At 36.6% G+C, this 144,179-nt stretch overlaps 2 protein-coding genes and 2 pseudogenes across 16 annotated transcripts; 2 read left to right on the top strand and 2 right to left on the bottom strand.

The window, feature by feature from the left end:
- Nucleotides 1–16,418: 16,418 nt before the first annotated feature.
- On the bottom strand, nucleotides 16,419–16,704 carry LOC113930248 (annotated as a pseudogene).
- A 19,308-nt stretch (nucleotides 16,705–36,012) lies between these two features.
- Nucleotides 36,013–112,795, top strand: GPR174 (G protein-coupled receptor 174). 9 transcript variants are annotated; one of them, XM_027609401.1, is made up of 5 exons: nucleotides 36,013–36,177; nucleotides 36,421–36,525; nucleotides 67,237–67,329; nucleotides 94,864–94,928; nucleotides 108,014–112,795. In XM_027609401.1, exon 5 carries the CDS (start codon nucleotides 108,574–108,576, stop codon nucleotides 109,564–109,566), a length of 993 nt encoding a protein of 330 aa, XP_027465202.1. In that variant the 5' UTR covers nucleotides 36,013–36,177; nucleotides 36,421–36,525; nucleotides 67,237–67,329; nucleotides 94,864–94,928; nucleotides 108,014–108,573; the 3' UTR covers nucleotides 109,567–112,795. The 9 variants fall into 9 exon arrangements, with proteins under 9 accessions (XP_027465202.1, XP_027465200.1, XP_027465201.1 ...); XM_027609399.1 differs by having other exon boundaries at nucleotides 36,392–36,525; XM_027609400.1 differs by having other exon boundaries at nucleotides 36,013–36,525; nucleotides 108,040–112,795.
- On the bottom strand, nucleotides 55,683–63,772 carry LOC113931444 (periphilin-1-like). Of its 7 annotated transcripts, none has more exons than XR_003522727.1 (4): nucleotides 63,454–63,740; nucleotides 58,267–58,572; nucleotides 57,217–57,329; nucleotides 55,683–56,234 (listed from the first exon to the last, which is right to left on the bottom strand). XR_003522727.1 is itself a non-coding variant. In XM_027609408.1 (4 exons), the coding sequence occupies exons 3-4, from the start codon at nucleotides 57,975–57,977 to the stop codon at nucleotides 56,161–56,163; spliced, it is 774 nt and encodes a 257-aa protein (XP_027465209.1). In that variant the 5' UTR covers nucleotides 57,978–58,572; nucleotides 63,454–63,568; nucleotides 63,661–63,772; the 3' UTR covers nucleotides 55,683–56,160. The 7 variants fall into 7 exon arrangements, 4 of the variants coding, with proteins under 4 accessions (XP_027465209.1, XP_027465210.1, XP_027465211.1 ...); XM_027609408.1 differs by having other exon boundaries at nucleotides 57,278–58,572; nucleotides 63,454–63,568; nucleotides 63,661–63,772; XM_027609409.1 differs by having other exon boundaries at nucleotides 57,278–57,329.
- Nucleotides 112,796–119,769: 6,974 nt separating the features above from the next.
- Nucleotides 119,770–120,557, top strand: LOC113930427 (annotated as a pseudogene).
- Nucleotides 120,558–144,179: the final 23,622 nt, after the last annotated feature.

The raw sequence follows: 144,179 nt of genomic DNA, 5'->3' as shown, positions 1-144,179 counted from the left end.
CCAAAGTATTCCTAAAATTGTGAGTGTTCATGGCTAAAGTGGAAGAAAACCACAGTGCCTACATGGAGGAAAATTTAGCATTATGTAAATGAAGCTTAAATATCAGGGCCTTTCATTGCAAGGGCCACTTTCAAGTACCTATGCCTTAAATGTATTTATACTTTTATATATTTTTCTTAAAAAGTGCTCTCCAATTATATTCAAAATATACATTTTATAGGGATGAGCAACTTTTTAATGAGCAACTTTATTCTTATTCAGACCATTTGTGTTCAGTTCTTTTTTTGCAGATGTTCATGCACATAAAAATGAGTTTGACTACATTAAAGAAAGTGATAATTAATTTTAATCAAAACACTTAGATTCATTTTGTTTACATAATTCTATGTTCACTAAATATTCACAGAAATTAGAAAACAATAAATCTTTCTGATTCTCTTGAGTTTAAATTCTTGTTTCTATAGATGATATAGTTTTTTTATGTGTGTTCACCACACTTCATACCATCTTTTTTATTTCTGTGATACTTGGTTACCATGAGTTATAATTTAGTTCATTTTCCTTTACATTGACTAATGCCTTATTTCTTAATTAATTTAAATTTTAAAATGTTATCATAAATAGAAATCAGTATAATTTATCACAAATATAAAATAATATTAAAAATAAATTCAGTAAAATAAAAACATTAAGTTTTTTTCCAGACACTGAAACTTGCTTAAGGTTCTGAGACTGAGATCTGTTCATTCTATGATAAAAAGGAAATTATCACATGTTAAAGAAACACAAATGGCTAAAGGTAGAGACTTTATCTTCAATATAATCAGAAATATTAAAAGAAAATTGAGGAGGAAATGCTTTCCTAAGCCTGTGATTCAATATACTTAATACAGAGCTTATATCACATGTGATTATTTCACTTTTTAGTAAACACTCTCATAATTTATTCTGTAACTTGTGTCTAGCTCTAGAGTAGCATCTCCACATCTTATGGGACAGTGTCCACTCAAAGGATCAGTAGAGAATTCCTTTTGTTCCCTGGGACCAAAGCGCAGTACAACTAGGGTGAGGACTCTTCTCTTTTACTGTTATCAAGAAATCATGGACAGGATTACACAAACCTCATCTTGCCTAGGATTGCAGTATTAGATTCAGTATGTTGTCTGATGTAAAGCACTGAGGGCTTAAGGTAGGAAATACTATTATAAATAACAAATAAAAGGTAATGGAAATAAGCACAATGGATAGCACCAGTTTCCAAGAAGACTTATTCTTGTTAAAGTCTGACTGGTCCATTTTTCTGTTGGGGATTTTATCTGTAAAAAATAATAATAATAGTTATCTCCACACAGACATAATCAATAATTGTCCAAAGATTTGTTACAGTTCATTCATCTTCAATATTTAAAAAGCATCAAGACCAAAATGCTTCAAAATTAATGCATCATTATAAATATCCTTCTTGATGCATTACAATAATAAAAATGGCAATAACTTTAATTTATCATCTACCTAATATATATGAGAGACTTTTCATACATACATCATTCTATTTACTTCATGTAACAACCTTATCCAAAAGGTTGAAAAATCATTGAATAGGTAATGCTGTTTTAACTCTGTGATTCAATGTTATAACTATAAGGCGGTTGGTATTATTTTCATCCCACTCTTACTGATAGGAACAGTGAAGCTTCATATCTATGCTCTTCCAATTGTAAAATATTTGTTTCCTGGGGTTTGGAATCAGACACACTTGGATCCAAATTTCAGCCCCACCACTTTCTGCAGGAATATCCTGGGAAATTAAGTTTTGTAAATTTAAGTCTCCTTATTTAAAAAATACTCTTTAACAAAGGCTATGGTGGGTTTAATTAAAATTGTGTACCTATAAGAACAAACTGATGGTTGCCAGAGAGAAGAGGAACAGGTGGATGGGTAAAATGGGTGAAGGTAAGTAGGAGATATAGGCTTCCATTTATGGAATGAATGAGCCAAAGGAATAAAAGGCACAGCATAAGGAATATAGTCAATATTATTGTAATAGCATTGTATGGGGACAGAAGGTAGCTACACTTGTGGTGAGCATAGCATAATGTATAGAAAAGCTGAATCACTACATTGTATTCCTGAAACTAATGTAACATGTGTCAACTATACTCAAATTAAAAAAAAAAAAAGAAACCTAATGCAGATGACACGAAAACTTAAAAGCCACTTTATGTTAATTGAATTGAAAATGTTTTGCTTTAAATACAGAATATGATGAAAGGGATTATCATTTGTTCTGACAGTCAAATATTATTTCTACCTTAGATAGCTTTGCAATAATTTTTCTCAAAAAATTCAAAACTTTGAAAAAGGTTATGAAACTCTCATTAAAAAAACTTTTCCTACACATCCTTGCCCACCTGAAACTAATATAACATGGTACGTTAACTAACTGAAATTAAAATTAAAACTTTAAAAACTTAAAACAATGACAACAACAAAAAACTTTTCCTATGCTTATTATATACAATAAAATTTCTTTATTAAAAATGAAAAGGAATTGTGTACCTGTAAAATAGTAAATGGGCAGTAAATGTTAGTGGTTTTCCTCTTTACCTCTGCTATTCCTAGGTGACTCTTCAGTGCAGTAAAACCAGCTCAAATTCCATTCACATGATTTTGAGGAGTGCCTTGGACTAAGTTAGACTATCTGGGTGCTTATAACACTTAAAGTTAGAGCCCTGAAACTGAAAACTTATAGTGCCTGTGAAATGCATGTGGCTGTGAGTCATGCCTTACCAACTAGCCTATAAGCTCCTAGAGAGCAGGAATCTTATCTTTTGCCTCTTTGAATTCTACCTGAAGCTTAAGGCAAGATTGAAAATATGGCATAATGGTTAAAGGACTACAAAGGGTGCTGCTACTATCTTTATTTGATTGTATGATTTTAAGCAAATCAGTTAACATTTCTGAGTCTGTTTCCTGGTTTTTAATATGGAGATGATGGCATAACACATACCTCATAGATTGAACAACAGAATGCATATAAAATATCAAGGACAGTGATTAATACATAAGTGTCCAAAAATGGAGCTAATTAGTAATATTAGTATTAATTTCATTTATCAAAAAAGACATGATTGATTAATCTAATCTAAACACTCTAAGATACTAATAATAGTCCTATGAATGTTTTGAGGCAGAGATTCCTTATTTCTCTGTATTCTGGCATAATTATTAGTGTGATCATTAATAATCATTGTTAAGATTACAGCCTATCCTTGAACAGTGGCAAGCATAGAAATATTTTACTTTGCATTATTTCAAAACTCTTGGCTTCAGGATGACCTGCATTCTGCATTTCTTATATTAAATTAGTGGCACTTTATGGAAGAAGTTCTGAATCGATTATTTTATTTGTTTCAGTTTACAGACTCATTACTTTGCTGAGAAATGAACTTTGGTTGCTATTCATAAACCACTGGCAAAAACAGGATATAACATCACTTCCTTGGTTTTAAAACAAAAATCCCCTACAAGGGTAACTATTAAAATCAAAGTGAATATGTGAGATCAGACATTTAAAACCCATTAGTATTTATCTGTTAATGAAAAAAAAAAGTATAGATTTGGGAACTTACTGGAGAGTAAATTTACCAGAGAGGCATGGCATCATGAAGAGATTTTCCAGATCTCTCAAGTCTATCCTGTCAAGCCAACCTGCCTTATTCAAAGTGAGACTTTAACCCCACTTCTGACAGAGACAGAACAGGGATGCCCCCCCCCCAAAAAACCCCTGCTATATATATTAAAGTTTAAGACATGTAGGTTGGCATGCAGTCCACTGGAATAAACATATACCATGCTGTTTGGGCCCTATAACTTCCCAAAATTAGTTTCCTCCTTGCTTTTTACTCATTTCTAAGACCACATTAATTTGTTTAGCCATTTAATCAATAGGCTTTAAGTGAGTTTATTATGGACTGTGTTCCCCAGTTTACTTATCATTTAATTAAGAAGGGGAATATACCTAGAAAAAAGGTAGTGAATAATAATTTCATTGTAAATGAGGTTAATAAAATCCCAAGGCCTAAGAGACTGATAATTATTGAATATTTGCAAGGACCTTTGAAGGATGAAGGACAGTTTTGATTCAGATGGGTAGAAAGGCATATATTTTTCCATTTCACAGACTATTTTAGCATTTCTATTAGGATTAGTTGATCAGTGTGGTGAGCATAAACTAGCTGGTTCTTTCTACCCATGTCTCTTCACTTAACTTGTACCCATTCCATGAATCTAAAGAAATAAGCCTAATTGACAAAGGAAAAGCTGTTATTTTCTAAGCCACAAAGTTCATAGACTAAACTTATGTTGAAATATAACTCCAAACACATCCAAAACTAAACAAAGAAATCTTGACCTCTTTCTCCAAAGCAATCAATTTAACTTATGTTTTAATTTTTGATATAGTACCCCTTGAATATGTTCTCCATAGCACTCATGACCACCTGCATTTATATCAGTCTCTTCCTCAAACACAACCTGGCACTCCACTAAATAATCTTCAGTGTTGCCAGACGGCTTAAACAAAAAACAATAACCTCTTTACCTTTAAAATTAGCAATAGATTAAGCACTCAGGGACATGATTTCAATCTGAGCAGCTTCAAGTTTCAAACTCTGTTTCCCAGAGATGTAAGCTTGCCATTAGAGAACTCTGAGTAATCAACCAACTGAGCTCTCTAAAAGAGAATATGAGAGTTCAAGCCAGAATCTAAAACCAAATAAGTGCCTTAAATATCAATTTAAAACTTTGAAATTTCAGTTTCAAGTGTATTATCTCAAAGGGAAATTTTATGTCTGAATAATAAAGAGAAACCATGTAAATTCCACGATAATGGACTTTTCTATGAATTCCTGAAAATTAAGTTTAAGAAATCCAAGAAAAAATATCCTAATGATTATCATTACCCTGATAAGAATTCCATTTCCCTCAATGAGCCATCATGAAACTGGAAGGAAATTTTAGGAAAAAAAATGTTAGGGCCATTTTTTTGAACTCTCCCTCCCTTCTAAAAAATTTTAAAAATGAAAAAAATTTAAAAAAAAACAACAGAAAATAAGCATTTACATTAACTATACTTTTGCCTGAATGAAAAAAGCCTGACATTTGAAGCATGTTAACTTATCGTTCACTACAAGCTTTATTTCAGAAGGCTACACCTGTATTTTTGTTTTGGTCAATGCTAGAGAAAACCATACAAATATATGGTTTCTTTTCCCCCCACTTTCTAGCTTTTTATCCTTTCTTCCCTCTTCCCATTAAGCTACTCTTTCCTTCCTATTCTGACTTAACTTGCACTCTTTCCCCTAAAATGATAAGAACAGCTTACCCTTCGAATGGACTGTCATTTCAATACACTCAACAAATCTCTACTTAACATCTATTACATGTAACATTTCTTATTTTATTTAGACTGGGATGAAGGCTTTAAACAAAGCCACAGATGTGTGTTTGTGTGTGCATGCACACAGGCACACATGTGGGCATACACACACATATTTTACTTGGGGATATTTCAAATACTTAAAGTAGAAGAGATATTTGTTGTGGCATCTTTTTTGTGAATCTGGTCACATACCTTGGTGGTTCTAAAAGAGATATACATTAGGAAATTGAAAATCCAAATCCAAAATTTGTGTTTCTAAAAATCAAAGTTTTCCTTTCATGATTCACTGTGAGGATATGTTGAGATCCCAAAATAAACCCTTTGTTGGTACTGATGAATTAGCTGGCTTCTTCAGATGAAAGAAACACTTTCTCCATCATCCTAATTAGTAACAATTTTAGATGGCCAGAGTTATGCTATATACATAGTAGCGGTCAAGAGAATCCCTTTAACATATTTTTATGCAACAATAGCAACAACTTATTTATTTACCATTGAAAACCTTGTTGCAAGCATTTACTATATCTATGGTACAGTACTGAATACTTTTCATTCACATCATTAACTAAGATAAGTACCTACAACTATGGAGTGAGTGAAGCAAGCATTATTATTTTCACTTAACAGATGAGAAAAAAGTCCAGAGAATCTCATATACTTTTTGAATACTAGAAATTAAATAAGTAATGTTTCTGAGACTATTACTCATAGCTCAATAGCTTGGCTTTTCATATGCTATGTTAAGTAAGACTTCTATTAGAAATAACTGATACAAACATAGGGATCCGAAGGGTTATGTGCACCCTGATGTTTATAGCAGCAATGTCCACAATAGCCAAACTATAGAAAGAACCAAGATGTCCATCAACAGATGAATGGATAAAGATGTGGTGTGTATATATATACATACATACATATATATATATATATATATATATATATATATAATGGAATATTATGCAGCCACCAAAAGGAATGAGATCTTGCCATTTGCAATGACATGGATGGAACTGGAGGGTATTATGTTGAGTGAAATAAGTCAATCAGAGAAAGATATGTATCATATGACCTCACTGATATGAGGAATTCTTAATCTCAGGAAACAAACTAAGGGTTGCTGAAGTGGTGGGGGTGGGAGGGATGGGGTGGCTGGGTGATAGACATTGGGGAGGGTATGTGTTATGGTAAGCACTGTGAATTGTGTGAGACTGTTGAACCGCAGACCTGTACCTCTGAAACAAATAATATGTTATATGTTAAAAAAAAAAAAAGGAAGAAGATAGCAGGAAGGGAAAAAAATGAAGGAGGGGAATTGGAGGGGGAGACGAACCATGAGAGAGTATGGACTCTGAGAAACAAACTGAGGGTTCTAGAGGGGAGGGGGGTGAGGGGATGGGTTAGCCTGGTGATGGGTATTAAAGAGGGCACGTACTAAGTGGAGCACTGGGTGTTATACGCAAACAATGGATCATGGAACACTACATCAAAAACTAATGATGTAATGTATCGTGATTAACATAACATAATAAAATACAATAAAAAGAAATAATTGTATATATCCTCTATAGTTGCTGTAGTTGCTCAATTTGCAAGACCTCAAACCACATGTACTTTGCTTTATGGGGATGCTTGCTATACAGTTGAAGGAAGGAAGTGCTGATCTACAGGTATATGTGAGGCTTTCATCTTTCAAAGAGTGTAAATCCTCAAGTGGAAAGGAAGGGCTTATGAGGACTTGCAAGAATGGAGAAAGACAGCAGCTCACAGCTGTGAGAGAAATGCAGTTTTATGCATCAAGCTTGGAATTCACGGCTCTGAGGCCAAATTTGCAGAGATTGTGGCCCAAACTGGGTGATATGAATGGATCATGGGAAATGTATGCTTCGGGCTCTATGTATTGCTGGAAAAATCCACCCTCCCCCCCCGCAGGAAACTCTTCCAACCCAAAGGACACAACTGGGGAAAAGAAATCAAAGATTTAGTAGATTTCAGAAATTTGTGGGGTTGTAAGTGGCCTAAGAAATCATCTAACCTAACACCTCCTTTTTATAGAGGAAGAAATAGGCCTGGGTGAATAGAGGTAGGGGTAAGTAGGTTACACACTGAGTTAGTGAGAGGGCTGGGGTGAAAGCCCAGCTTTCCTTGTCTGCAGTTTTTTTTCCATTTCTTTGTACTTCAGAGACAGTTATAGTCTTGTAACAAGAAAACAGCAGTCTGAACAGAGGCACTTTGTGGTTAAAGGGAGACTCTATTAGAAAAGACTATTAATTTCAGCTTTATAGATTACCTAAAATTATGCATCCTTACTGTCCAGTTACCTGGAGAGCCTGAAAAGTGAATGATATAGGTGTTCTGTGTGCAGAGGGGATTTAGTCATGGACAGAGTACAAATACCTAGGAGGAAAACACGAGAGCTTTTCATAACAAGGGAAACAGCTATGCACAGCTGTGAGATAATAGAAAAGTTACAAATCATGCTTGGAATTTCACAGCTTCAGGGCCAAATTTGGAAAAGCTATATCCCATTTGGGAATAGTGAGTAGAGCATGAGAAACATGTACTTCTGCATGCCTGAAGCTCCAAGGAAAAGAAGGCTAAGAGCTTGGGAGGAGAGTAACTTCCAAAAAGCTAATAAATATCTGCTTCTGCAGTGTTTCATATTTCATAAGTCTGATAATTAAAAATGTGTATTTTTTCTTGTAAAGGCAGGAAGCATAATGTTGAAAATATAGGTCAGCAAGCCAGAGTGATTCAAACTGCATCAAAGGAAACTGGGTGCAGGTAACTCTCAATATTCTTTTAGCACTTCTGTGAATCTTTTCTTCCATCTCTCCACTCACACTCTCTAGCCTCATTTTGTCCTTTTACTAGTCAAAATTCCCTTCCTCAGCCCTCTATCCAGGCCTGCCCTTCTCAAAAATCACCAGAATCTCTAGTTACCTCTCAGATCATAGCCACCAGCTTCCAAATTGGAATTTTCATTCCCTTGGAGCAGCTGATCATACCAGTTTATAACATGCTTTGGATCACTGACCAAGTCAACTATATTCCCACAGTTTTCTAAGATCATTTGCCTCTTAAAAGAGAAGCTTCTAAAAGAATGTCTAAGTAAGAAGTTGGCAAACATTTTCTGTAAAGGGCCAGATAGTGCATACTTTAGGCTTTGCAAGCCGAATGATCTCTGTTGCAACTACTCAACACTGTCTTTGAGTTTAAAAGCAGACATAGACATATATACATTAATGAGTGAGCTCATACTTGAATGACCATAGCTCTATTACAATAAAACTTCATTTATGAAGACAGGTTGGTAGTGGGAGGAGCTCAGTAGACTCTCTGTAGACCAACAAACACTTAAGTGGTAAAAATTATAAAAAACAATGATTTAAACTCTCTGAAAATTGATCTAAGTAGCACATAGTAAATGGTGAAATACTTATCCAAGAAAATCTGCTAAATATAGTAAATCTCAGCAATAAGAGTCATAGTCTGTGGCATTTGATTTATGAAACTCTCCCATTCTCTGCCATCCCCAGTTCTGTGTTAAGGAAGTTTTACTCTGGGCACTTGTATAGTTGAACTTTATAAGGGTAGGATATATGTGTATCTTATGCCCCCCCCCAGAGCTATGTTGTTCAAGCACTATTCTCAGAAGACATGGATGAGAGGGCTGAAAGTCCATCCTGCCACCCAAATCCTACTCATAGGGCTAAGACTTTGCCCCAACAGTGACAGAGAATACTGCAGCCTGATTGGTCTCACCCCAATTTGCTCACAAGGCAGTGATTCCACTCTGAGAAAAGCAAGCTGAATAACAATCAGGGACTACTATGCTTCTTGCCACAACAGAACCCATTGGTAGAACAACTATAGTTTTCTCTCCACCAGAACCCACTAGTCGAGTAAGGTTGCCACTCCAAGAGAAGCAGTGTGCTGTCTCCACCTTTAGCTCCTGTCCAGTGGCATAGATCCTCCCAAGAAAGGAAACAAACTACAATGACAACTCTGCCTGAGGGGATAGACTTACTTTTTGGCATACAGACTGGAGAACTCCATGTCTAAGGGCCTTATCAAAACAAGGGAGATTTTGGTGGGGAGAGCAACTAATAGGCAGCCTGTAGCTCTGATATAAGCAAAACAGCAGAGTAGCCAGAAGTTTAGTAGAGATAACTAGAGGAAGACAGTTAAGAAAATCTCTCCTGGGATCATACCCAACTGTGGAAGTTGGGAAGCTTGTGTGCACTATTATTCATGAATAGTCATAGCAGGCTATGGGGCAGGCTTAAAAACATTCTCCAAGCCACATACAAATCACTCAGCAAAAAGTAGAAGCCTTATTGGTTTGAGGGGCTTAAGTACAACCTCTGATCAAGCACAGGAAAAACAATAAACTATTCTGACCCCAGGGTGACTCCTAAAAATCTAGGCAGAAAAATAAGATCACATTTAACTCTAGTGGTCTCGAAGACTGTACACACCCAAGGTTGTGTAACCAAAGAAGGAAATTCTCTCATGGGCAGCCATAGAGGGATCTTCTGAGCCATTTATTCCAGGATGAGACTGAAGCAAAATCCAAATTTGCTGAACTATAGAAACACACACATCCAATGATCTAATTGGTTTAGTGACCTTAAGCACAAGCTTTGACCAATAGGTGCCTTATAATAAACAAGGGGTGAACACGAGAAGCCAAACTAAAAGATTTTTTTTTTAAAAGGGAAAATCTGAGAGTGGACATCAGAGGCTGTACAATGACAAAAGAAATAAACTTCACAGAAGTAGTCCACCCAAGTCATTAGTCAAACAAATGACCAAATAAACATCAAAAACAACAAGTCACATCAAGGGAGGAAACTCAGTATCAAATTACTACAATATATCTCTTGTGCAGTTATCAACAAAACTTTAAGATATGTAGAGAAATAGGAAAATATGACCTATGCACAGGGAAAAGAAATAAGCAATAGAAAAGACCTTTGAGAGGGTCCAGATGTTAGACTTAGCAAAGATTCCAAAGCAGTTATTATAAATATGTACAAAAAGCTGAAGGAAACTATGTTTAATGACTTAAATAAAGGCATGAAAATGGTATATTATCAAGTAAATAGTATCAAAGATATAAAGATGATAAAAAATGGAAATACTGAAAATAAAAATACAATAAGCAAATGAAAAATCCAATGGAAAGGTTCAAGAGTACATGTAGTTTTCAGAATAATCAGCAAACTTGAAGATGGATCAATATGTATTATGCAATCTGAAAGACATAAATAGGAGTGAAGTTAAATGAACAGTCTTAAAGTGGGACAAGATGAGGCAGACTAACACATGCATAATGGAAATAGCAGAAGAAAAGAAATTGAATAAAATGACAAAAATATTTAAAGAATTTTATCAATGTGGTGAGAAACACTAATATTTACATTCAAGAAATTTTAAAAACTTTCAAAATTGTACTGACACAAAGACGTCTACAAACAGACACATAGTCAAAATGTTAAGAGCCAAAGATAAAGAGAAAATCATGAAAGCAGCCAGGAAAGCTCTTTGTCCCTGAGCTTTTTTTTTTTTTTTTTTTAAGTTGTTGTTGTCTGCCTTTGCAGATCCTCCAGGGCTTTTTCAAACAATTTTAGAATCTTTGTTGTAGACTGTTTTCTTCCTTTGCTTAAATTTCTTCTGCAACAATTCTGTTTTAGTCTGCTCAGAATGTATGAAACTGCACCCCAGCAGACTCTAAGCAAAGGTGGGTGATGGTTTGGCAAAGCTAAAGAAAAGATCTGGAGACAGTGATTGAGGTGTACGTTTATCAGAGAACTTATGTAAAGGAGTTTAAGAGCAGCCAATGGGACAAAGCATCTGCTGCTGGGATCTACATCCCTACATGCAGCAAGCTTTTATAGAGTAACCTAGCAACTATGTGCATCCCTTCTCCTCCTTGCACAACCAGCATTCCAAGGAGATCAAGGCTTGCCATCTGGACATTCTTCATTATAAAGGAGATGCTCTGGGTTGGTCACACCTGGAACCCCTGACCTTGAAGATTGAACAACACATTCTTCTACACATTCAGATTGATAGGAATATAGAACGGGGCGGGATCTCTACATTCTCAAGATTAACAGAGACAGAGTGTGCTTGCACAAACTAGCTATGTGGCTCATACCATACAGGTTGCCATAACAGAATACCATAGACTGAGTAACTTAACAGAAATTGATTTTCTCATAGTTCTGTAAGTTGGAAAGTCCCAGACCCAGGTTCAGTTTCTGGTGAGAGCTTCCTTCCTGGCTTACAGATAGGTCCCTTCTTACATGGGAGAGTAAGTATGTGTGTGTGTGTGTGTGTGTGTGTGTGTGTGTGTGTGTGTGTGTGTGTGTGTGAGTGGAGAGAGAGAAAGAGAGGAAGTGAGTTCTGGTATCTCTTCCTCTTTTTATAAGGTTACCAGCTTATTGGATTAAGGCCCAATTCTTATAAACTCATTTAACCTATAACTCACTCACAAGCTTCTTCTCTAAATATGGTCATGCTGTAAATTAAGTCTTCGACATATGATTAATTTTGGGGAGGCACAATTCAGTCCATAGCAGTCACCATCATGAATAGTCCAGCTTCTGCTTTCAGACCTCCATGGGGACAAGGAACTCATTTGCTTGACTATGCTGTCTTTTCTATCATTTGACATCAATAATTGCTTTAATGTTTTTTTCTTACATTCAGCAAACATATGTCTCTTGAGATTTTGTATTTATTTCTTCCAATTCTCCTTTTAGTATTGCATTGATTGATCTGCTCACGTAAAGAGCTTGGCTCTGTAGCTGGTGCATAGTAATCATTGAATAAGGTATTATTATATTATGTAACAGCCACTGAGTTATTTAAAGGTAGATATCATGTTCTTCATTCCAAACTCCCACTAAATGTCCTCAGTTATTTCAAATAGTTTATCTTGTAAATATATTTTTATCATCTTAGATATTCTCTTGTCATCATATTCTCTCCTCAAGTGTGACTGCCTGAATTTCATAAACTATCTTAGGAGTGGCCTGACCAGCTTAGAGTAGAATATAACTATCAATACTATCATCCTAGTTAATTTCCATTAATTCACCCTAACATGACATTTATTTTTGTTGTTGCTGGTTATTGTTGCTTATTGTTCACTGAGCATGAGTTAATGGTCAGCTGAAATTCCTCTTTTCTACTTGCGTTGCTGCTTAGCTACAATACTACTGTTCTCTGGCTGATGACATTTTTTTGGATAAAAGAGTAAGGTAAGACATTTTTCCTATTCAAAATCCATCTTATTAAAGCCAATCCTAGTTAAGATCCTATTGGATCTACAATTGTGAACATTTTAAAACCATGGTCACAGTTTCAAGTTTTCCAGTAAGCATGTAATGCAGCACAGAGAAACCTTGAGCCAAAAATGAGACATATATATGGTGTGGTTGAGGCATGATGCTGTCAGGTTATATCTGTCTATAGCTAATTGTTTCAGAAACCACCAGAGTAAAATGTAGGTCTGAAATATTGAGAGGTGTCTGATACAATCATCTACTTACCAAGCTACGTAACCTTGAGCTATCCTCTCAAGTATTTAAGTACTTTCTGTTTCATTTTCCTCACATGTAAGAAGAATATAATAATACCTGCTCTACTTATCTTTCAGGACTATTGGAAGTACAGATTATCACCACTTATGGAAAGCCTACCTAAGAATAAAGCCAAACTAGAGGAAATAAGAGACAATATATGATAAGAAGCATGTTTCTCTGCTTTCATTGTCTGTAACCTAGATCCAGAAATGTTTGAAATCCTGGAAATTTCAGGTACATCAGCTAAAACATTTTTTTTTCTAGGTCCAATTTGAATAGGGTTTTAGTCACTTGCATATGACACAGTCCTTACTTAAACATCCAGGGTAGGGCAGAGGGTATCTTGGTTAATATGATGATAATCCCTAAGGATTAAAATGCTTACACTTCTTTCCCTTACCCAGGACATATAGAGAACAGAGTGAAAGGAATAGTAATGAGACATATAGGAAGGCTTCAAAAAGGAACAGATGGCTTAGAACTTACCTATTGGGTATTTGATTAATTACTTGAGATGGAGCATGGCCTTTTGGGATGGGGAATCAGGGACTCAGGTATTCTCTAAATAGTGGCAAAAGGAGCTGTTTGGTGATACTACATCACTTGCATTTTGCTGGGCTAACAGAGAATTGAGTTGATGCTATTCCTGTTAACAGTTCAGTTGATGCTTATGATGAGTTGGAGATGTGACCTTTGTTTAACAAGTGGTGACAAGCAAAACTAAAAAGACAATCGCTCATAAATAAATAGTTTTAAGTACCTTTGGTTTAATATAAGCTAGAAAGTAGGTCAATATTAAACATTTCATTTGTTGCTAAGTATAATTTTCAATGCAAAATGACTGGGAAAATAGGCTTAAAAGAAGTTGGCACATTCTAGATTGGAAATATAGGCAGTGTGGCTCATGAAATTTGCACATCCTAATTAAGAATAAATATAAATATCCTATTTGGGTATGGATATTTTGCTCTGATAGATGATTTCAAATTAACTTACTTCTTCCTCAACCAAAGAAGCTTCAGCAAACCCTTGAAATTAGAAGGGCTTGATGGAACCAATTTAGTCCAATTCTTTAGGCCAAGGAAAAATTGCTTTTTACTGATCATTTTTTATTTTCTACTGTATATGAATAATCTATGGAAACTATACCTATAAAAAAGACTTCTCCTCCATATGACCTAGAAAAGAAAAGCATTTTCATAAGTTATTAGTCTCTGCTCCTTTAGTCAGATCTGGGATGCAGGGCAGGAAAATCAACACACTGTGGCCTCCTCCAACTGGCCGCATTTCCTTGGTCCCCCAAGACTACTGTTTCCTTCCAGAGTTCAGCACAGACACAGAGAATGTTTCCTATGAACTTCTCATATTTTATTCTAGCCAAAAATTCTCTTCACCACCTCCACTTTTAAACCATTTTTCTTTCTTCCTTTCCCCTCAACTATCAGGCTGTTTGCATTCTCTCTATACCTAGCACTCAATTATCTATCTCCATTCCATTTACTCTGCTGTTAATTTGTTTTTACCTCATTGTGCTCTTGAACCAGGATCAGGCATTCCTGAGCTGGAAGGGTCCCACCCCTCAGTCCCTTCAAACTCCTGATATAGTCAATTCTCTATGGCAACATGCAAAAACACAGACAATTCCTAAAACAGGCATTTCATTTTAAGAATTGTAGACATGGATTTGGGGTATTTTACCTTTAACTAAAATTCCGAAGAATTTTGTGTCATACCAATGCACCATGAAGTTAACTGGTTTAGTAGTGTCCCAAGGTTTCAGCATGCCAGTTTTGATTTTAAATTATTCTTAGAGTGACCCACTAACCTTAGCCCCCTTTGCATACTGCAATGTAAAATAGTTGACTAATCTTTACCTCCCATGGAAGATATTCTATGTTTGTTTATCCAATACCCATTCCAACCTCATTCTAGTTTGGATTCTTGTACAATTAAGTTAGAAAATTAAAATCTACATTTCATGTATGCATACATACACAAACACATATATTTTTAAATTATTTTTTGGCAGCTGATGTACAGGCATGTGACCCAAGTTTGGTTAAGCAGATGAAAATTTATAACACTTGGAAGTGTCTTCTTCTACTTGGAAGTAGAAGAAAGCAATATGAGGTTAGGGTCATATGAGTGGGCTTGCATCTTATGGAAATCATTATGGCAAAAGCATCCAATTCTTTTAGACAATCTGGGCAAAATGTCACATACACTCTCTAATGTCATAGTACTAAGTGTTGGATAGTGAATATTCTCCTAGAATATTCTCATCATGTGACTTTGCTCCTGGTTGAATTACCCCTAGCTGTGTGGCATCTGAGCCTGTTTTTTTGTCTCTCCTGGAGATCTAGTGATTTATCTAATAATCTTTAACAAATTGCTTCTTATATAAATCAAGTAGATCCAATTTTACAGTGTCAGTAACTAAAAACTTAACCTATATAACTTTAACTTCTTACCCCAATTACAGTGGCTAGATTCATTTGAAAATGCGTTAGTTGAATGAGTTGAGGTTCAGAAGACTTCCTTTCACTCATTTAAAAATACCTTTCTGTATTGAGTCTACAAGTGTCTGTGGTCTTGAGTATATCTCATCAGGTCTTTCCCACAGGTATTAAATAGGGCAAAAAGCATAAATACATCTTATTTAGAAAGACAAGGTGGTAGAGGGAAAGGTTGCTTGGGGCACAGTGTAAAAACCACTGAACCAAAGTTGAGAGACTGGTTCTTGTCTTAGTTTTTACTTCCTAACTATGAAACATGTGAGTCCCTTATCCTCTTTGGGCCTTAGTTTACTTCAATGAATAAATGAGGTCAGTGGTTTTTAACTTTTTTGCATGTCATGGACTCTTAAGACGCTTATAAAATCTATACAGTATTTTCCATAAAATACACACACACACACTCAAAAAATTTCATACAATTTCAGAGATTCTCTAAGCTGAGGTACCTGTGTTTTAAAATTTTATCAAATATCATGCCAGTAACCCTGGAATTCAACATTTTTTCCCTTTATACCACTTCTCTTCTATCATTACTCAGATCCAAAAATACCAGCGTAAGCCTGTAACCAACACAATGAGCACCCTCTCTTCCATTTACAGTGACTCTCAGAAAAGAAACATCAAGGAAAATAGAAAGAGGATAAGAGAGATTATTTCTCATTAGACTCAAAATAATTTACACAGAGCTCATCTATATTTTATTCAAAGAAAAGTAGAAATATTTTAATTTACATATCATATTACAATGAATCAATATGGAGTCAAAGTCCACCATTAAACATTCATAAAGATTCCACACATCATCCTCAGAATAATGAATTTCTATACAAAGATTTATAGATGACCAAGGTATGTAGTTTTTCCTCAGTGTGCTACAAAGTTTAGAAGTTCTTCTGGAATATTCCCCAAATCAAGTGCAGGATCTGTTTCTTCATCAATTTCTCCAATCACTGCGACAATGTGACTTGTTACAATGTATATCCGTAGTATCACTTGTTTTACTCCTTTGAAGAGCTAAACACTAGTTCATGGCTTTCATCCAAACTCAAGTTAATTGGTTAAAAGCTTGCAGTGTTCCCACAATCATTCTCTCCTCAGAAGTTGTAATTGCAGCAGTTTGGTTGATGTAGTTATCAAAGACAGATGTCATGATGCTGGGCTCAGTTGTTCTGAGCAACACAGTGACACAAGTGACAAGTGAAGCTAAAAAGGCCTGCTTGAGCTCATCTACATTATACTATACTAGTATACTGTAATTATAATTATGCTATGTTGGACAATTATATAATTGTCTTTGGGCTTCAGTTTCCTCACCTGTAAAATGAGGAAGTTGGACAGACCAGTAGTTTGTAAACATTTGGGGGATTATTATCTGAAAACCCTCATTTTCTGGCCCTTCCTGTCAGGTTGCACTTCTGATAGCACAGTCTATGGTGGCAACCCTCATTAGTCAGTGGTTCTTAAAATTTTTGGTCCCAGCCCCTTCAAAGATCTGATTAAAATACGGACTTTTTCCCCAAAAAAGTGTTCATATGAATGCACACAGAATTTTTTTTTTTATAAATGCTTTCAGAAATTCCGGGACCTTCTGAAGTCCATGCATGGCTCACCAGTAAAAACTCCTGTACAGGAAGATGTTTAAAAATTCCTTTTAAAATTTTTTTGATTGATTGATTTTTATTTTTTTAAAGATTTTATTTATTTATTTGAGAGAGAAAGAATGAGAGATAGAGAGCATGAGAGGGAAGAGGGTCAGAGGGAGAAGCAGACTCCCTGCCGAGCAGGGAGCCCGATGCGGGACTCAATCCCAGGACTCCAGGATCATGACCTGAGCCAAAGGCAGTCGCTTAACCAACTGAGCCACCCAGGGACCCTAAAATTTTTTTTGATTTAAATTCAATTTAGTTAACATATACTATATTGTTAGTTTCAAGGGTAGAATATAGTGATTCATCAGTTGCATATAACACCCAGTGCTCATTACATCAAGTGCCCTCCTTAAAAATCCTCTTACTTCCAATACCCTGTGAGCCTCTTATGTGGTCAGTATGTTTGGCTGAAGGCAAAAATTGGTGGTGGATATTTCCCCACACCCTTCCAGCATTCCTTTCCTGTTAATTGTCCCCAAATTGCCAGGATCCCCACTGAAAGTGATACCTAATAGATTTACAGTAAATAAGGAATTTGAGGCTATACATGTTACCCTTCTCAATAGTTTGTTTTTGCAAAAAAATGACAATGAAGGGGAAGAACCAAAAAGGACACATCTGGAATACTTACTTTTCAGACCTGGTGGCAGGTATATGAGTGGGCTTTTGGGGATTATAACACTTGAATTGAATACTGTGTCGTGTAGGACAAGTGACCTTCTAGTTTATCCATGGATAAAGGTGTTTCTTTCTATGAAGGATAAATCACATGTGTACATCTGAATACAGGCTTTATAAAGTGACAATTATGGGCTCCTGCTAAATCCCCTATCACAAGGGTCTGATACAAAAGATACTCTCACTTATTGTTAATTATAAAGACTTAAAATCAGTAACAATATAACCACTCCTGCCTTGAATTCTGGTCTAAGCATGCAGAACCAAACAGCACCCCTTTGCTTATTTCCCTTAAGTGCTATTTTTGATTGAGATATTCAGTGCTCATTTGCACTTACACTGTGACTTTTAGTAGAATATTCTCTGAACATTTTCAAAATAACAAATTAGGCTCCCTCCAGGCTCCAAACTGGTTGTCTGATTGCTATGGCTAAGACCTCCAATACTATGTTGAATAAAAGTGGAGAGAGTGGACATCCTTCTCTCATTCCTGACCTTAGTACTTCCCCACTGAGTATGATGTTTCTGTAAGTTTTTCATATATGGCCTTAGTTATGTTGAGGTATGTTTCCTCTAAATATATTTTGTTGAGGGCTTTTATCATGAATGGATGTTGTAATTTGCCAAATGCTCTTTCTGTGTCTATCGAAATGATGATATGGATTTTATCCTTTCTCTTATTGATGTGATGAATCACTTTGATTGATTTGCAAATATTGAACCACCTTTGCACAGCAGGAATAAATCCCAAGTAGTAAATGCTTTTTTAATGTATTGTTGAATTTGGTCTACTAGTATTTTGCTGAGAGGATTTTTCGACTCTATTCATTAAAGATATTGGCCTATGGTTCCTTTTTTTAATATTGTCTTTATCTGATTTTGGTATCAGGGTAATGCTTGCCTCATAGAATGAATTTGGATTTTTCCTTCCTTTTCTATTTTTTTTGGAATAGTTTGAGAAGAATAAGTATTAACTCTTCCTTAAATGTGTGGTAGAATTCTCCTGTGAAGCCATATGGTCCTGCCTCCATACATAATAACAAATGAGCATGGTCTTGAGTAAACTGACTCTTTGGCCACTGGGCTATTTGGGATAGAAACAACTTTCCATCAATTCCTCCTCTCTTTCTTCCTGGATTCAGGAAATTTTTGTAAAGTGAATTCTGTTTTCCCACCTCCTTTCATGATCAAGTCAGAGACTGTCCCCCAAGGAAAAACAAAACATACAGGTATAAGATATCACTGAAAACTTTGGCAAAGAAGGAAGGAGTTAAGCAGGTGATCTGCCTGGGACTGCTTGTAATTTTGGTAATGAAAGGTAATTTGCCATCTATTTAGGACTATGTGGGAGTTTCACAAATATGGAATCTACCTTACACCATAATCCCAAAGATGTGAGAATTTTTATCTTGGCCACGTGCATCTCCTGAATCAACATTTATAAGTTATTTGTTTATTGTCCTCATATTTATAATGATTAGTATAATTTGGTTGCAATATTATACTTTACCAAAAAGTACCACTATAGCCTGAAAATCAGCAATGATATTGTGTCTTGAAATCTTTAAACTGTTTTTTTAAAGATTTTATTTATTTATTTGTCAGTGAGTGAGAGAGAGAGAGGCAGGTGGAGGGAGAAGCAGGTTCCCTGCTGAGTAAGGAGCCGGATGTGGGATTCCATCCCAAGACCCTAAAACTATGACCTGAGCCAAAGACAGATACTTAACCAACTGAACAACCCAGGCATCCCTGTGTCTTGAAATCTTGATTTCAAACCTGAAAATCAATTTTTAGCATTTCTTGACAACCAAAGCTGTATAACTCAGAGAAAGTTACTTAACATCTTTTAGCCTGCTTTTTTTAAAAGGATTTTTTATTTATTCATTTGACAGAGAGAGACACAGTGAGAGAGGGAACACAAGCTGGGGGAGTGGAAGAGGGAGAAGCAGCCTTCCCAAGGAGCAGGGAGCCCAATGCGGGGCATGATCCCAGGGTCCTGGGATCATGACCTGAGCTGAAGGCAGACGCTTAATGACTGAGCCACCCAGGCACCCCTTTAGCCTACTTTTTAACTATAAAATGGGGACACAAAATCTCTAAAATATAGGGTTGTTTGAATGAGTAAATATAACAAACGTGGTAGCACAGTGCTGAGTGGATTGCCAACTCTCAGGCTATCAAACACTCTCCAAAAAAAGTATCTTACTTAAAGAAGGAATAAATATGATTAGTATTTTAACTGGTAACTTGACAAAGAAAATAATTTAGGTAACCTATTTTTAAATGTATTTTAATTTGTTAATTACAGCACCTAATGTTTTATTGATGATGACGTGTTAATTTTGTGCAATTACATAACAAAGCATAAAGCACTGTGCAGATATAAAGTGCTGACTGTGCACGATTGGGGGGCGGAAAGCAGGAGAGAGAGAGAGAGCATCTCAAGCAGACTCCGTGCTGAGCATGGAGCCCTATGCATGGCTCTGTCCCATGACCCTGAGATCATGACCCGAGACAAAAGAAATAAAAGGCATTAAAATTGGCAAGGAAGAGGAGCAAGATGGTGGAGGAGTAGGAGACCTGGGTTTCGTCTGGTCTCAGGAATTCAGCTGGATAGGGATCAAATCATTCTGAACACCTACGAACTCAACAGGAGATCGAAGAGAAGAATAGCAACAACTCTCTGAACAGAAAAGCGACCACTTACTGGAAGGTAGGACATGCGGAGAAGTGAATCCGAGGTGGTGATATTCGGGAGGAGAGATGACGGGGGAGGGGACCTCCGTCGGCCACTTCTGGCAAGTACTAGAGCCGCGGAGCACAAAATCAGAACTTTTAGAGGTCAGCTCCACTGAGGGACGTCACTCCAGTGGCTAAGCGGGGGGTGGAACCCTCACGGGACAGTGTGGTCTCAGGACCCTCGGAGTCACAAAAAGACCGGGGGTGCCTGAGTGCAGCACAGTTCCTGGGTATCAGAGCGGGGAAGCTGGCTGCAGAGACGGAGCCGAGGCGCGGGCTCTCAGCTCGGGGTTGCCATAGACTGTGATCTGCGGCCCAGTCGGGCCACTGCTCCTCCAGCAGGGACCCAACAAGCAGCAGAGCTAGGGAGACTCCCCTTTCTTCCCCGGGAAGAGCGGCACGGGAGTGCACCGCAGGGATCTGCTGGGTTTGGAGACTCCACACGGGGTCAGGTGCCAGAGATAGAAACACTCAGTCACAGGCCGGGTGAGCACGGAGTGTGGCCAGAGACTGGGAACACGGGAGTGACTGCTTTTCTTTGGGGGCGCACTGAGGAGCGGGGCCCCAAGTTCTCAGCTCCTCCGGGCGGAGATTGGGAGGCCACCATTTTCACTCTGGTCCTCCAAAGCTGTACCGAGAGCTTGGAGGGAACAAAATCACCGGAGAGCAAACCTGAGCAGATTGCTTAGCCCAGACCGACAAGGGTGGGGCAATTCTGCCTCCAGCAAAGACATTTGGGAACCACGGCAACAGGCCCCTCCCCCAGAAGATCATCACGAACAGCCAGCAAGCCAAGACCAAGTTTACCGATCGAGGAGAACGGGAGAACTCCAGCGCTAGGGGAATACTGCACACAGAATTCATGGCTTTTTTACCATGATTCATTAGTTTCTCAAAGTTGATTTTTTTAACCGTTTTTTTCTTTTTTTGAATTTTTCTTTTTCCCTTTTTCAACCAACATCTTATCAATCCCTTTTAAAAAAATATTTTTCATTTTTTAGAGTCATATTTTATCCCTTCATAGTAGTTACCCTTATTTTTGGCATATATATATAAGTTGTTCTCTCTTTAAAATTTTGAGATACAGTTTCTTCTAACAGATCAAAATATACCCTAAATCACTAGTGTATGGCTTTGTTCTAGTCTCCTGCCTGATCCCATTCTCTCCCTTTTCTTTTTTCGTTTTCTTCGTTTTTTAATTTTCTTCTTTCTTTTTTTAAACAACTTCTTATCAATTCCTTTTATAAAATCTTTTATAATTTTCAACTTTACACTCATCTTCCATCCCTTCATTGTATCAACACTTATTATGTACATATATAAGTCTTTCTTCCTTTAAAATATTAGGAGGCACATTCTTCTAACAGACCAAAATACGCCCAAAATCTAGTGTGTGACACTGATCTATACACTAGTCTGATCATATTTGATCATATTCTTTTTTGTTTTGTTTTGTTCTGTTTTTATCTTTATCTTTTTCTTTTTTCTTTTTTTTCTCTTTCTTTTTTCTTTCTTTCCTTTTCTTTTCCCCTGGTTTCAGGTCTTTTCTGATTTATATAGAGTATATTTGCTGGAGACGTTGTTAACCTGTTAGCATTTTGTTCTCTCATTCATCTATTCTCCTCTGGATAAAATGACAAGACGAAAAAAATCACCTCAGCAAAAAGAACAAGAAGTAGTACCTTCTGCCAGGGACCTACTCAATATGGACATTAGTACAATGTCAGACCTAGAGTTCAGAATCATGACTTTAAAGATACTAGCTGGGCTTGAAAAAAGCGTGGAAGTTATTAGAGACACCCTTTCTGGAGAAATAAAAGTACTAAAATCTAACCAAGTCGAAATCAAAAAGGCTATTAATGAGGTGCAATCAAAAATGGGGGCACTAACTGCTAGGATAAATAAGGCAGATGAGAGAATCAGTGATATAGAAGACCAAATAATGGAAAATAAAGAGGCTGAGAAGAAGAGAGATAAACAACTACAGGATCACGAGGGCAGAATTCGAGAGAAAAGCGATACGATAAGATGAAACAACATTAGAATAATTGGGATCCCAGAAGAAGAAGAGAGAGAGGGGCAGAAGGTATATTGGAGCAAATTATAGTAGAGAACTTCCCTAATGTGGGGAAGGAAACAGGCATCAAAATCCAGGAGGCACAGAGAACCCCTCTCAAAATGAATAAAAATAGGTCAACACCCCGATATCTAATAGTAAAACTTATGAGTCTCAGAGACAAAGAGAAAATCCTGAAAGCAGCTCGGGAGAAGAGATATGTAACCTATAATGGTAGAAACATTAGATTGGCAACAGACCTATCCACAGAGAACTGGCAGGCCAGAAAAGACTGGCATGATATCTTCAGAGCACTAAACGAGAAAAATATGCAGCCAAGAAGACTATATCCAGCTAGGCTGTCATTGAAAATAGGAGAGATAAAAAGCTTCCAGGACAAACAAAAACTAAAGGAATTTGCAAACACGAAACCAGCCCTCCAAGAAATATTGAAAGGGGTCCTCTAAGCAAAGAGAGAGCCTAAAAGCAGCATAGATCAGAAAGGAACACAGACAATATACAGTAACAGTCACCTTACAGGCAAAACAATGGCACTAAATTCATATCTTTCAATAGTTACCCTGATTGTAAATGGGCTAAATGCCCCAATCAAAAGACACAGGCTATCAGATTGGATTAAAAAACAAGACCTATCAATATGCTGTCTGCAAGAGACTCATTTTAGACCCAAAGACACCCCCAGATTGAAAGTGAGAGGGTGGAAAACCATTTACCATGCTAATGGACACCAAAAGAAAGCTGGGGTGGCAATCCTTATACCAGACAAATTAGATTTTTTTTATTAATTTTTTTATTGTTATGTTAATCACCATATATTACATCATTAGTTTTTGGTGCAGTGTTCCATGATTCATTGTTTGTTCATAACACCCAGTGCTCCATGCAGAACGTGCCCTCCTCAATACCCATCACCAGGCTAACCCATCCCCCTACCCCCTCCCCTCTAGAACCCTCAGTTTGTTTTTCAGAGGCCATCATCTCTCATGGTTCATCTCCCCCTCTGACATACTCCCCTTTTCTTCCTCTCCTGTTATCTTCTTCTTTTTCTTTTTTCTTAAAATATGTTGCGTTATTTGTTTCAGAAGTACAGATCTGTGATTCAACAAATTAGATTTTAAAACAAAGACTGTAATAAGAGATGAAGAAGGACACTATATCCTACTTAAAGGGTCTATCCAACAAGAAGATCTAACAATTGTAAATATCTATGCCCCTAACATGGGAGCAGCCAATTATATAAGGCAATTAATAACAAAAGCAAAGAAACACATTGACAACAATACAATCATAGTGGGGACTTTAACACCCCCCCTGACTGAAATGGACAGATCATCTAAGCAAAAAATCAACAAGGAAATAAAGACTTTAAGTGAAACACTGGACCAAATGGACTTCAGAGATATATTCAGAACATTCCATCCCAAAGCAACAGAATACACATTCTTCTCTAGTGCCCATGGAACATTCTCCAGAATAGATCACATCCTAGGTCACAAATCAGGTCTCAACTGGTATGAAAAGATTGGGATCATTCCCTGCATATTTTCAGACCACAATGCTTTGAAACTAGAACTCAATCACAAGAGGAAAGTCAGAAAGAACTCAAATACATGGAGGCTAAAGAGCATCCTACTAAAGAATGAATGGGTGAACCAGGAAATTAAAGAAGAATTAAAAAAATTCATGGAAACCAATGAAAATGAAAACACAACTGTTCAAAACCTTTGGGATACAGCAAAGGCGTCCTAAGAGGAAAGTATATAGCAATACAAGCCTTTCTCAAGAAACAAGAAAGGTCTCAAATACACAACCTAACCCTACACCTATAGGAGCTGGAGAAAAAACAGCAAAGAAAGCCTAAACCCAGCAGGAGAAGAGAAATAATAAAGCTCAGAGCAGAAATCAATGAAATAGAAACCAAAAGAACAGTAGAACAGATCAACGAAACCAGGAGCTGGTTCTTTCAAAGAATTAACAAGATTGATAAACCCCTGGGCAGACTTATCAAAAAGAAAAGAGAAATGACCCAAATCAACAAAATCATGAATGAAAGAGGAGAGATCACAACCAACACCAAAGAAATACAAACAATTATAAGAACATATTATGAGCAACTCTATGCCAGCAAATTAGTTAACCTGGAAGAAATGGGTGCATTCCTAGAGATGTATCAACTACCAAAATTGAACCAGGAAGAAATAGAAAACCTGAACAGACCTATAATCACTAAGGAAATTGAAGCAGTCATCAAAAATCTCCCAACAAACAAAAGCCCAGGGTCAGATGGCTTCCCAAGGGAATTCTATCAGACATTTCAAGAAGAATTAATACCTATTCTCCTGAAACTGTTCCAAAAAATAGAAATGGAAGGAAAACTTCCACACTCATTTTATGAGGCCACCATTACCTTGATCCCAAAACCAGACAAAGACCCCATCAAAAAGGAGAATTACAGACCAATATCCTTGATGAACATGGATGCAAAAATTCTCACCAAAATACTAGCCAATAGGATCCAACAGTACATTAAAAGGATTATTCACCATGATCAAATGGGATTTATCCCTGGGCTGCAAGGCTGGTTCAACATCCGCAAATCAATCAACGTGATACAACACATTAACAAAAGAAAGAACAAGAATCATATGGTCCTCTCAATAGACGCAGAAAAAACATTTGACAAAGTACAGCATCCTTTCTTGATCAAAACTCTTCAGAGTATAGGGATAGAAGGTACATACCTCAATATCATAAAAGCCATCTATGAAAAACCTACAGCAAATATCATTCTCAATGGAGAAAAGCCGAGAGCTTTTCCCCTAAGGTCAGGAACGTGGCAGGGATGTCCACTATCACCACTGCTAGTCAACATAGTATTAGAAGTCCTAGCCACAGCAATCAGACAACAAAAAGAAATCAAAGGCATCCAAATTGGCAAAGAGGAAGTCAAACTCTCACTCTTTGCAGATGATATGATACTGTATGTGGAAAACCCAAAAGACTCCACCCCAAAACTGCTAGAACTTATACAGTAATTCAGCAAAGTAGCAGGATATGAAATCAATGCACAGAAATCAGTGGCATTCCTATACACCAACAGCAAGACAGAAGAGAGACAAATCAAGGAGTCGATCCCATTTGCAATTGCACCCAAAACCATAAGATACCTAGGAATAAATTTAACCAAAGAGCTAAAGGATCTGTACTCAGAAAACTATAAAATACTCTTGAAAGAAATTGAAGAAGACACAAAGAAATGGAAAAACGTTCCATGCTCATGGATTGGAAGAACAAACATTGTGAAGATGTCAATGCTACCTAGAGCAATCTACACATTCAAGGCAATCCCCATCAAAATACCATCCACTTTTTTTCAAAGAAATGGAACAAATAATCTTAAAATTTGTATGGAACCAGAAGAGACCCCGAATAGCCAGAGGAATCTTGAAAAAGAAAAGCAAAGCTGGCGGCATCACAATTCCGGACTTCCAGCTCTATTACAAAGCTGTCATCATCAAGACAGTATGGTACTGGCACAAAAACAGACACATAGGTCAATGGAACAGAATAGAGAGCCCAGAAATAGACCCTCAACTCTATGGTCAACTCATCTTTGACAAAGCAGGAAAGAATGTCCAATGGAATAAAGACAGTCTCTTCAACAAATGGTGTTGGGAAAATTGGACAGCCACATGCAGAAGAATGAAACTGGACCATTTCCTTATACCACACACAAAAATAGACTCCAAATGGTTGAAAGACCTAAACGTGAGACAGGAGTCCATCAAAATCCTAAAGGAGAACACAGGTAACAACCTCTTCGACCTCAGCCGCAGCAACTTCTTCCTAGAAACATCGCCAAAGGCAAGGGAAGCAAGGGCAAAAATGAACTATTGGGATGTCATCAAGATAGAAAGCTTTTGCACGGCAAAAGAAACAGTCCACAAAACCAAAAGACAACCGACAGAATGGGAGAAAATATTTGCAAATGACATATCAGATAAAGGGCTAGTATCTAAAATCTATAAAGAACTTATCAAACTCAACACCCAAAGAGCAAATAATCCAATCAAGAAATGGGCAGAAGACATGAACAGACATTTTTCCAAAGAAGACAACCAAATGGCCAACAGACACATAAAAAAGTGTTCAACATCGCTCGGCATCAGGGAAATCCAAATCAAAACCTCAATGAGATACCACCTCACACCCGTCAGAATGGCTAAAATTAACAAGTCAGGAAACGACAGATGTTGGCGGGGATGCGGAGAAAGGGGAACCCTCCTACACTGTTGGTGGGAATGCAAGCTGGTGCAACCACTCTGGAAAACAGTATGGAGGTTCCTCAAACAGTTGAAAATAGAGCTACCATACAATCCAAAAATTGCACTACTGGGTATTTACCCCAAAGATACAAATGTAGCGATCCGAAGGGGTATGTGCACCCCAATGTTTATAGCAGCGATGTCCACAATAGCCAAACTGTGGAAAGAGCCAAGATGTCCATCGACAGATGAATGGATAAAGAAGATGTGGTGTATATATACACAATGGTATATTATGCAGCCATCAAAAGGAATGTGATCTTGCCATTTGCCACAACGTGAATGGAAATGGAGGGTGTTATGCTGAGTGAAATAAGTCAATCAGAGAAAGACATGTATCATATGACCTCACTGATATGAGGAATTCTTAATCTCAGGAAACAAACTGAGGGTGCTCCATGGTGGGGGTTGGGATGGATGGGGTGGCTGGGTGATAGACATTGGGTAGGGTATGTGCTATGGTGCGCGCTGTGAATTGTGCAAGACTGTTGAATCACAGATCTGTACTTCTGAAACAAATAATGCAATATATGTTAAAAATGAAAGAAGAAGAAGATAGCAGGAGGGAAGAATGGAGAAGAGTAAGTTGGAGGGGGAGATGAACCATGAGAGACGATGGACTCTGAAACACAAACTGAGGGTTCTAGAGGGGAGGGGGTGGGGGGATGGGTTAGCCTCGTGATGGGTATTAAAGAGGGCAGATTCTGCATGGAGCGCTGGGTGTTATGCACAAACAATGAATCATGGAACACTACATCAAAAACTAATGATGTAATGTATGGTTATTAACATAATAATAAAAAAATGAAAAAAAATTGGCAAAGAAGAAGTAAAACTTATACTGTTTGCATATGACGTACTATACTATCTCGTATATATAGCAAACCTGAAAGACTCCACCAAAAACATACTAGAACTGATAAATGAATTCTGTAATGTTGCAGGAAAGAAAAGCAACGTGCAAAAATCAACCAACTGAGCCACCCAGGTGCCCTACAATTTTATTATTAATTATTATTATTGCTATTATTATTTTGTCTCACAAGATCATCATTATTTGTATAAGTAGGAGATTATGGAGAATAATTTACAAAGCCATGACTCCCTGAAAAAGGGGAAACAGACTCATTTTCATTAATCTTTTAAAAAAATTCCAGTAGACTTAATATACAGTGTTATTTTACTTTCAGGTGTACAATAGAGTAATTCAACACTTCCATGTATTGGCCTGTGCTCATCACAAGTGCACTCCTTAATCCTCATCACTTATTTAACCTATTTCCTCACCAAGCTACCCTCTGATAACCATCAGTTTGTTCTTAAAGGTTAAGAGTCTGTGTCTTGGTTTGTTCCCTTTCTTTTTGTTCTTTGTTTTATTTCTTAAATTCCACATATGAGTGAAATCATATGGTATTTGTCTTTCTCTGACTGACTTATTTCATTTAGCATTATACCTTCTAGCTCAATCCATGTTCTTGCAAATGGCAAGATTTAATTATTTTTATGACTGAATAATGTTCTATTGTATATATATATATATATATATATATATATATATATATATATATATATATATATATATATATATATATATATCACATCCTCTCTATCCACTCAACTACTGATGGACATTTGGGCTGTTTTCATAATTTGGCTATAGTAAATAATGCTGCAATAAACATAGTGGTCCATGCATCCCTTTGAATTAGTATTTTTGTATTTTGGGGGGTAAATATTCTGTAGCACCATCATTTGATTGTAAGGTAGTTCTATTTTAACTTTTTGCGGAACTGATACTCTTTTCCACAGTGGGAACACCAGTTTGTGTTCCCACCAAGAGGGCAAGAGGGTTTTTTTCTTCACATCCTCACCAACACAGGTCATTTCTTGTGTTTTTGATTTTAACCACTCTGGTGTGAGGTGATATCTCATTGCGATTTTGATTTTCATTTCCCTGATGATGAGCGATGTTGAGCATCTTTTCATGTGTCTGTTGGCCATTTGTAGGTCTTCTTTGAAGAAATATATATTCATTTCTTCTGTCCATTTTTAATTAGATTACTTGGCTTTTGGGTGTTAATTTGTATAAGTCCCTTATTTATTTGCATACTTTTTATACCTTTATTGAATATGTCTCTTGCAAATATCTTCTCCCATTTAGTAGGTTGCCTTTTGTTTTATTGATGATTTATTTTGCTGTACAAAAGCTTTTTATTTTAATATAGTACTGATAGTTTTGCTTCTACTTACTTTGCCTCAGGAGACATATCTAGAAAAAATGTTCCTTCACTGATACCAGAGAGATTACTGCCAGGGCTAACTTCTAGGATTTTTATGGTGTTATGTCTCACATTAAGTTTTTATTTTTCTGTATGATGTAAGAAGGTGGTCCAGTTTCATTCTTTTTCATGCAGGTTAACAGTTTTCCCAACACCATTTATTGAAGGGACTCTCATTTTCCAATTGGATATTTTTTACTGCTTTGTTTGAGATTAACTGACCATATAGTTGTGAGTTTCTGTCTGAGTATTCTATTCTGTTCCATTGATCTATGTGTCTATGTTTTGTGCCAGTATGATACTGTTTTCATTACTACAGCTGTGTAATGTAACTTGAAGTCTGAAATTGTGATACCTCCAGCTTTGCTTTTCTTTCTCAAAATTGTTCTGTCAATTCACGGCCTTTTGTGGTTCCATATAAATTGTAGGATTTTTGTTCTACTTCTGTGAAAAATGCCATTGGCATTTGATAGGGATTGAATTAGATTTGTAGATTGCTTTGGGTAGTAAAGACATTTTATTTTATTTTTTTAAAAGATTTTATTTATTTATTTGACAGAGAGAGACACAGCAAGAGAGGGAACATAAGCAGGGGGAGTGGGAGAGGGGGAAGCAGGCTCCCTGCTCGGCAGGGAGCCCAATGCAGGGCTCCATCCGAGGACTCTGGGATCATGACCTGAGCTGAAGGCAGATGCTTAATGACTGAGCCACCCAGGCGTCCCAAGTAAAGACATTTTAACAATATTTGTTCTTCCAATCCATGTTCATGGAATATATTTCCATTTCTTTGTGTCATCCTGAATTTCTTTCATCAGTGTTTTATACTGTTCAGAGTGCAGACCTTTCAATTCTTTGGTTAGGTTTATTCCTAGGTTAGGTTGTTTATTTGAGATTTTTCTTGCTCTTTGAGGTAGGCCTCTATTGCTCTAAATTTCCCTCTTAGATCTCTTTCACAGTATACCAAAGGTTTTGGACCATTGTGTTTTCATTTTCATTTGTTTCCATGTAATTTTTGATTTTTTCTTTGATTTCTTGGTTAACACATTCATTGTTTAATGGCATGTTATTTATTTAACCTCATTTTTTTTTTTTTTGGTCTTCCCAGATTTTTTTCTTGTATTTGAATTCCAGTTTCATAGTGCTGTGGTCAGAAAAGATGCATGGTATGAATACAATCATTTTGAATTTGTTGAGACCTATTTTGTGACCTAATATGTGATCTATTCTGGTGAATCCTCTGTGTGCACCTGAAAAGAATGTGTATTCTATTTTAGGAAGACATATTCTAAATATGCCTGTTAAATCCACCTGGTCCTATATGTCATTCAAAGCCATTGTTTCCTTGTTGATTTCTGATTGGATAATCTGTCCATTGATATAAGTGTGGCATTAAAGTCCCCTATTATTGACACTTGGAACATTCTCCAGAATAGTTTTTCTCCATCTCATCAGTTTCAATCTGTAGGTTTCTTTAGGTCTAAAATGAGTCTCCTGGGCAGCATTTAGGTTGATTGTTTTCTTTATCCATTCTGTCACCTTATGTCTTTTGATTGAAGCATTTAGTCCATTTAAATTCAAAGTAGTTATTGATAGATATGCATTAATTGCCATTTTATTATTTGCTTTGTGGTTGTTTCCAAAGATTTTTTTCTCATCCTTTCTTGTCTTTCATGTGTTTTTTTGGGGGGGGGTTCTTTAGTGATATATTTGGATTTCTTTCTGTATTTTTCTTTGCATATGTATTACTGGCTTTTGATATATGATTACCATTAGGCTTTTATATAACCTCTTCTGTATATAGCATTTTTTATTAAGTTAATGGTCATTTAAGTTTGAATCCATTCTTTTCTCCTTTCCTCCTCAAGTGTTAGGTATACAGTATCATATTTTACATCTTTTATTTTGTGACTTATTGAGTTTTTTTTTTTACAGAATATTTATTTCACTGCTTTTGTATTTCCTACCTTCTTACTATCACTTTTGGTCTCTCCTTTCCACTCAGTCTCCTTTAATATTTCTTGCAGGGCTGATTTAGTGGTCACAAACTCCTTTAGTTTTTGTTTGTCTGGGCAACTTTTAATTTCTCCTTCTATTCCAAATGATAGCCTTTATGGATAGAATATTCTTGGCTGCAGATTTTTCTCATCCAGCACTCTGAATTTATCATGCCACTTTTTTCTTGCTTGCAAAGTTTCTGCTGAAAAATCTGCTGATGGCCTTATGGGTTCTCCTTTGTATGTAACTGTCTTTTTTTTTTTTTTTTTTTTTTTTGTCTTGCTTCTTTTAAAATATTTTCTTTATCACTACATTTTCCCTATTTAGTTACAATATGTCTCGGTGTGGATTTGCTTTTGTTGACTTTGTTGGGGGTTCTCTTTGCCTCATGGGTCTGGATATCTGTTTTGTCCCCAGTTTAGGAGTGTTTTCAGCTATTATTTCTTCAAATATATTTTCTGCCCCCTTTTCTCTATCTTCTTCTTGGATTCCTATAATATGAATGTTATTATGTTTGATATAATTTTGCATAATTCTTTTTTCTCTCTTTTGTTTGGCTTGATTACTTTCCATTACTGTCTTCTTTTTTTTTCAATATTTTATTTATTTATTTATTTGATGGTGAGAGAGATAGTGAGAGCAGGAACACAAGCAGTGGGAGTGGGAGAAGGGGAAGCAAGCTTCCCACGGAGCAGGGAGCCCGATGTGGGGCTTGATCCCAGGACCCTAGGATCATGACCTGAGCTGAAGGCAGATACTTAATGGCTGAACCACCCAGGTGCCCCCCATTACTGTCTTCTTGGTCCTTAATTCATTCCTCTTTTTCTTTCAGCCTGCTGTCCATACTATCTAGTGTGTTTCTCATTTTGTTTATTGAACACTTTATCTCTGCTATATTATTCTTTATCGTTGTGGTAAGGATTTCACTGAGGCCTTCCACTCTTTTCTGTAGTCCAGTGAGTACCTTTACAATCATTGCTTTCAATTCTCTATCAGGCATGTACTTATATCTGTTTTGGTAGATCTCTGACTGTGGCCTTGTCCTTTTATTTCACTTGGGATAAATTCCTCTGTTTTCTCATTTTGCCTAAGTCTCAGTGCCTGTTTCTCTGTGCTAGGAAAATCAGCTACATCTGTTCTTGAGGCAATGAATTTATATAGAAGAGGTCCTGAATTGCCCTTCAGTGTAGTGTCCTTCATTCTCTAGGGCCTGGTGTTTCGGAGTGTGAACTCTGCTGGTTTATCCTGGTTGCTTTATCTTTTAGGCCAGTAGTCTGCAGAAGCTTTCTTTGCCTGTTGTGTACACTGTTTGGTCCCTGACCTGAATGTGGCAAGTTTTAAGAAGTTGTGCTCTAGTCTGCTTGTAAAACTGTACCTGTTGCCACCACCTCCAGAATCATGTCCCTGCAAAATTCCCAAGACTTCTGAAGGAGGGTTTCCACCGCCCTCTACTGACATAAGCATGACAGGGAAGGGAAGTGTTGTTCCACTGGAGTGAAGGGGTTCAGGTCTTGGTGTAAGCAAGTTAAATAGTGAGCTTATGCTGAAGGGATGGGAGAGGAATGATGCCTCCCAGTCTCTTTGCTACTGGAGGGGTCTCTCTGTGAATACTGCCTCTTAGGTACATGCTCTGAAATGAGCAAATAACCTCCCCACTCTGTGCCCCAGGTGCTCTCCAGATTGCTGTTTTCATGCTGTATGTTCACAGCCTCTTTGCCCTGCTTTTTCTCCAAGAGCAGCCCCAGTGTTCTCTATGTTGTCTTGGAGCCAAGCCCACTGACCTTTAAAACTCCAGGCTTTAAGCCCAGGTGGTTGTCAGAAGTCACAAAATTCATCCCCTCTTCCTTTCCAAGCCAATTACTATGGGGATTCCTTTTCCCCATGCACTCCCCCTTGGGTTAGTCTGTCTCTCATCCTTCTCCACCACCATGGCTCCATCCCCACTGCAGGGACTACAATCCATTTCTCTACCAAACCACATCTCTGCACTTCCTACCTTCTTCGATGTGGCCTCTTTTCTACCTTTAGTTGTGGAATTTGTTCTGGCAATTTTCAGGTCAATTTCTGAGGCATTTAGGATGATTTTATCCTTATCTTGTTGTACTTGTGGGAGGAGGTGAGCCTAGGGTCCTCCTACTCTGCCACCATCTTCCCTTTTTTTTTACTTTAATATATTTTATATTTCAAAATTACACTATAGGGAAAAGATATATAAATTGTCTTGACTTGTATCTCTAATTTGAGGGGGCTTAAACTTTTTTCTTTTTAAAGTAGATCTAAGTGATTCAAAATATCCACCCCTTTTATGTATAAAGGCAGAGGCATAGAATTCAGCTTTTGCGTTTATTTGATATTTGACCTTTCCTATGTAACTAAGTAAGACAAAACCTTGCCACAGATGATATAATTGTGAACAAATTATCCATATCATTAATGCCATGAGACACTAGCAAGATGGAAATGACTTTGGTGAGGACATTGTCTTAAAAATTTCTTGAATCCTTGGTTTAAGTCCAGGCTTAATTCACCATGAGACATGAATAGCTCCTTCTCTCTTACCTTCTTCACCTTTAAAATTAGAGTTTAGACTAAACCATCACTTATATTCCATTCAGCTTTGATGTAGTATTCTTATTTGATCCATTTGGAGTGGAATTTAACAATGTTCCTATAGGGGAATTACTTTAATTCTGATTGGGCTAAAGTTTCTTGATCTAAATAAAAAAGATGAATACAGACTAGGTCAGGAAATTTTACTACCAGGTATTTTATGTCAAAATACATGAAGATTGGCTCCTACGAGTTCTATTTTGGACAGCCAGTTGAAACCTCAAGACTGATATGTCCATGCCCAAATCTTACTTGGTGGAAGCAGGTAGGAAGAACATGAGGGTAATAGAAGGTGAGCCTATACAAAGCAGTACAATTGATGGGTTTTTAGAAATCTGAAAAATATCTTTCTGTTCTGTATTTATTGAAGTCCTGCCATTCTTAATAGGCTCAGCCCAAACTCTCATTCTCCTGGAAGACTTTCCTGACTCACATCCTGAAATTCCATTCCTTATCCCAGGCCCCTGGGATCCCTGACTTCTGTAAAATCTTACAGCAGCAGATATGGCATTTTTAGGCCCTTATGACATGTATGTTGCCTTATATTTGAGGCAACAACACAATGTCTTATCTGCTTAACTACGTTCTAAAAAGTTTCTGGGAGGTGGTATCCTTTGGTTTACCACCATCTCTCTCTTACTCTTTTTCCTTCATTCTCTCTATATTTGACCTACTGGTCTGCATTTGGCAGTTATTCAGTTGGTGTTTGATGAATGGAGCTAAGTCTGAGTGAAGAGAGAGAGCAGCACAATAAACTCTAAACACAGCAAAAAGCAAGTAGGAAAATTTTCTTTAAATAAACAAAACATTAATGCCATATTCTGCCAGATTGTGAAGTACAGAATAAAAAGATACACCAGGGAAATGAATTGTGATCTGTTGTCAATATATCTGACCTAATACAAACTTAGATTAATTTACCCCTTTCCCTTATATTTTCTACACTTGCTCAGAACTTCTCTCACCATAGCTAGCTTAGTGCAAAATCATTAACGATTGCTTTTGTAATTCAGTTTTTGTGTCCTGGAATCTTTTCATTTTTCTTTTATATCCTGCTGCTATCATCTACTCTCATCTTTCCAATTCTAATAAATTCATTCACAACAAAGTTTTCAACTAAGTATATTTCTAAGAGTGTCAGGATTTGAAAATCAAGACTCAGGAAGAAGGGAATGCTTGCCTCCAAAGGACTTGTGTTTCAGGCATTAGTGAAGAAAGTATTTGAGGTAAAGAGTCCTACAGATGCTTCCTATAATATACTGTGAAGGTATGTCCTGGCATGAGGCTGGATCTGCACTAATATACTCCTTTCTCACACGGTCTATGTGAAAAGTTCCCTTGCTCTGATCTAAAATACTGCTTATATCTTGGAGATTGCTTTCAGTCACCCGTTGTTCACCTCTCAGGGGTGCTGCTGCCGTTGGTGGTATATTAGGTGTCCCATACAGTGTGGTGCTGGGGTCTGGAGCTCTTAGGCTCCTTGGTACACCATCTTCAACAGGCTGTGGCTAAGGATCTGGGCTACAGGAAATCAGGCTCTTTTCACCCAATTATCCCTAACCACTGAGAGGAAATGGGGGTTTACTTGCACTTCCTGGCTGAGGACTCTGGGGGGAATGGGGAGTGGGTGAACAGGAAGTGGGAGGTGAGTTAGATATCTTAAAGTTTTTCTTAAAGAGTAGAATATTTATTTTAATCTCAGGGGTTTAAAGGTTTGCACATCTAAGAATACCTTAGGCAGAGGTCATTCCCACTTTGAACTCTCCTGTTGGGAGCTACCTAAGGGCAACTTTAGGTAAGGAGTGTCTACTTTTATACCTGAACGCTACAACTGAGGGCCTGAGGGAAAGGATCACAGTGAATATTGAAGTTGTCCACTATCTATGAAAGGGGCCAGAGGGCACATAACTTCTGCAGAAGGCTCCATAAACAAATAGGCCATGTATTGTCACAAACTCAAAGCTTAGTGCAACCACAAGATTGGAAGACAAAGCACAGTGGCCCTATAAATAGAAACAAGAGGGTTTTTTTTTTGCTAAGTGTGAAGCTTAGCAGGCTTTATGTATAGCCCATAGCATAGTTCTGCATCATTAATCAGAGAGAAAGAGAGAGAGAGAGAGAGAGAGAGAGAGAGAGAGAGAGAGATTGAGCACCAGTAAGCTTGTTAGCTCAAGCTACCAGCTGGAAAACGGAAATGTTCAGTGTGCACAGAGGCTTGCATATTTAACTCTGACATCTCACTACCATGTTTTCCAATTTGGTAGTGGTTAGGTAATGCTGAGAATTTTCTTTTTTTTTTTTTCCTTTTGCTATCTTCATTTTTCCTTTGGCTTTTTTAAAAATTTGGTTTCTTATTATTCTTCCCCCCCTCCCTCTGTACCTCCCTCCCCTCTTCCTTTCTTTTCTTTTCTTTCTTCTCTTTCTCTTTCTCTTTCTTTCTTTCTCTTCTTTCTTTTTTTCTTTATTTCCTTTTATCTTTTGATAGTGAGAAAGGATTGGATTGGTTTTTCTCAGAACAGGGAGCTGGAATTGATGCATATATCAGTAGTATCCTTGTTGGAGTGGCTATCGCTTGAATTCTTTGGAGATCTCTGGAGAAGACAGAAAGAAACTGAAATGGTAGGCTCCTTTTTTAAATGAATTATTAGATTTTATCTGGGCCTTTTACTATTAATATCTAGAATTTGTGTCTTCACATCAGGTTCTGGGTAACCTGTTAGATCTAAGGGTGGTATGGATATCATGAACCTGGACTATCCTTGTATGTCATTTCCTTAGTATTTGCACAAATAAAAATAATTATACAGTTGGCTGCTTGATGTGGGAGGAGCAGGTAAGTTAGAGAGGGAGAAATGTACGTTTGACATGGAGAGATTTTTCCTAATGTTTCACTCAGTTGCTACTGAATAAAATAGCCCCATGAACATTTGTAATTTAACCAACTCTGTATTAAGTATAGTTACTCGCAAAGTGCGCAGGATGTTGTTTATCTACTCTTTGTTGTAATTCTTTGGAGGTGATATTTTTATCTGTTAAATGATTCAAATGGTTAGATTTTTGTTATTTTCAAAATGAGCTATGATTAAAAAATAAGAACCATAATGTCTCAGGACCTTTACTAATATGAATGCATGTTCTTATCAGCTTGTATAAGTTACATACTTTTACTGCAAATGTGAACTGTAATTAATGTTAGGTGTAGAGATTCTGTTTTCAAAGAGAGCACTCCAGAACAACAATGACAACAAAACACATTTATAATGAGAGAAAAGAGATAAGAAGACAAGATATATAGTTGCTCTCTTTTTCACAGATAGGCTGTATCTATCAGAATAATCAGTACATTAAAAAAACAATGGGCTGATTGATTTTAGATTAATTTTACATTTTTATATACTCATAATCAACTTATTTTGACAAAATGCAAGTAAAATTGTTTCCTGGTTTGTGTGTTGTTTCTCTTTCGTGCTCAAGTAAAAATATTTAGGAAGGTACCTCCTAACTTTAAACCAAATGATGGGTTATCAGTAGCATGTAACTGTTAAGAACTGCATTCAGAGATTATAAAAAAGGAAGGATGGATTTCCAACATGACCCAGGATGAAATCTCAAATGACTTTCCTGCTCCTTTCTCTGCTGTCAACTATAGTGTGCATGGACTTCATTTTATTTTTTTTATTAATTTTTTTCATGGACTTCATTTTATACTGCTCTAATCTTTTCAGGGAAGAAAAGAGGTATAATTTTATTCAGCTAGATCTACATTTGTTAGAGAGTTTTGAATCATTCAGCAAGGACTATTACTTTCCTTCAGTTGCTGTAAATATCAGGTATTGTGGCAAATGCATTAATCTTATAGATAGAATTCAAGCTTTTCAGCTGGAGGAAAGATTCCACCAGCCACACTAGCAAATATCTGGATCATGTAAAAACCATCCTTCAAGAAGTTTGTGTCTGAGGAGGGTATTTTTTTATTATAGAAAATATTATTTGCATTTCTAAACACATGTACTTCTCTACCTTGCTATGTTTTCAGCAATATTTCTGTGAGACAGGAATCATCTAATGTATCTATTCTGTTTGGGCTGGTACAATATAGTACTGAATATTGTAAAAGTGAATAAATACAAAGTGGGACATTGACTCCTCCAAAAAATTCAGTGAATTTTCACCTAGAGACCCTTAGGAATGAATGAACTCAATTTTCCACCTTTGCACTGGGTAACTGAAAGGAATAGGAGAAAGAAGCATGCTTTCTGAATTCTTCTCATAGACACTTTTGGCATTAATCAGATACTCAGAGTCAGGGAATTTAACTCTTTCTTCTGAACCCTACCTAATCCTGAAAGAAGGGACCACAGATAGTGCTGTTTCCCTTGCCCATTAAAGTAACCTCCCAAAAGCCATTTTCTTGTGCCATAGGTCTAGAGAATCCGTCTGTAGACCCTGAGTCAAAGAAAATTGTCAGAAACAGATTCAAATCCTGTCACTGATGGGAACGATGGAAAACATCTAAGACTCTTTTATGCTTTGAAAAAATGGCATACATTGACAGTTTTGCATTTTACAATTGGAAAAACAGGCTCAGAGAATTGAAATGACTGTACCAAGTACCTCTATGAGTCTATGACAGAGAAAAGCTACAACCTACATCTCTGACACCTCATCCAGTGCTCATTTCACTTTTTCTTACTGTTTAACAAGGCTCGAGGATTAAGAGATGCATGTATTATTCATTGGGAAATGTTAAAAGATGTCATTTTGAAATCACTCAAGAATGAAGGGGTACCCTTCAGGCTTTCCCAAGGACCCTATAATGTAGCAAAATTTGCTTTTCTGGGCTTTACCACTGCTTCCTTGCAATAGTAGGAGATAATTATTCTACTATGCCCACAGAACTAAAATGAAAATGAATAGGCACAATGTGCTATAATACAACATTAACACAGACCTGGCCATGTACTGGATGCTTATGTGTTATATCATGTGCCAGGGCAATATTTTGGCCAAGCTATAAGACAAGAGAAAGTACTCAGGAAGTTCTGAGGTCTAGGAGATACCACGTTTGAGTAGAGTCAAGATTACAGGGTAAGCATAAAGGCAAAACAGACTTAGAATAAAGTGTGAAGAAGTTAATATAATAATTTGTGGTATGTGAATCCAGAAGAGGATGCAGTCATCAGTGGCTCGACTATTACTGCTTATCATACAACAACATGATATATGGGTTTTGGAAAATTAAAGTGGGTATAGTCATTGAAAGATAATCCAGAGAGGAGAGTGTGCTTCAGAGGGATAACTTTTACTTGCAGCAATGACTACATTAGCATAAGCTATGAATCAAGATACAGAGTTCCTGAGAAATACTCAGAAGTACAGGTTTTTAACCAAAACCAAGTCTGTATAGGTTCTGGGATGGATATGGGCCAAGAAATTCACTAAATCTAATTAGCTAGTGAGGAAACAAAGGTTTAAACCGTTGGCCATGATCATTTGGTAAATCACGAAAAGAATGGCTCCACTCAGAGCATGAGACTAGCCTGCCCATTCAGGCTCAACTGTATCTTGGACAGCATGATTACTATCTCATTAGGCCCCTAAAATATATGCAAATGTTAGCCATTAACTCAAAAAACCCTTCAATTTCTTTCTTACTTCTTGACAATACATTTGTTTCTTCCAACAACTTTTGCTCAATGTCACAGTATTTATGGAAGGGAAAGGCAAGGTTTCCTCCACATTCTCAACAACAGAAGAAAGCATTTAATTTTGTTATAATTATAAATACTTCGCTAAAATTATTTTCAGCTTTACTTGGCAGGTCACATTCAGGTATTTCTATAAAGCTAACAACATATTACCAGATATATTTTTTAAGTTTTTTATTTAAATTCCAGTTAGTTAACATATAGTATATTAGTTTCAGGTGTACAATTTAGTGATTCAACACTTCTGTACAACACTTCATGCTCATCACAAGTGCACTCCTTAATCCCCATGTCCTATTTCATATATATATATATACACACACACACATCTTTATCAATTCATCAGTAGACAGACACTTGGGCTGTTTCCATAATTTTGCTATTGTAGATAATGCTACTATAAACATTGGGGTGCATGTATCCTTCAAATCAGTATCCTTTTGTATCCTTTGGGTAAATACCTAGCAGTGCAATTCCTGGATTGTAGGGCAGTTCTATTTTTACCTTTTTGAGGAACCTCCATACTGTTTTCCACAGTGGCGGCCTCACATTGCATTCCTACCAAGAGGGTTCCGCTTTATCCACATCCTCCCCAAAACCTGTTGTTTCTTGTGTTGTTTTTACCATTCTGAATCGTGTGAGGTGATATCTCATTGTAGTTTTGATTTTCATTTCCCTGATAATCAGTGATCTGTTTTCATGTGACTGTTGGCCATCTGTATGTCTTCTTTGGAAAAATGTCTATTCATGTTTTCTGCCCATTTTTAATTGGATTATTCAATTTTGGGGTGTTTAGTTTTATAAATTCTTTATAGATTTTGGATATTAACCCTTTATCAGATATGCTATTTAAAACATCTTCTTTCATTCTATAGGTTGTCTTTTAGTTTTGACAATTGTATCCTTCTCTGTGCAGAAGCTTTTTATTTTGATGAAGTCCCAATAGTTTATTCTTTGCTTTTGTTTCCCTTGCCTCAGGAGACATGTCTAGGAAAAACATGCTATGACTAATATCAAAGAGGTTACTGCCTGTGTCCTTCTTTAGGATTTCTGTGATTTCATGACTCATATTCAGGTTTTTAATCCTTTCTGAATTTATTTTGATTTTTTAAAGATTTTGTTTATTTATTTGACAGAGAGAGTGAGAGAGCACAAGCAGGGAAAACAGTAGAGGGAGAGGGAGAAACGGGCTCCCTGCTGAGCCAGGAGCCCGACATGGGGCTCAATCCCAGGACTCTGGGATCATGACCTGAGCCAAAGGCAGACGCTTAACCATCTGAGCCACCGAGGTGCCCCTGAATTTATTTTTGTGTACAGTGTAAGAAAATGGTCCAGTTTCATTCCTTTTTGTGTTGCTGTCCAGGTTTCCAACACCATTTGTTGAAAGGACGTTTTCCCATTGGGTATTCTTTCCTGCCTTCTTGAAGATTAATTAATTGACCATATAGTTGTGGGTTCATTTCTGGGTTTTCTACTCTGTTCTTTTGATCTATGTATCTATTTTTGTGCTGGTACCATACTCTTTTGATCACTACAGCTTTGTAATATAACTTGAAGTCTAGAATTGTGAAGCTTAATTTAAAACAGAAAATGTTTCTGTAGTTTGTAGTCATTGTCTTACTTTATTCACCTTCATAATCAGGATGCTTATATTTATACATATTGATGTGACATCAATCAGAAATGTCAAGAAAACACTTCCTTCTGCAGTTTTAGAATTAAATGGGTGTTTAAAAAACACATCTGATGAATAATAAATCAGTTTGTTTTTTACATATCATTTGTTTTCTGGCACACCATTTGGTCTGACATATTCAAAATAGAGGAGCTGCTCAAAATATTTAGTTTTAAAGAACCAACTCACAGGTCACCTTATGTCACCTAAAAATGATTAGGTACTCTAAGCAGTAAATCATTATCATTAATGTTATCCAAAAATAAAGTGTAATAATTATTTTATCATATAAAAATATGTCATTAACTTATAAGAAATCTTTGGTAAAAGAGGTGAAAAACCTGTACTTTTAAAACTATAAAACACTGATGAAAGAAATTGAAGATGACACAAAGAAATGGAAAAATATTCCATGCCCATGGATTGGAAGAACAAATGTTAAAATGTCTATATTACTCAAAGCAATCTATATATTTAATGCAGTCCTTATCAAAATACCAAGAGCAATTTTCACAGAGCTAGAACAAACAATCCTAAAGTTTGTATGGAACACAAAAGACCTTGAATAGCCAAGACTATTACTGTTGTTGTTTAATCTTTTTTTCCCACTGTATTCTAAGGTATTAGCAAATTTCTCTCTCTTTTTTAAGAATGTTGGGGTTAAATTTATGTGTTACTGATTTTTAATATTTCATAAAACTCAATATGATAAAGGAAAGTTTGGTCACTTGACCTAGCATTAGTCCCTGTGGAAGAACTACTGAAAATAGAAATATCTGTTTTTGTTTTCAAAAGCAGGCACATCCACATCAAGCCATCTGGTACAGTAATGCCTTTTCCTCTGAAAGTCTATCACCTCCAAAAGTTTATCAGGACTAAAAAGAAAAATTATTTGTGATTAATTTCACACCAAAGGATATAATAGAACTAATCCAATGATGATTTACCTTGCTGAGGCAGAGTATGAATATGAGAGAGAGTGAAGTGGCAAGTCTAGATAACTGATCCAGATGAATTAGAGAAAGTTGATTTGGGGCCTGAGTTACCCAGAGTGGGTGATCATCCATTGGATTTTGGGCTACCCATCTTTGTTCTGGCCATTTGCTGAAAAGTCCTTTCAGTCATGGAGGATAGAGTAAGATTCCCTCAATTTTGGACCATGAAATTTGATTAAGCAAAGCACTATGAAGATATTTTGCATTCTGCAGGGAGAACATTGATGTTTTTCTGAATTCTCAGAGTGTGACCTGGGTTATATTTGACATAGAATTACTTATTAATAACCATCTTGGTTCTAAGTTAAAATTGTAAGAATTGCACATCTATAAATGCCATCTGTGACTGAGACTTTCCTAGGGGAAAAAAAGATCACTCAGGCAATTTAAAACTGTGTAACCTCTGGAAATCAATAAATTTGAAAATGTCTGTGACATGGTTCAGTAGGGTAGAGATACTAAGGTTTATTACCCTGGATTATAAGCTACTCTCTAACTGGGACTTGGGCCAAGCATAGCTGTAGTGAAAATCCAGGCTAAACCAATATCTGGAGAATAGGGGCATTCTATGCTATGGAATCTTCAATATGTGGGATGCTTTAATACACTAAGTAGATATACAGTTTTTTTCTCCAGACTTTTCATTTAGCAACACATTTGCAAACTTGTTGGAAATATTTTGGATACATATACAATTAAAATTGCTGGTGAACCACCATAATATACTGCCCTTCAAAGACTGTATCATGTTGTGTAGGAAATTTAAGTCTAAAATTAATGTTTTCATGCATTAACCCTTTGTCATATTGGGCCAAGAAATATTAAGTACTTCTAAGAAGTGGTTATCAGTTCATTATCTTTTTTTTGTAAATTTTCAGCACATTTATTAAAAAGACAGAATTGATTTTTTTTATATCTAAAATTTGTTTTCAAAAGAAAGTCTTAATTTTACATAACCCTTTTGTGGTATGAAGTTATTTTTAGGTTTCAAAAATTCACTTCGGAATGTAAATTGGTTTTGATTTCCTTGGTTTTGTTCCTAAGCAGGCTGACTTCATTTTCTTCATGGGGAATTCTGAGTGTTTGGCCTTGGTCTATTTTCACAGCTCTGGGAAGCCAATATGGTTTTTACAGCAAAGGGAAAATAATCAGAGTTCTCCAATGTGATTTGGGGATTTAAAAGTATATTTAGTGCTTCCCCCCATGGAATAAGGGTCAACATGAAATCCACGCTATTTCCAAGGTTTGATTTTCTCCCAAAAGAACTTATACCCCATTCTAAAATGATTATCTTCCTAGTAATGATTTCAGAAAAAGCTAATAAGCATCTGAGCAGCTACCTAGAGTCTGCCATACAGAATAAGCTTTTGGTGCCTATCTACCACTGGCTCTAACTTTGAGTTTAGGTGCTCTATCATCAAAAAATTAATGGTTCTTATTTATTGTGCACTTAGGATGTACTGAGCACTGGGCAAGATATCTTACATTTTTACAGTAACTCTATTTTTGCCCCCATTTTATAGATGAAGAAACCAAAAACTGAACAACTTGCCCAAAGTTGTATAACTGTCTTTGTTGCATTTCAAACACAGTTCTATTTGTTGCCAAAGCTCTTTTCATTAAGCTATACTGTGTGTATATGATACAGCTATATTTCACTATTTTGAGAATCAAGAGAATTAATAATAGAGATAATGTGTACCAATTTTGTAATAGGTTGTTCTTTTATTAGATTTAGTTTAGGTGAACTAAGAAATGCGGGGGAGTAAAACACATAAAATAAGGAATAAAATAGATTTAAAAATGTGAATCATAGAAAACATAGATGAAATACTTTCTCTTCAACCAATGTTTATGATGTTTACTATTTTTCAAGTGTAATATGAGTAATAATAGGAGCCATATAAGATATAGCCCATACCTTTATGGAGCTTATTTACCTGGGGAGGATAAAGCAGCACATATTAAATCTGACCATATAAAAGGAATTTCGAAAAAGGTGTATGACATCATAACATAGTTTGCAGTAAACAGAAAGTCACCATCCCCATTCACATTTAAGCTGCTGTGATATAAAAAGGAAATCATATTAGAGCTTTCACAAAATATTTGTTTTATTATATTATGCTAATCTATATTATGCTAAATTTAGAGGAAAGGTTCTAAATTCCAGATATAAGGTTATATCAGACAGTAGGACAAAATGTGTGGTTTTAGATGCAAGTTAAAATCTGCACAAGGAAAAAGCTCAGAAGAAAATTATACAAAGAGAATCTCTAAAACATGTTCAGAAGAATAGATTTATGTGCATGCTTGTTATCTTCCAGCTTCACTGTATATTAGTTATAGGGTATCTAAACTAGAAGGAAAAACATTTTTGTTTTTCACATACAAAACTGAAGCTACACACCAACCATCAAAAGAGAGGGTAGATTGCTTTGGGTAGTACAGACATATTAACAAAATTTTTCTTTCCAATCCATGAGCATGGAACATTTTTTCCATTTTTTTGGCATCCTTTTTAATTTCTTTCATAAGTGTTCTATAGTTTTCAGAGGGCAGATCTTTTACCTCACTGGTTAAGTTTATTCCTATGTATCTTACGGTTTTTGGTGCAATTGTAAATGGGATCAATTCTTTGATTTCTCTTTCTGCTACTTCATTATTGGTGTGTAAGAAATGCAACAGATTTCTGTATGCTGATTTTATTTTATTTTTTGAAAGATTTTTATTTATTTATTTATTTGAGAAAGAGAGAGAGAGAAAGAGAGAGAGCACAAGTGGGGTGGGGCAGAGGGAAGGGGAGTCAGAGAGTGAGACTCCCACTGAGCAGGGCGCCCTACCTGGGGTTCAGTCCCAACACCCTGAGATCATGACCTGAGCCAAAGGCAGACACTTAACCAACTGAGCCACCCAGGTGCCCTTGCATGTTGATTTTATATCCTGTGACTTCACTGAATTCATGTATCCGTTCCAGTAATTTTTTGATGGATCTTTCAGGTTTTCTACAGAGTATCATGCCATGTGAATAGTGAAAGTTTGACTTCTTCCCTGTTAATGTGGATGCCTTTTTTTTTTTTTTTGTCTGATTGTGGAGGCTAGGACTTACTATTTTAAATAACAATGGTGAGAGTGGACATCCCTGTTTTGTTCCTGACAGTAGAGGAAAAGCTCTCAGTTTTCCCCATTGAGGATGATATTAGCCATGGGTTTTTCATATATGGGCTTTATGATGTTCAGGTGTGTTCCTTTATATCTCTACTTTGTTGAGGGTTTTTATCAAGAATGGATGCTGTATTTTGTCAAATGCTTTTTCTGCATCTATTGAGAGAATCATATGGTTCTTTTTCTTTTATTAATGTGGTATATCACATCATTTGATTTGCAGATATTGAACCACCCTGGACTCCAGGAATAAATTCCACCTGATTGTGGTGAATAATTCTTTTAATGTATTGTTGAATTCAATTTGCTAGTATCGTGTTGAGAATTTTTGCATCCATGTTCATCAGGGATATTGGCCTAGAGTTCTCCTTTTTAGGGGGGTCTTTGTCTGGTTTTAGAATCAAGGTAATGCTGGCCTTGTAGAGGGAGTTTGGAAGTTTTCCTTCCATTTCTATTTTTTGGAACAGTTTGAGAAGAATAGATATTAACTAAGTGTCTGGTAGAATTCCTCTGGGAAACCGTCTGGCCCTGGACTTTGATTTGTTGGGAGATTTTTGATTACTGATTTAATTTCTTTGCTGATCATGGGTCTGTTCAAGTTTTCTATTTCTTCCTGTTTCAGTTTTGGTAGTTTGTATGTTTCTAAGAATTTATTCATTTCTTCCAGATTGTCTAGTTTGTTGGCATATAATTTTTCAGAATATTATATTATGATTGTATCTCTGTGGTGTTAATTGTGATCTCTCCTCTTTCATTTGTGGGTTTATTTACTTGGGTCCTTCATTTTTTTCTTTTTGATAAGTCCAACTAAGGTTTTATCAATTTTATTAATTCTTTCAAAGAATCAGCTTTTAGATTCATTCATCTGTTCTACTCGTTTTTTGTTTGTTTCTATATCATTTATTTCTGCACTAATCTTTATTATTTCCCTTATTCTGCTGGCTTTAGGCTTTATTTTCTGTTCCTTTTCTAGCTCCTTTAGGTATAAGTTTAGATTGTGTCTTTGAGATTTTCTTGCTTCTTGAGGTAGGTCTGTATTGCTATAAACTTCCCTCTTATGACCATCTTTGCTGAATTCCAAAAGTTCTGGACTGTTGTGTTTTCATTTTCATTTGCATCCATGTATTTTTTTATTTTTTCTTTAATTTCCTGGTTTACCCTTCATTCTTTAGTAGGATGTTCTTTAACTTCCATGCAATCTACACATTTAATGTAATCCCTATCAAAATACCACCGGCATTTTTCACAGAACTAGAAAAAAACAATCCAAAAATTTCTGTGGAACAACAAAAGACCTCAAATAGCCAAAGCAATCTTGGAAAAGAAAAGCAAGGATGAGGGCATCATGATTCCAGACTTCAAGCTATATTACACATTGTAGTTATCAAGACAGTATGGTACTGGCACAAAAACAAACATATAGATCAATGGAACAGAATGGAAAACCCAGAACTGGACCCACAACTCTATGGTCAACTAATCTTCAACAAAACAAGAATGAATATCCAATGGAAAAAACACAGTCTTTTCAACAAATTGTGTTGGGAAAACTGGGCAGCAACATGCAGAAAGTGGGCCATTTTTTTATACCATACACAAAAATAAATTCAAAATGGACAAAAGACCTAAATGTGAGGCAGGACACCATCGAAATCCTAGAGGAAAACACCGGCAGCAACCTTTTTCATCTCAGCTGTAGAAACCTATTACTAGATACCTCTCCAGAAGCAAGGGAAACAAAAGCAAAAGTGAACTACTGGGACTTTGTCAGGATAAAAAGCTTTTGCACAGGAAAGTAGACCACAAAACTAAAAGGTAACCTACAGAATGCAAGAAGACATTTGCAAATGACATATCTGATAAAGGATTAGTATCCAAAATCCAAAATCTATAAAAAACCTCAACAGCCCAAAATGAATAATCCATTTAAGAAATGGGCAGAAGACATAAACAGACATTTTGCCAAAGACCTCCAGATGGCTAACAGACACATGAAAAGATGCTCAACATCACTCATCAGGGAAATACAAATCAAAACCACAATGAGATACCACCTCACACCTGTCAGAATGGCTAAAATTAACAACACAGGAAAGAACAGATGCTGGTGACAATGTGGAGAAAGGGGAATGTTCTTGCACTGTTGGTGGGAATGCAAATTGGCACAGCCACCCTGGAAAACAGTATGGAAGTTCCTCAAAAAATTAAAAATCAAACTATCTTATGACTAAATTGCACTACTAGATATTTATTCAAAGGAAACAAAGATACAGATTTGAAGGGGCACATGCACCCTGATGTTTATAGCAGCATTATCAACAATACCCAAATTAATGAAAGAGTCCAAATGTTCATTGACTGATGAATGGATAAAGAAGTGGTACACACATACACACAGATACACACAGAATGGAATATTACTTAGCCATCAAAAAGAATGAAATCTTTCCATTTCCAATGACATGGAGCTAGAATGTATTATGCTAAGTGAAATAAGTCAGTCAGAGAAAGACAAATACCATATGATTTCACTCAATGTGAAATTTAAGAAACAAAACAATGAACATAGGGGGAGGAAATAAAAAGAAAGAGGGAAGCAAACCCTAAGAGACTCTTTACTATAGAGAAGAAATTGAGCACTGATGGTTGGAGGTGAGCAGGGGATGGACTAAATGGGTGTTGGGTATTAAGGAGGGTACTTGTTGTGGTGAGCACTGGGTGTTATACATAAGTGATGAATCACTAAATTGTACACTTGAAACTACTTTTACCATATGTGTTAACTAAAATTTAAATTAAAAAATTGAATTAAAAAAAGAAGAGAAAGTAGATCTCTATTTATATTTTGAATCATTTTCTCCCTTTGGAGAAAGGATTTGGAGTTATAAGATTCTTGTCATGGGTTCAGAATACAATATATGGCTATATTACAGAGAAAATTAATGGAATTTAACTCACATACTTAAGTTTAGGACCTCCAGTGTTGTAACCATCTGACCTAATCAGCTACAGAACTCTGGGAAACAAACAAACAAACAAACAGGTACAAGGTTCAGGATAGTCTGTCTCCTGATGTTGGTTATTCCCCATGTCCTCCTGCTCTCTGCACCCTGCCCTCCATTTTTATGCTTTCTTATGCAAGAGGAAGTAGAGGAAGTGTTTAGGGACATGCATCCCTGAACTCTGTTCTAAGTCATATTTTCAGCAGGCAGTAATCAGAAGCTTGAGCTTCAAGTTGTGTTTTTTGAGGACTAGCTAGGGGCATAAACCTGAACAAGGAACTAAGCTTCTTCATTTTTCAGTTTCTCTACTTGTGAGAATAGTGTGATTGAGGGCATCTCTATCTCAGAGGTATTACTCACCATGCAAATACCTAATAGATACTTCACATTATGTTGTTCAGAATTCTTCTGTAAAATTTGCAAAATGCCATGTGCAATTGGATTGACCTGCCTTTTCCCTGTCAGATTTCCTTCAGCACATGGGACCATTATGCTTGGTCAAGCTTTCACCTTAAAATGCTTATAAGGAACAGAATTGTATAAGGCTTAAAGTTGAAAAAATGGGAAAGAGAAGTATGAGTTTTATGAATTAGTGAAATCACTTCTTTTAGAAAGGCCATATGGAATGCCCCAACCACATTAAGAACTGTGGTTGATTTGTACCCTAAATATATGGTAGCTTTCTATAGAGCTAACATTTGACTTGTTCAATTTAGCAGTTGATTTTACTCATTTCTCTCTTGTTTTATGTATTGTGCCACTGCTGCCAGCATATAAGTTTTCAAGAAGAGGCCATGTCTCCTTTTTCTCTCCAGTGGCATCTAGCACAGTAACTTGATTTACAACAAGGTATTGCTCATCTCATCACTTAATTACTTTTTCCTAGACTGATAATTTAACAAACTGTAGGAGCAGGAAAGGGGTTGGCCAAGAAAAAGAACATTTGTCCTATTTTAGTTACTTTCTTCCAGTCTTGCATGCCAGTGAAAATAGATGTCTGTATGTCTGTGTTTCTGTATGTGGGGGTGGGGATAGAGAGAGAGATGGAGAAAAGACAGGAATAAGTGTTAATGTTTTTATGCACATAGCAAGAACACTGGTTACCATGCCATTGCAGAAAGCAAAATGAAGGACATGTGTTTTCAGTGATTTGTACACTGGTGTTGATTTAAAAATTGACAGCTTTTAATAACATAAACAAAGCTTACATCCAAATGATCTGACTATATGGGAAGATAAATATCCACTCACATATTTAGAGAATGTATAGTTGGAAGTGTGGTGTGGATAAAGGAACCCAAACCTTTTGAGTTAAAATTTATGTTCTAGTCCTGGCTCTGCCGTTAAGTTGTTATATAACTAAGAATGAATACCGTGGGCACCTGGGTGGCACAGTCAGTTAAGTTTCTGTCTCTTGGTTTTAGCTCAGGTCGTGATCTCAGGGTTGTGAGATTGAGCCCCAAGTCAGACTCTACATTCAGCGCAGAGTCTGTTTGAGTTTCTCCTTCCCTCTCTCTCTTCATGCTCTCTCTCTCAAATAAATAAATAAATAAACAAATAAATAAATATTTGGAAAAAAAGAATGAATACCTTACTTTCTCTAGGCCTCAGTTACCTTGTTTCTTAAGACTAAAGCACTGATAAAGATTAATAGGTTATTAATGAAGATTAATAAAATCTAATATTTATTTAAAGTGTCCAATCAGTTCTACCGTCAATTGAAAAAAATTATAAGGCTCATTGATGAAATATAAGAAACAGCATAGAGGATCATAGGGGAAGGGAGGGAAAACTGAATGGGAAGTCATCAGAGAGGGAGAAAAACCATAAGAGACTCTTAACTATAGGAAACAAACTGAAGGTTGCTGGAAGGGAGGTGGGTGGGGGTATGGGGTAATCAGGTGATAGGCATTAAGGAGGGCATGTGATGTGATGAGCACTGGGTGTTATACACAACTGATGAATTATTGAAATCTATAAAAGCTGATTGAATTACTACCTATGTCATCATCGGGCTTATCAATGAAAGGAGCATACTGACAAAAGGAAAAGAAAAAAGAAAAAAGAAACCAGCATACCGCCCCAGGTACTCAATAAGTTTGTGCTGACTGAACTTGTTGGATTATTTACTCCATGTGTAGGCTGATAAGCAAGTTTAGTGTAAGATTTGAAGGGTGGATCTCGTTTAAAATCCCTCCTCTACTCTCCTCCCATGGTACCACCCTCCTTTTAGCTTGGGTCTGTAATGGTTCCTATGAATTATTTAAAAGAAAATACTAGGAAAGTGCCTGCATGGTCTCTGTGAAGGTCTTGGACAATATCTTTTAGTTCTTGGTCATGAATATGTTAACTTAAATCCACGGATCAAATTTCAGTCATTTTGAGCTTAAAAATAGAGACACTGTTTTTCTCTGTCTGACCTACTTCACTTAGTATTATACCTTCTAGGTCCATTAGTGTTGTTGCAAATGGCAAGATCACATTATTATTATGGATGAGTAATATCCCATTCTATACCAATTCTTTATCATTAATCTAAAGATGGACTCTTAGGTTACTTCCATATCTTGGCTATTGTAAATAATGGTGCAATAAACATAAGGATACATATATCTTTTAGAATTTGTGTTTTCATTTTCTTTGAGCAAATACCCAGTAGTGGAATTATTGGGTCCTATGGTAATTATTTTTTTTTAATTTTTTGAGGAACTTCCACACTGTTTTCTATAGTGGCTGCACCAATTTGAAGTCCCACCAACAGTGCACAAGTGTTTATTTTTCTCTATAACCTCAGCAACACTTGTTATTTATTGTACTTTTGAGTTGAGCCATTCTGACATGTGTGAGTTGATATCTCATTGTGGTTTTGATTTTATTTCCCTGATGATTAGTGATGTTGAGCAACTTTTCATGTGTCTGTTGGCCATCTGTATGTCCTCTTTGGAAAAATGTTTATTTAGGTCCTCTGCCCATTTTTTAATCAGATCATATTTTTTTGGTGTTGAGTTGTATAAATTCTTTATATATTTTGGATATAACCCCTTATTGGTTATATAACTTACAAATAACTTTTCTGATTCAGTAGGTTTGCCTTTTTGTTTTGTTGATGGTTTCCATCACTGTGTAAAAGCCTTTTATTTTGGTGTAGTTTTAATTTAATTTTACTTTTATTTCACCTGCCAGATGAAACGTATCTAGAAAAATGTTTCTATGGCCCACGTCAAAAAAATTACTCTTTATATTTTCTTCAAGGAATGTTATAGTTTCAGGCCTGACATTTAGTTCTTTAATCCACTTTGAGTTTATTTTTGTATATAGTGTAAGAAGTGGTCCACATTCATTTTTTTTTTTTTTGCATATAGCTGTCCAGTTTTCTCAACATCATTTGTTGAAGAGACTTTTTCCCAACGTATATTCTTGCCTCCTTTGTCATAGCTTAATTGACCATAATGTGTGGGTTTATTTCTGGGATGCTTGTTCTGCTCCACTGATCTCTGTATCTATTTTTGTCCCAATACCATATTGTTTTGATTATTATAGCTTTGTGATATATCTTAAAATCTGGGATTGTGATGCCCACAGTTTTGTTCTTCTTTTTCTAGATTGCTTTGGGTATTTAGGGTCTTTTGTTGTTCCATGCCAATTTTAGCATTGTTTGTTCTAGTTCTATGAAAAATACTGTTGCTTTTTTTTTATAGGGATTGCATTAAATGTATAGATTTTTCAGGTAGTATGGGAATTTTAACAATATTTGTTCTCCCAATCCATGAGCATGAAATGTCTTTCCATTTCTTTGTGTCACCTTCAATTTCTTTCATCAATGTTTTGTAGTTTTTAGGGTATAGGTCTTTCACCTTCTTTGTTAAGTTTATTCCTAGGTATTTTATTATTTTTGATGCAATTGTAAATGGAATTGTTTTCTTAATTTCTTTTTCTGCTACTCCATTAATAGTGTATAGAAATGCAACAGATTTCTGTATATTTTCTTTCCTGCAACTTTACTGAATTCATGTATTAGTTCTAGTAGTTTTTTGGTGGTATCTTCAAGGTTTTCTATATAGAGTATCATGTCATCTGCAAGTAGTGGCACTTTCCTTACCAGTTTGGATGACTTTTATTTATTATTTCTTGTCTGATTACCATGGCTAGGGCTTCCAGTACTATGTTGAATAAAAGTGATGAGAATGGATATCTTTGTCTTCTTCCTGATCTCAGAGGAAAAATTCTCAGTTTTTTCCCATTAGGTATGATGTGAGCTGTGGTTTTTCATATATGGCCTTCATTATGTTGAGGTATTTTACCTCTAAGCCTACTTTGTTGAGAGTTTTTATCATGAATGGATATTGTACTTTGCCAAAGGCTTTTTCTGCATGTGTTGAGATGATCATGTGGTTTTATCCTTTTTCTTATTAATGTGGTATATCACATTGATTTGAGAATATTGAAACACCTTTGTATCCCAAAAATAAATCCCATTTGATCACAGTGATTGATTTTTTAAGGTATTATTGGACTTGGTCTGCTAATACTATGTTGGGAATTTTTTCATCTATGTTCATTAGAGGTCTGTAGTTTTCTTTTTTCTTTTTCTTTCCTTTTCTTTTTTTTTTTTTTGCAATGTCTTTATCTGTTTTTGGTATTAGGGTAATGCTGGTGTTATAGAATGCATTTTGAAGCCTTCCTTACTCTTCTATTTTTTGGAATAGTTTGAGAAGGATAAGTATTAACAATTTAAGTGTTTAGTAGAATTCATCTGTGAAGACATCTGTTTCTGGACTTTTGTTTGTTGTGAGTTTATGATAACTGACTCAATTCATTGCTAGTAATCTCTTCAATTTTTTTTATTGCTTCCTGGTTCTGTTTTGGAAGGTTACATATTTCTAGGAATTTATTCATTTCTTCTAGGTTGTACAATTTATTGGCATATAATGTTTTGTGATTTTCTTATAATTATTTTTATTTCTGTTTTGTCAGTTGTTATTTCTCCTTCTTCATTTCTGATTTTATTTATTCGAGTCCTCTCTGGCCTTTAATGTGTCTGTCTAAAGGTTTATCAATTTTTTAAATCTTTTCAAAGAAACAACTCCTGGTTTTATTGATCTGTTCTACTGTTATTTTAGTTTCTATTTCATTTATTTCTACTCTAAGTATTATTATCCCCTTCCTCTACTGGCTTTGGGCTTTATTTCATCATTTATCTAACACATTTAGGTATAAGGTTAGGGTTTTTTTTGAGATTTTTTTTTTGATTCTTGCAGTAGGCTTGTATTGTTATAATCTTTCTTACAACAGCTTTTGTTGCTACATCCCAAAGATTTTGGACCATTGTGTTTTTGTTTTTTTTTTTTCATTTCTCTCCACATGTTTTTTATTTCCTCCTTAATTTCTTCATTGACCCATTGTTTACTAACATGTTATTTAGCTTCCATGTATTTGTTATTTCCAGACTTTTTTCTTGTCATTGATTTCTAGTTTCATACCATTGTGGTTGAAAAAGAAGCATGATATGATTTCAACATTTTAAAAATTCATTGAGACTTGTTTTGTGGCCTAATGTGATCTATTCTGAAAAATGTTCCATATGCATTTGAAAAGAATGTCCATTCAGCTGTTTTTGAATGAAATGTTCTGAATATATGTTAAGTTCTTCTGTTCCAATGTGTCATTCAAAGCCACTGTTTCCTTGTTGATTTTCTTGTTCTTTCTATCCAGTGATGGAAATGGAGTGTTAAAGTCCCCTACTATTATTGTGCTATTATGGAGTTTTTCCTTCATGTCTGTTAATGCTTGCTTTGTGTCTTTGGGTGCTCCCATGTTGAGTCCATAAATATTTACAATTGATGTATCTTCTTGTTTGATTATTTCCTTTATGGTCATGTAATATCTTTCTTGTCTCTTGCTACAATCTTTGTTTTAAAGTCTATTTTGTTTGGGGAGACTGGATGGCTCAGTTGTTTAAGTTTCTGTCTCTTGATTTTGGCTCAGGTCATGATCTCAGGGCCATGGGATCAAGTCTTACATTATTAGGCTCTGTGCTCAGGGTGGAATCTGCTTGAGACTCTCTTTCTCCCTTTGCCCCTCCCACTGCTCATGTGTGCTCTCTCTCTTTTTCTCTACAATAAATAAATAAATAAATAAATAAACAAATAAATAAAATATTTAAAGTCTATTTTGTTTGATATAAGTACTGCTACCACACTTTCTTTTTGTTTTCATTTGCATGATAAATGTTTTTACATCCTTTCACTTTCAATCTATATATGTCTTTAGGTCTGGCATGAGTCTCTTGTATGCAGTACATAGATGGGTTTTTCTGTATTGTACATTCTTTCTCCCTGTGTCTTTGACTGGACCATTTAGTGCATTTACAATCTAATTATTGACAAGTATGTACTTATTACTATCTTTTACTTGTTTTATAGGGTTTTTTAAAAATTTTTTTCTCTGTTCCATTTTTTTCCCTTGCTCTTTTCCCTTGTGGCTTGATAGCTTTCTTTAATGATGCACTTGGATTCCTTTCTTTCTGTATTTTTTTTTGCAAATCCATTATAGGTTTTTGATTTGTGGTTACCATTAGGTTTACATATAACATCCTGTGCATATAACAGTCTATATTAAGTTGATGATTGCTTAAGTTTGAACTCATTCTAAAAGCACTGAATTTTTACTCCACCCTCCACATTTTATGTATATGATGTCATGCCATATACCCTTTTATTTTGTGAATTCCTCGACTGATTTTTGTAGGTATAATTGATTTTACTGCTTTTAAGCTTTAACCGCCACACTGCCTTTATAAGTGACCAATCTACTACTTTTATTATGTTTTCATGTACTTGTAAATTTTTTTCCTTTTGTAATTTTCTTACTCCTGATTATGGCCTTTCCTTTCCACTCAAAGAATTCCCTTTAATGCTTTTTAGCATTTTTAGTGGTGATGAACTCCTTTAACTTTTGTTTGTCTTGGAAACTACTTCTATTTCTATTCTGAATAAAGCCCTGTTGGATAGAGTATTTTTGGTTGCAGTTTTTTTTTTTTTCCTTTTTAGCACTTTTAATATATCATGCCACTCTCTTCTGTCCTACAAAGTTTCTGCTGAAATATCAGCTGTTAGCCTTATGGAGTTTCCCTTTTATGAAACTGTTTTTTGTTCTTTTTTGTCGACCTCTGGGAATTGGGGACCTGGGGTGGTGAAGGAACTGAGAAAAAGAGACGACAGTATAGCGAGGCACAGGGGACCCCGAGCAAACAGCCCAAGGCCCCGAGGTTTATTTTCCATAGTCTAATATACCTTCTACAATGACATAGGTCTATAATGATTTATAGCAGGGGCTTAGTAAGGCACATTCTTCCACGTACACAGGGTTAGTTAAGTGAAGCAGTGGGAATGGAGAAGGAGTAAAGAAATTTGTAACTGGCTGTGATCAATTAATTGTAAACACCATTGTACTCAGACCTTAACACAGGATAAGAGAACAAAGAAAGGAATGCACAGTGTGCTGTTTACAGCTGGCTTCCTATCTATAAAACATCTTCTGCTCTGTACTTTAGAACAGACCACACACATCCCAAGGGCATTTCACTCTGATCCTTTAGGGTTATTTTTAACCCTGCAATCTCGAATTTTCTCAGAGATCTCGGAGTCTGAACAAACATTCTTCAGTGGTCATTGTGGCATTCTGTTTCCCACAGCTCCCCCTTTCTTTTTTCAAAACAGCCACTGCCATAGCACTCTGTGATGGAGGTTTTGAGCACTCACTCGTTTTTTGAGAGCACAGTATCCTATGAGAAATATAAGACAACATATTAAAATTGCAAAAAGTGAGCTAGTAAAACTATGGGTGATACTCTGCCACCATCCCCAGGGATCCAGACCTTCCAGCGCATAAGCGATATCAGAAGCTAGTTGCCCATATTGATTTTTTGGGAAGGCATTTTTTTTAAAGATTTTATTTATTTATTTGAGAGAGAGAGAGAGAAACAGCATGAGAGGGGAGAAGGTCAGAGGGAGAAGCAGGCTCCCCGTTGAGCCGGGAGCCTGATGTGGGACTTGATCCCAGGACTCCGGGATCATGACCTGAGCCGAAGGCAGTTGCTTAAACAACTGAGACACCCAGGCACCCTGGGAAGGCATTTTTAAAGGTCTCAAACTTCTCTTGTTGTAGAGTCTGAATGTCTAGGGATAAATTACCACGGATGTCTTTTTTTTAAGATTTTATTTATTTATTTGAGAGAGAGAATGAGATAGAGAGCACGAGAGGGAAGAGGGTCAGAGGGAGAAGCAGACTCCCTGCTGGGCAGGGAGCCCGATGTGGGACTCGATCTCGGGACTCCAGGAAGGACAGTTGTTTAACCAACCGAGCCACCCAGGCGCCCACCACGGATGTCTTGTAAGTGATATTTAATTTGTTCCCAAGTGTGTTTGGAAGCATTAAAGGGATAGGGAGTCATGCAGACTGAACTGGAATTCCAATCACACTTAAGAAAAGAAAAACTTGCTGTTGTATGTAAATAAGTTGATCCCCCATCCATTTTATGGCTTGTTCCAATTCGCTAACCTTCAATTGTAATTCTTTATACAGTTTGGTTTGCATGAGCCAGAGGTTGTGTGATTTTTCTTGCCAGGCTTTGACAAAGTTGTGAGTCTGCAAGGACGTTTGCAGGGCCACCCCAGCTATTGCTGCTGTTGTGGCAATACCAATCAGCCCCAGAATGAAAAGTACTAGTGTAGCTACGAAACGTTGCCTGCGGGAAAGTAACTCACTCAACATTTTTGACAAGAGACCTTCAACAGGGTTTTCTTCCCCACTTATTGTGAGATTTACCGGGATCCAGACCCCCATATGGTCCTGGAGAAGAAGGATGGAATCCATACTGCTGTTGAAAGAGATGGTAATGATTAAAACAAGTATACAACCGGCAGTTGGGACAATCAATGTTCCTCATAATATAGTTAACTTCTATTTCTCCTATTGCGATGAGATAAGGTAAATGAACACAGGCTTGTATGGATATCAAAGAATTGTAAGTAAACCAATAATCACTCGAAGACTGAGATGTCCCTGAGAAATTTCCTGCATAAAAATATAAGGATGCCAGTGCAGCTGGGAGCTTCCAAAGATCCCAGTGTTCTGGCCCCACATGGTCTTTATCAGTTACCAAATGAGGCCAAGGAGGTGCCAGTCCTCCTTCATGCCATGTCATTAACCCTTTAGTATGATGATGGGTATAAGTACCATGGTCAGTGTGATTCCACCTAATATTAGTAATGTAATCACATATGGTGCTATTCACATCCTCAGAACAGTTATTTAAAAACTTCCCATGTGGGCCCCAATCTGCCACCATTCTATTATTTAACATAAGGATTTTTCCATGGGGTCCCCTGCAGTGGGACCAGTATATAGGCTCAAAAACATAATGTTTATAGAAGATTGTAGTACAGACAGGATCATCAAATTTTCCCAGTGTGCTAGTTGTGTTGACCTCACTAAAATTAAATGATAAAGTGGTCATTATTCCCATCAAGGTTCTGTATGATTTGGTCGGGGGAAGGATATGGGCCCAAGTTTGTCAGTGAAGGGGAAGACATATTTTTTTCTGTCCCAAGCATAAGGGTAATGTTTCAAATCCTAAAGAGATATTCATAAGAGTCCTTTCTTCTTCTGGTTTAGATGGGGGTACAGAGGACCAAGGTGCTGGGAGATAAGTAGAGTCATTTGTAAAAACAGTAGGTCCATATTCTGTCCATTCAACTAGATGCAACAAGGGAGGATGGGGTACATATGCCCAAGTAGGCATGTTTTTCACCTACCGCAGAGGCACATGTCACCACTGCTAACATAGCCAGGAACAAATGTTCAGGGATTTTGGTAGATCTGGTCATCTCCAGGACTCGCTCCACCCTCTGAGTGAAGGTCTTCAGTTGCCCCCAAGTTGGGGGTGTTGTCGGGGACAATTTTTGTTTTCGAGGTCTCTTCAAGGAGAATGTTGCCATCTCTCAGACAGGGGGTTGGGTAGTCAATCCCTGCAGCAGCTGAGAGACCTCTTCTGTTGTCTCTATTGCCAGTCCTGGGCCGGACTTTCTGAAGAGGTATCCAAATTGCTAGACTGGATCCATCTGGAATAACACAAGCATAACCAGGGCCTCGGGTAATTAATTTCCCGGACAACCAATTATTTTCCTCATTTTTTATCCACATGGGTACATCCTGAGTTGAGATTGAGGCTGGCAAGAAATGTTTGTCAGCTCTAGTATATGGTTCGCTTTGGGGAAAATTTAAAAAATTTAAAATAAATAAGGTTTGTGCCATGACGTCTCGGGGGGAGATTCCCCCTTTCTTTTTAGACGTAGTTTTACAGAGTTGTTTTTTAATGGTGGCATGCACCCTTTCTACTACAGCTTGTCCTTGAGGATTATAGGGAATACCTGTGATATGCTGTATTTACCATTCTGCAAGGAATTCTCATACTTTTTTGCTAGTATATGCTGGGTCATTGTCTGTCTTGATACAAGTAAGTAACCCCATAATAGCAAAACATTCAAGCAAATGAGAAATGACATGCCCAGACTTTTCCCCTGTCAAAGGAGTAGAATGAAGAAATCCTGAAAAAGTGTCTATTGTGACATGAATATATGAGAGGCGTCCAAAAGGGGGAAAATGAGTAACATCCATTTGCCAAATACAGTCAGGAGCTGTGCCTCTGGGATTGATGCCCGCTGGATGCTCAGTTAAATGTAGAGGTCAACAAATAGGACAGGAAGAGACTATTTGCCTGGCAGAGCGCAAGGGTATTTTATAGTGTGAATGAAGGCAGTTGGCATTGGTATGAAGATGGGCATGTTCTGCTTGTGGAGTTTCAAAAATAGGAGTAGCCAATAAATCAGCAGACTGATTTCCCTGTGTAAGAGGTCCAGGGAGGTTAGAATGAGAGCGGATATGAGTAATGAACAAAAGGTGAGTTCGAGATTGAATTTCTAACTGTAATTCCTGAAGCAAAGTGTTAATGATAGAGTGAGTTGTGAAAATAAGAGCTGTTTCTAAAGGCACAACAATGCCAACTATGTAAGCAGAATCAGATACGATATTTATAGGATAATGAACGTTCTGCAAGAAGAACAATAAAGCTGGAAGTTCAACCTGTTGAGCAGAAAGGGTTTTTATGGGGCGCTGAATAGCAGGACCCCAGATTCTGGCGTGCCTGGAGGAAGAGCCATCAATAAAGTATGTAGGAGCTGAGGGTACTGGGGAGTTACAAACTACGTGATTTATAATGCAGGCAGTGCACTTTAGGAAGTCCCATAGTTTACCTGATGGATAGTGGAAACCTATGTGCCCAGTATAATCAGCAAGAGATATTTGCAGATCAGTAGAGAAGGGAAAAACTTCCTTAAAAGATGTGGAAGAGATAAGTAAAACAATGAGCGCTGGGTCAAAACCAAGAATTTGAATAGAACACTTTCGTCCTTGGAGAATGAGTGAAGCGACAAGAGATAGATATGGAGTAACAGTTCGAGAAGTTTTTGTATGTAAAGTCACCCATTCGAGAGGTTCATCTTTTTGTGCTATGACACCAGTTGGAGAATGAGGGGTAGGGAAAATAAGAAGCACGGGGAGAGAATCATCATACCTGTAAGCAAAGGCAGTTTTTAATCATTCCTCAACAAACTGCAGTTCGGCCTCTGCTTCTGAGGATAGAGTGCGAGGACTATCTAAAGCAGAATCACCTTGTAAAGTGTTAAATAAATTTTGTAATTTATAAGTTGGGATCCCTAGGAGAGGGTGAATCCAATTAACATCTAGGAGTTTCTGAAAATCATTAAGTGTAAGGAGGGTATCCCTACGAATTTGCATTGTTTGAGGTTTCACTGTGGTTCTATCTACCACAGTGCCTAGATAAGAAGCCAGAGTAGTTGTTTGGATTTTCTCCAGGGCTATTAAGAGACCGGTGGAAGTCAAATGTTGGGAAGTGGCCAGATACACATCTTGTAATTCGGTTTCAGTTTGTGACGCTAGCAAAATATCATCTGTATAATGAATGATAAAGGATCGAGGATAGTCATCTCTTACAGGTCTGAGGACCTGGCCAACATAATACTGACACATGGAAGGAGAATTAGTCATGCCCTGTGACAAAACTGTCCATTGATATCGTCTCATTGGTTCCTTACTGTTAGTGCTGGGAATAAAAAAGGCAAATTTCTCCTTATCCTCAGGGTGAATGGCTATAGTATAGAAACAATCCTTAAGATCTATTATTATCAATGGCCATTGTTTGGGAATGGCTGTAGGAGAGGGTAACCCAGGCTGCAAGGCACCCAAAGGCTCCATGATGGGATTAACATTCTGAAAGTCTTTTAAGAGCCTCCACTTACCTGATTTCTTTCTGATAACAAAAACAGGAGCGTTCCAAGGAGATTGAGAAGGCTCTATATGTCCTGCCTGCAATTGTTCTTGAGCAATTTGCTCTAAGGCCTGCAATTTTTCTATCGGAAGGGGCCATTGAGGAGTCCATGTTATTTTAATAGGGGCAGGCCTCTTTTCCTCAATGGCCTCTGGAAAAAGGGGTAACCGAGTTCAGCCCTATGAGTTTGTCCTTGGGCAATGATAGGCTCCTTTATTCCTTGACGTTGTCTGCCTAAGCCCTGTCCTGGCTTATAGCCCATTTTTGTCATGATTTGATTAGCTGGTTGACTTGGGGGGATGATTAGCTCGGCTCCCCATTGTTGCAAGAGATCCCTTCCCCAAAGATTAATGGGGGTATTTAAGATGAAAGGCTGGATAACTCCTTCTAATCCATCTGGTCCCTCACATTTAAGTGGCACACCACTTTGTCAAATTTCTTCTGCCGTCACAAAACCTATTTCTTCTATGGAATTAGAGGTTGCTTGTGTGGGCCAGGTATTAGGCCAATGCTGGGGGGCTATTACTGAAATATCAGCTCCAGAGTCTACTAGACCTGAGAAAGTCTTTCCTCTAATTTTAAGAGTCATAGAGGGACGATCAGGCTGAGTCAATAATGAAGCCCATTTAACCATGAGAGGATCAGTACTACCAAATCCTCCTCCTTTGATCTGTTGGGACTGACCAATTTGTACATAGGGCAATAATAATAACTGAACAATTCTATCTCCTCCCTTAAAGGTCCAAGGAACCCGAGTCTGTGCGACCACCATTATTTCTCCCTCATAGTCAGAATCTATTACTCTAGTCATCACCTGGATTCCTTTAAGATTTAGGCTAGATCTTCCTAGCACAAGACCCATGGTTCCTCTTGGTAAAGGTCCGTAATAACCCATGGGTATTTTTTGAGACCTGAGACCAGCGTGAAGACTTACCGTAAAAGGAGTGGTTAAATCTACTGCAGCACTTCCCTGGGTGGTGGGACTGAGTGATAACACAGAGGGTTTATGTGCACAGCAGGAAGTTGCTCCTGGAGAGGTGATATATTGAATCCCCCGTTGTTTTTCGGGGCCCGGAGGTGGCCATGCATCCCGTTTCCCGACCTTAACGGGAGTGGGTTACCTTGCCTGTCAAAACTGGATTTGCATTCCTTGGCCCAATGTTTGCCTTTGCCACAACAAAGGCAGAGGCTAGGGGCGGTATTAAAGGGAGAATTGGCTCTAGGTTTTGGGGCTTTATGGCATTCCTTCTTGACATGTCCTATTTTTCCACAATTATAACATTTTATATCCTGTTGTTTTTGTAGGGCCATGAGCTGAAGGGAGGCTATCTGAGCTTGATGTGTAAGAGTGCCAATATTTCTACATAGATGAAGATAATCGAGAATGTTTGCTGTTTCTCTATGTGGCCAGATGGCCGCTTGGCAGTCCTCATTAGCATTTTCAAAAGCAAGCTGTCTTAGCAAGTGCTCTTTAGCAGGTTTATTATCGACTTGGCAGTCAATAGCCATTTCGAGCTGAGAAATAAAATCAGTATATGCTTCTGTAGGGCCTTGCACAATTTTTATATAACTTTGCCCCACTTCCCCTGAAGGGGTTAGCTTTCCCCAAGCTGCGAGGGTGATTTCAGATACTTGCACTGTGGCTACAGGCGAAGTGTTAACCAACTGCTCTCGAACATCTGAAAAGGGGCCAGAGCCAGTGAGCATTTCAAAAGAAATATGATGCATGGCTGGGTTAGCCCGATTCACCCGGGCTTTCATATAGGCGGCATTGGATAACCACATTTTCTGTTGTAATAAATCCTGTGGCTTAAGGCAAGCCCATGCAACCATATGCCAATCATGAGGGATCCATTCCCCAGAATTTGCCCAAGCTTTCAAAATCTCTATAGTGTAAGGGGCTGTGGGTCCATACGAGTGGCAAGCCTTCTTTAGTTCCCTTAAAGCATTTAAATCTAATCCCTCATAGACGGACCAGCAGCTTGTGTTCTGTCTATGGGAAAAGCCATAAATAGATCATTAGCCCCTTGCCGTCGCAGTTCCTTTTTGAGAGGTGAGAGAGCTAGGGAGGATCTTTTAAGAAGAAATAAATCTACTGTGGAAGGAGGTTGATCATCTTTGGTGGGGTCCTCCGTTAAAAGTGGAGGGGCTGTGGGTGACAGCCGGGACTGTGAAGCCGCGAAAATTTTTTTACTTTCAGTCTTAGCCTTTTCTAAAGTCTCATTGTCTAATTCATGTGTATGTAAAGAGTTGGTAGTTTCTTTAACAACCTTGGCCGGGGATAACTTATCCCCAGTTTCCATAGTATTGATCACCACTCCTACTAAAGCCCAAATGGGCCAGAAATCAAGGGGAATCGTTTCACCCTGTCTCATGGCCTTCAAGACATTATTTTTCACTTGGACCCAAGTCTCCTCATATAAGGAGCCTTTTTCTGGAAACCAAGGATTATATTCAACTACTGTTTCCAAACATTTTTCTATGTGCTGCTTAGTAACTTTAGCTCCATATTCTTTAAGAAAATGATTAATGCAGCAAAACCTGATGCTTTTGAATTTGATTGCCCCATAACCCTGTAATAAACTTTCCTACTTACCACCTTCTGTAAGGTTCCTATCGCTGGCCGATCACTCCTTGACGGGGGCTTCAGGTCCCTGTTTGGGCACCACTTGTCGACCTCTGAGAGTCCGGGACCTGGGGTGGCGAAGGAACTGAGAAAAAGAGACGACAGTATAGCGACACAGAGGGGACCCCGAGCAAACAGCCCAAGGCCCCGAGGTTTATTTTCCATAATCTAATATACCTTCTACAATGACATAGGTCTATGATTTACAGCAGGGGCTTAGTAAGGCACATTCTTCCACATACACAGGGTTAGTTAAGTGAAGCAGTGGGAGTGGAGAAGGAGTAAAGAAATCTGTAACTGGCTGTGATCAATTAATTGTAAACACCATTGTACTGGGACCTTAACACAGGATAAGAGAACAAAGAAAGGAATGCACAGTGTGCTATTTACAGCTGACTTCTTATCTACAAAACATCTTCTGCTGTGTACTTTAGAAGAGACCACACACATCCCAAGGGCATTTCACTCTGATCCTTTAGGGTTATTTTTAACCCTGCAATCTCGAGTTTTCTCAGAGATCTTGGAGTCTGATCAAACATGCACCAGTGGTCGTTGTGGCGTTCTGTTTCCCACACTTTTTTTTTTCTCTTGCTCCCTTTAAAACTCTCTATCAATTTTGCCATTTTAATTATTATGTGCCTTGGTGCAAACCTCCTTGGCTTCCTTTTGTTGGTAGCTTTCTGTGATTTCTGAATCTGGATGTCTGTTTCCTTCCCCAGATTAGGGTTTATTTCAGCTATTATTTCTTCAAGTAAATTTTCTGCCCCCTTTCTCTTTCTTTTCCTTCTGAAATCCCTATAATGCCAATGTCATTACAATTGATGATGTTGCTGAGTTCCCTTAACTTATTCTCATTTTTCACTATTCTTTTTCTTTTTCTTCTTTTTGCCTTTTGGCTTGGTTGGCTTCTATTATCTTGTTTTCTAACTCACTGATCTGTTTTTCTGTTTCCTCTAATCTACTATATATTCTTTCTAGTGTATTTTTAATTTCTGTTATTGAGTGAGTTTTTCATCTCTGGCTCCTTTTTTTTAATATTTTCTCTTTGTTGAAGAGATCTTCTATTCTTTTCTCAAGTCCAGTAAGTATCTTTATGGCCATTACCTTGAATTCTTTATCAGGAATGTTGCTTATCCCCATTCCATTTAGCTCTTTTGCTGTGATTTTTTTCCTGTTTTTCCATTTGGGACATATTCCTCTGCCTCATCATTTTGTCTAACTTCCTATATCTGTTTCTACGTATTAGGAAGATCATTTATAGTCCTTATCCTGAAAATAGTGGTGTTATGAAGAAGAGATCCTGCAATGCCCTGTAGAGCAATGTCTCCTGGTTACCCAGACCAGGCACTTCAGGGGTGTTTTCCATGTGTGTTGCATGCACCCTATTGTTGTGGCTGAGCCATGTTTGCCTTCAGTCTAGTCAGCTGCATTGGCCCACTTGGCCTGTTGTGGGCAGGTTTTGGTCCCTGTACCATTAAGGGGCCAGTCTAGGACTACCTTGGTCTTATAGTTGGGTCAGACTTGATGCTTATCCTCAGCCCTTTCATTGCGGCTGCTGTTGCACTGAATTGTGGGGTGCTCTCCCTACATTGTCCCCTGAAAGGATTTTCTTGGTGAGTGGGACCTGTAGTCAGAACGAGATGTCTGCCTTCACTGTCTCTTGGGGTTGCAGTGACCCCAAACTACAAGACTTTCTCTTTGTGCTGCCACCAGTGAGGTTTTTATTGACAGGAGAGGCTGGCAGTCAGACCAGATATCTACCCTCAGCCCACTGCTGGGGTTGCAGTTGAGCTGGTATGTGTGATTATCTTTTCTTCTCCCCAGAGCACGGGTCACTTTGGAGGGACTACTGCTGAGTGGATTGGATTGGATGGGCAACTATGCAGAAAAACAACGAATGGGGCCTTCAGTGTTACCAAGCTAGGTGAAGATTGTTCAAACTGGTTTCGGGATGGGGGGGAGGGCTGGTTATTTAGGTTGGGGTTGGGAAGATAAATGGTACCCACCAGCTCTTTTGTTCTTGAAGTATTTTAAAGAACCCTGTTCTTCCAGCACAAGTTCTGAGATTAGTAAATAGATCTCTTTCCCTTATACCCTAGGCACTTTTGAAACTGCTGCTTCTATGCTGTGTCTTGCAGGGATTGTTATTCTGTCTCTTTAATGGCTGGGACATCTCATTGTACCAATATATGTTGGAGGTCAGAAAAAAAAGACAAATGACATGTACTGAGTACCTATTATGTGCTAAGCACTGTATTACTGACTTTTACTTAGGATATCTTATGTAATCTTAACAACACACTCCAGGAGTATACATTATTGCGCTCATTGTACAAGAGGAAGAAACTGAGACAGGGCAGGAAAGAGAGCAGAAAGCAAGTGGTTCAAGATCTCCCAACCGAAGCTGGTAGTCAAACTAGATTTGAAAGGAGCCCCCTCCCCAAGGAGCTTACTGTCTAGATGAAGAAAGATTCCTGAAAGGTCTAGTTTAACACAAATTTATTTAGGTGGAAGCTATTATGTTGGTTGCCTGCCTTCTATCTTTCCTGCCCACTCCTCCCTTTTGTGGAATTCTTTGCCAATACTTAAGATATAATTTGGCTTCTCTGGTAATTCTAATATGTTACACCACTTAGACTGTCCCAATCTATGTTCCTTTACTTCCATTCTTCTACAAAGTAAAATGAATCTCTATTTGTATATTTCATCCTGTCCACTCTCTAAAGTGAAAAATAGTGTATTTGATTGACTACACTTAATGGGTTAATGTGAAAATCCTCCTTGTGGTATTTTCATTTATTAAGAAATTCTTGGATGGGCTCCTGGGTGGCTTCGTTAGTTAAGCATCTGACTCTTGATTTCAGCTCAAGTCATGATCTCAGGTTTGTGAGACTGAGTGCCACATCAGTCTCCATGCTGGGTGTGGAACCTGTTTAAGATTCTCTCTCTCCCTCTGCTCCTCCCTCCTCCAATCACGCATGCTTTTTCTCTCTCTCTCCCTCTCTCCCTCTATCCCTTTCTTCCTCTCTCTGTCTCAAAAAAAAAATTACAAGTCATTTAAAAAAAATTCTTGGAGACAAAATACTTTAAAGGACTGAATCTATAATGGGATATTTGAGGCAAAGTGGCAAGCCCAGGCAAGAGATCATTGTGCAACATGGAGCAGAAAGGAGTGGAGTATGGTTTTTGGTGCACCTAAATTACCCCACATAAGAAGACATCTACAAGCATTGCAAGGTTACCTACAAGGTAGTTTTTTGTGGAAGTTAATCTATCTCAGCATTAGCTGTACTGACATCCAGTGACTATTTGGATCTCCCTCCATGTGTATTCATTAATCAATGAAGCAGTTGTGGTTATGAGAACTCAGAAAAAAATCCCCACCTGAGAACAAGTCAGTTTCTATCCTCGAACTGTGCTGTGTTTGACTAGAAGCTGTGGGATTTTTCTAGCTAGTTAATCACAGTTAAGAGCTCCTTGCGATCAAGGAGTGACACGTGAATCCTGCAACTGACATTCCTATCATTTATCACCCTTTCCAAAGGCTGTCAAGTCAAAAAAAGATGTCAGATGGTAAAGGGATTCCCACTTGACTTTGCTACCACCACCAGCTAAGTATAACTCTCTCCATACTATTTTTGCCCATGGTAATCCATTTTTGGGGTCTCATTATCCATCTGCTGAAATATCCCAGCGCTCTCTCAGAATCTTCTTCATGCTGCACTTGACCACTGCTCTTCTCTGTTTCTTCAGGCATAAATGAATAAAACCTACCAGACTCTCCATGGCTTCTTCAGAAGACCCTATTGGTCTGATTAAGGAATTCCACCACTGTTGGAGAAAACAGTAGGTACTCAAATAGTCTTGATTCCATTTTGGCATCATCCCTAAAAGAGTGCTTTTTAATTCTGTGAAGAGTAGACTGAGAGCCCTCACCAGTCACCTGTCCTACATTTGCTGGCCCATTGATAGATTGCCAGATAATGACCAGGTTCTTGCAGTCAATGAATGTAATCTTATAGAACATGAAAGACTACTGTTTCTGAATTATTTGGTAAAATGTGATATTTTTCTAAATATTGTCTTGTTGAGTCATATTGGAAACTGAGGCAAAAGGAAAAATGAGTCATACTGACCCTGACTTTGTTTATTAAGCAAACACAAATACAGAAATAAATATCACTTAGCACATATTCTCCACTCTAGTCATATAGTAGAGAGTAATATGTGTGCATTGAGGAAGGGGATGCCACTTACCGAGAAGGAATAATAGCGTAGTTGTAAGTGAAGCACATGAATAATAGGCAAGTGTCTATTTGTAGACTGGTAAGCTTAAAAGCCATTGAATCTTAGGTTAAGAGCAGATTTGGAAGATGCAGATTTTGGAGAGAGGGGAGTGCTTTTTTATGTTTCTTTTGGCTTCTTTTTCTAGATGTCTATTCTTAGAAGAAAAGCATTATTGAAGCACCAGCCTAGATATCTAACTATTGTAAGAGAACATGTCTAATACTTAAGCTCATTTAAAAAAGTATCAGCAGTAATATCTCATTGTAGTTTTGATTTGCATTTCCCTGATGATTAGTGATGTTGAGCATCTTTTCATTTGTCTGTTGGTCACTTATATATCTTCTTTGGAAAAAATATCTATTCAGGTCCTCTGTCCATTTTTTAATAAGATTATTTGTGAGTTTTTGCTGTTGAGTTGTATGCATTTTTTATATATTTCGGATATCAATGGAATATTGGATACTTCATTTTCATATATCTTCTTCCATTCAGTAGGTGTCCTTTTATATTTTATTTGATGGTTTCCTTCGCTGTGCAAAAGCTGTTTATTTTGGTGTAATCTAAATAGTTTAATTAATAATAGGTAAATTATGGAAGCAACCCAGTGTCAATTGATAGATGAATGGATAAAGATGTGGTATATATATATACAATGGAATATTACTCAGCCATAAAAAATAATGAGATCTTGCCATTTGCAACAACATGGGTGGACCTAGAAAGTATTACACCAAGCAAAATCAGTCAGTCAGAGAAAGACAAATACCATGTGATTTCACTCACATGTGGAATTTAAGAAACAAAAGAAACAGGGGCACCTAGGTGGTTCAGTCAGCTAAGCATCTGACTCTTGATTTCAGGTCAGGTCATGATCTCAGGGTCTTGAGATTGAGCCCTGCATCAGGTTCCATGCTGGGTGTGGAGCCTGCTTAAGATTCTCTTTCCCTCTCCTTCTGACCACCCCCCTCACTCACACACACACTCTCTACTTCTAAAAAAGTTAAAAAAGAAACAAAACAAACAAACAAATAAAAAGACAAACAAAAAACAGATTCTTAAATACAGAGAACTGACATTCCTATCATGGTGGTTGCAAGAGGGGAGGTGGATGGGGATGGGTGAAATAGATAAAGTGGACTAAGAGAACATTTATCATGATAAGCACTAAGTAATGTGTAGAGTTATTGAATCATTATATTGCACACCTGAAACTAATATAACACTGCATGCTAATTATACTTCAAAAAAATCAGGAGCAAAATGACTGCACAGATCACTTAAACATGGAGAGAAAAAGACCCTAAACATGGTCACATTCACTTATATCCCTACCTAAGTGGTCAGGGTTCTAATAACTAACACAACTCCTTAGAGTGCTCATTTTCCCTGTATGTAAATATGTACATGTTTAATTTAAGTATTTAGTGTGTAGACTTTTGGATATCTGGAAGCAAAATTGAAATAATTCTGTTTTCTTTCTAGTTGCACTTTCTCAAAAAAAGGGAAAGAACCTCTTTTCAAGACCACTTGACACTTTTTCTTTCATGTAATCAGGATGAGAGCTCAGTGAGACAAGAAGAAAAAAAATAGTTGCCTGTCTGAAGCACATTATATTTGCAACACTCATAAATTAGTGATTAATAATAAGTGGGGTAGCCTACATGGCATCCTTCCTTTGTCAAAAATAATTATCTCTTGCCTCAAGTAAAGTATTATACCTCCATTGGAAGTATTAACAAATGAAAGTGCTGGTTGAACCTGAGTTCCTGTTGTGATATAAAGTCAAGTTAACTGGGGAAATTCAAGTGCATTTTTATTTATTAATAGCCATAAAAGTCCCTAATCATGATACAACCTCAGGCTTGAAAGAGAAAGAGAAATACTTAGCTATTACTACTAGTCAAAAAACAAAAAGCAAAACAAAACAAACAACAACAATAGAAATTTTTACTAATACAAAAAGATATGCATGAAAAAGTATGTAATTTCTTTTAATTATGTAATTTTCTTTTAATGATTTCCTCCTGGAGACATTAGTCTGCATTCAGTCTTTGGCTACAACAGTTAGATATGCATATAGTAATTTTACACTGTAAAATGCTAAGAATTTGTTCATTTTTAACGGTTTATTTATTTGAGAGAGAGAGAAAACATGAGTAGGGGGAGGGACAGACAGAGGGAGAGGGAGAGAATCTCAAGCAGACTCCCCACTGAGTGTGGAGCTTGACATAGGGCTCAATCCCAGGACCCTGAGATCATGACCTGAGCTGAAATCAAGAGTTGGACACTTAACCAACTGAGCCACCTAGGTGCCCCAGAATTTGTTCATTTTTAAGAACATATTTATGTAGCACTTACTATAGAAACTTAGAAATATTAACTCATTAAATACTCAGAGGTAGGCACTATTCTTTTCACAGATGAGACAACTGAGACATGGAAATGTTTAAGTAACTTGCTTAAAGTCACACAGCTAGTCAGAGGCAGAGTCTGAATTTTTTTTTTATTGAAGTGTAATGAACATACAATGCTATGTTAGTTTCAGATGTATAACATATTGATTCAGCAATTCTATGCATTACTCAATGCTCACCATGATAACTGTATTCACTATTTGTCATCATACAATATTAGTTATGACAATGTTACTGCCTATATTACTTATGTTGTCTTTTATATTTCCATGACTTATTTATTTTATAACTGGAATTTTGTACCTCTTAATCCCCTTTATCTATTTTAACCATCTTCCCAGACACCTCCCCTCTGGCAAACTGGTTCCAGATTACCATGCTCTTGTCAAATATAAGCAATGCCTCATTATTTATAAAATATCTGTATATTATGCAATAATTATATATGCATCCATACATAAATATGGCATGGAATATCAGGGCTATTTAAAACCCAGAAGTAAAATGATATAATATTAGAGCTAAAGTTGCCTATAAAAGTTATTTGGTTTAATATACCCATTTCAAAGAAGAAATGAGGGAGGAAGAGAGGAAGATGCCAGCAGAATAAGAGGACCCTAGGCTGGCCTCATTCTAGGAACATAATTAGATAACTATCAAATCATATTAGTACCCCAGAAATAGATCTGAAGACTGACAGAGCAAACTCCACAACTAAAAGGACAGAAGAGACCACATTGAAGAAGTTAGGAAGCATGGAGATATGGTTTAGAGGAGAAATTGATTGCAAGTGCTACAGAAGGGAGGGAGCCATGGTCACAGAGAATGGTGAGAGAGAGAGAGAAGTACACAGGGGAATGTAGAATGTTTGCCCAAAGACATTGGCTTGGAAAATGAGAGAGGCTGACTTCCATGAGTTCTTGCAACCAGCCCAGATTAAAGCCTGGAGTATTAAAGTTCAGCAGGCTTGGTAGATGCCAGTCAGGCCAGAGACTGGAGGGCACTGCACTACTCCTGGAGAGAAGGCAAGCAAACAACCTAGAGGTGGACAGCGTGGAAACAGCCATCTGAAGAGTGCCTGGGGCACGAAGTGGGAAGAGTATTCACTCTTCCCAGAGCATGTCCCTGAGAGGCTGCGTTCATAGAGACACCTCGGTGGGAACAAAGGAGCTGGCTGGCACGATTTTCTTCCCTTGGTCCTCAGCATAAACACAGAGCCACCTGCAGGAAACACCACAGCACCCATGCTGGCTACCTAACTTATGTACAACAAACCCCAAACCCTGTGATCTGGTGAGAGTACTTTTCTCAATAACTCTTGACTTATTCCCACCATGATAGGCCCCTCACCCAGAAGACCAGCACAACCCCTGCACACACTTGTCTCCAGACCAGACAGTTCTACAGGGCCTGAGTTCTGGAGGAAGTGTTGACAGGTCTCATTTCACAAGTAGACCAAAGCACACCTAGTTAAAACTCACCACATTCAAGTCAAGTATGAAACACTGCCCACAGCAAGCAAGGAGGGCTTCTGCAGATGAGTGGCCTGAAGGATAGAGCAGACAAAAAATAAAAATAAATAAATAAAAAATAGCAGAGTGTACATAACACACACTGGTGGCACACCCTGAAGCACTAGGACATGGGCATTACATGACTTCGTCTTCATAAGGTCATTGCTTTCAGGAGCAGGAGACATAACTGGCCTTTCTTTCTTTTTTTAAAGATTTTATTTATTTATTTGAGAGAGAGAAAGATAGTGAGAGAAGCACAAGCAGGGAGGAAAGGGAGAAGCAGTTTCCCTGCAACCAGGGAGCCCGATGTGGGGCTCGATCCCAGGACCCTGGAATCATGACCTGAGCTAAAGACAGACACTTAACCAACTGAGCCACCCAGGCATCCCATAACTGGCCTTTCTAACACAGAGAGGAAGGCAGAGACTCAGACAAAATGTGAAGATGGAGGAATTTATCCCAAATGAAAGTGCAAGACAAGGCCATTGCCAGAGATCTAAGCAAGAGAGATATATGTAAGATGCTTGATGGAGAATTTAAAGCAACAATCATGAGGATACTCAATGGGCTTGAGAAGAGAACAGAAGACATCAGTGAGACCCTTACCACAGAGATAAAATAATTGAAAAGGTTTCAGAGATGAAGAGTGAAATAAGTGAGATTAGAAACAGGCTTCATGTAATGAATAGCAGGTTGGGAAAAGGAGAAGAATGAATAAATAACCTAGAAGACAAAGTAATGGAAAGTAATTAAGCTGAACAAAGAGAGAAAGAAGAATTATGCAACACAAGAGTAGATTTAGGGAACTCAGTGACTCCATCAAACATAGTAATGTTCATTTTATAGGAATACCAAAAGAAGAAGAGAGAAAAAGGGACAGAAAATTCATTTGAAGAAATAATAGCTGAAAACTTCCTTAATCTGTGGAAGGAAACACACATTGAGATTTGGGAGGCACTGAGAACTCCCATCAAAACTGACAAAAGCAGGCCAACACCAAGATATATTGTGATTAAATTTCTGAAATATAGTGATAAAGAAAAAAATTTTAAAAGTAGAAAAACAAAAGAAGTCCCTAACTTACAGAGGAAAATCATTAAGTCTAGCTGAAGATTTCCCAACACAAACTAGGCAGAAGGGAGTGGCATTATATGAAAAATGGCTGAATGGGAAACATTTGCAGCAAGAATACTCTATCCAGCAAAGTTATCATTTAGAATAGAAAGAGAATTGAAGAGTTTCCCAGAAAAACAAAAACTAAAGGAATTCATGACCAGTAGACCAACCTTCAAGAAATATTAGTGGCAATATTTTAAGTGCAAAGAAGAGACCAAAAGTGACAAAGATGAGGAAGGATCAGAAAAAAATCTCCAGAAACAATGATAAAGCAAGTAAGAAAGTGACAATAAATGCATATCTTTCAACAATTTTTTGAATATCAATGGACTAAATCCTCCAATAAAAAGACATGAGGTGTCATAATGGATTTAAAAAATTATATGTTGTCTAAAAGAGACTCATTTTAGACCTAAAGACACCTACATCTATTATGCAAATGGATGTCAAAAGAAAGCCTGAGCAGTAATACCTATTTTGGACAAACTAGACTTTAAAACAAAGACTATAACAAGAGACAAAGAAGGGCACTATATAATAACATAGGGTAAAGTCCAATAAGATGATCTAACAATTATAAATATTTATGCACCTAACATGAGAGCACCCACATATATAAAACAATTAATAACAAACAGGGGTGCCTGGGTGGCTCAGTTAGTTAAGTGTCTGACACTTGATTTCAGCTCAGGTCATGATCTCAGGGTTGTGAGATCAAGCCCCACATCGGGCTCCACACTGTGTTGAGCTTGCATAGGATTCTCTCTCTCCCTTTCCTTCTGCCCCTCCCTACCATTTTGCGTTCTCTCTCTCTCAAAAAAATCTCAATTAATAACAAACATATAAGAACTAATTGATTATGAAATAATGACAAGAGGGTACTTTAAAACCCCACTGACATCAATGGACAGATATACTAAACAGAAAATCAATAAGGAAACAATAGCTTTGAATGACAAACTGGAACAGATGTACTTAACAAATATATTCAGAACATTCCATCCTAAAACAGCAGAATACACATTCTTTGCAAGTCCACATGGAACATTCTCCAGAATAGATCACACATGAGGCCACAAAACTGGACTCAACAAAGCAAGCAGATTGAAATCACACCACTCACCTTTTCTGACCACAATGCTGTGAAACTAGAAGTCAACCACAAAAACAAAAACAAAAAATCTGGAAAGACCACAAATACGTGGAGTTTAAATAACATGCTACTAAACATGAATGGGTCAACTAGGAAGTAAAAGAAGAAATAAAAAATACATGGAAATAAATGAAAAGGAATACAGAATGGCTCAAAGCCACTGGGATGCAGCAAAAGTGATCCTAAAAGGGAAGTGTATAGAAAGACAGGTCTATCTCAAGAAGCAAGAAAATTCTCAAATAAAAAACCTAACCGTACACCTTAAGGAACTAGAAAAAGAACAACAAATGAAGCCTAAAGCCAGCAGAAGGAGGGAAATAATAAAGATTAGAGCAGAAATAAATGATAGAGAAACAAACAACAAAAAACACCCAATAGAACAGATAAATGAAAACAGGAGATGTTTCTTTGAAAAAAATAATAAAATTGATGAACCTTTAGCCAGATTTATCAAAAAGAAAAGAGAAAGGATCCAAATAAAAATAATTACAAATGAGAGAGGAGCAATAACCAACACCAATGAAACACACTTACAAGAGAATATTATGAAAAACTATATGCCAACAATTGGACAACCTGGAAGAAATGATAAATTCCTAAAAAAGATATAAATTACCAAAGATGGAACAGGAAGAAATAGGAAACTTCAACAGACCAATAACCAGCAAAGAAATTAAATCACTAATAAAAAAAATCCCAACAAGCAAAAGTCCATGAGCAAATGGGTTCACAGGAGAATTCTACCAAACATTTAAAGAAGAGTCAGTACCACCTACTCTTCTCAAACTATTCCAAAAAATAGAAATGGGACACTTTCTAATTCATTCTAAGACTTCAGCATTACCCTGATACCAAAACTAGATAAAGACCACTAAAAAAAGGTCCAATATCCCTGATGAATATGGATGCGAAAATCCTCAATAAAATACTAGCAAACCAAATCCAGCAATACATTAAAAAGACCATTCATCATGATCAAGTGGGATTTATTCCTGGATCACAAGTGTGTTCAATATTCACAAATAAATCAACGTGATGCATCACATTAATAAAGGAAAGGATAAGAACCATATAATTTCAATAGATGGAAAAAAAGCATTTGAGAAAGTACAGCATCCATTCATGATAAAAACCCTCAACAAAGTAGGTTTATTTTTTTATTTTTTAAAGATTTTTTAAAATTTATTTATTTGACAGAGAGAGACACAGTGAGAGTGAACACAAGTAGGGGGAGTGGGAGAGGGAGAAGCAGGCTTCCCACGGAACAGGGAGCCTGATGCGGGCCTCAATCCCAGGACCCCAGGATCATGACCTGAGCTGAAGGCAGACGCTTAATGACTGAGCCACCTAGGCACCAGAAAAAGTAGGTTTATATGGAGCAAAATAATAAAGGCTTTATATGAAAAACCTACAGCTAATGTCAAGCTAAATGGGGAAGAACTGAGAGCATTTCCTCTATGGTCAGGAACAAGACAAGGATGGACACTCACATCATTTTACTCAACATAGACTGGAAGTCCTAGCCACAGGAATAAGACAACAAAAAGAAAGAAAAGGCATCCAAATCAGAGAGGAAGAATAAAACTTTAACTTTTTTGCAGGTGCCATGATGCTTTATATGGAAACCTGAAAGTCTCCACTAAAAACTACTGGAAATGATAAACAAATTCAGTAAAGTCACAGGATACAAAATCAATGTACATAAACCTTGCATTTCTATACACCAATAAAAAAGAAAAACAGAAATTCCGGAATTAATTCCATTTACAATTGCAACAAAACCAATGAGATATCTAGGAATAAACTTAAACAAAGAGGTGTAACACAATGAAATAGAAAGACATTCTATGTTTATGGATAGGAAAACAAGTATTATTAAAATATCTATACTATCCAAGGAAATGTACACATTTAAAGCAAACCCTATCAAAATACTGCCAGCATTTTTCACAGACCTAGAACAAACAATACTAAAGTTTGTATGGAACCACAAAAGACCCTGAATAGCCGAATAGCCAAAGCAATCTTGAAACAGAAAAGAAAAGCTGGAGGCATCCCAATTCCAGACTTCAAATTATATTACAAAGCTGTATCAATCAAGACAATATGGTACTGGCACAAAAACAGACACATAGATCAATGGAACAAAATAGAAAACCCAGAAATAAATCCAAAACTATATGGTCAATTCATCTCTGAGAATGGGTAAAGACAGTCTCTTCAGCAAATGGTGTTGGGAAAACTGGACAGCAGCATGCAAAAGAATGAAAATGGACCACATTCTTACAGCATACACAAAAATAAATTGAAAATGGATGAAAGACCTAAATGTGAGAGAGGATACCACCAAAATCCTGGAGGAGAACACAAGCAGCAACCTCTGATACTGGCCGTAGCACCCTGTTACTAAATAGGTCTCCTGAGGCAAGGGAAACAAAAGCAAAAATGAACTACAGGGACTTCATCAAGATGAAAAGTTTCTGCACAGCAAAGTAAACAATCAACAAATCTAAAAGGCAACCTTTGGAATGGGAAAATATATTTGCAAAGGACATAACTTTTTTTTAAGATTTCATTTATTTGAGAGAGGGATAGAGAGAGAGAGAGAAAGAGAAAAGAAGGAGAGTAAGTGGGAGAAGCAGACTACCTGCTGAGCAGAAAGCCAGATGCAGGGCTCAATCCCAGGACCCTGAGATCATGACCTGAGCCAAAGGCAGACACTTAACTGACTGAGCCACCCAGGGACACCACAAAGGACATATCTGAAAAAGGTTTACTATCCAAAATCAATAAAGAACTTATCAAACAATACACCCCCCAAAAAAACAAATGACCTAGTTAAAAATAGGCAGAAGACACATGAAAACATGCTCAACATCACTGATCATCAGGGAAGTATAAATCTAAATTACAATGAGATATCATCTTACATCTGTCAGAATGGCTAATATCAACAACACAAGAAACAACAGGTGTTGGTGAGGATGTGGAGAAAGGGGAAAACTCTTACACTGTTCCTGGGAATGCAAAGTGGTGCAGCCACTCTGGAAAATAATTTGGAGGTTCTTCAAAAACTGAAAAACAGAACTACTCTTCGATCCAGCAATTGCACTACTAGGTATTTACCCCCCCCCCCCCAAATACCAAGATACTAATTCAAAGGGAGACATGCACCTGGATTTTTTTAAAAGATTTTATTTATCCATTTATTTGAGAGGGAGAGGGAGAGAGAGTGGGGGGAGGAGCAGAGGGAGAGGGATAAGCAGACTCTGTGCTGAGTGCAGAGCCTGACACAGGGCTCAATCTCATGACCTGAGTGGAAACCAAGAGTCAGAGGCTTAACTTACTGAGCCACCCAGGCACCCCCACCCAGATGTTTATAGCAGCATTATCTACAATAGTCAAATTATGGAAATGGCCCAAGTATCCATAGACTGATTAATGGATAAAGAAGAGGTCACACACACACACACACATACACACACACACACACACACACACACACGGATATTACTGAGCCATAACAAAGAATGAAATCTTGCCATTTGCAATGACATGGATGGAGTTAGAGAGTGTTAATGCTAAGTGGAATAAGTCAGTCAGAGAAAGACAAATACCATGTGGTTTTACTCATATATGGAGTTAGAAAACAAAACAAAGGAGCAAAGGGGGAAGAGAGAGAGAGAGAGAGAGAGAGAGAGGAAAATCAAGAAACAGAACTCTTAACTATAGAAAACAAACTAATGGTTACTGGAGGAGAGTGGGGTGGGGGGTTGGTTCAATAGATGATGGGATTATGGAGTGCACTTGTGATGAGAATTGGGTGCTATATGGAAGTGCTGAATCACTATATATTGTACACTTGAAACTAGCATTGCACTGTATGTTAACTATCTGGACTTTAAATAAAAACTTTTTAAAAATAAAGAGTATTTAGAGTGCCCCCCAATAAAGAAATGAGGACCCAGATAAATTGACTTTCCCACGGTCACACAGACATCCAATGGCAGAGATGGAAGAAGAACTCCAGACTTCTCACTCTTAATCTAATATGATTTTCATTACACTAAAGTTGCCTTTGCTATGACTAATTTAAAAAAAAAACATCACCATTTATATTTGCAAATCAATGTTACCTTCCAATGGTCACTTTGCAAAGCTATATGCTTAGCCTAGTGATGCTGTGTTTTGAGAAATAGTCTCTTAACTTATTCTTTGGAATTATCTTTGAGACTGGTTTGAGCTAATCAAGAAAGAGAGAGAGAGAGGCAAACCATAAAGTGGACTTTTAACTATAGAGAACAAACCAACAGTTGCCAGAAGGGAGGTGGGCTGGGGGGGATATCTGAAATATGTGGTGGGAATTAAGGAGGGCACTTGTTGTGATGAGCACTGGGTGTTGTATGTAAGTGATGAATCATTGAATTCTACACCTGCCACTAATATTACACTGTATGTTAACTGATATTTATTTATTTATTTATTTTCTTTTTTTTAAAGATTTTATTTATTTATTTGACAGAGTGAGATAGTGAGAGCAGGAACACAAGCAGTGGGAGTGGGGGAGGGAGAAGCAGGCTTCCCGCCGAGCAGGGAGCCCAACGTGGGGCTCAATCCCAGGATCCTGGGACCATGACCTGAGCTGAAGGCAGACGCTTAACGACTGCACCACCCAGGTGCCCCTTAACTGATATTTAAATAAAAACTTGGAAAGTGGTAAAATGCTGATTCAAAAAGATATGTGTACCCCTATGTTCATTACAGCATTATGTACACTGGCCAATAAATGGAAACAACATATTCATTGATTGATGAACAGATAGAGAAGATGTGTATGTATAGACACACATGCACACATACACATTGGAATACTACTCAGCTATAAAAAACACGAAATCTTGCCATTTGCAACAATAAAGGTATTTCTATCAGCAAATGCAAACTTTTTGTAATTTTCCATAACAGTATCAGTAATACTCCACAATATTTCAGAAGGAGGAACATACGTTTCTATTTTATCTCCGTCTATAATATCTTACATGAGTAATAGCCTTACTTCCTCTTTATTATGTTAAATAGCATAACTTTCTTATTTTAGATTGACATATTTCTGCAGGTGTTTTTATTAGATATAGATTGAAGCATATCATGTACTTGTACAAAATCTTTCAAGTATCCACACTGTGATGGCTTAAAAATCTGACATTCAAAAAACTTTTTTTCTCTTTTTAGCCTAATCTCTTACACTCCTCTAAATGCTCTAGGCTTCCATTATGTCAGGCTGTCCTTGAATATATCGTGTACCTTGCTGTGTCTGTCTTTTCATTTAACCTACATGTCTTTATGTTCCATTTCCCCACTTTCCCAGTTTGATAGACAAATTCTTTTTTTTTAAAGATTTTTATTTATTTATTTGACAGAGAGAGAGAGACACAGTGAGAGGGGGAACATATGCAAGGGGAGTGGGAGAGGGAGAAGCAGGCTTCCCGTGGAGCAAGGAGCCTGATGTGGGGCTTGATCCCAGGACCCTGGGATCATGACCTGAGCCGAAGGCAGACGCTTAACTACTGAGCCACCCAGGTGCCCTGACAAATTCTTGATAGGAAGGATAATTTCAAAAATCTTTTTTCATCTTCCAAGTCTTCACTGAGTCATTTAAATCATAATTAGCTTTTCTTCCATTGACTTCCTAAAGCATGTTGCTTGTACCTCTATTATGGCCTGATGTGTTTCATCTTGTCTGATGGTATAGTTAGTTGTCCATATACCCACTAGATTGTAAATTCTTTGAGAATAGAGACTCTGTCCTAATTATATGTGTATCTCTCACAACACTTAGAATAAACCTGTACTAAATGTCTATTAACAGACCTTTAGGAAATGAATAATACATGATACAAATGTCCGTACATGTTTGTAGAAACATTTTTTTGAATAATCCAGTTTCACATAATTTTTTGCATAATTTTTGCAGTATGTGTTTTGAAGTCTTTTCAAGTTATAAAATCTAAAAGCATTTAGTGATTTCTAGCTATTGTCTTAATCATTAATTGAGCTACATCAAAGCATTTGGAGATTACAAAGCCACTTTTTAAAGAACATTTCTTTTTATTAGAATAACATCTGATTTGTGTAAGACTGTTGAATCACAGACCTGTACCTCTGAAACAAATAATATTATATGTTAAAAAAAAGAAGATAGTAGGAAGGGAAAAATGAAGGAGGGGAAATCGGAGGGGGAGACAAACCATGAGAGACTATGGACTCTGAGAAACAAACTGAGGGTTCTAGAGGGGAGGGAGGTTGGGGGATGTGTTAGCCTGGTGATAGGTATTAAAGAGGGCACATACTGAATGGAGCACTGGGTGTTATATGCAAACAATGAATCATGGAACACTACATCAAAAACTAATGATGTAATGCATGGTGATTAACATAACATAATAAAATTTAAAAAAAACGGGAAAAATACATTCTTTAAGAATACATTTTTCAGTTGCAAAATGCTTCCTTACAAACATTTTGAAATTAATTTGTTATAATCAAAAAATGTATATTTTTAAAGCATTAAAAGTATAGATTGATAAAAAAAGAATTACATCTGATTTTTATAGAATTATCTATTTTCCCCCACAGTAAAATTCACTCTTACTTATTATCATTTGCCAATGGATAAAACAAGTGCTCTGAATACCATCCCAGTGAACTGATAGGATTTCCTTCACAGTTTTCCCTGAAATAATTACAATGTATTCATTTATGTATTCAGGAATCAAATTGAAGAAACTTTGGAAACAATCAAAATAGAAAACACATTTTCAGAGAAACAGTGGCCTCATAAGCTCTTTGTCCATTTAGCATTTAAAAAATTATCCAAGTACAAACTTGCCACTTTTATTTGCAAGCTGTGAACTAAGGCAGAATACACAACTCAAAATACACTCACTGCTTTTTTTTATTTTTTATTTTTTTATTTTTTATTTTTTTTAAAGATTTTATTTATTTATTTGAGAGAGAGAGAATGAGAGATAGAGAGCACGAGAGGGAAGAGGGTCAGAGGGAGAAGCAGACTCCCTGCTGAGCAGGAAGCCCGATGTGGGACTCGATCTCGGGACTCCAGGATCATGACCGGAGCTGAAGGCAGTCGCTTAACCAACTGAGCCACCCAGGCGCCCTTCACTGCTTTTTTTAAATCATAACTCTTCAAAATATACATTTAAACAATCACATTGTAGTACTGTCAAAGGTAGTACAAATAAAATCAAGTCAGGTTAAAAAAAATATCACCCTTCCACTCACACACACACCAAAATGGAGTAGAGAATACTTTGTGGCAATGTGGTACTATTTTTACTTTCTCTACCACAGCCTGCTGCCTTCCTATAGCAGGAAATGATAAGTCTCTCCCCCACCACAGCAAGGGGAATCACCAAGTACCTGAAAGTATGTTGAACGGTCACTGGTCTCAAAACCTGCAGTTGAAAAAAGATCATATTTTTTTTTCTTATTAAATTTACCTGTTGATTTGCTCACTTTTATTTCTGACATAGGCCAATCGCTTACCTCTCTATGTCATGAACTACTCAAAAAATAAAGATAGACTTACCTGTAAGCTTATGGTGTGTTTAGGAGTAATTTAGTCATGAGCTTGGTATTTTCTTATTTTTATTTTTTTAAAGATTTTATTTATTTGGGAGAGAGAGAGAGAACACACAAGCGGGGGGGGGGGGCAGAGGGAAAAGCAGGCTCCCCGCTGAGCAGAAAGTCCAACATGGGGCTTGATCCCAGGACCCCGGGCTCATGACCTAAACCAAAGGCAGACGCTTAACTGACTGAGCCACCCAGGCACCCCAGTATCTTTTTTTCTTAAAGATTTTATTTATTTATTTGACAGAGACAGCGAGAGAGGGAACACAAGCAGGGGGAGTAGGAGAGGGAGAAGAAGGCTTCTCCGTGGAGCAGGGAGCCCAATGCGGGGCATGATCCCAGGACCCTGGGATCATGACCCAAGCCGAAGGCAGATGCTTAATGACTGAGCCACCCAGGCGCCCCCCCCCCAGTATTTTCTTATTTTTAATTCCTTCCCATTAAATACATCTTTCAAAAGACTAAAGAGAGAAGCTATTTCTAAACCAAAACTGGTAACAAAATAAGAAGTTTTTTTTTCTCAATGAATAGAATTATTTGCAATATTTGGTTGGTTTTTAATGACTATATTTCACTGGAATGAAAAGTAAGTGAATAGCCACTTCTTGAGATGCATTTAGACTGAGTTTATTGTATTTATCCCTGTTTTCTTTGTAACATTTTTACAAGTGTTAAACAAATAAGACTTAGGTCTAAGAGATTGCAAATGGCTTGAGTTCAGATGCCCCCCCATACATGCAACATAAATATATGTTAAGTGCAAAGTGATTGGAGTAATAACTCTAACAGTTTGGAGAGTCCATTGTTTTTTATCAGCAGTTGACATCAGTGACAGAGTAATTGCAAATATGTGAAGTCTGGTTATTTTTATCTTAAGATGACCTTCAAATGGTTATGTGCTTTCATCATTTGTTCTGTTAATGGCTCTTAACTATCTCTATCTATTTATCTATCATCTATATATCTATCTATCATCTATCCATCTACCTATCTGTCATCTATCAATCCATACATGGATCACTTAGATAAGGCTTCACACATGAGATAAAAGAAAGATTAAAACAAACTTCTAGCAATTACAAATTTATCTAAAACCAAGACGCTTCTCTTTCCCTGTCCTTACCAATATTGGAAACATCACTGATATCATTAATAACTCAAAGTTTCAACTTTAGAGTCTTCTTTAATCCCCCTTTTCCCCACCACTTCTCTTATCAGCCTCCTATATAGACTGTTAATGGGTTCATCTGATCTTCACAACATCGTTTTGATCTGCCTTATTTTCGCCTTAGCCCTTCCTCTATCTGACTTCCTTATTACTTTCATAACCTTTCCAACTATGCCATCAACGTATTCTACATATCACACCAAGGTATTCATCTCTAGAGAATCTCCTTTGCCTGGGAGGATGAATAGTACTATACAGAACCTCTACATCTGTGAAAAATCACCCAAGAAACACAAACACAACATACACACACACACACACACACACACACACACACACACATACACACACACACACATTACCATTCTGGATCCCATCAATGCATTGAAAGTTTTAGAAATGGGACTCCCCACAGGGCTAATAATTTTTTTAAATAAACTTATCAGAAAGCAAGCATCCAAGTGAGTTTTTCCTAAGATGCCATTTTGAAAGGATACATGCTTATTACAATTATACTCCTACTGTTTAGGAAAATTTTGTAATTTTCCTTTAGAATTGCACTCAGAACCAACATCACATATTTTAGAATAATCACTGTGGTAACAAATCCTTGTCTTTCAAGGATAGTTGATTTGGGGAAATAGTCAAAATTCATTCAGAACAAAACCTGAACAATGAAGTTAAGGATCATGTTAAAAATGCCATTTTGGGGGGCACCTGGGTAGCTCATCAGTTAAGCGTCTACCTTCGGCTCAAGTCATGATCTCAGGGTCCTGGGATTAAGCCCCATGTCAGGCTTTCTGCTCGGTGGGAAGCCTGCTTCTCCCTCTCCCTCTGCCTGCCGCTCTGCCTACTTGTTCTCACTCTTTCTGTCAAATAAATAAATAAAATCTTTCAAAAAATGCCATTTTTGGTCAAAAGCAAAGTATGAGAAGATATGACCATATTGTGGGAAGATTAATTTTTTTCTTTTTTTTCTTCCAAGTTTTTATTTAAATATCAGTTAGTTAACATACAGTGTAATATTAGTGGCAGGTGTAGAATTCAATGATTCATCACTTACATACAACACCCAGTGCTCATCACAACAAGTGCCCTCCTTAATTCCCATCACATATTTCAGATATCCCCCCCAGCCCACCTCCCCTCTGGCAACTGTTGGTTTGTTCTCTATAGTTAAAAGTCCACTTTATGGTTTGCCTCTCTCTCTCTCTTTCTTGATTAGCTCAAACCAGTCTCAAAGATAATTCCAAAGAATAAGTTAAGAGACTATTTCTCAAAACACAGCATCACTAGGCTAAGCATATAGCTTTGCAAAGTGACCATTGGAAGGTAACATTGATTTGCAAATATAAATGGTGATGATTTTTTTTTTAAATTAGTCATAGCAAAGGCAACTTTAGTGTAATGAAAATCATATTAGATTAAGAATGAGAAGTCTGGAGTTCTTCTTCCATCTCTGCCATTGGATGTCTGTGTGACCGTGGGAAAGTCAATTTATCTGGGTCCTCATTTCTTTATTGGGGGGCACTCTAAATACTCTTTATTTTTAAAAAGTTTTTATTTAAAGTCCAGATAGTTAACATACAGTGCAATGCTAGTTTCAAGTGTACAATATATAGTGATTCAGCACTTCCATATAGCACCCAATGCTCATCACAAGTGCACTCCATAATCCCATCATCTATTGAACCAACCCCCCACCCCACTCTCCTCCAGTAACCATTAGTTTGTTTTCTATAGTTAAGAGTTCTGTTTCTTGATTTTCCTCTCTCTCTCTCTCTCTCTCTCTCTTTTCCCCCTTTGCTCCTTTGTTTTGTTTTCTAACTCCATATATGAGTAAAACCACATGGTATTTGTCTTTCTCTGACTGACTTATTCCACTTAGCATTAACACTCTCTAACTCCATCCATGTCATTGCAAATGGCAAGATTTCATTCTTTGTTATGGCTCAGTAATATCCGTGTGTGTGTGTGTGTGTGTGTGTGTGTGTGTATGTGTGTGTGTGTGTGTGTGACCTCTTCTTTATCCATTTATCAGTCTATGGATACTTGGGCCGTTTCCATAATTTGACTATTGTAGATAATGCTGCTATAAACATCTGGGTGGGGGTGCCTGGGTGGCTCAGTAAGTTAAGCCTCTGACTCTTGGTTTCCACTCAGGTCATGAGATTGAGCCCTGTGTCAGGCTCTGCACTCAGCACAGAGTCTGCTTATCCCTCTCCCTCTGCTCCTCCCCCCACTCTCTCTCCCTCTCCCTCTCAAATAAATGGATAAATAAAATCTTTAAAAAAAATCCAGGTGCATGTCTCCCTTTGAATCAGTACCTTGGTATTTTTTTGGGGGGGTTAATACCTAGTAATGCAATTGCTGGATCGAAGAGTAGTTCTGTTTTTCAGTCTTTGAGGAACCTCCAAATTGTTTTCCAGAGTGGCTGCACCACTTTGCATTCCCAGGAACAGTGTAAGAGTTTTCCCCTTTCTTCACATCCTCACCAACACCTGTTGTTTCTTGTGTTGTTGATTTTAGCCATTCTGACATATGGTGAGGTGATATTTCATTGTAGTTTTGATTTGTATTTCCCTGATGATGAGTGATGTTGAATGAGCATTTTTGTTTTCTTTGGTTAAATAACCAGAACTGAAATTGCTGAATTGTTAGGTAGTTCTATTTTTATATTTTGGAGGAATAATGCCTTCTCCAACGTTCTATAGCTACTGCACTAATTTACATTCCCACCAACAGTGCATGAGAGTTCCCTTTGCTCCATATCTTCTCCAACACTTGTTATTTCATTTTTTGATAAGAACCATTCTAACTGGTGTGAAGTGCTATGTCATTGCAAATTTTATTTCCATTTTCCTAATAATTAGTGATGTTGAACATTTTTTCATGTACCTGTTGGTTATATGTATGTATTTTTTGGAGGAATATCTATTCAGATACTCTGCCAGTTTTTAAAATTATTTTCATCTTTGTTGTTGAGTGTATCACTTCTTTATATTTTGTGGATAGTTATCCCTTGTCATATATATAATTTGCAAAAATCTTCTCTCATTCAGTAGGTTGGCTTTTTGTTTTAATTATGGTTTCTTTTACTGTGCAGAAGCTTTTTCGTTTGATGTAGTCCCATTTGTTTATTTTTGCTTTTGTTTCACTTTCCTATGGTGTCCAATCCAAAATAAATAAATAAATAAATAAATAACACTAAGACCAAGGTAAAGGAGCTTACCACCTATGTTTTTCTTTAGGAATTTCATGGTTTCAGGGCTCACATTCAATTATCTAATCCACTTTGAGTAAATTTTTGTGTAAGATAGGGGTTTAATTTCATTCTTTTGCACGTGGCTGTCCAGCTTTCCCTGTGTCATTTATTGAAGAAAAAGTCCTTTCTCCATTGTATGTTCTTGGCTCCTTAGTCACAAATTGATTAGTATGTATATATGGGTTTATTTTTTTTAAGATTTTATTTATTTATTTGAGAGAGAATGAGAGAGAGAGAGAGAGCATGAGATGGGGGAGGGTCAGAGGGAGAAGCAGACTCCCCGCCGAGTAGGAAGCCCGATGCGGGACTCGATCCCGGGACTCCAGGATCACGACCTGAGCCAAAGGCAGTCGCTTAACCAACTGAGCCACCCAGGCGCCCTGTATATATGGGTTTAATACTGGGCTCTCAATTATGTTCCCTTGATTTGTGTGTCTGTCTTTATGCCAATACCATATATTTTGATTTCTATAGCTTTGTAGTTTGGTTTCAGATTAGGAAGAGTGATACCTCCAGCTTTGTTTATTTTTCTGAAGATTGTTTTGGCTATTGAAGGTTTTTTGTGGGTTCACACAAATTTTAGGATTATTTGTTCTAGTTCTGTGATAAATGACTTTGGAATTTTTATAGGGACTGCATTAAATCTGTAGATTCCTTTGGATATTGTGAACATCTTGACAATATTAATTTTGCCATCCATTAGTCAGATATTTTTCTAATTTTATAAGTTTTTGTTTAATTCCAGTTAGTTAACACACAGTGTTGTATTAGTTACAGTGTACAATATTGTACAACACTTCCATACATCACCCTGTACTCAGCATGAACAATGCACTTTCATCCTCTTCACCTATTTAACCTATTCCCCCCCGCCACCTCTCCTCTGGTAACCTTCAGTTTGTTCTCTATAATTAAAAGTCTATTTCTTGGTTGTCTCCCTTTTTTGCCCTTTGATCATTTGTTGTCTTTCTTAAATTCCACACAAGAGTGAAATCATGGGGTGCCTGGGTAGCTCAGTTGGTTAAGTGATCAACTCCTGATTTCAACTCAGGTCATGATCTCAGGGTTGTGAGATTGAGCCCCAAGTTGGGCTCCATGCTAGGTATGGAACCTGCTTAAGATTCTTTCCATTTCCCTCTGCCCCTCCCCTGCCACTCTCTGTCTCTCTCTCCCTTTCTAAAATAAGAGTGAAATTGTATGGTATTATAAAAGCTATGATAACAAAACTCATCTTGTGAGGCCTTTTCCAGGGATCCCCCACCACAGAGGCCAATTTGTTTCCATTTGAGTTTCTGCCCTTGACTCACTGAATCCCTGTATCAACTCTGGATGTAACTCTTATTATATTCATTTTCTAGGTGAAGAAATTGGGATGAGGGGTGCTCAGAAAAGCAAGATAATTTGCTTGATGTCACATGGGAAATTAATGGAAAAACTGGGATTAGATACCTGATATGTTTAATCTAAATTTATTATTGTCTTCCAATGGGAATAAAGTGATCTACTGAAAAAAAAAAAGATAATATTGACAGCAGGGTGGTCACTTTAGGGATGTGTTTGTATGCATCATGGTGAATTAGATTAACCTGAGCTGAATCTGTGTTCCTATTTGTTTTACGGAGGAAGGGGTGGGGATAGGATTATAAATGTAGGTTTCCAAAAAAAAAAAAAAGAAATTGTATGGTATTTGTCTTTCTCTGAATCTCTTTGCTTACCATTATACTCTCTAGATCTATCCATGTCTTTGCAAATGGTAAGATTTCACCCTTTTTTATGACTGAATAGTATTCCTGTGTGTGTGTGTGTGTGTGTGTGTGTATGTGTGTGTGTGTATCATTTCTTTATCCATTCATTAATCAAAGGATACTTTGGCTGCTTCCACAATATGGCTATTGTAGATAATGCTGTTGTAAACACAGGAGTTCATGTATCTTTTTGAATTAGTGTTTTTGTATTCTTTTGACAAATACCCAGTAGTGCAACTGCTGGATCATAGGGTAGTTCTATTTTTATTTTATTTTTTTTTTTGAGAGAGAGGGGGGAGGGGCAGAGGGAGAGGGAGAGAGAGACCTAAGCAAGATCCATGCTCAGCATGAAGCTGGACACGGGGCTTGATCTCACAACCCTGAGATCATGACCAGAGCTGAAATCAAGCATTGAATGCTTAACTGACTGAGCCACTCAAGTACCCTGGGTAGTTCTATTTTTAATTTTTTGTGGAAAGTCCATACTGTTTTCCACAGTGGCTGCACCAGTTTGCATTCCTACCAAAAATGCAGGAGTGTTTCTTTTTCTACACAACCTCACCAACACTTCTTTCTTGTGTTGTTGGTTTTAGCTATTCTGAGAGATGTGAGGCGATATCTCATTGTTGTTTTGATTTGCATTTCCCTGATCATAAGTGATGATGGGAATCTTTTTATGAGTCTGTTAGACATTTGTATGTCTTCTTTGGAAAAATGTCTGTTCATGTCTTCTGCCCACTTTTTAATTGGATTGTCTTTGCAATGTTGAGTTTTATCAGTTCTTTATATATTTTGAATACTAACTATTTATTGCATATGTCATTTGCAAATATCTCACATTCCGTAGGTTGCCTTTTAGTTTTGTTGACTGTTTCCTTTGTTGTGCAGAAGCTTTTTATTTTGATGTAGTCCCAATAGTTTATTTTTGCTTTTATTAACTTTGCCTCAGGGGGCTTATCTAGAAAATAGTTGCTATGGCCAATGTCAAAGAAGATATGAAGTGTGATTTTTTTCTAGGATTTTTATGGTTTCAGGTCTCACATTTAACTCTTTAATACATTTTCAGTTTATTTTTGTGTATGATGTAAGAAAGTGGTCCAGTTTCATTCTTTTTCATGTTACTGTCCAGTTTTTCCAACACTATTTGTTGAAGAGACTGTCTTTTTCCCATTGGATATTATTTCCTCCTTTGTCAAAGACTAACTGACCATATAGTTTTGGATTTATTTCTGCATTTTCTGTTCTGTTCTATTGACCTATGTATCTATTTTTGTGCCAGTTCCATACTATTTGGATTACTACAGCTTTGTAATATATCTTGAAGACCAGAACTGTGATGCCTCCAGCTTTACTGTTCTTTTTGAAGATTGCTTTGGCAATTCTGGGTCTTTTGTGGTTCCCTATAAATTGTAGGATTGTTTTTTTTTTTCCATTGCTGTGAATAATGCTATTGGTATTTTGATAGACATTGCATTAAATCTCTAGATTGCTTTGCAGAATATAAACATTTTAGCAATATTTGTTATTCCAATCCATGAGCATGAAATGTCTTTCCATTTCTGTGTCATCTTCAATTTCTTTCATCAGTGTTTTATAGTTTTCAGAGTATAGGTCTTTTCCTCTTTGGTTATGTTTATCGTTGGTATCTTAATATTTTTTGGTGCAATTATAAATGGGATTGTTTTCTTAATTTCTCTTTCTGGTGCTTCATTATTGGTGTATATAAATGAAACAGATTTCTGTACCTTGATTTTGTATCCTGTGAGTTTACTGAATTCATTTATTGATTCCAACATTTCTTTGGTGGAGTCTTTTGGGTTTTCTATATATACTATCATGTCATCTCCAAATAATGAAAGTTTTACTACCTCTTACTGATTTGGATGCCTTTTATTTCTTTTTGTTGTCTGTTGCTCTGGCTAGGACTTCCAGTACAATGTTGAATAAAAATGGTGAGAATGGTCATCCTTGTCTCATTCCTGACTTTAGAGGAAAAGCTCTCAGTTTATCTTCTTAATGGAGATAGTTAAATCCATTAGTTGTGGATTTTTCATATGACACCTTTATTATGTTGAGTTATGTTCCCTCTAAATCTAGTTTGTTAGAGTTTTTATTATGAATGGATGTTATACTTTGTCAAATGCTTTTTCTGCCTCTATTGAAATGGTCACATGGTTTTATCCTTTCTGTTATTGATGTGATGTATTATGCTGATTGATTTCTGCACACTTACAATCCCAGAATAAATCCCACTTGCAATCCAGGAATAAATCCCACTTGATTGTGGTGAACGATTTTTTTATGTATCATTGGATTTAGTTTGCTAGTATTTTGTTCAGGATTTTTGCATCTTTTTCATCAAGGATATTGGTCTATAGTTCTCTTTTTTTAGTGATGCCTTTATCTGATTTTGGTATCAGGGTACTACTGGCCTCATAGAATGAGTTTGGAACTTTTCCTCCCGTTTCTATTTTTTAGACTACTTTGTGAAGTATAAGTGTTAACTCTTCTTTAAATGTTTGGTAGACTTTGCCTGTGAAGACATGTGGTCTGAGACTTTGGTTTGTTGGGAATTTTTTGGTTACTGAATTAGTTTATTTGCCAGTAATTGGTCTGTATGATTTTTTCTGTTTCAGTTTTGGTAGGTTATATATTTTTAGAAATTCATCCTTTTCTTCTAGGTTGTTCAATTTTTTGTTATATATTTTTCATAATATTCTCCTATAATGCTTTATTTCTGTGGTGTTGGTTGTTATTTCTCCTCTCTCATTTATAATTTTCTTTATTTCCATCTCTTTTTTCCTTTGTAAGTCTGGCTAGAGGTTAATCAGTTTTGTTGAGTTTTTCAAAGAACCATCCCCTCATTTCATTGATCTGTTGTATTTTTTTAAATTTATATATCATTTATTTCTGTTCTAATCTTTATTATGTTCTTCCTTCTGCTGATTTTATGTTTTGTTTGCCTATCATTTTCTATCTCCTTTAGATGTAATGTTAGGTTGTTTATTTGAGATATTTTTTACTTCTTGGAATAAGCCTTTAGTGTTATAAACTTCCCTCTCAGTACCACTTTTGTTACATCCCAAAGGTTTTGAACCATTGTGTTTTCAATTTCATTTGTTTCCATGCACTTTTTAATTTCTTCTTTTATTTCTTGTTGACCCATTCATTGTTTTGTAGCATCTTATTTAACTTCCATATAGTTGTGTTCTTTCCAGATTTTGTTTTTTGTGGTTGACTTCAACTTTCATACTGTTGTGGTCAGAAAAGACGCATGGCATGACTTCGATCTTTTTAATTTGCTGATGCTTGTTTTCTGGACTAATATGTTATCTATTCTGCAGAAAGCTCCATGTGCACTTGAAAACAATGTGAATTCTGCTGTTTTATGATGGAATGTTCTGAATATATCTGTTAAATCCATCTGTTCCATGTGTTATTCAAAGCCATTGTCTGCTTGTGTATTTTCTTTTAAGATGATCTGTCCATTTATGTGTTAATGTCCTGTACTATTATCGTATTATTAGAAATTACTTCTTTTATGTTTGTTATTTATTGTTTTATATATTTGAGTGCTCCCATGTTGCATGCATAAATATTTACAATTGTTATTTCTTCTTGCTGCATTGTCCCCTCTATTATTATATAGTGTCCTTCCTTGTCTTTTGTTACAATCTTTGTCTTAAAGTTTGTTTTGTCTGATGTAAGTACTCATACTTTGGCTTTATTTTGACATCCATTTTCATGACAAATATTTCTCCATCCCCTCATTTTCTCTCTTTAGATGTCTTTAGGTCTAACGTAGGTCTTGTAAGCAGCATATACTTGGGTCTTTTTTTTTTTTTATCTTTTCTGTCAGCATATGCCTTTTCATTGGAGCATTTGATAAATTTGCATTTAGTGTAGTTATTGATAATATGTATTTATTGTCATTTTAGTACTTGTTTTGCAGTTGTTTTTGACTATTTTCTCTGATCCTTTCTTGTTTTTCCCTTTCATGTTTTGTTGACTTTCTTTAGTGATATATTTGGATTTCATTCTCTTTATTATTTGCATATTTATTAGTGGTTTTTGATATATGATTACCGTTAGGTATTTATATAATCTCTTCTGCATATAGTAGTCTATATTAAGTTGATGTGTTTAAGTTTGAGCCCATTATTTTCTCCTCTGTTACCCATGCTTTAGAATTGTGTGTCATATTTTGCATCCTTGTATGTTTGAGATTTTTCACTTATTATTTTATAGAAATATTAATTTTCACTGCTTTTATGTTTCCTATTTTTATACTGTCACTTTTGGTCTCCCCTTTCCTCTCAAAGAGTCCCCTTTAATATTTCTTGCAGGGTTGGTTCAGTGGTTATGAAATCCTTTTCCTTTTGTTTGTCTCAGAATCTCTTTATTTCTCCTTCTATGCTGAATGATAGCCTTGCTGGATAGAGTATTCTTGGCTACAGTTTTTATATATATATATATATATATATATATATATATATATAGTGTCACTCTCTTTTTGCTTGCAAAGTTTCTGGTGAAATATCTGATGATATTCTTATGTGGTTTAGCATGTATGTAACTGTCTTCTTTCGTAAGACTGCTTTTAACTTTTTTCTTATATCTCTGTATTTTGCATTACATTATTACATTATTAATTATACTATATCTTGGTGTGAATCTGCTTTTGTTATTTTTTGGCCAGGCTTCTCTGTGTCTCATGGATCTGGACATCTGTTTCCTTCCCAGGATTAAGAATATTTTCATCTATTATATCTTCAAATAAATTTTCTGCCCCTTTTTCTCTCTCTTCTGCTGGGACTACTATAATATGAATGTTATTATGTTTGATGGAGTTGCTGAGTTCCCTAAGTCTATTCTCCTGTTGCATAATCCTTTTTTCTTTTTCTTTTGGTCTGCTTGATTAATTTCCACTGGTCTGTCTTGTAGGTCACTACTTCCTTTCTCTGCTTCTTCCAGCCTGGAGTTTACTGCATTAATCTCATTTATTGCACTGTTCATCTGTGACTGATTCTTTTTAATTTCTGTGTTAAGGGTCTCACTGATGTCTTCTGGTCTTTTCTCATGTCCAGTGAGTACTTTTATGATCAATGCTTTATATTCCATCAGGCTTATTGTTTATTTCTGTTTCACTTAAATCTCTGGTCATGATTTTCTCTTCTTCTTTCATTTGGGACAAATCCTCTGTTTTCTCATTTTGTCTAAGTCTCTGTGCCTCTGTGTGTGTGTGTGTGTGTGTGTGTGTGTGTTAGGAAAGTCAGCTACATCTCCTGTTCTTGAGGGTTATGGCTTTATGAAGAAGAGGTCCTATAGTTTCCTGCCATGTAGTATCCCCTGTTCTCCAGGGCCTGGAACTTTCAGGAGTGTTTCCAGTGTGTCCTGTATGTTTTCTGCTCTTTTGTCCCAGCTGCTTTATCTTTCAGGCCGGTTGTCTGCAGAAGGTCTCTTTGCCTATTGTGGGCAGTGTTTGGTCCCTGGCCTGAATGTGGCGGGTTTTAACTAGATGTGTTCTGGTTTGCTTGTGAAATGAGACCTGTTGCCACCACCACCAGAATTGAGGCTCTGCAAAACTCCAGAGTGGGGAGATGTGGTGTTGTCAGGGGTATAGGCAGGTCTTCTGGGGAAGGGAGCTCTGCCACACTGGATCTGAGGCAAGGGTGACTGGGAAGGGTGGTTCTACTAAAGCATGGCAGGGCAGGGCTTCATATAAGTAAGTTAAGCAGTGAGGGTTGGTGATGTGTTGGTTTCTGCAGGTGGTTTTGTGCTTATACTGAGATGCAGGGGAGGGAAATGGCACCTGTCATTCTTTTGTTCCAGTTGGGGGGGCTCTCTCTGTGAATGCTGCTTCTCAGGGACATCCTCTGAAATGAGCAAATAACCTCCCCACTGTGTGTCCAGGTGCTCTTCAGGTTGCCGTTTTCATGCTATATATCCACAGGCTCTTTGCCCTTCCTTCTCTTCAGTTGTGGCTCTTATGCCTCTGGGCTCTCCCTGAGTCAAGCCCCCTGACCTTTAGAACTCCAGATTTTAAGCCCCACTCATTGTTAGACGTCATGAAATCAGGCCTTCTGGCTTTCCAAGCCAATTCCTATGGGGATTCATTTTCTCCATGCACTCCCCTGTGTTTTAGTCTGTCTCTCATCCTTCTCCATGACCCTGGCTCCCTCTGCACTGCAGAGTCCATGATCTCTTTCTCTCTCATACTGTGTCTCTGCACGTCCTACTTTCTTCAATGTGGCCTCTTCTCTCCCTTTAGTTGTGAAGTTTGTTATGTCAATCTTCAGATTGTTTTCTGTGGTATTTAGGATGAGTTGGTAGTTATCTAGTTGTATTTGTGGGATGAGGCAAGCCTAGGATCCTCCTACTCTGCTGCCATCTTCCCTTTCTCCAAATATCTTTCCATATATTTGTGTCATCTTCAAATTCTTTCAGCACTGTCTTATAGTTTTCAGTGTACAGGTGTTTTACTTCCTTGATTAAATATATTTCTAAATATTTTATTTTTTGGTGCAATTTTAAAAGGATTATTTTTATTTTTCTCTGATTTTTGATAAACGTGTAGAAACACCACAGATTTCTGCATGTTGATTTTCTATCCTGGGACTTTACTGAATTCATTTATTAGCTTTTTCTTTTTGGATGGGGTATTTTGGGTTTTCTATATAAAGTAGAAAGTATTTGTCATCTGCAAATACCGACAGTTTTACTTCCTTTCCATTTTGGATGCCTTTTTATTTCTTTTTCTTACCTAATTTTTCTGGCTAGGACTTCTAAAACTATGTTGAATAAAAGTAAGAAGTGTGGGCATTCTTGTCTTGTTCCTGATCTTTGAAGAAAATCTTTCATCTTTTCACCATGGAGTATGTTAGCTGAGGGTTTATCATATATGGCCGGAATTATATTTAAGTACCTTACCTCCATACTTTCTTTGTTTTATCATAAATGAATATTGAATTCTATCAAATTCTTTTTCTGCACCTGTGATCATATATGATCATTTAATCTTATAATTTTATTCTTCATTTTGTTAATGTAATGTATCACATTGATTTGCAGATGTTGAACCATTCTTGCATCCTTGGAATAAATCCCACTTGATCATGGTGCATCATCCTTTTAAGGTATTGTTGGATTTGATCTACTAATATTTTATTAAGTATTTTTGCAAGTATATTCACCAGGGACATTGACATGTAATTTACTTTTCTTGGGGTGTCTTTGTCCAATTTTGGCTTTAGGGTAAATGCTGGCTTTGTAAAACAACTTTGGAAATGTTTTCTCTGCAATTTTTTGGAAGATTTTGAGGATAGGTGTTAAATATTCTTTCAGTGTTTGTTCGAGTTAACCAGTAAAGCCATCTGGTCCCAGACTTTTATGTGTTGGGAGGTTTTTGATTATTGATTCAATCTCCTAACTAGTAATCTGTCTATTCAGAATTTCTAATTCCTTATGATTCAGTATTGAAAAATTGTATATTTCTAGGAATTTATCTATTTCTTTCAGGTTGTCCAAATTGTTGGTGTGTATTAGTAGAAGTCTCTTATGGTACTTTGTGCTTCTGTGGTATCTGTTGTAACTTCTTTCATTTCTGATTTTATTTATTTGAGCCCTCTATCTTTTTATCTTGGTGAGTGGAGCTAAGGGTTTATTAATTTTGTTTATCTTTGAAAAGAAGCAGGTCTTAATTTCATTAATCTTTTCTGTTTTATTTTTAGTCTCTATTTCATTTATTTCCACTTTGATCTTATTATTTCCTTTCTTCTACTGAATTTGAGTTTTGTTTACTACTTTTCAAACTTATTTAGGTATAGAGTTAGATTGTTTATTTGAGATATTTCTAGTTTCTTGAGATAGCACTGAATTGCTATGATCTTCCCTCTAGCAACACTTTTACTGCATTTCAGGGATTTTGGTATGTCATATTTCTGTTTTTATTTCTCTCGAGGTATTTTTAAACTTTCTTCATTGATTGTTTCAGTGATCCATTGGTTGTTCAGAAGCATGTTGTTTAATCTCCACATTTTTGTGGTTTTTCCAATTTTTTTCTTGTAATTTATTTCTAGTTTCATACCATTGTGGTCAGAGAATGTGTGTGATACAATTTCAGTCTTCCTGAATTTATTAAGACTTTTTTTACTGGCTTGACATGTTATCTATACTGGAGAATATTCTATGTGCACTTGAAAAGAATGTGTATTTGTTGCTCTTGGATGCAATTTTCTATATATATATATTAAGACGATCTGTTCCAATGTGTAATTTAAGGATGATGTTTCCTTATTAATTCTCTCTTTAGATGATCTGTCCATTAATGTAAGTGGGCAGTTAAAATTTTCTATTATTATTGCATTGCTGTAAATTTTTCCTTTTAGGTCCATTAGTATTTGTTTTATATAGTTTGGTGTTTCTTTTTTTTTTTAGATTTTATTTATTTATTTGAGAGAGCTAGAATGAGAGAGAGAGAGAGCACATGAGAGGGGGGAGGGTCAGAGGGAGAAGCAGACTCCCTGCTGAGCAGGAAGCCCGATGTGGGACTCGATCCCGGGACTCCAGGATCGTGACCTGAGCCGAAGGCAGTCGCTTAACCAGCTGAGCCACCCAGGCGCCCTATAGTTTGGTGTTTCTATGTTGTGTGCACATATATATGTATATTTATAAATGTTTGGTCCTCTTGTTGAATTGACCCCCTTATTGTTATGTGCCCTTCTTTGTCTATTATTACAGTCTTTGAAGTCTATTTTGTCTGCTGACTATAGCTACACCAGCTCTCTTTTTATTTGACTTACATGGAATATCTTTATCCATTCCTTCACGTTCAATCTGTGTTATCCTTACTTCTGAAGTGTGGGTCTCATGGGCAGCATATGGATGGGTCTTGTTTTTGTTTGTTTGTTTGTTTGTTTTTTTAATTCTTTCAACCACTCAGAGTCCTTTTTTTTAAGATTTTATTTATGTATTTGTCAGAGAGAGAGAGAGAGCACAAACAAGGGGAGCAGGAGGCTCCCCGCTGAGCAAGGACCCCAATGTGGGACTCAATCCCAGGACCCTGGGATCATGACCTGAGCCAAAGGCAGATGCTTAACAGACTGAGCCACCCAGGTGCCCCATCAAAGTCTTTTGATTAAAGAGTTTGACCAGTTACATTTAAAGTAATTACTGATAGGTATGTACTTATTGACATTTCATTAATTATTTTCTGGATGTTTCTGTAGTTCCTCTGTATTCCTCTCTTCTTTTTCTCTTCCCTTATGGTTTGATGGCTTTCTTTGGTGTTATATTTAGAATACTTTCTCATTTTATTTTGTATATTTACTACAGACTTTTGCTTTGTGGTTACTGTAGGGTTCACATATAACTTCCTATGTATGTGATAGTCTGGTTTGAGGTCATGGCAACTTAAATTTGAGCACATTCCAAAACTAAATTTTTGTATCTTTTCTTCCATGTTTTGTTGTTGTTGTTGTTGTTTGTGATGTCACATTTAACATCTTTTTTTTTTAAAGATTTTATTTATTTATTTTAGAGAGAGAGAGCAAACAGGGGGATGAGCAGAGGAAGAGGGTCAAGCAGACTCTGGGCCGAGGGCAGAGCCCAATGTGGGGCTCAATCCCACAACCCTGAGACCATGCCTTGAGCTGAAATCAAGAGTTGGATGCTCAACCAAATAAGCCACCCAGGCGCCCCTTACATATTTTTATTTTATGCATTCTTTAAATAGTTATTGTACTTTCAGTTAATTTTACTATTTTTTTTTAAATTTTAACTTTCATACTTGTTTTATAAGTGATTGACCTGCTACCTTTATTATATAATTACCTTTTCCAGTGAGATTTTTAGTTTTGTATGTATTCTTATTTGTAATTTAGTACCATTTTCTTTCAGTTTAGAGAAGTACCTTTAACATTGCTTGTAAGGCCAGTTTAGTGGTGATAAACTACTTTAGGTTTTGCTTATCTAGAAAGTTCTTGATCTCTCCTTCAATTTGGAATGTTAACCTTGTCAGGTAGATATTTTTGGTTGGAACTTTTTCCTTTTGGCACTTTGAATATGTTGTGCCATTCTCTTCTGGCTTACAAAGTTTCTGGAGAAAAAAAAATTCTGATATTCTTTCAGATTTCCCTTGTATGTAAGAAGTTGTTTTTCTCTTGTTGCTTTTAAGATTCACTCTGTATTTTAACTTTTACCATTTCAATTATGACATGTCTTGGCGTGGATCTTTTGGGGTTCATTTTTTGGGGACTCTGGGATTTCTAAACCTGCTTGTTTCATTCCCCAGATTAGGGAAGTTTGCAACCATTATTTCTTCAAATACATTTTTTTGCTCTTTCTCTTTCTCTCTCCCTTTCTAGGACTTTTATAAGGCAAATGTTATTCCCTTGACATTGTCACAAGTGTCCCTTAAGTTATCTTCTTTTTTCCTGCTCTGAGTTCTGTTGCTTTGCCTTTCAGCTCATGGATTCGATCTTCAGCTTCACCCACTATCCTGCTGAAGCTCTCTAGTGTATTTTTTCAGTTTAGTTAATGTATTCTTTAGCTCTATAGTTTCTGTTTGGAACTTTCTTACATATCCTATTTTTTGATAAGAATTTCACTGTGTTCTTCCATTATTTTCCCATGAATAGTAAGCATCTTTATAGCCATTACTTTGAAAGTCTTTATCAAGTAAATTGCTTATCTCCATTACATTAATATCTTTTTTTCTGATATTTGGTCTTGTTTTTTGCATTTGGAACATATTTCTCTGTCTTCTTATTTTCCCTGTCTGTGTTTGGCTCTACATACTACACAAATCAACTTTTCCCAGTCTTGAAGGAATGGTCTTGTGTAGGACAAGTCACATGGAGCCCAGAAGCACAGTCTCCTCTGACCACCAGAGCTAGGTGCTCAAGAGGTGTCCCTTGGGTTGGTTGTGTGTGCCCATCTGTGGTTGGGCTGTATCTGTGGTGCAGACATGAGTGGGGCTGGCACCCAACCCATCTGTAACATGTGCTTGCACTGTAGCACTGGGGTGAGTGGGGCAGGCTAAGACCCAGCCAGGCTGTGACAAGCAGCTGCACTGTGGGGGTGAGCAGTGGAGGCTTATTTTTAAAGGAAGTAACAAAGTAAACTCCTTTAGAGTTTTCCTAATTTATAAGGTCCACTTTCTAAGTATAGAAAAAATTGGTAGAAAATTGAGAAGTATAGAAAAGAATCCTGTTTAGTTGGAGTACCAGAAGAGACTCCCTGAGACTCACTCAGAGCAGGAAAAAAGAAGATAACTTAAGGGACATTTGTGGCAATGTCAAGGGAATAACATTTGCATTATAAAAGTCCTAGAAGGGGAGAGAGAGAAAGAAAGAGCCAAAAAATAAGACAAGTCCAGCAAAGACAAAACTGACACTAGAGGAGTCTTATATTTAATCATCTGGGATAGCAGTGTTCATTGTCTTGTACCCCTCTCCCTTGCCTCCATCCAAGTCTGATCTAAAGAAGTGATTTAGTATCTGTCATTAAAATCCAAAAATGAGATCTCCATATTTTTGATTAATTGCCTTTTTATTGGGATGTCAAATGTTCCATAGGCAGTTTTTTTAGAGTAATTATTAAGAGCTACATGGGTACATTTTAGGGTAATTACTGAGAGCTAAACAATCCCTTTTATTTACCATTTGCATTTTAGTATTTAAAATCTTAAAAATTAAGGGGTGCCTGGGTGGCTCAGATGGTTAAGCATCTGCCTTTGGCTCCAGGTCCTAGGGATTGAGCCCACATCGGGCTCCCTGCTCAGCAGGGAGTTGGCTTCTCCCTCTTCCTCTGCCTCTCCCCACTGCTCCTGCTCTCTCTCTCTCTCTCTCTCTGTATCTCTCTGTTTGAAATGAACAAAAAATTCTAAAAAAACATTAAAAAAATAAAATCTTAAAAATTGAATCATTTTTTAATCAATATTTTTTATGCACTTTCTAAAGACCTCAGGCATCTGCTGAGAGGCTTCCATAATATGCTTTTGTTCTTTTTTTTAAAGATTTTATTTATTTATTTGAGATAGAGAGAGAGAGAGAGAGCACAAGCAGTGGGGAAGGGGCAGAGAGATTCCCTGTTGAGCAGGAAGCCCAACATGGGGCTCGATCCCAGGACCCTAAGATCATGACCTGAACCAAAGGCACTCGCTTAACCAACTGAGCCACCCAGGCACCCCCTTTTGTTCTTCAAAAGAAAACAATATGGGGCACCTGGGTGGCTCAGTCAGATAAGCATCTGCCTTCAGCTCGGGTCATGATTCTAGGGTCCTGGGATTGTGCCCCATGTCGGGCTCCTGTGCTTCTGCCTCTCCCTCTGCCCCTCCCACTGCTTGTGTGTGCTCTCTCTCTCTTTCTTTCAAATAAATAAGTAAAATCTTTAAAAAATAAATAAAACAAAATGCTATAGATATTGAATATACTGCAGAGAAAATGGCCTCAACATATACGTAAAACACAACTATGGGGGAAAAATACTAAGCACCAAGAGCAAAAAACTGATACACTAACTGAGCTGAAAAGCATAGAATGCAAAAACTCCAGGATCTATTACACATGATAGAGAAAGTCTGAGTTTGTGTGGGGTACTGATATTCCCCAGGAAAAGATGCCAGTTTTAAGTTCCTGGACTCCATCTTTAAAGGTGGAAGTCTGACATTCCAAACCTAATTTGTCTCTATAAGGAAAAGGTCTTATTCTTAAGGAATTTGGGCCCCAGTCAACAAATTGGAAAGGATTTGTACTTCTTTTTTCTTATAAGAGGGCTTTTTGGCAGCCTTTGAAATCACACCACATTAGGTAGCCACCTACACTCAAAATCAAAGCCAACACTGGAGTGAAGCCCTGGAGACTGGTTTAATTTTCCACTCTACTCTTGCTCTTTTTACCAGACCTCATAAAGTTGCTTTACTCCTTCACTTTTGCAGCCTATTAATCCTATGAAACAGTGGATACGGCACACTCACAAAGAGAAAATTGCAAGAAAAGGACTGCAAAAAAGTGAAAACAGCCAGAAGGACCTGGTTATATTGGACCTTACTTTATTTTATATAAACTTGGAAGCTTTTAACTTTCCTTTAAAAAATCCCCACTTTGTCCAAATTTTGATGTCTGGTCTGAAACACCAGATGAACATTCAGAAGAGTGGAAGAAAATCCCCACAGCCATGTCAGCACTGAGAACAGGAAATACATACAATTTTCCCACTGCACCATAACTTGTGATTTTCTCATCACATCTACAAAGTAAAAATATTCGATATATAATATTTAAAATAGAACTTTTTAAAATGGTGACTTATATTTTAAACCTAAAGTTAGGATACATACACCCAGAGTTGTAAAAACAGGAGACACTGATAGCTAGTTAACTACATGTAATTCTAAGCTGTTTGCTCATTGTTTTATAGTACCTATGAAAAGTGATTTACTACTTTCTCTTATATTTTAACCACGTATAAATAAAGACTTGAGACCCATTATGAGCCACAAGTTAAATAGTCAACAATATGGAGCTGTATTCAAATTGTTTACAAAATAACATAGCATATATGAGACATAAAGGGATCCTCCCATTATATTAAGCTCTGGCCTAGATGTTCAATAAACTTAGTTGAATATAATTGAGTTCTTACTACATGCAAAATAGCTGTGTACTTTAGTGGTGGAGGTTCATATACATCAATAAAACATGGTCTTTGCTGGTAATGAGCTCACAATTTTGTGGAATGAATAAGAAAAGAAAGCATATTTATAATGCAAAGTGCTATGGAAGTTCATAAGTGGGTATGATCATAATCAGGCAGAGGATAACAAAAGCTTTCATGAAGAAGGTAGCATTTTTTTAAGAGTGGCCTCAGGAGATGGGCAGGACTTCGATAGGTAAAGAGGGGGATATAGCACTTTAACGAGAGGGAAAATCAAGAACCCAGGGAATGGAGATAGGAAAGCACAAAGAATGCCTGCAAGGACCTAGTTTTGGTATGGAGCTTAAGAAAATGATTAAATTGATATTGATGTTGCCCTTTATAGCTCAAGGAATACTCTCAGATTTGAAGGCTCTCAGATTTAGTTCTCTTTTTCAAGAGATGTTTCAAGACATGTTAAAATGTAGCTACCTTGGCTCTATCCTTTGGAAGTTAAGATTTGTTCCATCTGGAAATACTCATTTTTAATATGCACTCCAGTTAGTACAGAGACCACATTTTGAGAAATACGGCTTAAGAAAAAGTGAAAGAATAAAAATAGACAGCTTTAAATCATGTGTATAAGAATAAGACACTAAGAGATAGGAGCTGTATAAGAACAAACTAACATTTTTTAATGGATGGTAGGAGCAAGGAAGTGGATAGTGGCCAAAGTCTTGTTAATTATCAGTGCAAATTTTAATAGCATCTGAGGTTGCCAATACCAATTGGTGTGCTTTTGTCTCCAGGATATGAAATGATTACAAACAGGATATCTGAGGAAAGGCAATGTGACTGGGCATTACTTACTGGTAATGTGAGATTGAGTAATGTACTCCTTCCTTGCTGTCTCCTGGTAATTAAAAGAGTACTAGTCAGAGTAACAAGGTGCGCTATCTGTTGAAAAGGAAATGGGCTTCAGATCTCAGCAAAGACATTTAGACCCAGCTAAATGAAAGAACTTCCTGGCAAAATGGCAATGTTCACAATAACTGCATTGTCTGTCCACACAGAGTTATTTCCCCCCCTTTATGAAGTTGGCTTATGAGGGAATCATAGGAGGTACCAAATATAAGAAAAGTTGGGAGACTAACTGAATGTGGTATCCAAGCAGAACACCCTTCTTTAAAATAAAAATTCTGATTGAACTTTCAGTAGGGCAGAACTGGTGAATTCCCTAGGAGAATTAGCCAGGCAAAACTTTCTAAAGTATTTTCTTACTGTGCTGTAGTCAGCTCTTTACCTAGTTGCAGTGGCCAGACAGGTTTTCTGGAAAGATTATAAGCTATTTGACTTTGAAGATCTTCAAAAGTGAAAAATAATCCCTGATATTTGCTATGTGTGCTGATGAGAATCAAGAAGAAATTTTTGCTCTCTTCAATCCAAAATTTTGATTACTTATGTGTCATAGTAGTAGTATTGCCTCCCATATACATATACACAGCTTATTCAGTTCCACATTATTTGCAGTTACTTGAAGCAGTAGGTCTTGCCTTTTCTTGGCTTACTAAGTATGTACCTAACTAGAACTCTAAAATAAAGTTGGCTTTTGGGTAAGTGGTTGCCTATGACCTATGGTTGCTGGACAGAATTCCACATCCCAAAATAAAGTCTTTACTTGCCACTAATATGTCTTAAACACCTCCATTAAAAATTAGGTCATTTGATGGTTCAATATTTTTTAATGATTCACTTTCTTTTATTAAAATATAGAAACACATGTTGATGGTTAAAAGTCTAGCATCTTCATAGATAGTAGTAACTTGTTAAGAGGAAGTCTCAGTAAAGTAACACAAAAAGTTATTACTGGTATTCATTTGAATCACATTTTTCCTGGATAAGCAACCAAAGACATAATATTTTTGGAAAATACTCTTGAACCATATCATGAGTGAAATTTAGTAAAGCTTCAGGTTTAGCTAAACATAAATATTCATAAATGAAAATAATAACTTCTCATGAGAACTCCATATAAAATAGTTTCTGACCTGTAGATTGCTGGGAATCAGGCCAGATTTAGGCCATTAGTTTCATTTTTTTCCTCTTTTTTCTCTTCCCAAAAAGAAGTAAGTAAAATTAAGGAAGAATAGTCTCCTGAAAGCAAAAAATACTTTGATCAAGGAGTCTGGCATGTTTCTTCAAATATATATCTCATTCAAACTGGAGTCTGTTTCAGTGCCTGTTATAATATGGATTCTTTCCTGAGAAAGGAAAATCTCATAAAATAGTGGCATGCTTTGAAAAAAAAAAATGCCTCCTTCATTTTTTTGATCTCCATTACTCTTAGATAATGGGAAATTTATATTCATTATAGAACAGCTAAGTAGGGTTTTTTTTCCATGTTGGAAAGCCTTTCAGTCATCCCAAGCAACTTTTCCTACTAGAAAATAATGTTATTTAAACAAAGGGAAAATATGGTCAGCTCTCCCAGAAGAAGCCAGAGGAATTGCAAGGGAGATATTCTATTCAGGAGCATTTCAAGGTCACAGGCTAGGATATACATATGAAAATGAACTTAAATGTGGCCAATGACAGAATAACCAACAGGAAAATTATAGACTTTGGGAGGGTTACTTTGATTTCACTTAACTTAAGCAAATATGTTCTTAATATTTTAGTTGTTTCCTTTTATTTATGTTTATAAAGTACACTGTAGTTCGCCTACAAACACACTTTTTTTTTAACATTGTGTGGCAATTACCATTCTGCCTCACTAGAAAATAAGTTCCAAGAAGACAAAGATCATGTGTCTTTTTCCACCAAGACTGGTGTATGGCAAATGTTGATGGTAGATGTTGAATAAATATTTGGGTGAACCATCACATTCCAAACATGGCTCTAGGTGCTCCAGGGCATATAAAGGTGTTTAAGCCCAAACCCCTGACTTCAAGGAATTTCTGGGCTTGTTTTGGTAGGGTGGAATAGGCAGGGGAACAGACGCATAAATAAGACACAGATACAAATTACTAACTAAAAAGCAGAGTAAGTTAAATACTTTAAGAGAGATATAAATGAGGATTTGAAAAGGGGGTTAGCATAACAGTGCTGAGTTAATCACAAAAGTTTCCATGAAGACAAGGACATTTGAGCAAAGCCTTTACAAATAGGTAGGACTGATATGCAAAAAGACAATATTCCAGGATGAGTAGCATAATATGCAGATGTTTGTGAAAAAAACAAAAATGTCAGTTTGAACAGTAAGGAGCTCAGTTTGGCTGGAGTAGTGATCAAGGCAGGGAAGTAATGGGAGACAAAATTAGAGGTAGAAGGCACTGTATTTAAGGAAGCCATTGATTACAAGACTATGCACTTTGTGATTTGATGGGTAATAGGGAGCCATTAATTCTCTTTAAAAAGTTCATCTCAGAAAAAAAAGAATCTGATGGTATTATACACAATAGAGTAGGACAAGATATGGGATAGGGAGATAAATTCAGTAATAAAGGCCTGAACTAGAGTAAAAACAATGCAAATTTCAAAAATGGGATCGTTGTGAGAAATAATGCCATTGCAGAAAATAGTATCAGTCATAATAATTCATGTTTATTATGTACCAGACACTATGCTAAATATATTACATATAGTAGCTCAATTAATTCTCACACTGATTCTGTAGGTTAGTTACTATGATTTTTCTCATTTTACCAATGGAAAAATGAGGGCTCAGAGAGGTTTAGTGATATACCCAGGGTCACAGAGTTATTAACTGAAAGAGCAAGAATTTAAACCCAGGTCATTCTAACTTCTAAACATACATTATTTCCCTCATAGTATGCTGTCTCCCTCTCAGAAACTTGTTTGGAAGTGGAGGACAATTGGCAAAGAGTCAGTGTCTCCAATACTTTGAGACAACCTGGGAAAATATTGATGAACTTAATAGCAATAAGGAAGTCTAGAGCAGAATCAGGTTTGAGGTTTTGAGAGATGATAATTTTTGTTTGAGAATGTTATCTTTATAGTCAAATACTTTTTTATTTACTGGAAATATTTAATTCAACAAATACTGAGCACTTTGTGGCTTGCACAGTCTTTGGTTCTAGTATACAGCAAATACATACAAGAATTCCTGTCCTTGGACTTTACAGTCTAGTAGGGAAAATATATAAAAATAAAATAAATAAGTAAAAAAACACAAAGTATGTTAATTATGATTGAAAATGGGTAAAATAAAATACTGAAGGAGATGGGGAATGCTGGAGGAGAGGTGCAGTTTTAAATAGAAAGGTCAGGAGAAGCCTCATGAAAGCTAACATTGAGGTAAAGATAGGTAAAGGAGATGAGTGAATGAAACAAGTGAATAACTGGGCTAAAGCATTTCAGGCACAGGGAACTGCCAATTCAAAGGCTTCAAGGCAGGAGTGTACCTGGTCCATTCCCCTAACAGCAAGAATGGCAATGTGGCTGGAGCAGAGTGCAAGAGGGAGAATGTCAGGAGGTGAGCTCAAAGGAGTAATGGGGCCAGATCATGTAAAGAGATTTAAGCCATTGTTTTTTTTTTAAGATTTATTTATTTATTTGAGAGAGAGTAAGAGAGGTAGAGAGAGAGAGAGAGAAAGTGGGGAAGGGCAGAGGCAGTGAGAAACCCAAGCAGATTCCGCACTGAGCATGGAGCTCAACACAGGGCTTGATCTCACAAACTTGAGATCAGACCTGAGCTGAAACCAAGAGTTGGAAGCTTAACTGACTGCACCATTCAGGCACCCCAACGATGTAGGTCATTGTTAAGAACTTTGATCTTCCTCTAAATGAGAGGAAAAGTTATTAGGATGTTTTTATCAAAGACATGACATAATCTAACAAGATAAGACCTTTTAAAAAGATTTTATTTATTTATTTAACAGAGAGAGAGAGAGATGGCTAGAGAGGGAACACAAGCAGGGGGAGTGGGAGAGGGAGAAGCAGACTCCCCGCTAAGCAGAGAGCCCGACATGGGGCTCGGTCCCAGGACCCTGGGATCATGACCTGAGCTGAAGGCAGACACATAACGACTGAGCCACCCAAGATAAGACATATTTTGAATAAATATTAAAGATAACTTCATGTTCATGTGTTGAATTTAGAGGTGATAATGAAACATTCAAGAGAAGAGTTCTTATATATAGTTGGAAAGAGAGCTACAGCTCAAATGAAATATAGATTTAAGAGTCATTGCCCATGATAGGGAAGATGGATGTACACTAGAGGTTGACTGGATGTATATTTGTATAAACTTCTAATGTCTATTCAGTGACAATAGAAGACAGTGACTTCTGTATAAATAGTTAAAAGGAGATTGAAAACCCAGGGCTTTTGATTGTTTGGTCTGCCACCCGATTTTGCCTGTCATCCAAAACCACTACCTGTGCAAATATTATAAAGATGTATTTCAGTTTGAGAACTAAACAATCTTTAATTTTAATCACTTTCAGTATTGATGTTATTCTTTACAGCTGTGCTTCCTTGTATTTTATAATGCCATCTCTCTACTTTGTCCTTACCTAAAAAAATCTCAAGTATTTAACCTCTTCAATCAGTTCATATCATTCATCAGGACTTTTAGTTAAAATGAACACCATATCTTTGAACAAAACATGCTATTTTTCTTACCAAGCAATTGAGGCAAAATAATAACAAAACAATTCCTTCAGGGGCTGAATCAAGCACACTTTAAAGCCCATATATTTGATAATATAAAGCAGAATGTTTAATAATTCCTATTTCATTTTTGTTCTTCCCACATATCTTTAAAGTTGATTAAATCCTCCCAAATTTCAGCAGCCTTAAGGCAACTCTCCAAGTCCCTAAGCTAAAATTTGTTTAGCTCAGAACAAAGGTCATGGATCCAGCTGAGTCAACTATCTTGGAATTTTGATTCTCTCTACTGGTACTATGGTCTGTTATCTTGGATAATTGAAAGGTGACTAAATGACCCATGTAAATGAAGTATTTAAAGAGAGGTTTGTTACCCATTTATTTTCAGACATCTGAGAAGGATTTTGACCAAGTCAGTGGCCCCTATAATGATGGTTCAAGGAAAAATGCTCAGTCAACTATATCTGAATCATGTGGGAAATTTTTAAAAATATGAATTTGAAGCCTTATATACTGAATCAGAATCTCTGGAGGAGACACCAGGAAACTTATAGAAAGCTGAATTTTTTTTAATTCCATCAAATGAGTCTGAAATGTGGTTTGTGAATCAGTGGTCTAAATCAGAACCTTTCAAATATTAATAATCATAAAAATCACCTGTGGCTCTTGTTAAACTACAGAGTGATTCAGCAGGTCCTAAGTGGGGCCTGAGTGTCTTGGCATTTCTAACAAGCTGTCAAATAAAGTTGGTTCATAGTCACAGACTATATTACCTTTCAGGTTACTTCTAGCTATACTTTCCTGTGATTCTAAAGTAACTTGTAGAAATTGACTTGTCCCCTTTACTTACATCAGAATTTTCCTTCAAATGAACAGATTTTTGTACACATGGACTTTTTGTTTTCTTGTAAGAAGTGTGAGACAATAATTCAATTATTTGTTTTTTCACTTGCAGCTCTGCCTTTGTTTCCCACTTTTTAGCTTTCAACACATAAATGAAAAAGTCTCAGAAAGCTGATCTATCCAAGTTAAGCACCTCTGAAGAACTGCGGACTCACTGAGTACTAAAGCAAACCTTTCTTCTATGTGAGGCAATCATAAGAAAAAACAGCCTGTCAAACACCTGTAAAGAGATGGCTATCATCATATGGAAATTTGAAGAGCTGCTATGTGGCACATTCATGATTCAAATGGGAGAGAATCAACTGTCATGATGTCCCAGAAGGCCTTATAACAGTAACAAAAGGGAAAAATTATAACAGCTTGTTATCTGTGCTTGTACACTAGAGTTCAGTGTAATTACTGTAAAAAAAATCCAAGGTGAATATGCAAATAGTTCTTTGAAAAGCCCCAAAATTATGTGTAGAGGCTCAGACCAATGCAGTAAAAAGGAGTTTATTTTATACTCACTCTCTCCAATCCACTGATATTAGGTCTTTTAGAAAGAGTGGCAGTTAATTGTGAATTTATGTTTTGAACCACCATTTGGCGAAGACAGTTGCTCTGGAAGGAAATATGCCTGCTAATGATACATGTGCTGGGCCAGATGGATATAAGACAGATTTTCGATATTTTATCTATGCAGTGACATATACTGTAATTCTTGTACCAGGTCTCATAGGAAACATATTAGCTTTATGGGTATTTTATGGCTATATGAAAGAAACCAAACGGGCTGTGATATTCATGATAAACTTAGCCATTGCTGACTTACTACAAGTTCTCTCCCTGCCACTGAGGATCTTTTACTACTTGAATTATGACTGGCCATTTGGGCCTGGCCTCTGCATGTTCTGTTTCTACCTGAAGTATGTCAACATGTACGCAAGCATCTACTTCTTGGTCTGCATAAGTGTGCGACGATTTTGGTTTCTCATGTACCCCTTTCGCTTCCATGATTGCAAACAGAAATATGACCTATACATCAGCATTGCTGGCTGGTTGATCATCTGCCTTGCCTGTCTGCTCTTTCCTCTCCTCAGAACCAGTGACGACACTTCAGGCAACAGAACCAAATGCTTTGTGGATCTTCCTACCAGGAATGTCAATCTGGCCCACTCTGTTGCAATGATGACCATTGGCGAGTTGATTGGGTTTGTCACTCCTCTTCTGATTGTCCTGTATTGTACCTGGAAGACAGTTTTATCACTGCATGATAAATATCCTGTGGCCCAGGATCTTGGGGAGAAAAAAAAAGCCTTGAAGATGATTCTAACCTGTGCAGGCGTATTCCTAATTTGCTTTGCACCTTATCACTTCAGTTTTCCTTTAGATTTCCTGGTCAAGTCCAACAAAATTCAAAGCTGCTTAGCCAGAAGGGTGATTCTAATATTTCATTCTGTTGCCCTCTGTCTTGCTAGTCTGAATTCCTGTCTTGACCCAGTCATATACTACTTCACCACTAATGAGTTCAGAAGACGACTTTCAAGACAAGATAGCATCCAACTCCATGCAAAATCCTTTGTAAGCAACCATACCACTTCTACTCTGAAAACTGAATTATGCTAAATTAAAACAAAACCTGAATGTGGTCTGAAAATGCAAGCCACTGGAAAGTAATTACAGGAAGCACTCACAGCTTTTCATTTAACTCTATCTTACCTACATGAGGAATTTGCATCTTTATAACAGAACCTGTTTAAAGCATTGTATTCCACCATCACTGTTGTTGACATGTCCATGTAATAATTTGTTATTAAGTCAGGATTTAAACTGTAAAACTTCAGTGACATTCTATATATATGTACTCAATTAGAGTCATCAGTTTTATGTGAACCTAAGACACAGAGACTATTAGCTTGGGCTCATCATAAGCACTTAGTTTTGCTGCAATGGACACTGAGACTCTGTATTTAGAGGCAATGTAGTTGTCTATCCATACTAGTAATCACAGTTTATATTCAAATACCATATTTTGAGTGTATTTTAACTAAGATGGACAATATATTATTCTGTGAAAACAAAGTGGGATAAACATGGGACCATTTTCATCTCACACGTGTGATTATACTTTAGGGTTTGAAGACTCAAATAACTGTTTTCTTCATTTAAATGTCAATATGAAACATCATCTGTCACACTTATTCATAAAATGAAAATCTGAACTCAGGCCTCTGGTATGTTTAAAGTAAGAACAAGAAACAAATTCACATACAGTAACCTCTATGATTATATAAGATGTCATATTGAATCCACCCAGGTCAGATAGCTCTCCAAAGTACATACAATGTGACCTAAATTGCCTCTATAGGTCCAGAAGACAGCAGATAAGTGACAATCACAGTTCCGGTTCTCTTAAACTATTTCTAAAGAATTCCTATTGAAATGTATGGACTTACCTAATAGAGGGAGTTTCCACCATGTTTCTAAAGTAACACTGAATATCTCTGACAGGTTACTGCACTTTTTGAGCCTATGAAAGATGTAGTGCACTAAATAATTACTAAGCTGAGGCCAGAACAAAAAAAATAAATGGATAGGTACACCTCTTAAAAGCTTCACCACGTTGTATTTCTTAATTTAAGAGGCGACTGTCAAGCTGCCTTCATGAACTGAAGGCAGCCAGGCATGTGGACCGTAGAGTCTTCAGAAATTTTTCTGGTCCAGCTTCGCCTCAGTCATATCATTGTGAATCCTGCACAGCCTACCTCCCAGCAGCTAAGGAAGGAGATTCTTTCACCTTTTTGGGGAAAAAAAAACTGCAAAAGATTAATTTTGGTAGCATTGGACTCCCCTTACAGTTATTTGCCTGTTACCTGTTTGGTACTAGTATTCAGGTAGCAGACCCAAGATATGAGTCATAATTAAATCAGAGATCTAAAATATTATGGTACTTTGAAACATGTTTTAGCAAAAAGCTCTAATTTAAAACGATGGTCTACTAAAAAATCTGTGTGCTATATAATAAAGACACATGCTACTTCTCATCTGGAAGGAATGTAGAAATCAACCAAGGGCTCCATCATATTTTTATAGGAAAGGAATTGTTTTAGGCACACAGTTATGATACTAAATGATTGGGGGGAACTGGTAAATCAAAATTAATTCTAATATCTAAGAGGAATGGAAAATTTTCTAATGTTTTCTCTAGACAAGTATTGATTTTGCTTGTACTTTGTTATTAAAATAACACCTTATTAGAAAACGGACTTTGTGCTGCTAGCAATAGTGTTTATCTCATTATTCATTGTAAGTTATGTATTTTGATGTGTTATATGATTTCTAAATGAGTGTTAAATTGTGTTTTAAAAAGAATAACTGTAACTATGTCTGGTCTGTTTGCTTTAAAGTGATTTGTGTTTGAATATAATTTAGCATTGTAATGGGATCACAAGTAATAATTTTGTGGGTACTTATATTTGTCTATACTATAATTGTTTACTATTTTTTAGATTAGCATGGATTACACATTTTAGGGTCATTTTGGGATACCAGAGATTTAATTTTATTAGCATATTAATGTTACTTTAAACATATCTATTTTTTTCTAAAAAGGAGAGGAAATATTTCTAGGACATTAATGACTTTCCTAGAGGAATGTTTGAGGGGGTTAGAGCCCATTTATTATGTGGTCCAGAAGGCCTTGCAGATCATTTACATCACTGGGGGAAGGACAAGTGTCCTGTATTGTTATGCTGTGTAGCTAAGACCATCACTTCTCCCCAGGTCTGCCCATAGGTTTGTATTAAGTGTTGTAATTTACTTCATTTACCCCTCTTCCCCATCGATATGTTTTTCCTTCTGTCCTATTCGCTTGTTCTTCTAGTCAGTAATCTGATCAATTTATTCATACTAAGGTGCTAGTGACTTGCCCAGGGTTATCTGAATTCAAGTTTTAGGGATAAACCATAATTCAAAGTGTTAATACCTTACCTTTAATGGAAGGATGAAAGACACTGAAGAAAACTGGAGGGGAAGATTTTTTTAAGAAAGTGGATTTTACAGCAGTGTCTTTCAAATTATATATAGTAAGTGATCGCCTACTTTGCTTACCATAATTCTAAGAAATATATCCACTATCTATATATTGATCATCTATCTATCTAATCACAATATTTCAGTTTCTCACATCTCTGCTTGTTTCCTTTTTCTTTTTGATTTTTCCCCTTCCAACCCTGGACTTTATTTCCAGAAGAAAAGCATTGCTTTTAGGAGTAGGAGGGATGTGCTACTGTAGCTGCCCTCTGGACAGCAGTCTCCTCTCTTGAGTTTCTCTTTTCCTTGGAAAATCTTCTTTTTGAATCTCCCATTTATCACTGTCCGGGTTCAATGAAATCAAGGTGCAAAAAATAAGCACCCTCAACTATAGTAATATACAATTCAAGATAAATAAACTCACATTTCCTATATAAAGTTTTTTTGAGTTCTGATTCCAAAACATACACATAATTTTCCAAAAACAGAGATTATGAATATGGGGTGATTTCCATGTTATTATTATTGTCATTATTGTTATTGTTATTATTATTATTATATTCAAATGGTTTTTATGTTTTCAGTGTCATTCAGGTAAGCAGCTAATTCTATTAACCCTTAATTCTATACAAAAGGAACCATCTGCCCTAGAAACAACAGATCAAGCTACCTTGATCTGAAAGAGTACATAAGTGGAACTTTTGCGTAACTTCATTTTTATATCATCTTTCTGTTTTTACTTCCAAGACACTGTGAAAATGTTACACTTGGAATTTATTTACATCTGTAACTTATAATTTGTATTTTAATAATAAAGATGGTCTCTGTAATTACATATTTTCTGTTTCCTGAAATCAAGGTATAATTAGTGACTTTTTCAGAAAATGATACACTTGAGTATTTTTTTCAGTATTCTCACACACATAGATAAGTCCCATGAGGTTTCACTCTCCCTTTCTCTCCCTGGAGAGGTGCATTCTATTCTCAAATAGAAAGATGAAGAACTTCCCCCCTCTTACTCCACCCTCTGCCATCCACTTCTCCCACAGATAAATTCTTTACTATCCACACCCTACTAAGATTATTACTCACACTCACTTGTTGACCAAGTTTATTTGAATGACAATATCCTATATTTTCTAGAATATAGTTTATGGACAGAAAAGAAGATGAAATGACAGAGGGAATGTTTTCTCTTTAGTCTTAAGGGTTGTTAAGACCTGATAGTCTGATTTGTTTTGTAGTTTGCCAGGAAAAAAACCCCATAATTTTCCATTGTCCCCATCTACTCTTCCAAAAACAGTCTAAAAACAAACAAACAAAAAAATGCAAAAACAGTACAATTGTCTCTGGCCCTCTTCTCATCTCAGTTCTCTTTCTTCCACTTTAGCAACTCCCTCTTTATCTTGCCTATATCCTTAGTGCTTTGGTGAGGCCCGGATATCTTCTGTAATAACCAAGTTGTTAAGAATTATACATTTTGAACAAACTGAGGGTTTCTGGAGGGGAGATGGGCAGGGGACGGGCTAAATGAGTGATGGGTACTAAAGAAGGAACTTGTGATGAACATGGGGTGTTATATATGTGATGAATCACTAAGTTCCACTCTTGAAACCAATATTACACTAACTAGAATTAAAAAAAAAAAAACCTTAAAAATAAAAAAAATAAAATAAAGGAAAAAGGAAAAGAAAAAAAAGAATTACACATTTTGGCTACTGCAGAAATAATTTCCTAGGAAGTAGTAAAAGTGGGGCACCTGGGTGGCTCAGTGATTAAGCATTTGCCTTCGGCTCAGATCATGATCCCAGGGTCCTGGGATCCAGCCCTGCATCGGGCTCCCTGTTCAGTGGGAAGCCTTCTTCTCCCTCTCCCACTTCCCTTGCTTGTGTTCCCTCTCTCGCTGTCTCTCTCTCTCTCTGTCAAATAAATAAATAAAATCTTTTTTTTAAAAAAAAGGAAGTGGTAAAAGCTTTTCTAAAGAGAAATCTCCAATTTTTTGGTAAACATGAAGAAAATAATGGAATATAAATATGAGATCTGACCTATGCTTCCAATGCCCTCAAATCACATATACACATTTTTCTGTGCCTTCCTAGAGTCAGACCAGAAGTAACTTTACTGCCTTCACTACATAGTTGGGGGGAAGGAGTGAGAGATAAACTCTCAAGTAAATGTAGCTCTTTTTACTTACTTATTCCTCAATTATAGAGGATGTGATGTGTGGGAAACAAGGTAGTGTACTGTAACTTTCTTAAATTTCATTAACCATTTCCTCATTCGAACTTCCTCACTTACTTGATTTTGTCAAGACCACATTTCTTCTTCTATTTTTTCTTGACTAAGTTTTATTTACCTAACTCCTTACTACACATCTGCTAATTCCTCTATAAGCATAACTCTTATTTGATGCCTTACCTTTGCCTTCTTGAATCTCTTCAAAGAATAATAGAGCAACTGTTCTTTGGAAAGGGGGAACTGTCATTAGACTTATCACCCTGACCCCAGTGTTTTCTTTTTGTAAGGGCTTCAGAAGCAAAGTTCAGAGGCAAACCTAAGAGTTTTTGCTCTTCAAAGTTTGATTCTGGGCATAACAAGAAGATTTTTTTCAGCCTTTTCTATGCAATATTGAATATCCATAACTTGTACAATGACAAGCATCATTCATACTTTTAAAAATGCTAATCTAATAATGAGAAAAAATACATAAACAAAAACAGCTTAAAACACTAATGGTCCAAGTATTGGGCTCAAGTAATGAAAGCATGAAAGAAGTAGCCTTACCATAAGACACCCACCATGCTTGCATAAAGTTCAGGTCATGATCCCAGAGTCCTGGGATCAAGCCCCACATCAGGCTCCTGCTCAGTGGGGAGCCTGCTTCTCCCTCTCCCTCTGCCATTCCCTCTACTTGTGCTCTCTCATGCTCTCTCTGTCAACTAAGTAAAAATAAAATCTTTGAAAAAATTTAAAAAAAGTAAAATATGTAATACTGGGTTAAAAATGGTGTGAAATCACAATACTGCTCTATGTCACTACATGAGCTTAACGTTTTTACTTAGATGCATATAAGTCTGTGTGTAACTGTGGAAAAGTTCAAATATATTCAAAAGAGGAGCAATTAGTATAATGAACCCCCATGTACTCATTATTCAGCTTCCATCAACATCAACACATAACTAATTTTTTCTTATACCTGTACCTATTCTCCTTACTCCATATTATATTAAAGTACACTTTGTACATTATATAATTCCATCTTTAAATATTTTAATAAACTATAGTACTATTTAAATGAACTATTCAGTATATGATCAAAAGTGGTTAAAGATAAATGATTTTAGATGCTTTCAGTAATAACATCAAACACTAAATTTAAACAAATATAAGAATTTCCTTTTGATCAATATGAATAAGTCCCAACTAAGATAAAAATTTCTATTAACTTGACTCTGTTTTCCTTAGATGAGCCTTCAACTGCAGAAGTATGGTAGAGACTTTATCCTGCAAAGGTATCCTTCTTATATGAAGGAGAAATAAAAGTTTTCTCAGACAAACAAATGATGAAGGAGTTCACCACAACTGGACTTGCCTTGAAAAAAATGTTAAAAGTTCTTCAAGCTGAAATGAAGACACTAATTGGTGACAAGAAAACATACAAAATTACATGACACACTGGTAAAGGTGAAAAATAGACAGTCAGACTTAGAAAACTGTAACTATATTAGGATGGTGTGTTAACACCACAACTACAGTATAAAAGTTAAAGAAAAAATAATTAATGTAACTATAACTACAATAAATTGTTAACAAATACATAACATAAAAGAAGTAAGTTGTAATATCAATAATATAAAAGAAAAGAATAAAAGAGTGGAGACCTTATAGACATTCAAAGATAAGTTTCTATCAGCTAAAATGGACTGTTTTATCTATTGGACATTTTATTTTTATTTTTTTTAAAGATTTATATTTATTTATTCATGAGAGAGAAGAGGAGAGAGAGAGAGAAGCAGAGGGGGAAGCAGGCTCCCAAGGAGCAGGGAGCCTGATGCGGGACTCGATCCCAGGACCCTGGGATCATGACCTGAGCCAAAGGCAGACGCTTAACCATCTGAGCCAGCCAGGCACCCTCTATTGGACATTTTAAATAATGTAATAAGCAACCACAAAGCAGAAACCTAGAGTAGATCCACAAAGACAAAGAAAGGGGAAACAGCACTATGGAAATTAACCAATTTACAAAAATACACAGAGATAAAAGGAAAAAGAAACAATGGAAATACAAAACAACCAAAAGTAAGATGGCACTAGTAAGTTCTATATATCAAAAATTATCCTAAATATAAAGGCATTGAACTTACCAATCAAAAGGTACACAATGGTTGGGTAGATTTAAAAAAGTCAACTGTATGCTGCCTAAAAAGGGCCAGTTTCAGATTTAAGGGCTCATATAAACTCAAAGTGAAGGGATGGAAATAGATATGCTATAAAAGTGGAAACCAAAAGAAAGTAACGGTAGCTATATCAGACAAAATAGACTTTAAGCCAAAGAAGTAACAAGAGATAAGGAAAATCATTGTATAATGATAAAAAGATCAATGCATCAGAAAAATATGGCCATCGTATATACACACCCAACATTGACGTACCTAAATATATTAAGCAAATGCTAGCAGATCTAAAATAAGAAATAAACAATAATACAATAACAGTAGGGTAATTCAACATTTCACTTTCAATAATGGATAAAATAATATAGACAGAAAATCAACAAGGAAATAATGGACTTGAAACATACATTATACCAAATTGACCTAACAGACATGTATAGAATATTCCACCTAAAAAAAGCAGAATACACATTTTCAAGTGCACAAAGAGCACTGTCAGGGATAGATCATATGATAAGACAGAACAAATCTTAGCAAATGTATAAAAGATTGAAATCATACCTTTTTTTTTTTACCATAACGGTTCAAAACTAGAAATCAAAATGAGGAATGCTGGAAAATCTGCAAATATGTGGACACTAAACAACACACTCCTCAACAACCAACAGATTAAAAAAGAAATCAAAATGAAAATCAAGAAATACTTAGAAACAAATGAAAACAGAAACATAACTTACCCAAACCTATAGGATGGCACAAAAGCAGTTCTGAAAGGGAAGTTAATAGTGGTAAGTATATATATTAGGAATAAGCAAGATGACAAATAATCTAACTTTATGTTTAAAGGAGTTAGGGGGAAAAAAGCAAATTAAACCCAAATTTAAGGGAAAGAGAAAATAAAGATTAGAGCGGAAATAAATGAAATAAAGATGAGAAAAAAAAGATCAATGAAAATAAAAGCGAGATTTTCAAAAAGATAAACAAAATTGACAATATTTTAGCAATACTGAGAAAAAAGAGAGATGACTCAAACAAATAAAATTAGAGATGAAAAAGGAGAAATAAGTGACACTACAGAAATACATAGGATTATAAGAAACTACTATGAACAATTATACCCAACAGATTACATAACCTAGAAGAAATGGATAATTTCCTAGAATCATTCAACCTACCAAGACTGAACCAGGACAAAATAGCAAGTATGAACAAACCAATAATGAGTAAAGAATTGAATCAGTATTCCGTGCATTGCTGGTGGGAATGTAAAATGGTGTAAACACTGTGGAAAACTATACAGATGTTCCTCAAAAAGTTAAAAATAGAAATACCAAATGACCTAGTAATTCCACTGCTGGGTATTTACCCAGTAAATTTACCCAAAGAAAACAAAAAGACTAATTTGAAAAAAAAATATAGGCACCTTGGTATTTACTGCAACATTACTTTCAATAAACAAGATATGGACACAACCTAAGTGTCCACTGAAGATGAATGGATGTTAGAAGGTGGAGGAGAGACAGTAAAATGTCCTCCAGACTGAGAAGCCATTTTGAGACCAAAAAAAAAACAAAACAAAAACAATGCAAGTCACTCTATACTGTTTATAGAATTTTGTTCAGGATAATTTACTGATGGGTGAATGGAGCAGACAGATAATTCAGACACTAAAGCAACTACTTTCTGCCCAAGTCCAGACCTTAATCCACAGCTTTTATACAGCAAGAGATATTCTGGTGAGATCAAAGGATAATCTAAAATGGCACCTTCTGCACCAGTCATGTCTACTAGTTATCTGAAGTGTTGCTTTCTGTGCATCACTATAGGGAAGATCAGAACAAGCCTTCTCACATTCCAGTCACAGTGTACGTTAACTTCCAAGGTGCCTCAAACACACAGCCCTGAGGGAGGTTATCACATGGGCATAAACAAGGTGAAGGGCCAAACATGGAGTCAGTGTTGTCAGCAATCTTACAATGGATAAAGAAGATGTGGTACACACACACACACACACACACACACACACACACACACACACACACACAGTAGAACACTACTCAGCCATAAAAAAATGAGATCTTGCCATTTTGCAACAATCCAGAGAATATTACACTAAGCAAAATTAGGTAAAGAAAGACAGATATCATTATTTCATTTATATGTGGAATCTTAAAAACAAAACAAATGAAGAAACAAACAAAATAGAAACAGACTCATAAATACAGAGAACAAACTGGTGGTTGCCAGAGGGGAGGGAGGTGGGGGATAGGTGAAGTAGGTGAAGGGGATTAAGAGGTACAAATTTCCCATTATAAAATAAATAAGCTATCAGGATCAGAAGTATAGCATAGGGAGTATAATCAGTAATATTGTAATAACATTGTATGGTGACAGATGGTAACTACACTTAATCATGGTAAACATTGTGTAATTTATAGAATTGTCAGATCAGTATGTTGAACACCTAAAACTAATATTACATACATTGTATGTCAACTATACTTCAATCATAAAAAAAAAGTTCCAAACACAGACACCCCCAGGACCAGATGGCTTACAGATGAATTTTACCAATAACTTAGGGAAGAATTAATGCTAGTGCTCCTCAAACTCTTCCAAAAATTTAAGAGGGGAATGCGAAACTCATTCTATGGAGCCAGCATTCCCCTGATATGAAAGTCTGATAAGGACAGTACAAGAAGGAAAAAAAAAACTACATCAAAATAAAAAGCTCTGCACAGCAAAGGAAACAACCAACAAAACAAAAGACAACCTATGTATGGGAGAAGATATTTACAAATGATATATCCAATAAGGCGTTAGTATCCAAAATATATAAAGAACAGATAAAACTTAACACCCAAGAAACAATCCAGTTAAAAAATGGGCAGAAGACACAAACAGACATTTCCCCAAAGACAAATGGATGACCAATAGTCACCTATAAAGATGTCCAACAACACTAATTATCAAGGAAACACAAATTAAAACCACAATGAGATATCATCTTACACCTGTCAGAATGGCTAAAATCAAAAACAATAAACAAGTGTTAACAAGGATGTGGAGAAAAAGGAATCCTCATGCACTGTTATGGGAATGCAAACTGGTGCAGTCATTATGAAAAACAGTATGGAGGTTCCTCAAAAATTAAAAATAGAATTACCATATGAAAAAACCTATAGACTAATATCCTTGATAAACAAAGATGCAAAAAATCTCAACATATTAGGAAATTCAATTTAAGAACTAATCAAAAGGATTATATACCATGACAAAATGAGATTTATCCCTGGGATGCAAGGATGATTTAAAATACTCAAATATCAAATATGAATCCATTTGGGGCAATTGAACTGAGTGGTTCTGTAGTCACTTCTCAGAGACCAGTAGCACTTGCAGCATGGCTGACCAACTGACTGAAGAACAGACTGCAGAATTCAAAGAAGCTTTTTCACTACTTGACAAAGATTGTGATGGAACTATAACAACAAAGGAACTGGGAACTGTAATGAAATCTCTTAGGCAGAATTCCACAGAAGCAGAGTTATAGGAAATGGTTAATGAAGTAGGTTCTGATGGTAATGGCACAATTGACTCCCTGGAATTTCTGACAATGATGGCAAGAAAATGAAAGGCACAGTAAAGAAGAAATTAGAGAAACATTCAGTGTGTTTGATAAGGATAACAATGGCTATATTAGTACAACTGAGCTTTGCCATATGATGACAAACCTGGGAGAGAAGTTAACAGATGAAGTTGATGAAATGATCAGGGAAGTATATATTGATGGTGATGGTCAAGTAAAATATGAAGTTTGTACAAATAATGACAGCAAAGTGTGAAGACAATGTACAGAATGTGTTAAATTTCTTGTACAAAATTATTTATTTGTCTTTTTTTTGTAACTTATCTATAAAAGGTTTCCCCCTAGTGTCAAAAAATATGCATGTATAATAATTAGGAATTCATTCCTTCATGTTTTCTTCCCTAATCTACTGTCATTGTCCTGAAACCTTATTTTAGAAAACTCTGGATATATCTAAACTCTTCTACACATCTAAACTTAGATGGAGTTGGTGAAATGAGGGAACATCTGGATTATGCCTTTTTAAAAATAATTTCCTTTAGGAACTGTCAATCATGTTGTTGAAATGTGGAGTTGTGGGGGCAAAGATGGCAGAGGAGTAGGAGACCCTATTTCAACCAGTCTCCTGAATTGAACTGGATATCTACAAGACCACTCTGAACATCCACAAAATCAGCCTGCAATGTAAGAAGATATATCTGGAGCTCTACAAACAGTGTCTCCAGTGGCTGGCCTTGAGGTATGAAGCAGGGAGCCATGATTCCACGGGCAAATATCAGAAGATAAATGGAAGGGAGAGGGAGCTGCCATAGCACTTGAGCCAGGAAGGTGAAATAACACAGGAGCAGTGCAAAAGCATCCCATGCTGGGGACCAGGAACAGACTCGCAGACTGGTAGTGGTGGAGAAAGGACTTTAGGGCAGCCCCCTGGACTGAAACCTGGAGCTGCGGGGGCACCATGTGAACTGGGGGTGGCTGACGGTTTTAGAAAGACAAAAGGGAGAGACGTGTCTGGACCCGGAGGCGAGGGCTGGGAGTGCTGCTGTGGGGCGCACAACCCAGGATGCTGCGGTTTTAGCAGCACAGACAGAAACGGAGACAGTGTGGCCTGGAGAGCTCAATGAAGAACAGACTGCAGTCTCTCTGTTCTGAGGCAGAGGTTTGGAAAGAGTCACTTCTGCTCTGACTCTCAGAAGAGATGCAGAAAGCCACCAAGGAAAGCCACCAGAGAACAAAAGCCCCCAAAACCAGTTTTCACTGAGCCCATTGTCCCCCGACAGGGGGCAGGGCAACTCTGCCCAAACAGGGTTGCCTGAGTAATACTGTGGCAGGCCCCTACCCCAGAAGACAGGCAGGAAGAACAAGAGGCCAACAACCCTAAGGTCCCTATAAAACAGTGCATCTTGCTTGGGTTGTGGTCAATAATTTGGACTCTGTACATTGCTTCAACCACCCCTCAACAGAAGACTAAGAGGAGGAACCCCCAAAATAGGAAAGACTCGGAGACTGTGACTTCAGCCACAGAACAAATGGATATAGGTATAAGCAAGATGTCAGAAATAGACTTCATGGTAACAGTTATGAAGACAATAGCTAGAATGGAGAAAATGATTAAAGGCAACATAGAGCCTCTAAGGGCAGAAATGAGAGCTGATCTGGCAGAACTTAAAAATGTGATCAATGAGATACAATCTAATCTAGATACTCTAACAGTTAGGGTAAATGAGGCAGAAGAATGAATTAGTGATCTAGAAGACAAACTGATAGAAAAGAAGGGACAGGAGGAAGCCTGGAACAAACAGTTTAAAATCCATGAAAACAGAATTAGAGAAATAAGTGATGCCATGAAATATTTCAATGTCAGAATTATTGGGATCCCTAAGGGGGTGGAGAGAGAGAGAGGACTAGAAAATATATTTGAGTAAATCATAGATGAGAACTTCCCTAATCTGGGGAATGAAGCAAGCATTCATGTCCTAGAGGCAGAGAGGACGCCTCCCAAGATTAAGGACAACAGACCAACGGCCCAGCATGTAATAGTAAAACTTGCAAATCTCAGAACCAAGGAAACCATCTTAAGGGCAGTTACGGGGGAGAGATTCCTTATGTACAGACAGAGGAACATCAGAATAATGTCAGTCCTCTCCAGAGAGACCTGGCAAGCCAGAAAGGGCTGGCAAGACATATTTAGGGTACTAAATAAGAAGAAAATGCAGCCAAGAACACTTTATGCAGCAAGGCTGTCATTTAGAATGGATGGAAAGATACAGAGCTTCCAGGACTGGCAGAAACTGAAGGAATATGTGACTACTAAGCCGGTCCTACAAGAAATATTAAGAGGGGTTCCATAAAAGGAGAAAGACTCCAAGAGTGATATAGAACAGAAATTTACAGAGACAATCGATAGAAACCAGGACTTCATAGACAACATGATGACAAAAAAAATCATATCTTTCAATAATCACTCTCAACATGAACAGCCTAAATGGTCTCATAAAATAGCACAGGGTTGCAGACTGGATAAAAAGACAGGACCCATCCATATGCTGTCTACAAGAGATTCATTTTGAACATAAAGATATATCCAGACTTAATGTGAAGGGATGGAGGACAATCTTTCATGCCAGTGGACCTCAAAAGAAAGGTGGGGTAGCAATTCTCATATCAGACAAATTAGATTTTAAGCTAAAGGCTGTAATTAGAGACACAGAAGGACACTATATCATACTTAAAGCGTCTATACAACAAGAAGATCTAACAACTGTAAATATCTATGGCCCCAACATGGAAGCAGCCAACTACATAAACCAAATGTTAACTAAAATAAAGAGACATATTGATAATAATGTGTTAATTGTAGGAGACCTCAACACTCCACTCTAAGCAACAGACAGATCACCTAAGAGGAAATCAACAAAGAAACAAGAACTTTGAGTGACAAACTGGACCAGATGGACCTCATAGATAAATACAGAACATTCCACCCTAAAACAACAGAATACTCATTCTTCTTGTACCCACATGGAACTTTCTCCAGAACAGACCACATACTGGGTCACAAATCAGGTCTCAAACAATACCAAAAGATTGAGATTATTCCCTGCATATTCTCACACCATAATGCTTTAACACTGGAACTCATTCACAAGAAAAATCTTGGAAGAAATTCAAACACTTGGAAGCTAAAGACCACTCTGCTTAAGAACGTTTGGGTCACTGATATGAGGAATTCTTAAGCTCGGGAAACAGACTGAGGTTTACTGGAGTGCTGGGGGGTGGGAGGGATGGGGTGACTAGGTGATAGACATTGGGGAGGGTATGTGCTATGTTGAGCACTGTGAATTGTGTAAGACTGTTGAATCACAGACCTGTACCTGTTAAACAAATAATACATTATATGTTAAAAAGAAGAAAAGAAGAAGAAGAAGAAGAAGAAGAAGAAGAAGAAGAAGAAGAAGAAGAAGAAGAAGAAGAAGAAGAAGGTAGCAGGAAGAGAAAAATGAAGGATGGAGATCGAAGGGGGAGATGAACCATGAGACACTATGGAATCTGAGAAACAAACTGAAGGTTCTGGGGGGGGTGGGAGGATGGGTTAGCATGGTGATGGGTATTAAAGAGGGCATGTACTGAATGGAGGAGCACTGGGTGTTATACACAAACAATGAATCATGGAACACTACATTAAAAACTAATGATGTAATGTATGGTGGTTAACATAATATAATAAAATAAAAAAAGAAGGTTTGGGTCAACGAGGAAATCAAAGAAGAACTTAAACATTCATGGAAACCAATGAGAATGAAAACACATTGGTCCAAAACCTACGGGACACTGCAAAGGAGGTCCTAAGGGGAAATACATAGTCATCCAAGCCTCACTCAAAAAATAAGAAAAATTCCGAATTCACCAACTAACTTTACACCTTAAATAACTGGAGAAAAACAACAAATGATGCCTAGGCCACACATTAGAAGAGAGATCATTAAGATTCGAGCAGAGATCAATGAATTAGAAACCAAAAATACAGTAGAGCAGATCAACAAAACTAGAAACTGGTTCTTTGAAAGAATTAATACCACTGGCCAAACTTACCTCCCCCCAAAAAAGAGAAAGGACTCAAATTAATAAAATTATGAATGAAAGGGGAGAGATCACGACTAACACCAAGGAAATAGAAACAATTATTAGAAATTATTATCAACGACTCTATTCCAATAAATTAAGCAACCTGGAAGTAATGGATGCCTTCCTGGAAACCTATAAACTACCAAGACTGAAACAGGAAGAAATTGACAACCAATAACCAGTAACAAGATTGAGGCAGTGATCAAAAACGTCCCAAAGGGCTCCTGGGTGGCTCAGTTGGTTAAGCGAATGCCTTTGACTCAGGTCATGATCCTGGAGTCCCGGGTTCAAGTCCCGCATCAGGCTCCCTGCTCGGCGAGGAGCCTGCTTCTCCCTCTGACCCTCCCCCTTCTCGTGTACTCTCTCTCTCTCATTCTTGCTCTCTCAAATAAATAAATCTTAAAAAAAAAAAAACCTCCCCAAAAACAAGAGTCTAGGGCCTGATGGATTCCCTGGGGAATTCTACCAAACATTCAAAGAAGAAATAATACCTATTCTCCTGAAGCTGTTTCAAAAAATAGAAACAGAAGGAAAGCTTCCAGACTCATTCTATGAAGCCAACATTACCTTGATCCCCAAACCAGGCAAAGACACCATCAAAAAGGAGAACTTCAAACTAATATCCCTGATGAATATGGATTCCAAAATGCTCAACAAAATCCTAGCTAATAGGATCAAACAGTATATTAAAAGGAACATCCACCACGACCAAGTGGGATTTATCCCTGGGAGGCAAGGGTGGTTCAACATTCGCAAATCAATCAATGTGATAAAACACATGAATAAGAGGAGAGAGAAGAACTATATGGTCCTCTCAATTGTTGCAGAAAAAGCACTTGACAAAATACAGCATCCTTTCCTGATTAAAACTCTTCAGAGTATAGGGATAGAGGGAACATTCCTCAAGTTCAGAAAATCCATCTATGAAAAACCCACAGCGAATATCATCCTCAAAGGAGAAAAGCTGAGAGCCTTTCCCTTCAGATCAGGAACAGGACAAAGATGTCCACTCTTGCCACTGTTGTTCAACATAGAACTGGAAGTCCTATCAACAGCAATAAGACAGCAAAAAGAAATAAAAGGTATTCAAATTGGCAAAAAAAGTCAAATTCTCTCTCTTCACAGATGACATGATACTTTATGTGAACAACCCAAAAGACTCCACCCCCAAATTACTAGAACTCATACAGCAATTCAGTAATGTGGCAGGATACAAAATCAATGTACAGAAATCAGTTGTTTTCTTATACACTAACAATGCAACTGTAGAACGAGAAATTAGAGAATTGTTTTCATTTACAATAGCACCAAAACCCATAAAATACCTTGGAATAAACCTAACCAAACAGGTAAATGATCTATACTCTAGGAACTACAGAACACTCATGAAAGAAATCGAAGACACAAAAAAGATGGAAAAACATTCCATGTTCATGGATCAGAAGAATAAACATTGTTAAAATGTCTATGCTACCCAGAGCAATCTTTACCTTCAACACCATCCTGATCAAAATACCAAAGGCATTTTTCAAGGGGCTAGAACAAACAATCCTAAAATTTGTATGGAATCAGAAAAGATCCTGAATCGCCAAGGAAATGTTGAAAAAGAAAAACAAAGCTGGGGGCATCACATTGCCTGATGGACCATCAATGCTATGGTCAAATAATCTTTGACAAAGCAGGAAAAAAATATGCAATGGAAAAAAAGACAGTCTCTTCAATAAATGGTCCTGGGAAAATTGGACAGTTATATACAGAAGAATGAAACTCGACCATTCTCTTATACCATACATAAAGATAAACTCAAATCAAAACCACATTGAGATACTACCTTACACCAGTTAGGATGGCAAAAATTGACAAGGCAAGAAACAGCAAATTTTGGAGAGGTTGTGGAGAAAGGGGAACCCTCTTACACTGTTGGTGGGAATTCAACTTGGTACAGCCACTTTGGAAAACAGTGTGGAGGTTCCTCAAAATACTAAAAGTAGAGCTACCCTATGACCCAGCAATTGTACTATTGGGTATTTACCCCAAAGACACAGATGTAGTGAAAAGAAGGACGATACGCACCCCAGTGTTCACAGCAGCAGTGTCCGCAATAGCCAAAACTTTGGAAAGAGCTGAGATGCCCTTCAACAGATGAATGGATAAAGAAGATGTGGTCCATATATACAATGGAATATTACTCAGCCATCAGAAAGGATGAATACCCAACTTTTATATCAACATGGATGGGACTGGAGGAGATTATATTAAGTGAAATATGTCAAGCAGAGAAAGTCAATTATGGCATGGTTTCACTTATTTGTGGAACATAGGGAATAGCATGGAGGACATCAGGAGAAGGAAGGGAAAAATGGAGGGTAGGAAATCAGTGGAGGAGATGAACCATTTGAGACTATGGACTCTCAGAAACAAACTGAGGGTTTTAGAGGGGAGGGGGGTGGGGGGATGGGTTAGGCTGATGATGGGTATTAAGGAGGGCATTTATTGCATGGAGCACTGGGTGTTATAAGCAAACAATGAATCATGGAACACTACATCAAAAACTAATGATGTATTGTATGGTGACTAACATAACATAATAATAATTAAAAAAATAGAAATGTGGAGTTGTAACTCTGCATGGACTATGGATAGTCCACAATATGTACTTAGAAGTTGCACTACTGTAAAATGGGTGTATTATTCAGGTACTTGTATGCTATTTTTTTGTACTGCTGGTCTTATGCCAGAAACATTTTCTTTTATTATTACTTGCTTTTTAAACTTTGTTTAGCTACTTAAAGAAAATCCACTTATGACACAATTTGCCTCAAATCCATTCCGAGTTGTAAATTTGTTTTCCAATAAAATATTACAACTTACCTCCCCAAATAAAATACTCAAATAAATAAATGTGATACTTCTCATTAATAGAATGAAAGGTATAATTCATATGACCATCTCAAGAAATGCAGAAAAAGCATTTCACAAAATACATTTTAATGATAAAAACTCTCAACAGTTACGTATAGAAAGAACATATCTTAACATAATAAAGGTCATATATGACAAGCCCACAGTTGATATTATATTAATGGAGAGGGTTAATCTTTTAATTTTTAAATTAAAAAATCTTAGAAGACTAAGAACAAGACAATGGTGCCTAGTCTCTCCATTCTTACTCAACATAGTACTGGAAATACTAGCTAGAGTGGTAGGCAAGGCAAAGAAATAAAGGCATTCAATTCTGAAAGGAAGAAGTAAAATTATCACTATTTGCTGATGATATGATCTTATATATTGAAAACACTCAACTAAAACACATTTGGATCTAAACAATGGATTCCATAAAGTTACAAGATATAAAATCAATACACAAAAATCAGGTGTTTTTCTATACACTAACAATGAGACATCTGAAAAAGAAATAAAGAAAAATATCCCATTCACAATGGCATCAAAAACAATAAAATACCTAGGAATAAAATATTCAAGGAAATAATGGATTTGTATCATGAAAAGTAGAAGAGTTTGCTGAATGAAATCAAAGACACAAATGGAAGGACATTCTGTTTCCATGGATTAGAAGAGTAAATATTGTCAAAATGTTCATACTACCCAAAGCCATCTATAGATTCAATGCAATCCCTATCAAAGTCCAATGGCATTTTTCACAGAACCAGAAAAAAAAAATCTTAAAATGTGTATGGAACCATAAAAGACCTTAAATATCTAAAGCAACCATGAGAAAAAAGACAAAGCTGGAGTTATCACACTTCCAGATTTCAAACTGTATTAAAAAGCTGTAGGAATTAAAATCATATGGTAATGCAAAAAAAAAAAATAGACACATAGACCAATGGAATGGGAAGATTGTAGAATTAAACCTCTGAATATACAGTCAACTAATATTTGATTAGGGGTCAAGAACATCCAGTGGGGAAGTCTTTTCAGAAAAATGGTGTTGGGAAAACTGGACACCTACATGCAGAAAAATGGGCCTGTATCTTAAACCACTCACAAAAACGAACTCTAAAAGGATCAAAGGTCTAAACACAAGACCTTAAATTGTAAAACTCCTAAAATAAAACTTAGGGAAAAAACTCCTTGACATTGGTCTTAACAGTGATTTTTTGGATATGACACCAAAGAACATAAACAAGAAAAGAAAATATCAACAAGTGGGACAAAATTAAACATAAAACTCTTACAAAACAAAGGAAACAATAAACAAAATGAAAAAAAAAACACCCTACAGAATAGGATAAAATTTTGACAAACCATGTCATGCATCAGATAAGGGGCTAATATCCAAAATTATAAAGAACCCATACAACTCAATAACAACAAAAACAAAACCCCAAACAATTGGATTAAAATATGGGCAGAGGCACTAAATAGACATTTTTAAAAAGAAGACATCCAAATGGCTAACATGTACATGAAAAGGTGCTCAACACTGGTAATCATCAAGGAAATGCAAATTATAATCAGGATGAGATATCACCTCACACCTGTAAATGGCATTTATCAAGAAGACAAGAAAAAAAAAAGTTGGTGAGGAAGTAGTGAAAAGGGAATATTTGTGCAAATTTGGTGGGATTGTAAACTGGTTCAGCCACTATAAAGAACAGTATGGAGCTTACTCAAAAAATTAGATACAGAACTATCATATGATCCAGCAATTACACTCCTGGATTTATACCCAAAGAAAATAAAAACAGGTGATTGAAGAGACATATGCACTCCCATGTTTACTGTACCATTATTTACAATAGCTGAGATGTGGAAACCACCTGTTTTCATCAATTGTTGAATGGATAAAGAAGAGGTGGTATGTATACCCAATGTAATACTATTCAACTGTGAAAAAGTAGGAATTCTTCCATTTGCGACAACATGGATGGACCTTGAGGACATAATACTAAGTGAGATAAGTCAGACAGAGAAATACAAATACTGTATAGTGTCTTTTATACGGAACCAGAGACTGGGGTTTGGGGAATGGGAGAGATGATGTTTAAGGGTACATACTTACAACTAGTAGATAAATTAGTCCTGGAGACCTAATACACAATAGAGGGGTTATAGACAACAAAAATTTTAAACATTGAACTTGCTAAGAGACTAAATCTTAATTGTTCTTAACCACAAGAAGAAATGGTAATTGTACGATGCAACAAAGGTATTACCTAATGCTACAATGATGATCATATTGCAATATAAATGTATCAAATAAATATGTTGTACACCTTAAACTTATATAATGTTGTATGTCAAATATATCTCAATTATATATTGATATATATATTGAATGGATATGCATTCAATATATATTGAATGGATGAATAGAAAATGGAGGTAAATAAGTTTAACTTATTTACCTTCAACTTAACTTTGACGTTATAAGTTAACATTAATTTATAAGTTTAACTCAGTTACATAGCATTCTACTATTCTGTATCAACTGAGAACTTTGGTTGTATGCTATAAAGAGGTAGGGGAAAAGATGTGGTTTGGGAAACTAGAGGAGAAGTAAGGATCATTAGAACCACTACAGAAACTTAAATATTTAGAAAAGGTATTTCTAATAATAAAATATATTTAATATAAATCATTTGCAAAGCTGATTTTCTTCTTTATGAAAATGAAACAAAGCAATAGATTTGATGTTTAAGGCGACCTACAATATGCTGTATCTTCAACATTAGCTAGGATAAGAAAGTTGTGGAAATTTACTTGTTTTAATACTTATAGTAATTAAATAGTTAAATATTGTTTGAGTACCATGTAGCATGGTTTGTATTAAGCACTGGGGATATGAAGAAAATAATGACAGAGTTAGCTTAATGATGTCATCTCCACTTTACCTCCCACTTCTCAGTCCATCTTAATCTGGTTTCTTCTGTCATTATTTTATTATTCATCCATTTGTTAACAAATATTTTTTGAGTACCAACTAGTGCCAGATACTAGCTAGATACTGGATTTTGTTATCTAAATAATGTATGTTAAAAATTAACTATCTATAGACATAATTCTATGTTTCATTTTCAAGGTAAAATACATTTTATTCTAAAATCACCATAGCTTTTATTCATGAATTTATTCATAATTTAATCTATTTTTAATCTTTAAGTAACATTAAAGAAAGACAAGAGACTGTTTTGTCTGTTTATTAAAGAAAAGCATGAGTTTATTTTTTTTTATTTTTTTTTTTAAAGATTTTATTTATTTATTTGACAAGAGAGACAGAGAGAGAGCACAAGTAGGCAGAGCAGCAGGCAGAGAGAGAGAGAAAAGCAGGCTCTCCCCTGAGCAGGGAGCCGGACGTGGGCCTCGATCCCAGGACCTGGGGATCATGACCTGAGCTGAAGGCAGCGGCTTAACCGACTGAGCCACCCAGGCGCCCAGAAAAGCATGAGTTTAAATGAGGTTAAGAAAGATGTCATTTAAGTAGGTTATTGAGGGATAATCTCATTCTATTTATTCTTCTAGGAGTGTGTCCAAGCAAAAATGGAGATTTGTCCCAGTTATCTAAATTGCTGTAGTAAGAAACAGGCTTATCTGAACAAATTAGGTAAAGGCTTTTGTTTTTAACTGCTCTCCCTTTCACAGTGAAGCAAACTAAAATTTAAAAAACCTTTCAACCGTCAATATACACTCAAATTATCTTTGATAAAATACTTTCGTCCTGGGCAAATACATTAATCTTTTTGAACTGCTATTATAACAACTAAAAGTTTTACTATTTATCCTTAGAAAACCCAACTGTCTATCTTTAGGGCCTCAGTGTCTTCATGTGTAAACTCAGGTTATTGGACTATGATTTCTAAGGACCTTTGAAGTCTTAAATTTTTGTGGTTTTATGAAATTATCTGTATCACCTGTATAATCAGAAATTTTACTGAAGGTCTTCTCTATCCCATGATATATGAGGGTAAAGATATTCCTTTATCTTCTATCTCCTTTATTTGTCTTCTAAGGTCTCACTGGTTAAGAAAAATCACAAGGTTACTCTAAATTGTAAAACAGTGCAAAATTACCCAGTGTGGTGCTCACAAGACAGGCATTTCAGAACTTAGTGTTTTATGTCAAGATTAGTGCCTTATACTGCAATGAGTAAGAACCTTTTAGCAGTTTAGGGAGAAGAAGGGCAAAGTGCTACTTGGTTTGCCTCTGATTTCCTTCTTAATTAAGGGTTCTCAAATCCCTAGACTGTACTAAATAGGTTATCACAACAAGGGTTGTTATCACAACAAGGGTTGTTATCACAATAGACTTGTATTTAACAGTCCAGAAAATATTTCATATAGAAAAAAATAGGAGGGATTGACATAGATTTTTTTTCCAAATAAATCACCAATACATCTACTATTACCTTTATTTTATTTTTAAAAAGGACATTTTATTTTATTTTTTAAAGATTTTATTCATTTTTGAGAGAGAGAGAGAGAGAAGGAGTAGGGGAGAGGGGCAGAGGGAGAGGGAGAAGCAGACTCGCTGCTGAGCAGGGAGCCTGATGTGGGACTCGATCCCAGGACCCTGAGATCTTGACCTGAGCTGAAGACAGATGCTTAACCAGCTGAGCCACCCAGGCACCCCTAAAAAGGACATTTTAATCTCTTACCCTTATTTAAAGAAAGAGCCCAAACTTGGAATAAAAAAAATGTTGTTTAAATAGAATACATTTAGCCTTGTGAAAATGTGTTACTTATATTTTTCCCATTTCCGTGAAAATGTTATAATTAATTGATATTTGAGAATCACTCTTCCATAGGTTTAAGTGAAGTAATTTCATTTTCAGGTTTCAAGTAGAGTAGTGATGGGACTCATGGCTGACTATTAGCTCCTGCAAATTATATGAGCCCAAGAGCCTAGGCTCAGTGTCCAGAAGAGATTTCCTAACAAATTTGGAGAACAAATTAAAAAACACATATTGAAAAGACAAAAGACCAGTGACTTCAGAGTAAAACTGAAAAAGATTGAATCTTATCATTGACACCTGTTAACACTGTCTTCAGAACCCTCATTCATCAAATGAAAATAATAACAACCCTTCAGGTTAAGGTTAAACTCACTGCTTCTATTCACAAATATATAGAAATAGTGAGTTTAAGTCTAAATCTGCCCCCTTCACATTACATTTCTGGATACTTTCTAGATCACTTATTTCCACAATTTTCAAATTCAAACTCAACTTGCTCTTCACCCTTCCCCTTCTGGTGCATCACTTTCTCTTAGGGTCATTGTGGAGCAGATGAGGTAATTTCTGTGAGATGCCTGGCATGGAAACGTATGTTCCCTTCCTCTTGAAAAATAGAAAAAAATACATAATAAATAAAACCATCTCACTCAACCCCTTTGCCACTTAAAAATCTTTCTTCCTTCCTTCTTTCCTTCCTTCCTTCCTTCCTTCCTTCCTTCCTTCCTTCCTTCCTTCCTTCCTTCCCTCCTTCCCTCCTTCCCTCTTTCCTCCCTCCCTCCCTCCCTTCTTCCTTCCTTCCTACTCTCCTTTTTTTTTTTGCTTTCTGTCTCTTGCCCCCACACACCACAACCCAACCAGTGATCTAAGAAAGAACAATTTGCAGTTAGTTGACTTTGCCTGAAGATGAAAAGAAAGGCCCTGCCCATATATTGAGAATAACTTAAGACTTGTCAACTCTATAAAGACTGTTAACTTTGTTTTTAGCTAAATAAGATTAATAATTGTAAATCCAAATAAGAGCTAGTTTTTCTCGGCCTACCTAGCTCATCAAAGGCAATTTCCCTCTCTGAAAATTTCACAGAAACCTTTCAGTGGATCTCATTGTTCTGAGAAGTAGACTGGAAGCATTGTCTTCAAGATATTCCAACTTCCAGATCCCTAAAAACTCAGCTCTGTCCTTAACGCATATTCTGTCTTTAGTTGTTATGTCATAGTTTTTCAGTTATTTTGGTGGAAAACATCAAATGTGTTGGGTTTTCAATAACTTTTTATAGCTAACTCACCCAGACCAGATGGAGGGGGAAAAGACCTAATAAATCATTTTTTTCTTATAACCTAGGCCTTCCCATCTTTCCTGTTGTTTTCTGTTTCCCCAGATATGCATTGCCTTTTTTACAGCACTTGTCATATGCCCCCTGAGCTGCCTCATTATCTCAGTGCCAAATCTTGAAAGCTAATTTAATCAGATCGAGTAATCCATGCTAATGAATATGAATGTTAATGGTAGCAACAGGATACAAACTAGAGATAACACTCTAAAGAATAGAAATGGTTGATTGGAAAATTTCAAGAACTGTGAACAGTGGATTAAATTGATTCATATGATTTTAGAGCTAAAAGAACTCTGAAGTATTCTGGTAGAGTATTTCTCAAAGTGTGGCCTACAGCCTACCTGTACTATAATTGGGTAGTACTTGTTTAAAATTCAATTTAAATATCTCTTTTCTCAAATCAATGAACATAATCTCTCGAGTTAGGCCAAGTAATGAGCATTTTAACAAGTATCCTAAATGATTCTAATGTAAATTAAGATTTTACTTAATTAAACTCCTTTATTTTACAGATAAAAACCTAAAGCCCATGGGGAATTATTTATACAAGTTCAGAGTTGATTAGTTATAGAATATTTTTTGGAACCCTAGTTTTATACTCATATACTTATCATCCATGATCAATGACCTATCTAGTGTAGTGTCTGAAATAATATAAGTTATTTGTAAATATCTGTCAAAGAGATGTTTGAAAATATTTATACTTATTTTTATTGTGATAAAATAACACATAACATGAAATTTATCATTTTAAAGTATACAGTTCAGTAGCATTAAGTACATTCATATTGTTGTATAACCATTACCACTATCTATCTATCTCATCTCATAAATAATAATTCCCTATTCCTCTCTCTACCAGCCCTTGGGTAACAATATTATAGTTTATGTGTCCATAAATTTGCTTATTTTAGGTTTTCATATAAGTGGAATCATACAATATTTGTCCTTTAATATATGCTTAATTTTTCCATATGCATATTAGTATAATATTTCCTTATGCATAATATTTCAAAAAGGTTGTTTTTACCTTTTGGCTGTTGTGAATAATTCTGCTGTGAACATTGTATAAATATCTGTTCAAACTCCTGATTTAAATTCTTTTAAAGAATTACAAGATACATACCCAGAAGAGGAATTGCTGGATCATATGGTAACTCAATTTTTAACTTTTTGAAGAACGACACAGTGGCTACACCATTTTACATTCCCATCAGCAATTCACAATGGTTCCAGTTTTTCCACATCCTTGCCAACACCCATTATTTTCTATTTTTTTTTTGATAGAAGTAATTTTAATGTATGTAATGTGGTATCTCATTGTGGTCTGGATTTCCATTTCCCTACTGACTAGTGATGGTGACCATCTTTTATATGCTTACAGGATATTTGTATATCTTCTTTGGAGATGTGTTTATTTGCCCATTTTTAATTGGGTTGTTTTGTTGTTGAGTTGTAGGAGTTCTTTATATATTCTGGATATTAATGACATATCAGATACATGATACACAAATATTTTCTCGCCCTCACATTTCATGTTTTTTGATGTCAGTTTTTATATTGTGCATTCCTTAGCAAATTATTGTACCTAAGGCTATTTTTAATGCTTTTGTTCTTTGACTTTTATACTAGAGTTACATGGATGACACACCACTGGATTGCAGTACTAGAATATTTTGAATCTGACTATATACTTACTTCTAACAATGTTTTGCATGTTTTCACATGATTTCATATTACTAATTAGTGTCATTTTATTTCAATTTGAAAAACTCCTTTCATCACTTTTTGTGAGGCAGACCTAGTGGTGAAGAACTCCTTTAGCTTTTGTTTGTTTGGGGAAGTCTTTATTTTGTCTTCCTTTTTGAAGGACAACTTTTCTTAGTAAAGTTGGTATGTTATTCGACCTCCATGTATTTGTTATATTTCTAGATTTTTTCATGTGGTTAACTTCTAGTTTCATAGCATTGTGGTCAGAGGCTGTTTTTGTGGATAATATGTGATCTACTCCGGAGAATGTTCTGTCTGCACTTGCAAAGACTGTGTAGTCTGCTCTTTTAGGATGTAATGTTCTGAATATATCTGTTAAATTCATCTGGCCCAGTATGTCATTCAAAGCCATTGTTTCCTTATTGATTTTCTGTTTGGATGATCTGTCCATTGATGTAAGTGAGGTGTTCAAGTCCCCTAATATTATTGTATTATTTTCAATTAGTTCCTTTATGTTTGTTATTAACTGTTTTATGTATTTGGGTACTTCTATGTTGGGTGCATAAATATTTACAATTGTTAGAGCTTCTTGTTTGATTTTCCCTTTTATTTCTTGTTATAGTCTTCGTTTTAAAGTCTGTTTTGTCCGATATAAGTATTGCTACTCTGGCTTTCTTTTGACATTTATTTTGCATGATAGATGTTTCTCTATCCTCTCACTGTCAATCTGGAGGTGCCTTTATGCCTAAAATGAGTCTCTTTTAAGCAGCACAGAGATGAGTTTTGCCTTTTTTTAAAATTCACTCTGTCTCTTTATGTCTTTTGATTGGAGCATTTGGTCTATGTACATTCAAAGTAATTATTGATATGTATTTAGTGTCATTCTTAAAATTTGTTTTGTGGTTGTTTCTGAATATCTTCTCTGATCCTTTCTTGTCTTTCTCTCTTTCATGGTTTGCTGATTTTCTTTAGTGATATATTTGGAATTTTTCTCTTTATTATTTGCATATTTATTAGTGTTTTTATGTATGTATTTAATTTTTTAATTTAAATTTACTTAATATAATGTGTAATATTAGTTTCAGGTCTACAATTTAGTGATCCAACACTTAAATACAACATCTGGTGCTCATCACAAGTGCCCTCCTTAATCCCTATCATCTATTTAAACCATCCCCCCACCCACCTCCCCTCTGGTAACAATCAGTTTGCTCTCTATAGTTAAGAGTCTGTTTCTTGGTTTTCCTGTCTCATTTTTTCCCCATGATCATTTGTTTTGTTAATGGTATTTGATATATGGTTACCCATTAGGTTTGTATATAACCTCCTCTGCATATAGCAGTCCATATTAAGTTGATGATCCTTTAAGTTTGAACCCATTTTTTGCTCCTCTACCTCACATGTTTTAGGTATATGTTGTCATGTTTTACATCTTTGTATTTTGTGAATTTTTGGCTGATTATGTTACAGAAATATTCATTTTTCCTGATGTTTTGTTTCCTATCTTTATACTGTCCCTTTTGGTCTCTCCATTCCACTACAAGAGTCCCCATTAATATTTTTTGCAAGGTTTGTTTTGTAGTCATGAACTCCTTTTCTTTTTGTTTCGGAAAACTCTTTATGTCTCTCCTGACTGATAGCCTTGCTGAATAGAGTATTCTTGGCTGAAGATTTTTCACATTCAGCATTTTGAATATATTATGCCACTCTCTTCTGGATTGCAAAGTTTTTGTTGAAAAATTTCCTGCTAACCTTATGGGCTTTCCCTTATAAGTTACTGTCTTCTTTTGCTGCTTAAATTTTTTTTGTTTATCTATATTTTTGCTAATTTAGTTATCACTATATTTTTGCTAATTTAGTTACAATATGTTTTGGTGTTGGTCTGTTTTGTTGATTTTGTTGGGAGTTCTCTGTGTCTCCTGGATTTGCATATCCGTTTCCTTCCCCAGATTATGAAAATTTTCAGCTATTGTTTCTTCAAATAAATTTTCTTTCCCCTTTTCCATCTCTTCTTCTTCTGGGACTCCTATAATACAAATTCTATTATGTTTGATGGAGTCACTGAGTTCCCTAAGTCTATTTCTTATGTTGCATAATTCTTTTTTCTCTCTTTTGTTCAGCTTGATTACTTTCCATTACTCTGTCTTCTAGGACACTAATTCATTCCTCTGCTTCTTCCATCCTGCTGTTCATTTCATCAAGCATATTTATCATTTGGTTTATTGAGCCCTAATTTATCTCTGTGATATTATTTCTTATGTCTGTGTTAAAGGTCTCACTAATCTCTTCCACTCTTTTTTCAAGTCCAGTGAGTATCTTTATGATCACGGCTTTAAATTTTCTATCAAGCATGTTAATTATATCTGTTTCACCTAGACCTCTGGACATGGCCTTGTACTGTTCTTTCCTTTGGGATAAAATTCTCTGTCACATCATTTTTTCTATCTCTGTCTGTTTCTCTGTGTTAAGAAAGTCAGCTATGTCTTCTGTTCTTGAAAGTAGTGACTTTATGAAAAGAAAGTTCTAGAGTGTCCTGCAGTGCAGTGGCTCCTGTTCACCAGAACCTGGCACTACATGAGAGTATCCTATATGTGTTGCTTACATTGTACTGTTGTGTTTGAGCCACTATTCCTTTTAAAGCAGTCATTTGCTCTGACTCTTTGCTTATTGTAGGCTCTGTTTCCTTTCTGTAGTTTTAGTGGGATCCAGACAGGCCAACTCTGAGGGGACATGCCTGCCAGGAACTTGAGAGTGGGGTGATGGTGTTACCAAAATTTACACTAGGCCACTAGTCTTATACCAGATCCCCTGAAGCAGTGGAATGGCTTGGGGCTGCATGCCAGGTCAGCCAGGGGTGCAAAGTTGGGCACAGAATGTGATGGTGGCTGGGGGCACATGGCTGTCTGCATGCATGGTTGCTGTGCACTGTGCAGCAGCTGTGCACTGCATGGCTGCATGGGGTGCGCCTGTGGGGCTTTAACAAAATTTGCCTTGAGCCCAGGCTGGAGGTTAGCATGCTTGGAGTGGGCAAGTCCTCAAGAGAACTCATAAATATGGTGTAATGCTAGGAGTTTAAGTAGAAATTATCTGTGCAACCCCACCTCCCACAGATGGCCCTGTGTTTATTCTAGGGTTGGGGGAGAAAAAATGGCACATGCCAGCTCTCTTGTTCAGAAAACTCCCCCAACACAATCTGAAGTCCAGTATGAACAGATCTGTCTCCTCTTTGCCCCCTGCATTGTGTAAACTGCCATTTTTATACTGTCTTTCCATGCAGGCTGCTATCTCCCTAAGGAGGGCAACCCAGCCATCATTTGCTCTTCTGGCTTGCCCACTTCTGAGTCAACTAACTTTCAAAATTCCAGGCTCTAAGTCCCATTAATTATACAAACTCATGGAATTCAGCCCTTCTGGTTTTCAAAGCAAAACATTATGAGGATTAGTCTTCCCTGTGTGAGCTCCCTAGTGAGGAGGCTCATTTCTCACTTTCTCCATGTGTGCTGCTCCCTCCCTCTTGTGGGCAGCCTCCCTCCACCTTTTTGACCTTCCTAACCTTTCAGATGCATTTTCTTTATATTTAGTTGTGGAGTTTATTCTTCCAATCTTCAGATCCCTTTCCAGTTTATTGACATGGATGTTGATGATATCTAGTTGTAAACATGATGTGGGCTGAGCTCAGGGTCCTCATACTCTGCCAGCTTCCCAAGCTTCCCAACATTGAGTTGTTTTCCATACCTTGGCTGTTGTGATAATGCTACTATAATATGAATGTACAGAATTTTCTTCAAGGTGATTATTTTGATTCTTTTGGTTATATACCCAGAAGTGTGAATATTATGGTACTTCTATTTCTAAGTTTTGAAGAACTTCATACTGTTTTCCACAGAGGTGTACTAATTTATATTCCCACTAACAGTGTATGTGTTTTCCCCACATCCTCACCAACACTTACCTTTTTGTTCTTTTGATAATAGCTATTTTAGCAGGTTTAAGGTGATATTTTCTTGTGGTTTTGATTTGCATTTGTATTTCCCATCTCTATGTCTTCTTTGGAGAAATGACTATTTAGGTCCTATGTCCATTTTTAAATTAGACTCTTATTTTGTATTGTATTATAGGATTTGTTATATATTTTGGATATTAACCCTTTACCAGATATATGGTTTGTAAATATTTTATTCCATTGCATAGATCACCTTTACATTTTTTTATTGTTTCTTTTGCTGTGCAGAAGCTATTCAGTTTGAATTAGTCCCACTTGCTGATTTTTCTTTTATTTCCAGTGCTTTTGGTGTCATATCTAAGAAATTTTGGCCAAGTCCAATGTCTAGAAGCTGATTTTCTATGTTTTCTTTTATGTATTTTATTGTTTTAGGTCTTATGATTAATATTTATCTTATTTTGAGTTGATTTTCTATACTGTATAAGGTCCCAATTTCATTATTTTGAATGTTGATATCCAGTTTTCCCTACACTATTTAATCAAACTATATTTTCCCCATTGTGCATTTTTTACTTTTTGGATTAGTTAACTGTATATTCATGGCTTTATTTCTGGCCTTTATTCTGTTCCATTGGTCTATATGTCTGTTTTTAAGTTAGTATCATACTGTTTTGAATACTGTGCCTTTCTACTATATTTTGAAATCAGGGAATTGATACCTCTAGCTTTTATTTTAAGATTGTTTTGGTTATTTGGGTTCCTTTAGGATTACAAATAAATTTTAGGATTTACATTTTTTTCAAATATTGTTAAATTTTTTAAAAGGCTTGCTTTGAATTTGTAGATTACTTTGAGTAAAACAGACATTTTAACAATATTAACTTTTCTAATCTATAAACAAGAGATGTCTTTCCATTTATTTGTGCTTTCTTTTTAATTTAGTTTATTAATGTTTTCAATGTATAAGTATTTCACCTGCTAGATTGTTTGTCCCTAAGTGTTTTATTATTTTTGATGCTATTGTAAATGAAATTTTTTTTAATATTTTATTTATTTGAGAGTGAGAGAGAGCACGAGCAGGGGGAGGAGCAGAGAGAGAGAGAGAGAGAGAGAGAAGCAGACTCCCCACTGAGCCCAGAGTCTAATGTGGGGCTGGCTCCCAGGACCCCGAGATCATGACCTGAACTGAAGTCAGATGCTTAACCATCTCAGCCACCCAGGCACCCCTCCCTGTTTTTTACATTTTGTGATAAGTCATTGTTAGTGTATTAAAATGCAACTGAGTTTTGTATGTGAATTTTGTATCCTGCAACTGTACTGAATTTGTTGTTCTAACTATTTTTGGTGGAGTTTTTAGGATTTTCTTCTATAGGATCATGTGATCGGCAAACCCAGATAATTTTACTTCTTTCTTTCCAGTTTGGATGACTTTAATTAATTTTCTTACCTAATTTATCTTAATAGAACTTCCAAAGCTATGCTGAATAGAAATGGGAGGAATAGGCATCTTTGCTTTATTACAGATGTTAGAGGGAAAGCTTTCAGCTTACAGCATTAAATATGATATTAGCCTTGGATTTTTCATAAATGCTCTTTGTTGCATTGAGATAGGTTGCTTTTACACCCAATTTGCTCAGTTTTTATACTGAATTTTGTTGAATTTAATCAAAGGCTTTTTATACATCTATTGAGATGATTATGGGAATTTTATCTTTCATTCTGTTAATTTGGTGTATCACACTGATTGATTTTCATATGTTGAAACATTCTTACATCCTGGTGGTAAATCCTACTTGATCATGGTGTTTGGTCCTTTTAATGTCCATTGAATTTGATCTGCTGGTATTTTGTTGGTGTCTTTGCAACTATGCTCCTTGCGAAAATTCGGCTGTATTTCACTTTTCATGTGTGTTGTCTTTGTCTGCCTTTGGTGTCAGGGTGATCCTGGCCTTACAGAATTAATTTTGATCTTCTTCAATTCTTTGGAAGTGTTTGAAAAAGATTGGCATTATTTTTTATCTTTATATGTTTGGTAAAATTTACCAGTGAAGCCATCTTAATCCTATGCTTTTCTTTGTAGGAGGGTTTTGATTACTGCTTCAATATCTTTTTTTAAAATTTTTTATTGTTATGTTAGTCACCATACATTACATCATTAGTTCTTGATGTAGTGTTCCATGATTCATTGTTTGTGCATAACACGCAGTGCTCCACGCAGACTGTGCCCTCTTTAATACCCATCACCAGGCTAATCCATCCCCCCACCCTCCTCCTCTCTAGAACCCCCAGTTTGTTTTTCAGAGTGCACCGTCTCTCATGGTTCGTCTCCACTTCCAACTTACTCCCCTTCATTCTTCCCCTCCTATCTTCTTTTTCTTTTTTCTTAACATATGTTGCATTATTTGTTTCAGAAGTAGAGATCTGTGATTAAACAGTCTTGCACAATTCACAGCACTCACCATAGCACATACCCTACCCAATGTCTATCACCCAGCCACCCCATCCCTCCCACCCCCCCACCACTCCAGCAACTCTCAGTTTCTTTCCTGAGATTAAGAATTCCTCATATCAGTGAGGTCATATGATACATGTCTTTCTCTGATTGACTTATTTCACTCAGCATAACACCCTCCAGTTCCATCCATGTCATTGCAAATGGCAAGATTGCATTCCTTTTGATGGCTGCATATTATTCCATTGTGTATATATACCACTTCTGCTTTATCCATTCATCTGTCGATGGACATCTTGGCTCTTTCCACAGTTTGGCTATTGTGGACATTGCTGCTATAAACATTGGGGTGCACGTACCCCTTTGGATCCCTACATTTGTATCTTTGAGGTAAATACCCAGTAGTGCAATTGCTGGATCATATGATAGCTCTATTTTCAACTGTTTGAGGAACCTCCATACTGTTTTCCAGAGTGGTTGCATCAGCTTGCATCCCCACCAACAGTGTAGGAGGGTTCCCCTTTCTCTGCATCCCCGCCAACACCTGTCGTTTCCTGACTTGTTAATTTTAGCCATTCTGACTGGTGTGAGGTGGTATCTCAGTGAGGTATTGATTTGGATTTCCCCGATGCCAAGCAATGTTGAGCACTTTTTCATCTGTCTGTTGGCCATTTGAATGTCTTCTTTGGAAAAATGTTTGTTCATGTCTTCTGCCCATTTCTTGATTGGATTATTTGTTCTTTGGGTGTTGAGTTTGCTAAGTTCTTTATATAGATTTTGGATACTAGCCCTTTATCTGATATGTCATTTGCAAATATCTTCTCCCATTCTGTCGGTTGTCTTTTGGTTTTGTGGACTGTTTCCTTTGCTGTGCAAAAGCTTTCTATCTTGATGACATCCCAATAGTTCATTTTTGCCCTTGCTTCCCTTGCCTTTGGCGATGTTTCTAGGAAGAAGTTGCTGTGGCTGAGGTCGAAGAGGTTGCTACCTGTGTTCTCCTTTAGGATTTTGATGGACTCCTGTTTGACATTTAGGTCTTTCAACCATTTGGAGTCTATGTTTGTGTGTGCTGTAAGGAAATGGTCCAGTTTCATTCTTCTGCATGTGGCTGTCCAATTTTCCCAACACCATTTGTTGAAGAGACTGTCTTTTTTCCATTGGACATTCTTTCCTGCTTTGTCAAAGATTAGATGACCATAGAGTTGAGAGTCCATTTTTGGGCTCTCGATTCTGTTCCATTGATCTATGTGTCTGTTTTTGTGCCAGTACCATACTGTCTTGATGATGACAGCTTTGTAATAGAGCTGGAAGTCCAGAATTGTGATGCTGCCAGCTTTGCTTTTCTTTTTCAAGATTCCTCTGGTTATTCGGGGTCTCTTCTGGTTCCATATAAATTTTAGGATTCTTTGTTCCATTTCTTTGAAAAAAGTGGATGTTATTTTGATGGGGATTGCATTGAATGTGTAGATTGCTCTAGGTAGCATTGACATCTTCACAATGTTTGTTCTTCCAATCCATGAGCATGGAACGTTTTTCCATTTCTTTGTGTCTTCTTCAATTTCTTTCATGAGTATTTTATAGTTTTCTGAGTACAGATCCTTTGCCTCTTTGGTTAGATTTATTCCTAGGTATCTAATGGTTTTGGGTGCAATTGTAAATGGGATCGACTCCTTGATTTGTCTCTCTTCTGTCTTGTTGTTGGTGTATAGGAATGCCACTGATTTCTGTGCATTGATTTTATATCCTGCTTCTTTACTGAATTCCTGTATGAGTTCTAGCAGTTTTGGGGTGGAGTCTTTTGGGTTTTCCACATACAGTATCATATCATCTGCAAAGAGTGAGAGTTTGACTTCCTCCTTGCCGATTTGGATGCCTTTGATTTCTTTTTGTTGTCTGATTGCTGTGGCTAGGACTTCTAATACTATGTTGACTACCGGTGGTGATAGTGGACATCCCTGCCGCGTTCCTGACCTTAGGGGAAAAGCTGAGAGCTTTTCCCCATTGAGAATGATATTCGCTGTAGGTTTTTCATAGATGGCTTTTATGATATTGAGGTATGTACCTTCTATTCCTATACTCTGAAGAGTTTTGATCAAGAAAGGATGCTATACTTTGTCAAATGCTTTTTCTGCATCTATTGAGAGGATCATATGATTCTTGTTCTTTCTTTTGTTAATGTATTGTGTCACGTTGATTGATTTGCGGATGTTGAACCAGCCTTGCAGCCCAGGGATAAATCCCACTTGGTCATGGTGAATAATCTTTTTAATGTACTGTTGGATCCTATTGGCTAGTATTTTGGTGAGAATTTTTGCATCCATGTTCATCAAGGATATTGGTCTGTAATTCTCCTTTTTGATGGGGTCTTTGTCTGGTTTTGGGATCAAGGTAATGCTGGCCTCATAAAATGAGTGTGGAAGTTTTCCTTCCATTTCTATTTTTTGGAAGAGTTTCAGGAGAAGAAGTATTAATTCTTCTTTAAATGTGTGATAGAATTCCCCTGGGAAGCCATCTGACCCTGGGCTTTTGTTTGTTGGGAGATTTTTGATGACTGCTTCAATTTCCTTAGTGATTATAGGTCTGTTCAGGTTTTCTATTTCTTCCTGGTTCAATGTTGGTAGTTGATACATCTCTAGGAATGCACCCATTTCTTCCAGGTTATCTAATTTTCTGGCATAGAACTGCTCATAATATGTTCTTATAATTGTTTGTATTTCTTTGGTGATGGTTGTGATCTCTCCTCTTTAATTCATGATTTTGTTGATTTGGGTCATTTCTCCTTTCTTTTTGATGAGTCTGGCCAGGGGTTTATCAATCTTGTGAACTCTTTCAAAGAACCAGCTCCTAGTTTCGTTGATCTCTTCCACTGTTCTTTTGGTTTCTATTTCATTGATTTCTGCTCTGATCTTTATTATTTATCTTCTCCTGCTGGGTTTAGGCTTTCTTTGCTGTTTTTTCTCCAGCTCC

Source organism: Zalophus californianus, chromosome X (genome assembly GCF_009762305.2).
Source record: "Zalophus californianus isolate mZalCal1 chromosome X, mZalCal1.pri.v2, whole genome shotgun sequence".
In the NCBI taxonomy this organism is placed as follows: Eukaryota; Metazoa; Chordata; class Mammalia; order Carnivora; family Otariidae; genus Zalophus; species Zalophus californianus.
Note: the sequence above shows the minus strand (reverse complement) of the source record. Positions and strands in the feature narration are given on the sequence as shown.

What these genes read in the sequence shown, in the direction of transcription:
- LOC113931444 (XM_027609408.1), bottom strand. Translation starts at nt 57,977, where the DNA reads ATGGGAATAATGACCACTTTATCATTTAATTTTAGTGAGGTCAACACA. An exon ending in ATATGGGGGTCTGGATCCCG is followed by an intron (nt 56,235 to 57,277) that starts GTAAATCTCACA and finishes TATTTCTCATAG; the next exon opens with GATACTGTGCTCTCAAAAAA.
- GPR174 (XM_027609401.1), top strand. Translation starts at nt 108,574, where the DNA reads ATGCCTGCTAATGATACATGTGCTGGGCCAGATGGATATAAGACAGAT.